At 37.0% G+C, this 143593-nt stretch overlaps 14 protein-coding genes across 15 annotated transcripts in view; 8 read left to right on the forward strand and 6 right to left on the reverse strand.

Annotated features, from left to right (window-relative positions):
* Nucleotides 1–1085: 1085 nt before the first annotated feature.
* LOC114463991 (zinc finger protein 239-like) lies at nt 1086–21633 on the reverse strand. The gene is made up of 9 exons (XM_028447977.1): nt 21613–21633; nt 19721–19863; nt 19307–19372; nt 19145–19202; nt 17725–17894; nt 14485–14550; nt 14323–14380; nt 12528–12653; nt 1086–3368 (listed from the first exon to the last, which is right to left on the reverse strand). Exons 2-9 carry the CDS (start codon nt 19805–19807, stop codon nt 2287–2289), a joined length of 1713 nt encoding a protein of 570 aa, XP_028303778.1. The 5' UTR covers nt 19808–19863; nt 21613–21633; the 3' UTR covers nt 1086–2286.
* A 1863-nt stretch (nt 21634–23496) lies between these two features.
* LOC114464014 (zinc finger protein 239-like) lies at nt 23497–27798 on the reverse strand. Its single transcript, XM_028448038.1, has 2 exons — nt 27506–27798; nt 23497–25648 (listed from the first exon to the last, which is right to left on the reverse strand). Exons 1-2 carry the CDS (start codon nt 27555–27557, stop codon nt 24537–24539), a joined length of 1164 nt encoding a protein of 387 aa, XP_028303839.1. The 5' UTR covers nt 27558–27798; the 3' UTR covers nt 23497–24536.
* Nucleotides 27799–32151: 4353 nt separating this feature from the next.
* Nucleotides 32152–41382, forward strand: LOC114463982 (zinc finger protein 665-like). Of its 2 annotated transcripts, none has more exons than XM_028447960.1 (4): nt 32152–32191; nt 37962–38027; nt 38132–38189; nt 39132–41381. In XM_028447960.1, exons 2-4 carry the CDS (start codon nt 37977–37979, stop codon nt 41138–41140), a joined length of 2118 nt encoding a protein of 705 aa, XP_028303761.1. In that variant the 5' UTR covers nt 32152–32191; nt 37962–37976; the 3' UTR covers nt 41141–41381. The 2 variants fall into 2 exon arrangements, with proteins under 2 accessions (XP_028303761.1, XP_028303760.1); XM_028447959.1 differs by lacking the exon at nt 32152–32191 and adding an exon at nt 37404–37792 and having other exon boundaries at nt 37974–38027; nt 39132–41382.
* Nucleotides 41383–44374: 2992 nt separating this feature from the next.
* Nucleotides 44375–87866, forward strand: LOC114462889 (zinc finger protein 271-like). Its single transcript, XM_028445976.1, has 10 exons — nt 44375–44411; nt 46292–46359; nt 46464–46521; nt 47008–47087; nt 69740–70068; nt 81757–82691; nt 84186–84250; nt 84659–84724; nt 84829–84886; nt 86421–87866. Exons 2-10 carry the CDS (start codon nt 46309–46311, stop codon nt 87599–87601), a joined length of 2823 nt encoding a protein of 940 aa, XP_028301777.1. The 5' UTR covers nt 44375–44411; nt 46292–46308; the 3' UTR covers nt 87602–87866.
* LOC114464017 (zinc finger protein 239-like) lies at nt 49565–60545 on the forward strand. Its single transcript, XM_028448042.1, has 5 exons — nt 49565–49706; nt 53839–53946; nt 54881–54946; nt 55057–55114; nt 58163–60545. Exons 3-5 carry the CDS (start codon nt 54896–54898, stop codon nt 59164–59166), a joined length of 1113 nt encoding a protein of 370 aa, XP_028303843.1. The 5' UTR covers nt 49565–49706; nt 53839–53946; nt 54881–54895; the 3' UTR covers nt 59167–60545.
* On the forward strand, nt 64468–69730 carry LOC114463987 (zinc finger protein 239-like; the record flags this gene model as incomplete). Its single annotated transcript, XM_028447971.1, has 7 exons — nt 64468–64484; nt 65092–65141; nt 65487–65531; nt 65658–65791; nt 65881–65931; nt 66002–66604; nt 68466–69730. Coding segments are annotated over exons 5-7 (1887 nt in total), but the record flags the coding sequence as incomplete, so codon positions are not given.
* Nucleotides 87867–89246: 1380 nt separating the features above from the next.
* On the forward strand, nt 89247–93909 carry LOC114464008 (zinc finger protein OZF-like). The gene is made up of 2 exons (XM_028448031.1): nt 89247–89681; nt 92716–93909. Exons 1-2 carry the CDS (start codon nt 89564–89566, stop codon nt 93873–93875), a joined length of 1278 nt encoding a protein of 425 aa, XP_028303832.1. The 5' UTR covers nt 89247–89563; the 3' UTR covers nt 93876–93909.
* Nucleotides 93910–97164: 3255 nt separating this feature from the next.
* LOC114464000 (gastrula zinc finger protein XlCGF57.1-like) lies at nt 97165–100044 on the reverse strand. The gene is made up of 2 exons (XM_028448023.1): nt 99773–100044; nt 97165–98650 (listed from the first exon to the last, which is right to left on the reverse strand). Exons 1-2 carry the CDS (start codon nt 99918–99920, stop codon nt 97359–97361), a joined length of 1440 nt encoding a protein of 479 aa, XP_028303824.1. The 5' UTR covers nt 99921–100044; the 3' UTR covers nt 97165–97358.
* An 841-nt stretch (nt 100045–100885) lies between these two features.
* LOC114462890 (zinc finger protein 234-like) lies at nt 100886–116753 on the forward strand. The gene is made up of 7 exons (XM_028445977.1): nt 100886–101160; nt 102177–103441; nt 108177–108229; nt 108601–108800; nt 111990–112046; nt 113208–113369; nt 115019–116753. Exons 1-7 carry the CDS (start codon nt 101115–101117, stop codon nt 116053–116055), a joined length of 2820 nt encoding a protein of 939 aa, XP_028301778.1. The 5' UTR covers nt 100886–101114; the 3' UTR covers nt 116056–116753.
* Nucleotides 107871–111407, reverse strand: LOC114464020 (gastrula zinc finger protein XlCGF8.2DB-like). The gene is made up of 2 exons (XM_028448045.1): nt 111038–111407; nt 107871–108819 (listed from the first exon to the last, which is right to left on the reverse strand). Exons 1-2 carry the CDS (start codon nt 111174–111176, stop codon nt 107990–107992), a joined length of 969 nt encoding a protein of 322 aa, XP_028303846.1. The 5' UTR covers nt 111177–111407; the 3' UTR covers nt 107871–107989.
* Nucleotides 116754–120072: 3319 nt separating the features above from the next.
* On the reverse strand, nt 120073–126621 carry ccdc51 (coiled-coil domain containing 51). Its single transcript, XM_028448030.1, has 7 exons — nt 126524–126621; nt 126142–126191; nt 125618–125783; nt 125258–125395; nt 125016–125180; nt 124054–124260; nt 120073–121348 (listed from the first exon to the last, which is right to left on the reverse strand). The coding sequence occupies exons 2-7, from the start codon at nt 126144–126146 to the stop codon at nt 120743–120745; spliced, it is 1287 nt and encodes a 428-aa protein (XP_028303831.1). The 5' UTR covers nt 126147–126191; nt 126524–126621; the 3' UTR covers nt 120073–120742.
* An 11-nt stretch (nt 126622–126632) lies between these two features.
* Nucleotides 126633–129608, forward strand: tma7 (translation machinery associated 7 homolog). Its single transcript, XM_028448053.1, has 4 exons — nt 126633–126767; nt 127795–127850; nt 127944–128031; nt 129372–129608. Exons 1-4 carry the CDS (start codon nt 126752–126754, stop codon nt 129404–129406), a joined length of 195 nt encoding a protein of 64 aa, XP_028303854.1. The 5' UTR covers nt 126633–126751; the 3' UTR covers nt 129407–129608.
* A 7479-nt stretch (nt 129609–137087) lies between these two features.
* On the reverse strand, nt 137088–141154 carry pigu (phosphatidylinositol glycan anchor biosynthesis, class U). The gene is made up of 12 exons (XM_028448028.1): nt 140986–141154; nt 140505–140569; nt 140248–140307; nt 140096–140158; nt 139912–140021; nt 139567–139667; nt 139130–139227; nt 138892–139046; nt 138668–138811; nt 138483–138607; nt 137560–137702; nt 137088–137430 (listed from the first exon to the last, which is right to left on the reverse strand). Exons 1-12 carry the CDS (start codon nt 141113–141115, stop codon nt 137317–137319), a joined length of 1308 nt encoding a protein of 435 aa, XP_028303829.1. The 5' UTR covers nt 141116–141154; the 3' UTR covers nt 137088–137316.
* A 728-nt stretch (nt 141155–141882) lies between these two features.
* Nucleotides 141883–143593, forward strand: part of psmf1 (proteasome inhibitor subunit 1) — a 3872-nt gene continuing 2161 nt past the window's right edge. The window contains exon 1 of the mRNA XM_028448047.1: nt 141883–142074. Coding sequence (XP_028303848.1) covers nt 141946–142074 — 129 coding nt within the window. The 5' untranslated portion in view covers nt 141883–141945. The remainder of the gene's footprint in view (nt 142075–143593) is intronic.

Here is a 143593-nt window from a genome sequence, read left to right on the forward strand (position 1 = left end):
AGGGAGCAGAATAAGAAGCATAATTTATAACTGCATGTATAAAAAATGCTAATATTATGATTTTAAACAGTATGCAATGAACAAACGTGTACATTTTAAAATATGAAGCAGCTTACCAATGTTTTAATGTGGATAGTCAACACTCTGCTGCATTCATTAACTTCCTTCACAATAAAAGCAGAACATAGTTTATCTTCATTTGGGGCACAGGCACTGAAAATAAGTCCTGACCCACAGATTGAGAACCGTTGATGCAGCGTTTTGTTCAGCTTCATAACACTTTTCATTTTCACAGCAAACTTTGATTTAGTTTTATTCACAGTCTCTAGAAAATATAACTAGTTTTAGTCAAAATGTTGTCATTACAATGATTTCATTCATTGTCTAGTTTAAGTCAGCTAATGTGACGAAATGAAGTTTTTATTAGTTTATCAGTAAATATTTGGATATAGTTTTGTTCACATGTATTCTTCACTGAGGAGATACTTTATCATCAAAGCTTCAGTGTACACAACTCACTAGTATTTAAACATAACTCGTTATACAGAGGATGTTTTCAGATAAATATTAAATACACAATGTTTTCACCTTGTAGATTTGTTTATACTTAATGTGAAGTGTTTTATTAAAACCTGGTGTAACAAACTAGTCGATAAGGAAACATCAAACTAGTCGTTATCAACATCCTTTTTGTAAATCAAGTCCTTTTAGCAGTAGTTCAGAAGCTGAATCCACTGCTGTCCATCAGTCCTGATTCTTAAGGAGGAATGGGAATTATGTTAAGGTGGAGTTAGATGATCTGCTTTCTTCCACAGAGAATGAAGCCTCCACATTGTTGTGCTACGTTTACAGTTGTAGATGTAACTGTGCTGGGATAGTATTCTACTGCAGTGATGAGTGGAAACAACATGAGGCAGGAAATAAAGATGTGTGAGTGAAAAGTGCATCACATCTCCATTTAGTCTCCTCAACCCACAAAGTGTTGGGATCATAGTGGAATGATTCAAACTGGGTTTACAGGAACCATTAAGACACACATTTACTGCTTTTAAATCCTCCATTAACGTCCACACACCACAAGTATGTTCAAAACTGGGAAAAAGACAAATTTATTAAAAATGGACAAAGATTTAGAATAAACATTTGTAAAACAATGAACTTTAAATTGCTGAAATAAATATTTGATCACAGATACAAATGTGTGTATTTCATCCACATTCACACCTCGACGATCACAGACACACTGCAGCTCAGTCTGTGATTTACACACAGTTACAGAATAATCCATATCACAGCTTAGAGTGTGTACATTACCCAACACTGGAACCATTTAGGACCAAAACAACCCAGTTCATCACATTTCACTGTTTTATACACACTAACATTTGTTTATTTTAATTATTCAGATTAAAAAATAACAACAAAAAAAGATACAAAATTTGAAATATTTAAATGTAAACGAGTGAAACTAAAAGAATGAAGCTGCTTTAGCTTCATAAACGTATAATCTCAGCAGGAGATTCATGTTTCTGAAACAAAGGCTTTTAAATATGCATTTCTTTATTTTTATCCTTTAGCGTGTATTTAATAAAACAAGTTCCACATTTTGTAACATTTCTACACTTAAACACATTAAATGTCACAGAGTAAAGGTTACACTGCAGTGTGGATGTTCACATATTTCTTTACAATTTAATATGTTGTAAACATCTGGTGACAAACCTCACATTTGTAAGGTTTCCTCTGTGAGTGGTTGTGCCTGTGAGTCTTTAGAAGTTTCTTGGAACTACAAGTTTTACTACAAACATCCCATCCAGAGGGTTTATCTCTTGTGCAGAGGCATTCAGGACGCCATTGTCTGAGTCCCTCTATACCTTCTGCTCTGTCCTGTTCCTTTTACTTTTCTCCATAATGTGATCTTTCTTTTAATTTTTCCACTTTCTCGTGTGATACTCTCCCGTCCATCTCTGCTTTGAGTCATAACGTTTACCAACGGCAATACACAAACCTGATTGGTTTAGCTGTGTCACGTGGGAAGGAGAACTCGCATGTGATTGGTTTGAGCGTTTCTTTGTCGGCGAGAACGCTACTGTCAAGACTGTAATAGTTAAGCAGGCTAAATATAGAAAAACTACATTAAGTGTTATTGGTTCACATCCACATGGTGCCCCCTGCGGGTCCGGACTCGGTCCAGGGTCCACCGTTTGAGACCCCTGCTCTTTACTGAATTCTCGTGTCGATTCAGGTCACTATTTTTGGTAAATCTTTTCTCACACAAACACAGGGTTACTCCTGTGAGTGGGTTAACATGTGCACTTTCAGATTGCCCCTGCGAGAAAATCCTCTTTGACAAACATCACAACCAAAAGGTTTCTCTCCAGTGTGAATTTTAATGTGTCGATTCAGGTCAGACTTGGTATAAAATTCTTTCCCGCAAACATCACAAACATAGGGTTTCTCCCCTGTGTGGCTTAACATGTGCGTCTTCTGATTGGACTTGCGAGAAAATTGTCTCTGACAAACATCACAACCAAAAGGTTTCTCTCCAGTGTGAATTCTCACGTGTTCCTTCAGTTTATACTTGCGATTAAATCCTTTTTTACAAACATCACAACTATAGGGATTCTCTCCGGTGTGGATTCTCATGTGGATCTTCAGATTTGATTTATCGCTAAATTGTTTCCCACAAACATCACAAACACAGGGTTTCTGTCCTGTGTGAATTCTCATGTGTGCAAAAATACTGCTCTTATGAGTAAATAGTTTTCCACAAACATCACAACCAAAGGCTTTCTTTCCCGTGTGAGTTCTCATGTGATTAATCACTTCACCCTTGGAAATAAATATTTTCCGACAAACATCACATTCATACGGTTTCTCTCCTGTGTGAGTTCTTGTGTGGATCTTCATATCAGATCTGTTGCTATATCGTTTTTTACAAATGTCACAACCATAGGGTTTCTCCCCTGTGTGGATTCTCCTGTGTGCGAAAATACTCCTCTTATGAGTAAATCGTTTCCCACACAGGTCACAACCATAGGGTTTGTGTGTGTTGTGTGATGTTCCTCTGGTGTTGTTCTCAGATGTTTGAAAGTTCTCACAGCTCATGTCCATGTGTTCACTCTGAGCTTCAGACTGGGACAAAGGTTCCCTCCAATCCTCACTGTCTTCAGTGTCAGAGCAGTCTGTTTCCTCTCCATCAGTGTCTTGTTGTGTACAAGTGTTTGCTGCTTCTGGGCCTTCACTGATGTCTCCATTTGGTTCTACTTTCATGAGTTTAGCTGAGCTGCAGGTTGCAGGTTCTCCTTTGATGTTCTCCTCACTTTGTCTCCAGTGTAGCAGAGAACACTGAGCTTCCTCCTCTTCATCTTCACTCTTCACAGTAACAGCCGTGATATCCGTCTCCTGCTTTTCCTCCAGACTTTCCCACAGTTCTTCATCACAACCATGGAGTTTCTCCTGTGTGTGAACTATCATGTTTCTCACAAGACTTGTCTTTGGCTCAGATGTTTCACCATAAACATCACAACCAACTGGTTTCTCTCCCGTGTGACTGTTCATGTGTTTAGAAAGACCCGCCTTTTGATTAAACTTTTGACAACAAACATCACAACCATAGGGTTTTTCTCCTGTGTGAATTCTCATGTGTTTGGAAAGATTTGATTTACGGTTAAACTTTTGACTACAAACATCACAACCATAGGGTTTCTCTCCTGTGTGAATGATCATATGTTGATTCAGTAGAGACTTCTGATAAAATCCTTTTTCACAAACATCACAACTAAAGGGTTTCTCTCCTGTGTGGATTCTCATGTGTTGATTCAGTTCAGACTTGTGACAAAATCCTTTTTCACAAACATCACAACTAAAGGGTTTTTCTCCTGTGTGGCCCTTCATGTGTCTGGAATGATTTGATCTCTGAGTAAATCGCTTCCCACACACATCACAACCAAAGGCTTTTTCTCCTGTGTGGCTTCTCATGTGTGTAGAAAGACTAACCCGTTGATTAAACTTTTGACCACAAACATCACAACCATAGGGTTTCTTTTCGGTGTGAATTGTTGTGTGGACCTTCAGATTTGATTGTCTGCTAAATCGTTTCCCACACACATCACAACCAAAGGGTTTCTCTCCTGTGTGAATTCTCTTGTGTCTCTTCAGATGTGCTTTGTTGCCAAATTGTTTCCCACACACATCACAACCATGAAGTTTGTGTGAGTTGTTCTCAGATGTTTGAAAGTTCTCACAGCTCATGTCCATGTGTTCACTCTGAGCTTCAGACTGGGACAAAGGTTCCCTCCAATCCTCACTGTCTTCAGTGTCAGAGCAGTCTGTTTCCTCTCCATCAGTGTCTTGTTGTGTACAAGTGTTTGCTGCTTCTGGGCCTTCACTGATGTCTCCATTTGGTTCTACTTTCATGAGTTTAGCTGAGCTGCAGGTTGCAGGTTCTCCTTTGATGTTCTCCTCACTTTGTCTCCAGTGTAGCAGAGAACACTGAGCTTCCTCCTCTTCATCTTCACTCTTCACAGTAACAGCCGTGATATCCGTCTCCTGCTTTTCCTCCAGACTTTCCCACAGTTCTTCCTCTTCCTTCTGTATGTGGAGATGATCCTGGAGCTGTAGACCATCAGTGGATTCTCCTTTACAGGAAACAAAAAAAAGTTAGATTTTGTTGATATTGTGAATATTGAGAAATATCACATTTACACACTATTGATCAAAGTAAACAAACAAGCAAAAAGATGAAAATATCAGAACTTGTGCTAAATGTCATTATGAAATCTCCTGATATGACAGACTTTATCTTCTAGAATGTAAATATCTCTATGACACAAAACTAAACCCTCACCCACACGTTTTGGGACAATATTAAATATTTCCACCATATAAAATGAGTGGATTCACGTGTAGCTTTAACAAGTGAATCAAACACACATGGACACAAACTCGTGCTACATAATTTCACAGAATCCAGCAACACTGAAGCACATCCAAGGCCGCTACACCTGGCAACACAACCAGGTGTTAAAGTGTTTAGCAGCAGTTCTGGAAAGTCGTCGGACAAGTGTCATCGCCCTCCCACCCCCGTCATCCCCCTGGCAGGAAACAACATTTGTCTGGGAGGATGAGGGTCAAGCAAGCCTCACCATGTTAAGACCAGACAGTGAGCAGCTAGGTGATGCATGGGACTGGAAGATGTTGGAAGACTTGGGCCAGAAGCTCTACTTTTTTCAGATGTTACAGAAAATCACAACGTGTTGACAATGTTCATTTCTCTTCTTGCACTCGACAAAAGCAGTTGCATTCTCTGCTCCCTCTCCCACCCTTACCTGCTGCTTGTTTTGTCTTGTGAGTCTAAAAGGAGCCTCTCTCTACATCTCTATCCAAAAACCAAAATTATGGAATTGATCAGATAGTCCCTCAATGCAATCCACCAAATGTTTTTGACAAAAAGAACGGGCAGAGGTGAGCCCGCCTGTCAGGACGGAACGCTTGCTGCTGGATACGTGTTTGACTCCTGGTGGAAGGTCGTGTGTCTGTCCTTTCTGTCTGTTGAGTACATAGAAGATATCTACATGATAGGAATTATGGTAGCAGGTATGCTGCTGATTGGAGCTGGCAGCTTTCTGATATACACAGTTGTTTGGGGCAGACTGCCAGTCATTGTGATGGATTGTGCAGGGCTCTTAACTCACTCAGTACCAGCTGTATTTGAGCATTTTGACTATTTTTAAAGACCCACAGAATATTTTGTACTATGTCAATCTGAATTCTGACACCAGATTCTGAAAGATTAAAGTCTCTAATTTCATCAGAAATTGTTCTTCTGTAATCATCAGTTGAATAGAGGAAAGTTTCACACACATCACCAGTTTGTGACAAAAAGCTGAGAAAAACGGCTTTTTCTGAAAAAATCTATTAGTGACTTTGAAGCTATTTTTTAAATTTGCTTTAGTGAAACGTCATCATTGTTTCCTTCTATAAAATTATAAAAACTCTGAGAACAGGCTTTTGATGGCAGAATTATTATTATTTTGTGTAACACTTTAGTTTAGGGAACACCTACTAACCATTAATTAGTTGCTCATTAGCATGCAAATTAGTAACATATTGACTCTTATATAGTTATTAAGTACTTATTAATGCCTTATTCTGCATGGCCTTATTATACAACCAGTCATTAACTAAGAGTTTTTCCTCAATAACCTGAGAATTATTACTTATTAATAGTAAGTAAGGAAGTTATATATGAAAAACAAGCTCAACATGCTAAGGTTAGGATTAGGATTAAAGTTAACCCGAATCCTAAATTTAACCCTAACCCTGTTTGGACTGCGAGACTGCCATTAAGTGTATAATAAGGCATTAATAAAAATAAGGCATTAATAAGTACTTACTGATGACTAATTAAGAGACAATATGTTATTAATGCTAATAAGCAACTAATTCATGGTTAATAGGTGTTCCCCAAACTAAAGTGTGACCTTAGTTAAATATCTATGTCAGCATTGAATGGATTTCTTACTGTATTTTGGCGTTCCTCCAAGTCTCTCCTCCCCCGTAAATCACACAGATGTAACTTCCTCTTCCACGCAGAGATTAACAGTTTAGTTGATAGTTTAATCTCACGATCGCAGAATATTCAATAATCCACTCATCCACACATGTTGTTAGTATGTGGTGCTGTGTGCTGCTGGTCGTAGCTGATGGACTATGATACCAGGACAGATGTTCAGCTGTGGTTCTCTCAGGACAGGGGTCTGCAACCTGTGACTCTGGGGCCTAATGTGGCCCTTTGACTCTTATACAATGGCTCCCTATAACTTTAAAAAAACTATTGAAATAAATAGTTAATTTTTTTTACAGAGGCTATTAATGACAAATAAAATCATGATATAACAATTTATTAACCTAAAATAAATCACGTTGTACAATGACTCAGCACTTTGCTACTTCACCTCCTACAACATCTACAGACCATCAACTTTCCTGCACCTGTGACTAACCTTAAGTTTTAAATCCCTGGTAAGAAACTAAACCAACAAAAACACTATTTCTGGAAGAAAATACAGATTTTAATTGTGTGGGAACAGATTCATTTAACCACCAATGTACAAAATGTGTAAACCAACACCAATGTCTAAAATAAATTACCTGTTACTTCAGCCACTGATTGTTGCAGAAAAACTTAATATTGACACTAAAACATTTAGCAAAAATATCTCGAGTCATTGTCAATCTTTACTTCATACAAAACTACGGTACGTTAGTTAAGTCAACTATTAATTGACGTGATAATACGTCAATGGCACTGAATGAGTTAATACTCAGACTAATGTGATGAACAAACTCAAAAGTAAGCTACTTTGGAACATTTACACAGAATTTTAAACCAATATGGAGAAATTAAATGTGAGATAATACTGCTGAGGACCAGGACTCAAAGCTACCGAAAATGTGCTAGCCTGAATCGAAAACAAATTGCTTATCATCATTGGCTCCCACAGCCAGCCGCCCAAGGCTGTCTCTTACTCACCAAGATGTTTGTGTAGACATGACGTTCCATCCCCCTCTCCTCATCTACCCCTACACCACCTAGACCAGACCTACCCAAGTTAGTCACACGTCATCTGACTGGATCAAAATGAAGTGAAGGGATTATATTTAAACGCCTTCGTTGGTCCTCCGTTTTTGTTGTGACTGTTTGTTTCTGGTGCGTGTACGCTGATGAGGTTTTTCTGAGTTTTACACCATGATCCCCAACAGGGAACTCAGTTTAGGACCTGCCTTTTCCCCTCTCCACTTTCATCAAAAAAATATTTGTTTCTGGCTCGTTTCATTCTTTTGTAATCAGCTGTTGAATTGAGCAAGTTTTACACAAATCTTCAGTTTCAGAGCAAAAAGCTGAGAAAAAAAGCCTTTTTGTAAAAAAAAAAACCCTGTCATTGACTTTAAAGCTATTTTTTGCTTTAGTGACAACTCTAACATCTGAACATTGCTTCCTTATATAAAACAAACAAAAAAAGACTGAGACCAGGCTTTTGATGGCAAAACTATTATGATTTGAAATGACGAGTTATCTCGTCAATGGCACTGAGTGAGTTAATGTTTCACTTCTTATTTATTTACTCTTGTAGTGGATCAAACTGACTTTACGTTGCAAACAGTGTTAAAATAGTTGGACATTATTCTGATATCTGTCAGAGTTGGTAACGAGCTGCGGCTGCAGCGACGCACGCACTCTATGGGAGGTGGATCGCTTCTATATTCATGCGCATCAGTCCAACGAACGCGTACCCTGCACCTGCACGTCTAATCTACATTTCCCCATAGACTTAGAATGGATAGATGGGAACAATGCACAAGTCACGTCTGCATGTGTGTTTGTAGACGTGTTAAGACGTCTGAAAACGCTTTAATGTACACACACATTAAAGCGTTTGTACACATACGCCACATCTGGATGTACACCTAACAAACATAATGATATCAGTCACATGTAGACACAGGTGTGTAGTGAGTGAAGCTATAGTGATCAGGTACCACACAGGACGTTGGCTGGAATCCTCTTGGTCTGGAACAAAGCTTTTATTTCCAGTTTCTGGGAAACAGTAAATATATTCATCAGTTAATGATGAACGTGAACAGCTGTAGAAATATGTAGGTTAGAGAAGTCTGCAGTAAACATGGTCATAGATCTGTGATGTTACCTCCTCAGGTTCTCTGTCAGTCTGCTTTGCCTCCTGGTTTTGCTGAGTCATGATCTCCTTTATCAACTGCAATTATTCACAGAGAAGAAGATTTAAACTAAAGGTCAACATGGAATCAAAAGATCACTGTACACATGTCAGGATAGATCAGCATAGATCTATATGAACAGGAACGTGTGTAGCATAGATCTATATGAACAGGAACGTACGTAACATAGATCAATATGAACAATAACACATATCTTGTATGGATCTATATGAACAGTAGCACATATCTAGTATAGATCTATATGAACATTAACACATATCTAGTATAGATCTATATGAACAGTAGCACATATCTAGTATAGATCTATATGAACAGTCGCGCACATATCTAGTATAGATCTATATGAACAGTAACACATATCTAGTATAGATCTATATGAACATTAACATATCCAGTATAGATCTATATAAACAGTAGCACATATCTAGTATAGATCTATATGAACAGTAGCACATATCTAGTATAGATCTATATGAACACTAACACATATCTAGTATAGATCTATAGCTGCTACATCTAGCTAACACACATGCTAGCTCAGAGTTAGCTCCAGCTCCTGTCCGGTGGAAAAGGCCTAAGTGGCGCTGAGCTGGTGTTACGGTTCAACTGGTGACCGTGTTACCCTGAGGCTGGGCTGAGTGGAACAGTCAGTGTTAGGAAGATAAAAACGGTGCAGATGTTCTCCTAAAGGAGGTTTGACCGACAATAATCAGCTTTAAAGACGGAGAACAGATTCTTACCTTCTACTCCTTGTTCTTCTTCTTCTCCTTCTGTATTTCCGGGCTGAGTTAGGGTAACCCAGAGCCGTATATATATATAGAGAGAGTCGCTTCAACTCCTTTCACTCCAATGGTTTGTTTTTTTTACAGTAATGGCGGCTCATGGAGCCTCAATAGTTCCCGGAAGTGATCAGTTTACTATTGTAGCCAATAGAGCTCGAGCGGATTAGACTGTTTGTGAGGCACTTTTGAACGTTATTATTATCAGTGTATCTAAACCCATTAACGCGTGCATTAAGGAATGTTAGTTAATTATCCCCTGCTAAACTAGTACATTTATGTCTTTATTTTGATTTTTTTTATTATCATTTTGTTTTTTCATTATGAGATATACTACTGTTTTCATGTTCAAAAAAAAGAAAAAAATTCTTCTTAGAAAATTAAGGGATCATAAGTAGATACGTTGACTCAGTTTTACCTACACACATAGGCTACATATCTTCTTTTTTTAATCAAACAATAAGCTTTTCAATTGTTATTTGTGGGAAAAGTGCAAATTAAATTGAATACAATCGCCTCACAGATTCTTTTATTGTTATAATCCTGATTTTTATATATAAAACATTTTTTTAGATTGCTCCTGCTGACTAATGCTAACCTCTCCTCTCTGGTTTGGTTTGAAGCCAAACATTTTCACTCTTATCAGAACGATTGGAGCATCCTCATACAGCACAGCAAACTGCATGACAAGTTTCTAATGTTTCTGACATTTATTTAATGAATCCATCTTGGTACTTAAGAGCATAGTAAAAAAAAAAAAATCCAATGTCTGTTTTTTTATATGTATGAACATAATAAATATGTTTTGTGTTCTGTCTGGATATGGTGTTTTTAAATTACCTTTTTTAAAAAAAAAAAAAAACATAGATTTTTAACTTTGCACTTATATGTCCATCCATCCATTTTCATACCCGCTTATTCCCGTTTAACAGGGTCACGGGGGTCTGCCGGTGCCAATCTCCGGCTCTCATGGGGCACTGGGTGGGGGTACACCCTGGACAGACAGACAACCATTCACTTTCTCATTCTGTCCTATGGGCAATTTAGAGACTCCAATCAACCTTACAGTCATGTTTTTGGATTGTGGGAGGAAGCCGAGGTACCCGGAGGAAACCCACGCAGCACGGGGAGAACATGCAAACTCCACACAGAAAGGACCCAAGTCCACCCCAGGGCTTGAACCCAGGACCTTCTTGCTGTGGGGTGGACGTGCTAACCACTAAGCCACCGTGCGTCCGCACTTATATGTACCAAGATAAATTAATTAAATGTCTAACAAAATTAGAAACATTAGCTTGTCATGCAGTTTGCTGTGCTATATGGGGATGCTCCAATCGTTCTGATAAAGGAAGTAAAATGTTTGGCTTCAAAACGAACCAGGGAAGAGAAAGAAATGATCAGCCAAAGTCAGCAGAGAGATCTAAAAATAAAAAAATCAGGAGTATAACAAAAACCTCCATGAGGTGATCATATTCAAACACTTCATTTGCACTTTTTCCAAAAACAACACAATTGAAAAGCTTATTGTTTGATTAAAAAAAAAAAAGATATGTAGCCTATGTGAGTAGATAAAACTGTGAAGTAAACGCTGTGTATTTACGACTGATCTCTTCATTTTCTAAGAAGAATTAAAAAAAAAATTTTTTGAACATGAAAACAACTGCAGTGTATCTTAATGAAAAAAAAAATTGTAATAAAAAATGAAAAAAAAAATAAAACATACTAGTTTAGCAGGGGATAATTAACTAACATGCCTTAAGGCATGCGTTAATGGGTTTAGATACACTGATAATATTGTCTTACTGTTCAAAAGTGCATCACAAACTGTCTAATCCGCTCGAGCTATATTGGCTACAATAGTAAACTTATCACTTCCTGGAACTATTGAGGCTCCATGAGCCGCCATTGCTGTAAAAAACCGAACCATTTGAGTGGACGGAGTTGACGCTAACCCTCGCCGGAAATACAGTTAGATCCTCTATATGTTCCAGTGTCCTGTAGAAACTGCAGCACAACCTTTGAGATCATCTGTTGGTTCTAATTGTGACCAAATTCAGTAAAAAGAGTAAAAACCTAAACTCCTAATCTCGACATGTTGTAAATAGATGCTGCCTTTCTGTGCTGTAATAATTTTATTCTAGAAACACATGTTGAACTGTTTCACACTGTCCACACACACATAACTCTAGGGTGACCATATTTATATTTATAATATAGAGACACTTGGACCAACCTCTTCACACTCAACGTTTTCCTAAATCTACTTTGTAATGACAAAATACAATAAAGTAGACAAATAAGTTATGTTAAAATTTGAAAATGACTGAAGTCAATCACCTTTATTATGATTATTGACGTGTCGATTCAGGTCAGGATTGCGACAAAATCCTTTACTACAAACATCACAACCATAAGGTTACTCTACCGTGTGAATTATCATGTGTCGGCCCAGCTCACACTTGCGACAAAATCCTTTACCACAAACATCACAACCAAAGGGTTTCTCTCCTGTGTGAATTCTGATGTGGACGTTTAAATTTGTTCTGTTGCGAAATCGTTTCCCACACACATCACAGCCAAAGCATTTCTCTCCCGTATGGATTCTCACGTGGTTATACAGATTTGTTCTTTTGCTAAATTGTTTACCACAAAAATCACATTCAAATGGTTTCTCTCCTTTGTGAATTCTCGTGTGGATCTTCAGATGTGCTCTGTTGCTAAATCGTTTCCCACACAAGTCACAACCATAGCATTTCTTTCTGTTGTGTTCCCTCCAATCCTCACTGTCTTCAGTGTCAGAGCAGTCTGTTTCCTCTCCATCAGTGTCTTGTTGTGTACAAGTGTTTGCTGCTTCTGGGCCTTCACTGATGTCTCCATTTGGTTCTACTTTCATGAGTTTAGCTGAGCTGCAGGTTGCAGGTTCTCCTTTGATGTTCTCCTCACTTTGTCTCCAGTGTAGCAGAGAACACTGAGCTTCCTCCTCTTCATCTTCACTCTTCACAGTAACAGCCGTGATATCCGTCTCCTGCTTTTCCTCCAGACTTTCCCACAGTTCTTCCTCTTCCTTCTTTATGTGGAGATGATCCTGGAGCTTCAGACCATCAGTAGATTCTCCTTTAGAGGAAAGAAAAAAGTTTGTTTGATTTTGTTGCCATCGTGAATATTGGGAAATATCACATTTACACACTATTGATCAAAGTAAACAGATGAGCAAAAAACTGAAATGTCAGAACTAAATGTCGCTATAAAATCTTGTGATATGACAGACTTCACCTTTAGAATGTAAATATCTCTATGACACAAACTAAACCCTCACCCACACGTTTTGGGAAAATATCAAATATTTATAACGAGTGGATTCATGAGCAGCTTTAGAAAGTGTAGCAAAACTAGATAAACATCAAATCTACGTAATCTCGCAGGATTTCAGCGCATGTTTAACGTGGAGAAAAGATAATTTACTCCAGCACAAATGGTGCATGGGTCCCACACACACACGGCTACAAAGAAGAAGAAACCCCAGCGGTGGTTAAAGATGACTCATCTGCAGAAAACTCAGTAAGTTGATCACTGTAGTGTTGGCCCACAGCACAGTATGAACAGCTGAAGAGCAAAGATTTGAACAATGTTGTGTTAGAAGTAGGAATGTCAGGGTATTGACGATATTGCGATACTGTGGTATGTAAAGTCCCTCGATATCCTCGTATTTATGTCACGGTATGAAATTATAAGCCAATGTGCTTCAAATTAAGTTTTTTGGTTAGCTGTAGCGGATATTTTTAGAGTCCACTACAAGTACCATAATGCATTGTGGCATCGTCATAGGTTACAGGCAGTTGAGCCAATGGCGTGCGACAGTGTGAGGTCAGAGGTTAAAGGAAACATGGTGGATGGTGGGAGCCAGCACAGCGATGTAGACATGGAGGAATTTATAAAACCTGTGCCTGATGCAGTGACTACAAGTCAGAGGAAACGTTTTGGTTTCACCACATCAACAAAACCATAACGGAGAAAAGGTGGACAATATGTAAACACTGCTAGTGTTATTATTCGTAGATGTCCGAAATAGTGGATTTGCTTTATTTGGCAAATAAAACATGTAAAAAAATAAAATAATAATAATATATATATTATATAAATATGATATTATTTTTGTAATCATTGGGTGTAATAATCAAAATCAAAATTTGATTAATTGAGCAGCCCTAGTGTTTGTGTGTGTGTGTGTTATCCCACTGTAAAATAAAAACACCAAGTAAACTACAAACTCAGCTACAAACTTATTATGTATCTATGTTGAATTGTTTTATGTTATATAAATAAATAAATGTTAACAACAAAGTTACTTCTAGTCCTAACCTCCAATGTTGACCTCAAATTAATCAAAACACAGAATGATGAAGTTTGCACTACTTTGATTTCTTTGTTTTTTAATTATTATTTTATTTATTGTTACTAGGCTGTTTCTGTACCTTTAAGAGCCTTCCTGACTCAATTTGAATTTTGGTACTTTATCTAAAAATTCTGTATGTGTTTGTAGGCAGTATTCAGTTTATTTGTAAAAGTATGACAATACATAAAGTCAAAATGGTGAACAGACAATGTTTTAATGGTCATCATTCTTGTTATTGTTAGCATTGCTGTTAACTGTGCGCTCTCCTACAATAATTATCATACCGTGAGGTTAATACCGTGATTATACCAAACCGTGAAATTTCTTTATCATTACGTCCCTAGTTATGTCATTTCAGATTCATTTCAAAATAAAAGTCAACTTAATTACCACACAGGACGTTGGCTGGAATCCTCTTGGTCTGGAACAAAGCTATTATTTCCAGTTTCTGGGAAACAGTAAATATATTTAATCAGTTAATGATGAGCAGCTGTAGAAATATGTAGGTTAGAGAAGTCTTCAGTAAACATGGTCATAGATCTGTGATGTTACCTCCTCAGGTTCTCTGTCAGTCTGCTTTGCCTCCTGGTTTTGCTGAGTCATGATCTCCTTTATCAACTGCAATTATTCACAGAGAAGAAGATTTAAACTAAAGGTCAACATGGAATCAAAAGATCACTGTACACATGTCAGGATAGATCAGCATAGATCTATATGAACAGAAAGGTACGTAGTATAGATCTATATGAACAGGAAGTAATCACTGGTAAAGAAACCCAATAAAACAATAATCAGGAATAAATATGTTGTCCCTGGTAAAGATAGTAAAGAAAAACTAAGATAAATCTATCAGTCTTTGGGACTCCAGAGAACCTCAGTGAGAACCATTATCCATAAATGGCCAAAACACGGAACAGTGGTGAACTTTCCCAGGAGAGGCCGGCTGACCAAAAATACCCCAAGAGCACAGCGACGACTCATCAAGAGGTGACAAAGACTAAGGATGTCCTGATCTGATCTCGTGGTTTCAGACTCGATCGGAATCAGACGTTATCTCCCGATCAGGACTCTGATATATATGTATATTTATTATCATTATAGGGGTGGGCGGTATACCGATTCATACCAAATGCCGCTATACAGTAGTCCCTCGTTTATCACAGGGGTTACGTTCTAAAAATAACCTGCAATAGGCAAAATCAGCAAAATAGTCTGCTTATTGATTTACAGTTATATTATTATACATGTTTTAAGGCTGTAAAACCCTCACCACACACTTTATACACTTTTCTCAAACATGAATGAACATTTCTCTCTTATTTAAACTCTCAAAGTTCAAATCTTTATAGATTTTAAAACATAAACCTGTTTTCAAACATACAGCACTACAGAGTCACTGTTAGTGATCAGACATTGATGCTGAACACATTCAGAGTCTTTGTTGATGATGACGTCACGTTAACACAGACACTGGTCTGTTCATCCATTAAACCATGGAGTAGAAGCTGTGTGTGACCACCTGGAGCTGTAGGACACGCCCTTTAGAACCAGGACCGGACTAAGAACGATCACTACAACATCTGTTCTGTTTGGAAGAGACCAAACGTATCGTTAGCCTCTCTGCTAACTAGCCTGATGCTAGTGTTTGAGGGTGTGTTTGTCTGCTCTGCACAAGTGTTTGTTTGCGTGTGCGTACGTGTTTGTGTGATTTGCACGTGTATGTATATGTGTGAGAATAAACCATCCTAAGTTAATCTACTGCAGTATTTCCTTTATCAAACGCTAACAGCAGGACGTGCAGGTGTGTTCTAAAACACTCAAAGTTTACAGTAAAGAAACATGTTTCCATGCACAATGACATTTCTATTTTGCTCACCACACTGGATGCCACAAAAAGCAAACAAACAAAAGAAATAAATAAAGAGAAAAGTATAGTAACAATAATTATAATAATTTTAAAAGTAATAAAGATAAATATGTACAAGGTAGAAAAGTCAAATATAAAGTGTGCATTGTCTATAGTGAATCAACCTCTATCTACAGACCTCACACACTTTATTTAATAAACAGCTAATATTTTACATGTTCTAAATAGGGATGTAACGATTCACTCAACTCCCGATAGGATTCGATTCACGATACGATTCTGTCACGATTTATTTTACAAAATGGGACTGTATATAAATGACTGAAAAATATTTCTTTATGTTTTTTGGGAAAATACTATACTATTTTTCATTGTCAAAAGAAGCCCTTGATAAACTATTCAAAACAATGCAATTTAACTAAATATAAATCTTGAATGAAATAAATAAAGGAATAATACAAATGAAGAAGAAGCTTATTATTTAAATTCTGGTTCTATAGTAAACAATACAAAACTGCATAATAGTTATTTTTCTTTTTAAAAGTGCGACTGAAAATGTATTTTGTGCCTTAACAATTGGACTTAATTTTTATTTTGTTTTTACTGTATTTAAGTCAGATATTTGTTTGGACCAGCAGAGGGCGTTGGTAACCCAGTGGTCGGTTGACATGCAGATATCTTGCAGTGAAGAAGAGATGCTAAGCTAGCAGACAGAGCTAATAGAAAAACGTGACTTTTACAGATATTCAAGTAATATTACAGATATTCTTTCGGTGCTAAAGGGGTAATGAATCATTTATGAACATGTTTAAGAGTAGAAGGCGGCCAGAAAGAAAGTATTAGCAGATTTCGCTCGCCGCCTACACTTGTGGATAGCGCCCTCTGCTGGTTAAAAAAGTACTGCGATTTAATTTTCACAGCATCGATGTGAACCTTGATACCTATGAATCCATTTTTAACTGCCTTACGATTAATCGTTACATCCCCAGTTCTAAACCTACAAAACCAACAAAATGAATTTATCATACTTTTCATCATAAAAACATACATTTTAATGTGTGAAACTAAATGATTAGATTAAACATTAAGAGTTCCTAAAAGCTCATTACTGGCCTTACTTTACAGCACTGTGGTACTTTTATTTGGGTATTTTAAGATGAGGCACTATTCATTTTTATATTAGACATTTTTTTATTTAATATTATTTAATTTTACACTAAAGTCTAAAGTGAATTTTCTTTTAATTTATTGATTGATTAAACTACGTCACAGAAGTGTCTGTTTAGGGTTGAATGTTAAAATAAGATGAATAAAATAAATAAGAAACATCCTGGATCTGTTTTTTTGCTCTTCTTTATATTTTTAATGTATTATAGAAATATGCCTTTTCTCTCTTGATTTGCTGTGTAACTGTTGTGTCTAACGCTGTTATGGAGACTTCTGCTGGGACGTCCGTCACTACACTCTACGACAGAGGGTACCTGAGTGCCCCTCGACTTTAGTCGAACAGCCAATAGTAATGCCAAAAACAGCTCATGGAGCACACGTGTTTGCAGAAAGATCTCTGATTGGCTGAAGTCCAGCGTCACGCTCCTGTATTTATAGATGTCATTTTACAGCCAGCAAAAGTTAAATAGCTTCACTGTCCACCCAGAAAACTTTGATGACTATAATCAAAGATGATTATGGATGATGCCAAAAAAAAGTTACAAATTGCAGCTTTAAGTGCAAAAAAAGCAAGAAATCAGGAACACTTTCACACCACTGTAAATGAACAGTAGAGCTTAACTGTATGATATCATTAATAACCATGGTGTAAAGTTAGCCAAAAGATTTTCATTTCAATGATCTCCAGTTTGATATGCATTAGTCTACACTTCTATATCTACACTGTACACTATAAACTACAAAGCACCACTACTCACAGTCTCAGGGTCATCAGTCTCAGCAGCATCTCTCAGTATCTTCTGGTTTCTATTTGAACGACGTTTGTAGCGTGACGTGCCCGTATCTTCTGGTGACCTTTGCTGACCTGTCATTTTAACAGATGGAACCCAATCTGGGTCATTGTTTTGATAAAGGTCAGACCTCTTACCTGAAATACAATGAGAAGTACAGCACATTTCAGCTCTTTTAACAGTCAAAAAATCGTCAAATCTCGTGCTACATAATTTCACAGAATCCAGCAACACTGAAGCACATCCAAGGCCGCTACACCTGGCAACACAACCAGGTGTTAAAGTGTTTAGCAGCAGTTCTGGAAAGTCGTCGGACAAGTGTCATCGCCCTCCCACCCCCGTCATCCCCCTGGCAGGAAACAACATTTGTCTGGGAGGGCGAGGGTCAAGCAAGCCTCACCATGTTAAGACCAGACAGTGAGCAGCTAGGTGATGCATGGGACTGGAAGATGTTGGAAGACTTGGGCCAGAAGCTCTACTTTTTTCAGATGTTACAGAAAATCACAACATTTTGACAATGTGTGTAGAGACTTATTAAAGTGTAGATATTAGTTCTCATGTGTTTATCACTGCAGTGTTGCTCACAGCACATTATGAACAGGTGAAGAGCAAATATTTGAACAACGTTGTGTTACTGTGGGTTTCCACTGGATACATCTCCACTGCTCCACGGCACAGATCCAGTTTTGTCCGCTGTCTGGTAATCCCCACCGGTTGTGTTTTGAGTGCTCCACGGTGCACTCTGAACAACTGTGATGTCACGAGACAGAGCAGTTCTCACGATATTTATATAATTGCTCGAGAACACAGTTAAATGTATTTGTTATAAACGCAACAATAAACAGGTCAGTGTTCCTAATAAAGGAGAACATGAAGGTTGGACTCTTTTTTATCAACAGAGAAGAGATAAAACTGTAAAACCAGTAAAACATGAACTAAATCAAAGTTTCTGCAGTTTACAGTGAGTTACAGTATGAGAGGAAACAATGTAGTGAATGTGATTTTGTTTTTACACATTATGACGTTTTGGTGATGTAGTTACTTGAAATATAATCTGGTGTTTTATTTTGAAAAGTAACCTGATATTTTATTGTGGAGTACGTGCTTAATTTCCTGTTTAGCTTCATTTGCTCTGTGCTGATTGATGTGTTGTGGTCCAGTGTCCACCACAAATAGAAGTCCTGTGTATATCTGGTGAAGGACACTGGACTACCACATCTGTGAAGGAGCAGACACGCACCACAGTGGACCTGGTGGAGATGAATACATAGACTAAAGTAGAAACCTATCAGCTCTGGTGACGTAATGCAGTGGAGACGCATCCAGTGGAAATTGGGGGTTAGAAGTAATTTTACATTCATTTCAAAATAAAAGTCAACTTAATTACCACACAGGACGTTGGCTGGAATCCTCTTGGTCTGGAACAAAGCTTTTATTTCCAGTTTCTGGGAAACAGTAAATATATTTAATCAGTTAATGATGAACAGCTGTAGAAATATGTAGGTTAGAGAAGTCTGCAGTAAACATGGTCATAGATCTGTGATGTTACCTCCTCAGGTTCTCTGTCAGTCTGCTTTGCCTCCTGGTTTTGCTGAGTCATGATCTCCTTTATCAACTGCAATTATTCACAGAGAAGAAGATTTAAACTAAAGGTCAACATGGAATCAAAAGATCACTGTACACATGTCAGGATAGATCAGCATAGATCTATATGAACAGAAACGTGTGTAGCATAGATCTATATGAACAGGAACGTGTGTAGCATAGATTTATATTAACAGTAGCGCATATATCTAGTTTAGATCTATATGAACAGTAGAGCTTAACTGTATGATATCATGAATACCCAAGGTGTAAAATTAGCCAAAATATTTTTATTTCAAGGACCTCCAGTTTGATATGCATTAGTCTACATTTCTATATCTACACTGTACACTATAAACTACAAAGCACCACTACTCACAGTCTCAGGGTCATCAGCAGCATCTTTCAGTATCTTCTGGTTTCTATTTGAATGAGGTTTGTAGCGTGACGTCCCTGTTTCTGTCATTCTAACAGATGGAACCCAGTCTGGGTCGTTCTTTCGATAAAGGTCAGTCCTTCTACCTGCAATACAATGAGAAATACAGCTCTACATTTTAGCTCTACATTTTTACAACTGTGTTGCTACTGTAGCAGGCTATAAAATGTGATTATATTAAGTCAATTAACCTTTTCACACACTCCGAAATCTTGCTCTTGTCTAGTTCCCGTGCATGAGGTCAAAGTTTAAAAGGGAAAAACTCTCCATGACTGACAGTGTAGGTAGTGATTCTGACAGATTTAGATCATTAGAGTTGATTCCTTGATAGATTTTTTGCGGAACTGTAGTATCGGTCTCCAAGGTACAAATGCCGAGCTAGCTGCTATTGCTAATGCTGCACACGAGTTGAAAATTCTGGTTTTTACGGCTTTTCAAACAGTAACCAATCAGCTGATCAGTGTGGTTTCACTCTTATGCACTTCCTTCAAATTTGTAAATGTAATTAAAATAATAGCTTAATAAAAACAAGAAGACAGTCATCAACATCCCCTATCAAAAAAAAAAAAGGGCAATAACTCCGGAAAAAATAATTGCGCGATTCTAATTTTCGAACTCCATTAAGTTATTGATAACCTGAAGCCACACACTGAATTTAGTTATCCTATCTTAAACAGTTTCTGAGAAAAGCTGTTCACTTTAAATCGGACGGACACACGGACGGAGCTCAAACCTATATCCCCATTCCACACTTTGTAGTGGAGGACAATTATGATGCATTTTATTTATAAGCGCTTTTAAAAAAAACTCAAAGAAACTTTACAGTTGTTAAAACAACTACACAAGTAAAAAAATAAACTAGTAAATAGTTAAAAGTTCATAGAAGGAAAGTGGAAGCAGAGGAGGTCTGTCACTGATTCTGTTTCTAAAGTGTTCAGATATGTGCATCATTCCAAGGTAGAGTCTGAATTCTGCTGTAGACCCAGGTAGTCTGTGTTTTCATCTGCCAGGGGTCACCTGTGTGGAAGCGAGAGGACTGCCCTTGCTTCCATACTGTTGCTGAGCTGCTTTCATCGGTTTTTAAAAGTGCTCGAATGGAAAACCCTGGTCAGTCCTGGAGTCTGAATGTGTGTAAAATTAATAATAAACACTAACGATCTATGGAAGAACATTACAAACACTGTTGGGTTGGAAATAACAGAGTGACCTATGACCCCACAGGTCGCTGCAGTTCGACAGTGAAAAGGCTTAGAATGCTACATTCAGTAGCTTGATATGAATTATATTATTATCATCACACTAGAACATGCGTTTAGCGCCGATGCTATCAACAGTTCACTTACCTGACACAAAATGGGCCGAACAAATTCGGATATTGTTCAGATTTTTGCCTCGTAGATCCTGGTTTAGCTTCTCTAGCCACAAACGCCTCCTTTCCTCTGATAACTGTTGACATTCTTCTCCCTGATTGGTTATAACTTTAGGCAGTCTATAAAACTCTAAATCTTTCTCACGGTCAGACCGATTGGTACAGCCAAAAACACGGCAGTAGTTCACCATTTCCTCTCGTTCGACGTCCGGGAACTGCTTGAGTGCGTGCGCTTTGTTTACCTCCAAAATGGCGACTTCCGGTTTGATGACGTTCCGAGAAAACCCACATTAGAAGTCCTTGTGCTGTTATACAGTGGTGTTACGGTTCAACTGGTGACCGTGTTACCCTGAGGCTGGGCTGAGTGGAACGGTCAGTGTTAGGAAGATAAAAACGGTGCAGATGTTCTCCTAAAGGAGGTTTGACCGACAATAATCAGCTTTAAAGACGGAGAACAGATTCTCACCTTCTCCTTCTAGTTCTTCTTCTACAGATTTTTTCTTCTTCTACGTTTTATATAATGTCGGGTAGAAACTAGCGTTACAGGTGCATTACCGCCTCCTACTGTACTGGAGTGTGAACCAGAGAATTACTTTCCTTAATCTATAAAAACCCTAAATTATTTTCAATAACTTGGTTTCTTTTAAAAACGTAAACAGTGTTTTATATTTCACTTCCTCAATGTTAAACAGATTCTTAAGATTAAAAACTTTCATCCCATAATTCTTTAATAATTTTTCTGAACTTCAGTCAGTGACACATAACATGTTCAACAGTTGAATGCAGTATTTATTTATTTATTTTTTATGACATTATTCAAAGAACACAAACAATAATAACAAAACAAATACCAATGAAGAAGAAGAAAAAGAAAAATAGAAAACATTCAAAATGTGCAGGAAGATGCAGAAAAACCACAGGGGCTTATTTCAAAGTTTAAAATGACAAGCATTGATAATCAGATTAAAAAAAACATTAAGAACTTCTACTGTTAATAATGAGAAGATTTCAAGAATATATTTGTAGTTTCTATTGTTACCAACATTATCAGTTAGTTATTATTAAGCAAATGAGAAAACCTCCATATCTTAGATTAAACTGAGGGGTATTTGATCAAACCCAGCTGAGGATTAAGTCCAGGTTAAACCTGGGAGTCCGGCTCTGTTAAGTTTCATCAAAGAGAAAAACACCTTAGTTACCATAGTAACAGTCCGTTTGTCAAACCTCCTCCTCCACACTAAAAAAGCTTAATGCTGCCCTCTTCTGTTCAATAGTATCATTACACTTTAGATTCTCAAATAGAAGTTGGTAGAGAGAAGATATCTCATAACTGTTTTATCTAATAAACATTAGTTTGTTCTAGAAAACACTGTAAACCCAAAGTTTGAATGTTTAATAAATAACATTCTTCTTTTAACAAAGTAACGGACACAGTTAAACATGTGAAATAGTCTCTAGCTGACCACACTGACATAGGCCATGTGGATGTTTGTCCATTTTATTTAAATATGCAGCAATCCCACAATGCACCAGTCTTAATCTGGTTATTTTAACTTGATCTGATTGGTAGGTTGACCACAGGAGTCTACTGTCCTGTACACAAGGTTAACAATTAAATAGTTCACTGTAGAAGCTGCAGGTGCACAGGAGGTGTGTGCACAGCTCAAGCCCCTCCCTCTCTGTCTTTTTGACTCATTTTTCCTTTTTTAGATCTTTATTGAGTGTTTTATTAAAGCATCACTAAATGACTTTAATAATGATGACGTAGTTTCATGAGAGTGACTCAGCAGATTAAACCAAGCCTACTGCTTAAACCTGGTCAGGAGCAGGTTTTTAACGGAGCTGGACTCTCAGGTTTAACCTGGACTTAACCCTGAACTGGGTTTTACCGTAGGTCAGGCTCTACTAACTGCTGACCTCTGGATGTCACACACGTTGGTAAATAAAAGTATTTATTATGGCGAGTGCAGTAATGATGAATCTGTGAATCAATCTTAATATAAAATAATAAAATGCTCAGGTATTGTACTTTGATGGAACTGGATTTTATGCATAAAAATGATATACATTACTTATTAACATTTAGAAGTTGATCAAATAAAGGAGCAGATGATGTCAGTGGCTTTGAATTAGTTCTTAGTTCTTAGCTTTTAGAAAATGTAAATGTAGTTTAAAGTTGATGGTAAGTGTTTATCCAAACTATATTACAATATGAAATGTAAACTATAACATAGTGTAAGAATACATTTTTAATTCAGCCGACTCTTTACTTTCTTATTATACCAAGTGATTTGTTAATAATCTGAGTTACTCAGTTACATGATCTTTACAACTCAAGAAAATCCAAAAGGAGTTTTAAGAGTTTATATATATTAAATTGAACAACAAGATTCATAGTCTCGCAGAGGTAATAACAGTAGAAAAAGTACTGAACACATTATTTCAAACCAAGCAAAGAGACAACAAAAACAACTACAAGGAACATTCCTATCCACTTTTTAAGGTAAAGTAAATAGGAAAGGAGAAAGGAGGGAATATTCAGACAGACATCAGTCACTGACAGCAACAGACGAGCCCAGCTCAGCACGCTGCTGTCCTCTGAAAATGTCTGGTGTTTCTATTCCCTGTGTTTGAGACATTCTTACATAATCAATACATATCTGCTTGTGATTATTAGATGACTTCTATTATACAAAAAAAGAGTTCGGAAGATGAAACCAGACAAACTCCTGTACACTGACCATCGTCATGGCAACAGGACCCACTTTTGTTGATCTATAGGTACATTTCCTTTTATTGTGCAAACTTCAGGATTAACCCTGTGTGTGCTATTCTACGCCTCTGCTTAATTTCTCACTGGGTAAATCACCATGGTAACGATGTAACAAAGGACAAGTGATCAGTGTGTCTGTTTGTTGTCTGATTATTAAACATTGTAGCTACAACCTCACAAACTTACACAAACTCTGAGACAATATTTGACCCCACAACATCACAACTGAAGGGTTTCTCTCACTTGTGGACTTCTTTGTGTCTGATGAGAAGTTTTCTGTGTCAGAATCTTAATCAGAAATGTTTTTAATGGCCATGTACAGTTTTAAGGACAGTACAAGGAATTTGTCTTGGTAGTTCACTGCAGATGTTACAGACGTACGGTTTCTCTCCTGTGTGGATCGTCATGTGCGAACACAGGCCGGTTTTCCAGGTAAACTGTTTAGCACAAACATCACAACTATACGGTTTCTCTCCTGTGTGGACACTCGTGTTTCTTTAGAATGGAACTGCAGGGGAAATGTTTATCACACACCTGACAGCCATGAGATTTCTATGTGCATTCTCGTGGTTTTTGAAGCTTCCTCTGCTGTTATAACATTTGCTACAAATGTCACATTAGGACGGTTTCTCTCCTGTGTGGACGAGTATGTGTCGGTTTAAATCTTCACTTAGTGGGAAACCTTTACTACAGAAGTCACAGACATATGGTTTCTCTCCTGTGTGAACTCTCATGTGTTTCTTTAGATTTTTCTTATATGTAAAATATCGACGACATCTATCACAACCAAACGGTTTCCCTGCTTTGTGGAACAGTGTGTGACTGTTTAGATCATTTTTACGTGAGAAACTTTTACTACAAACATCACAGACAAATGGTTTCTCTCCTGTGTGGACTCTCGTGTGAACCTCCAGACTTGATCTTAAAACAAAACGTTTTCCACACACATCACAACCAAAGGGTTTCTCTCCTGTGTGGGTCATCATGTGGGGCTTCAGATGACACTTGAACCTAAATCGTTTCCCACAAACATCACAACTAAAGGGATTCTCTCCTGTGTGGATTCTCATGTGGACCTTCAGATTTGATATGTCGCTAAATCGTTTCCCACAAACGTCACAAACACAGGGTTTCTGTCCTGTGTGAATTCTCATGTGTCTCTTAAGATTTGATTGTCTGCTAAATCGCTTCCCACACACATCACAACCAAAAGGTTTCTCTCCTGTGTGAATTATCGTGTGGATCTTCAGAAGATATCTGTCGCGAAATTGTTTCCCACACACATCACAACCATGAAGTTTCTGTGAGTTGTTCTCAGATGTTTGAAAGTTCTCACAGCTCATGTCCATGTGTTCACTCTGAGCTTCAGACTGGGACAAAGGTTCCCTCCAATCCTCACTGTCTTCAGTGTCAGAGCAGTCTGTTTCCTCTCCATCAGTGTCTTGTTGTGTACAAGTGTTTGCTGCTTCTGGGCCTTCACTGATGTCTCCATTTGGTTCTACTTTCATGAGTTTAGCTGAGCTGCAGGTTGCAGGTTCTCCTTTGATGTTCTCCTCACTTTGTCTCCAGTGTAGCAGAGAACACTGAGCTTCCTCCTCTTCATCTTCACTCTTCACAGTAACAGCCGTGATATCCGTCTCCTGCTTTTCCTCCAGACTTTCCCACAGTTCTTCCTCTTCCTTCTTTATGTGGAGATGATCCTGGAGCTTCAGACCATCAGTGGATTCTCCTTTACAGGAAACAAAAAAGATTTTGTTTGATTTTGTTGCCATCGTGAATATTGGGAAATATCACACATTTACACACTATCTCTCTATAAAAGCAATGAATCTGTGTGTGTGTTTTTTAAATAGTGCATAAATAGCCTAGAATACATTGTTAGACATGTTTTTTAACAAAAGTAAATGTTTATTAAATATTCTAACATTTTTTAAATATTCCAGTAGTTTTTGCTTTTCATAAAAAGCATAACAAAGTTGATCATTTATATTAACCCTTCAAATAAAACAAAACATTAATTCCATAAAAAACTAAAGTGTATTAAAGGTGAGGTATGATAATAAATAACATTCTAATGGTTTATCTACAGTGATAAACATCATTTAGTCTCATTCAGAGGAACAAAGTGTAAAAAGTTATGTTTCCTCTCTTGTTATTACATATTTTATAAAAAGTCAGCTTTAAACGGGACAGTTGGATTTTACCCACGTTGGCAGGTGATGTCACCTAACACGCCTCCTAGAATGTTAGCTCCTCCCTCTCCAACTATCTAACAGCTAAAACAAACACTGCTGTTTAATATAGAATATATATTATACTTTATTACCATATATGTAAATACACACTGCACTACTTTTTCTGCTGCTGATCGTGTTGGGAGTCACTGCTTGGAGCCACACCCACTGTTTACACACATCAGCTGTTAGCACTCCATGCTAATGCTACACCAGGCTATGCAGCAAGACCTGGTGTAGTGTAAGGAGGAAACAATGGAGATGTTTACGTATTCATGGCTCACAGCGATAACAACAAATTCTGTTGTGGAATTGGACGGTTTCCAACTTTTACGCAGTGACGGAGAGCATTAAGCAGAGAGTCTGGATGTGTTTGTGTGTGGAAAGTAGGAGGAGCTGCCGAATATATTTGGTGCATCCCTAGTTTTTTTTCTAAACAGTGACGTGATCGTTTTTAGTGTGATTTTAATTGAAGAGCATTTTTTTCTTAAATAAAATACTCAGTCCATTTTGTTGTTATTGTTTTTGGTTTGTTATATTTATTTAAAAATATATATATATATTCCAATTACAATGGTAATAAATCTTTATTTTAAAGGGGTGTACTTGTATTATTATGATACATTAGAGGTTAATTCAGTCTGTAAAAATTGTTGTCAATAATATTGTTTATCATCAATAATCTGTGGGTCAATAATAATAAAAAAAAGGAAATACACCAATGCAATGTTCAGTCTGGATAACGCGGTACTTTTTAAATTTGCACAGCCAGCAAAAACTGGGCTCCTACCACATAATGAGAACCTCATGTTGAGCACACACAGACATCCATCAGATACCATAAAAAACAATGTATACATAGCAGTCTGTAACTGATAATTATAATTATATACATTTTATTATTATTTTTTGTGCTTCTTATTTTCATTTGTAATATTCCACAAGCCTCTATAACAAATTATTTCCTCCCTGGGATCATTAAAGTCTTTCTGATTCATTAATGAGAGAAAATTATACAAAATAATAACTGAAATAAATAATATTACAACAAAACAACTACACAAAAAACATGAATGATACACACAAAAAACAAACAAAAAAGATAGACAAATATATAGAGGTATAACAAAAACATACAAAATGACTCCAAAGAACAACAAAAGTACACAACTGTAAGAGAAAAACACACAAAAATGACAAAGCACACAAACGACGACACAAATACACAAAAATGACAGAAATGAAACAAGATGAAAGCCAAAAAAAGAAAAAGAAAAAAGAAAAACATTTACTACAAAAACACACACAATGACTACACAGACTGTTGTGTGAACAGAACTAAAAGTCCAAACCTGGGCTCGTGTCTCCAACTGAGTTTTGTCTCAAGGTTTCCACTGTAAACATGTTAGCAGCTAGCTAAAGTAAACTAAACTAAACTAAGCTAAGCTAAGCTAAGCTAAGCTAAGCTAAAGACTCGGAGATGCAGCGCTCTACTTGGTGACCGTGTTATCTTGTGACCGGGCCTGGAGAGGCTCCTTTACTTCAGCTTTGGTCTCAGTTTATCTCCAGTTTATTTCCAGTTGTAAACAGACAGTCACAGACGGTAAATATCCACAGGACAGGCTGACTTTCTTCTTCTCTTGTTTTCTGCTCACAGACTAAAGCTCTTTAGCGCCACCTTCAGCTCTGGAAGAATGTCAAAACCAAATCGATATTAAACGAACTCTGACCGATGTATATTAATGAATAATATCTACATTTTGTTAATGTTTGTCAAATTAAAATTCAGTCCCACAGATCTTTACTTTTAACAATTATAAACCAGAATTTAATCCTGTAATGGAATCAAAAACGTTTTTGTTTGCTAACATGTTGAAAAAAAAGTTCACAAAACCAACAGTTACTTAAATCAATAATGAACATTTGATGTAAAAAATCTTAACACTGGTACGAATTATTTAACATTTTAATTTAGATTAAAATGTTCTGATTCTGGGCTGATACAGAGAATATAAAGATCTGGATAATGTAGGAAGTAAGAAGATCCAGCAGAGGGCAGTAGAGCGACAATAAGGATGTATGTAGCCGATAAACACCGAAGAAGAAGAAGAAGAAGAAGAAGAAGAAGAAGAAGAAGAAGAAGAAGAAGAAGAAGAAGAAGAAGAAGAAGAAGAAGAAGAAGAAGAAGAAGAAGAAGAAGAAGAAAAAGAAGAAGGTAAATAATTTTTTTTTTTTGAATTTGAATTTTGAATTACTTTATTAATCGCTGAAGAAAAAATATATTACACTTTGTTATTTTTAGGGACATGTTTCTCACACACATAGACCTAAATCACACACATGTACAAACAGAACCTGTGGACATGCATTAATGGAGTGATGTCAGAGTGGGGCTGCTTTTATTTATATGACGTGTAGTGGCAACACACAAAAACAGAAGTTTTACCACTTCCTTGCAGGACATAAAGTTTTCTGACTCGTCTGTTCCAAACATAATCCAATAAAAAATGAAGAAAAAAGAGGCAAGCGTAGGATGAATCAATCTGTCTCTTTAATCCACAAAAAATAGAAAAACTAAAATAAAAGTTCCAAAATCAAAGTGTCCTCATATTTAAAGCTCAGTCTCAAAGTCCCAAAAATAATAAATTCTTACGTAAAGACCACACTGACGTCCGACCGCGACAATGACGTTTCCGATGGCGATGACGTCATTGACGGTGATGACGACGATGACGTCACTGACGGTGGCACTGGCGCTGACGATGCTGACCACAAGAAGATTCGTAGTTTATTTCAAAATGATGTCATTTCTATCCCATACATTAAATCACTCTGGAACGGTTTTGTAGCTGATATAAATTGGAAAAAGGTTTGGTCAATTCCCAGTAAATATCTGATCACCAATAAGGTAAAAGAAGTGTCCTTTAAAATATTACACAAATACTACCCAGCCAACCATTTTATGACCAAGTTTAAAAGAGACATTGATGTGAAATGTTTCTGTGGAATCCACCCGGAATCAGTGCAACACCTCTTCTGCTCACACTCAAGGATTTTTTGGAAAGACTTCAGTCAGTTTATCATTGTCCATCTTTACAAAGACTTTTCATTGAAATGGGAGGATATTGTCTTGTGTTTTTTTTAGAAACTACTCTAAAGAAAATGCTTTTGTTTTAATAAACCTCATGGTTATTTTGGCAAAATACTACATCCATAAGTGTAAGTACACCAGTCAAAAACCAACATTTATTCATTTTCATTGTGACATAATAAATTACATAAATCTCATAAAGAAATCCAAAAATAAAAAGGCTCAGAAAACTATTTACATCTGTACAATTTTTAAAATATTTGATTGTATGTGAACCCCCTGGCACTTGTTTATTGTGTTTTGTATGTATGTCTATACTGTCTGTATACTTTTGTTTGCAAAAAAAATAAAATAAAATAACCACTTTGACTGTTTAGGTTGACGGTTTGAACAACTTTTACGGTCAGAAACACTGTTGCTCCTCGTGCTTCACTAAACTGCTGTCCTTCACCAGCCTGTGTTTTCCTTCACGTTTCGACACTAACCCACACTTTACGGTAGAAAACCAGGTTTACAGCAGCAAGTCAAAACCAATGGAGCACAGAAACTCTGATCATTTAAAAACGTCAACATAAATCAATATTTAAACAATATTACCTTTAAAACTATTTCAAAATTACCTATTCCAAACATATTAATATTTAAACATAAAAATACTATGACATAATAATGATATGGCTCTAACATGAAGTAATAATATTAAAAGTATGGATAGAGAGTAGTATATCAATAATTAAGTATTATAACCAGGTAATAGAATTGATAAGGAAGAACTATGTAAGGCGGCGGGAAAATACAAGCATAATAATAATAAAATAAATACATTTGATTTTATATAGGTGATATGGTGTAGAGATTTATATGCCCATAGCATGTTGTGGAGAAGCTAAAGAACTGACATAATAGTTTTTTAGAAGAAAATCAATTGGTTTGTATTAATGTTGGAAGAGGGACATGAAATAATAGCTCAATAAATACTGTAAGTACCATTGATATCACTTTTATATCTTGTGATGTTGCAGGTATCAGTACGTGATGTGTTTTAAATCAATCAATGCTAGGGAGTGATCAGTGATCACTATCCAATAGAAACTAGGATCAGAGTTCATCCAAACCAGGATAAAGGAAAAAGACCACCAAGATGGAAATTTGATGACGCAGACTGGCAAAGTTTTTGAACTGAGCGTGTGGGAAAATGTGGGGATTTTACGAAGAAAGATATTGAAAATATTGAGAAATTTAATGAGGTTAAAGTCAAGACTATAATACAAGCTGTGAAACAGACAAACCTAAAAACAAAAGGATCAAAAACTTGGAAAAGTGTCCATGGTGGGATGAGAAATGTGACAAAGTAATTAAAATAAGAAATAAAGCATTTAGACTCCATAAAAGACATCATACATTTGAGACATTAATTCAGTGTAAAGAAGCTCAGACAGTAGTCTGGAGAAATATTAAAAAAGCAAAACGTACATACTGGAGACAATATTGTAATATAATATAGAGAGAAACACAGTTAAAATGAAATGAATGATTAGTCTGGACTACCAGTTCTACAGGTTGGTAGTGCAACAATAAGTGGAGCAGAAAGAGCAGAAGTTTTAACAGTTTGTGAGAATTAATAGTTCTGAGAATTTAACTGAAAGAGTAAAAATGTATAAACAAGAAATTATGAGACAGAACTTAGGAGTTAAAGACATAAGTCATAGAAATAGATCATCTAACATTGTGAATGTAGAGCAGACAACACCTGGAAATGATGGAGTTTGTTATAGCATGTCAGCACAAATGAGTGATAGAACATTAGGGATGGTTTTAAAAAAACTATTCAACAAAATATGGGATATCTGGAAAATTCCATTACAATGGAAGGAATCGGTATTAATACCGATAGTAAAGCCATGAAATCCAGCTAGCGACAGACCTTTAGCAATGACGTCTCAGAGGACTTGGAATATTGCATCTAATGAAGAATTTATTAGAAGATTGTTGGGAGCATGAACACATATATGTTAATAGTTTTGTGTGTATTGTAATGTGATGGTGGAACAAACAGAATTAACACAGATTAGTTTTAATAACTTAGTCCTGTCAACTATCTCTGATTGTTTATTTACAAAGCCAGTGGTAGATTTAGAGATGAAAAGAAACACAATGAAGTGGGATATGTAGCTAAAACATATTTACATATTTATAACAAATACACAAATACAATAACCATACATTGGTTTTTACTGATGGATCAAAACATCCTGTAATAGGTCGCTGTAGAGCAGCAGTTCATATTCCTGTTAGTGAAGTACACATTAAGAAAAGATGGGTTCCACCTCATGTTGGAACAGAAGGAAATGAGAAGATGGACATTTTAGCTAAACAGTCTCTGAAATCACACATAATAGAATTTTCAGTTAAGTTAAGTCAAGCTGAGAAGAGAACACTAGTTAAAAAAAACATATCATAAAAAGGAGGCAAGAATATTGGGAATTTCCAGATGCAGATATAGATCTGTTCATAGAAACAGGAGGAGGAGGGTAGAAGACTAGGATTGGACACACTGGGTTAAACGGACACTTAATAAAATAGGAAAACATTAAGATGGGAAATATGAAGAGTGTGGAATGTTTGAGACAGTACAACATGTTATGATGGAACATAAACAATATGAGGTGGAGAGAAGAACATTGAAGGAGTCAGTTGAGAGAACAAAGGGTGTCTTTAATTTAATAAATATACTTAGAGCAGAAGATAAAGAGATAGTGAGGAATTTATCTAGGTTTTTGCTGAAAACAAAGTTAATCGGAAGACTAAACTCTGTAACTGTAACTGCCTAATCTCGCTCCACTTCCAGCCCAGTAGGTGGCGGTAATGCTCCTTGGAATAAGTAGCAAACTGCCATAAAACACAGAAGAAAAAGAAGAAGAAGAAGAACAACAACAAGGAGTAGAAGGTAAGAATCTGTTCTCCGTCTTTAAAGCTGATTATTGTCGGTCAAACCTCCTTTAGGAGAACATCTGCACCGTTTTTTATCTTCCTAACACTGACCGTTCCACTCAGCCCAGCCTCAGGGTAACACGGTCACCAGTTGAACCGTAACACCAGCTCAGCACCACTTTTCCACCGGACAGGAGCTGGAGCTAACTCTGAGCTAGCAGGTGTGTTAGCTAGATGTAGCAGCTATAGATCTATACTAGATATGTGTTAGTGTTCATATAGATCTATACTAGATTTGTGTTAGTGTTCATATAGATCTATACTAGATTTGTATTAGTGTTCATATAGATCTATACTAGATTTGTATTAGTGTTCATATAGATCTATAGTAGATATGTGTTAGTGTTCATATAGATCTATACTAGATATGTGTTAGTGTTCATATAGATCTATACTAGATATGTTACTGTTCATATAGATCTATAGTAGATATGTGCTATGATCATATAGATCTATACTAGATATGTTACTGTTCATATAGATCTATTGAGAGTGAGGAGTCACGTGGTGAGTTGGGTTGTTTTGGGGGGTCTGAGCCCGTCAGCCATGATGGTGGTAGACGCCCCCAGAATTTCACGCATTCGCCAGAGCTTTACTTTTTGCACATTTACGTAGAGGAATACGACAAGGAAAAAGAAGAAAAGCAATGCAAAAAGAGAAGGTGAAAGAAAAGGGACCTTACAGGGACAAACTGATACCAAGCACAAAAAAGATGTATTTGGAGAAGCTAGTGGACATTCACAACATTGACCCGTACGAGCTACCTGCAGAGGAATGGCACAGAGACCCAGACCTTATACCTCCGTGCACATACATGGACATTGTAAATTACCTAGTTTTTGGTGTAAGTTACTACACAATGCAGGAGTTCAAAAGCCACAAGTCTCTGGAAAGTTACGAGACTTTCTGCTGCGGCTGAGTCCAGGACTTGGTCATCTACAAGCCTCCAGCTGGTGAAAACAGTGTTGTACTGGCAAAAGTAAGTTTCTTCACATACGTGTTTTAGTGTGTCAGAGACAAAGGCACTACAGCGTCCGCAATCACATAAGGTAACCTACACTTCCTAGCTTTAAGAGACAACTACATAAAGACATTTTAAGAGAACGTTCCAGAGTGAAAATGCAGAGAACACACTCTCATCCACGGGGGTGTGAGATCCAAAGTAAGGTCCTTTCTTCTAATTGCAGCCAAGCAAAGAAATCCGACGTCTCCTCGTCAGGTCAGACACTTGCTCTCCTAGATGCTGTGTCCATTTCATTAGCCTAAAAAACTGTATCCCGTTGTTCCTCCGTCTTCCATGGCTATCGTGGGAGGTATTGGAGCAGTTCTTAACGCAGCAGTGACTTCCAGGCATGGTCAAACAGTGCAGAATAGCAAGTACCTCCACTACAACTACTACTACTAAAAACACATGTAAACAATCTGTTTTGCCGTGGGACTTATGCCAACATGGCGGCGGAGAGGATCGGGGGGAGGGGCTCTAGGCCGTGACGACAACTCCTCATTCTCAATACTAGATATGTTACTGTTCATATAGATCTATACTAGATATGTGCTACTGTTCATATAGATCTATACTAGATATGTGCTATGTTCCTATAAATCTATACTAGATATGTGCTACTGTTCATATAGATCTATACTAGATATGTGCTATAATCATATAGATCTATACTAGATATGTGTTACTGTTCACATAGATCTATACTAGATATGTACTACTGTTCATATAGATCTATACTAGATATGTACTACTGTTTATATAGATCTATACTAGATGTGTGTTACTGTTCACATAGATCTATACTAGATATGTACTACTGTTCATATAGATCTATACTAGATATGTGTTACTGTTCATATAGATATATACTAGATATGTGCTATGTTCCTATAAATCTATACTAGATGTGTTACTGTTCATATAGATCTATACTAGATATGTGTTACTGTTCGTATAGATCTTTACTAGATATGTGCTATGTTCCTATAAATCTATACTAGATGTGTTACTGTTCATATAGATCTATACTAGATATGTACTACTGTTCATATAGATCTATACTAGATATGTACTACTGTTTATATAGATCTATACTAGATGTGTGTTACTGTTCACATAGATCTATACTAGATATGTACTACTGTTCATATAGATCTATACTAGATATCTGTTGTTGTTCATATAGATCTATACTAGATATGTGCTATGTTCCTATAAATCTATACTAGATGTACTACTGTTCATATAGATCTATACTAGATATGTGTTACTGTTCATATAGATCTATACTAGATATGTGCTATGTTCCTATAAATCTATACTAGATGTGTTACTGTTCATATAGATCTATACTAGATATGTGTTACTGTTCATATAGATCTATACTAGATGTGTTACTGTTCATATAGATCTATACTAGATGTGTTACTGTTCATATATATCTATACTAGACATGTGCTACATTCATATAAATCTATACTAGATGTGTTACTGTTCATATAGATCTATACTAGGAATGTGTTACTGTTCATATAGATCTATACTAGATATGTGCTACTGTTCATATAGATCTATACTAGATATGTGCTATAATCATATAGATCTATACTAGATATGTACTACTGTTTATATAGATCTATACTAGATGTGTGTTACTGTTCACATAGATCTATACTAGATATGTACTACTGTTCATATAGATCTATACTAGATATGTGTTACTGTTCATATAGATCTATACTAGATATGTGTTACTGTTCATATAGATCTATACTAGATATGTGCTATGTTCCTGTAAATCTATACTAGATGTGTTACTGTTCATATAGATCTATACTCGATGTGTTACTGTTCATATAGATCTATACTAGATGTGTTATTGTTCATATAGATCTATACTAGACATGTGCTACATTCATATAAATCTATACTAGATGTATTACTGTTCATATAGATCTATACTAGGAATGTGTTACTGTTCATATAGATCTATACTAGATATGTGCTATGTTCCTATAAATCTATACTAGATGTGTTACTGTTCATATAGATCTATACTAGATGTGTTACTGTTCATATAGATCTATACTAGATGTGTTACTGTTTATATAGATCTATACTAGACATGTGCTATGTTCCTATAAATCTATACTAGATATGTGCAACTGTTCATATAGATCTATACTAGATGTGTGTTACTGTTTATATAGATCTATACTAGATATGTGTTACTGTTCATATAGATCTATACTAGATATGTTACTGTTCATATAGATCTATAGTAGATATGTGCTATGATCATATAGATCTATACTAGATATGTTACTGTTCCTATAAATATATACTAGATGTGTTACTGTTCATATAGCTCTATAGTAGATATGTGCTATGATCATATAGATCTATACTAGATATGTGCTACTGTTCATATAGATCTATACTAGATATGTGCTATGTTCATATAGATCTATACTAGATTTGTGTTACTGTTCATATAGATCTATACTAGATTTGTGTTACTGTTCATATAGATCTATACTAGATATGTGCTACTGTTCATATAGATCTATACTAGATATGTGCTATGTTCCTATAAATCTATACTAGATATGTGCTACTGTTCATATAGATCTATACTAGATATGTGCTATGTTCCTATAAATCTATACTAGATATGTGCTACTGTTCATATAGATCTATAGTAGTTATCAAAGCAGCAGGAGCTCAAATAAAAAAGTCACATATTACGCTACATATCATGGACAGTATCAGACAGTTTCATATATATAACAAAAGTAGTAAACATGGGATATGAAAGATATTTATTTTAACAGAACATATAAAACAAACAACTACCTCACACAGCTCCTTATGTTGATGTTAAATGTGTTTCTCTTTGTGTGGCATCTTTGAACTAAAAAATTAAATAAATATATTTAAAGGAAGATTAATTTAAAAAAGTGAAATGTCTAAGTAGATCCTATGGAACAAATACACAATATAACAATGACTAAAACCAAAACATAATCTTATTCATATCATATACAGTTCATACAGAAAGTATTCACAACGCTTCGCTTTTCCCACATTTCAACATGTTACAATTTTATTCCAAAAGGGATTCAATTAATTTTTTTCCTCAAAATTCTACACACAATACTCCATAATGACAACATGAAAAACATTTTTTTAAATGTTTGCAAACGTATTAGAAATAAAGAATGAAAATATAACATGTACATAAGTCTTCACAGCCTTTGCTCAGTACTTTGTTGTGGTACCTTTGGCAGTAATTACAGCCTCAAGTCTTTAGGAATATGAAGCCACAAGCTTGGTACATCTATCTGTGGACACTTTGGTCCATTCCTCTTTACAGAACCTCTGGAGCTCCATCAGGTTGGATGAGGAACGTTGGTGCACAGACATTTTCAGATCCTCCAGAGATGTTCAATGGGATTCAAGTCTGGACTCTGGGCCACTGTAGGACATTCACAGAGTTGTCCTGAAGCCACTCCTTCCATATCTTGGCTGTGTGCTTAGGGTCGTTGTCCTGTTGAAAGATAAACCATCATCCCAGTCTGAGGTCAAGAACGTTCTGGACCAGGTTTTCTTCTAGGATGTTTCTATACATTACTGCATTCATTTTTCCCTCAATCTTGACTAGTCTACTGGTTCCTGCTGTTGAAAAACATCCCCACAGCATGATGCTGCCACCACCATGCTTCACTGTAGGGATGGTATTGTCCAGGTGATGAGCGGTGCCTGGTGTCCTCCAAACATAACGCTTGGCATTCACGACAAAGAGTTCAATCTTTGTCTCATCAGACCAGAGAACTTTGTTTCTCATGGTCTGAGAGTCTTTCAGGTGCCTTTAGGCAAACTTCAGGTGTGCTGCCATGTACCTTTTAGGAGGGGCGTAGGATCGAGGATAGAGCTCAAGTCATGTGACGCCACAGTAGAAAATATGTTACACTATTTATTTCTAAATATAATTTTTTATATCATTTATTATATATGAGGGGCAAAAAAGAGATTTTATATATATATATATATATATATATATATATATATATATATATCTTAAAAAAACAAACAAAAAACACATACTAATAGTTGAGGTTTACCTATGATGAAAATTACAGTCCTCATCTTTATAAGTGGGAGAACTTGTACAATTTGTGGCTGACTAAATACTTTTTTGCCCCACTGAATATTACTGTTAATATAGAGCTATACTAGATATGTTACTATTCATGTAGATCCATACTATATTTGTTACTGTACATATAGATTTATACTAGATATGTTACTGGTCATATCGATCTATGCTACATACGTTCCTATTCATATAGATCTATGCTATTTACGTTCCTATTCATATAGATCTATACTATGTACGGTCTTTTTCATATAGATCTATGCTACATACGTTCCTGTTCATATGGATCTATGCTATGTACGTTCCTGTTCATATGGATCTACGCTACGTACGTTCCTGTTCATATAGATCTATGCTACACACGTTTCTGTTCATATAGATCTATGCTACACACGTTACTGTTCATATAGATCTACGCTACATACGTTCCTGTTCATATAGATCTATGCTACATATGTTTCTGTTCATATAGATCTATGCTGATCTATCCTGACATGTGTACAGTGATCTTTTGATTCCATGTTGACCTTTAGTTTAAATCTTCTTCTCTGTGAATAATTGCAGTTGATAAAGGAGATCATGACTCAGCAAAACCAGGAGGCCAAGCAGACTGACAGAGAACCTGAGGAGGTAACATCACAGATCTATGACCATGTTTACTGAAGACTTCTCTAACCTACATATTTCTACAGCTGCTCATCATTAACTGATTAAATATATTTACTGTTTCCCAGAAACTGGAAATAAAAGCTTTGTTCCAGACCAAGAGGATTCCAGCCAACGTCCTGTGTGGTAATTAAGTTGACTTTTATTTTGAAATTAATCTGAAATAACTTCTAACACATTGTTGTTCAAATCTTTGCTCTTCACCTGTTCATATTATGTTGTGGGCCAACACTGCAGTGATGAACTTAGTTTTCTGTAGATGAGTCATCTTTAAATCCCACTGGGGGTTTTTTTCTTACGTAGATTTGATGTTTATCTATTTTTGCTACACTTTCTAAAGCTGCTCATGAAATGTGGTGGAAATATTTGATATTGTTCCAAAATGTGTGGGGGAGGGTTTAGTTTGTGTCATAGAGATATTTATATTCTAGAAGGTGAAGTCTGTCATATCAGGAGATTTTATAGAGATGTAGAGAGAGGCTCCTTTTAGACTCACAAGACAAAACAAGCAGCAGGTAATGGTGGGAGAGGGAGCAGAGAATGGAACCGCCTTTGTTGAGTGGTGAGGCTTGCTTGACCCTCGCCCTCCCAGACAAATGTTGTTTCCTGCCAGGGGGATGACGGGGGTGGGAGGGCGATGACACTTGTCCGACGACTTTCCAGAACTGCTGCTAAACACTTTAACACCTGGTTGTGTTGCCAGGTGTAGCGGCCTTGGATGTGCTTCAGTGTTGCTGGATTCTGTGAAATTATGTAGCACGAGTTTGTGTCCATGTGTATTTGATTCACTTGTTAAAGCTACACGTGAATCCACTCATTTTATATGGTGGAAATATTTAATATTGTCCCAAAACGTGTGGGTGAGGGTTTAGTTTGTGTCATAGAGATATTTACATTCTAGAAGATAAAGTCTGTCATATCAGGAGATTTCATAATGACATTTAGCACAAGTTTTGATATTTTCATCTTTTTGCTTGTTTGTTTACTTTGATCAATAGTGTGTAAATGTAATATTTCACAATATTCACAATATCAACAAAATCTAACTTTTTTTTGTTTCCTCTAAAGGAGAATCTACTGATGGTCTACAGCTCCAGGATCATCTCCACATAAAGAAGGAAGAGGAAGAACTGTGGGAAAGTCTGGAGGAAAAGCAGGAGACGGATATCACGGCTGTTACTGTGAAGAGTGAAGATGAAGAGGAGGAAGCTCAGTGTTCTCTGCTACACTGGAGACAAAGTGAGGAGAACATCAAAGGAGAACCTGCAACCTGCAGCTCAGCTAAACTCATGAAAGTAGAACCAAATGGAGACATCAGTGAAGGCCCAGAAGCAGCAAACACTTGTACACAACAAGACACTGATGGAGAGGAAACAGACTGCTCTGACACTGAAGACAGTGAGGATTGGAGGGAACCTTTGTCCCAGTCTGAAGCTCAGAGTGAACACATGGACAACAGAAAGAAACTTTTTGGTTGTGACGTTTATGGGAAACGCTTTAGCAGACTATCACATCTGAAGAGCCACAGGAGAATTCACACAGAAGAGAAACCCTTTGTTTGTGATGTTTGTGGTAAAGGATTCAACAGTAAAGCGAGTCATGCGAGGCACATGACTAAACATAAAGGAGAGAAACCTTTTCGCTGTGACGTGTGTGGGAAACAATTTAGCACCAGAACAAATTTGAACGTCCACACGAGAATTCACACAAAAGAGAAACGCTTTGGTTGTGCAGTGTGTGAGAACCGATTTAACGACAAAACAAATCTGAAGATCCACATGAGAATTCACACAGGAGAGAAACCCTTTGGTTGTGACTTTTGTGGGAAACGATTTAGCAGACTATCACATCTGAACTGCCACAGGAGAATTCACACAGAAGAGAAACCCTTTGTTTGTGATGTTTGTGGTAAAGGATTCAAAAGTAAGTCGAGTCATTCGAGACACATGACTGGACACAAGGGAGAGAAACCTTTTGGTTGTGATGTTTGTGGTAAAGGGTTTTGTCGCCAGTCTGAAATGAAACGACACATCAAAATTCACACAGGAGAGAAACCCTTTGGTTGTGATGTTTGTAGTAAAAAATTTAACCGTAAGGAACGTCTTTCCGATCACATGAGAATCCACACGGGAGAGAAACCTTTTGGATGTGATATTTGTGGTCAGAAGTTTAATCATAAGGCGAGTCTCTCTGTACACATGAGTGGACACACAGGAGACAAACCTTTTGGTTGTGATGTTTGTGGTAAAGGATTTTATCGCAAGTCTGATTGGAATCATCACATGAGGATCCACACTAAACAGAAACCAGTTGGTTGTGATGTTTATGGTGAAACATCTCAACCAAAGATGAGTCTTGCCGGAAACATGACAGTCCACACACAGGAGAAACCCTATGTTTGTGGTGTTTGTAGTAAAGAATTCAGGACCAATAGTCATCTGAACAGGCACCTGTTAATTCATTCAGGGGAGAAACCGTTTGTTTGTGATGTGTGTGGTAAAGGATTTAGGACCAAGAGTCATCTGGACAGGCACCTGTTAATTCACTCAGGGGAGAAACGCTTTGTTTGTGACGTGTGTGGGAAACGATTTAGCAACATATCTGAGCTGAAAATCCACACCAGATTTCACACAGGAGAGAAACCCTATGGTTGTGACCTCTGTGGGAAACGATTTACCAACAGAAGAAATCTGAAGATCCACACGAGAATTCACACAGGAGAGAAACCTGTTGGTTGTGACGTTTATGGTCAAAATTCTCAACCAAAGACTAGTCTTGGGGGAAACATGCCAGTCCACACACAGGAGAAACCCTATGTTTGTAATGTTTGTAGTAAAGGATTCGGTCTCAAGAGTAATCTGAAGAGGCACTTGTTATTGCACTCAGGGGAGAAACCTTATGGTTGTGAACTGTGTGGGAAGAAATTTACCAGGAGAAAAAATCTGAAGATCCACACGAGAATTCACACAGGAGAGAAACCTTATGTTTGTGATGTTTGTAGTAAGTGTTTTAACCTCAAGGCACGTCTGACACGTCACATGCTTGTGCACACTCAAAAAAATATTGATTGGATTTGATTTCTGTAGTGATTTATAACCACAGAGGTCGTGCTTCACAATATCAGCTCATTCACACTCACACACCAGTGCTTTGAAACTGTGATGTGTGAAGTGAACGTGTTGGTCAGAAAACATGAGAATCCACAAGAAAGAAACCTGTAGGATGTGTAAAAATGTTATAAAATGTGGAACTTCTTATTTTAAATACACGCTAAATGATCAAAATAAAGAAACACTTGAGGCGGTTATACATTTATGAAGCTAAAGCAGCTTCTTTTTCTTCACTTATTTTTATTCAAAAATACTTCTGTTAAGTCTGTTTGAATATGGATGAAATACACATTTGTATCTGTGATGAAATATTTGTTTTAGCGTTTTAAAGCTCGTTGTTTTATAGATATTGTTGATTATTTTAAAATGTTGTTTTTTTTTTTAATAAATCTGTTGTGTGGTGTGTGGACGTTAATGGAGGACGTATCCTTGTTTATTTAGAATGAGTATGAATTGAATTAAGGGATGATTTAAAGCTTTACTCACAATATGGTGAGATGTTCGCTGAGCTTCAGGATCTGGGGGTAAAAATGTTATTTGGGTTATTTAACGTCCACCAGATTTTTACATCAAAGTCTTTATTGAAAGTTTATTTACAACTCTAGACTTGGTACATTCAGAGAAAAGACTTTGTTATATCTTTGGGAATTTCAATATCATAATTCCAAAAGTTGAAATGATAGCAATGCTGATTAATTTATTACCCTTTATTCCAGCTTTTCCCCCTTTAATTAATAAACCCACAACGGTAAGTCACAATTCATCAACTTTAATTGAAAACATAATTACAAAAAATGTTAAAATGAAACCAAATCTGGTGTTATCTATTCAGACTCATCAGATCATTTCCCTTGATTTTGATATTGCTGTCTAGATGTATAAAAAGCTACAAACCTACTCCCTTTGTACGTCTAATTAAACTTTTACAAAATGTTGAAGCAGACAAAAGAATATTGCCTAAAAATATGAGATGTGAAAAAAATACTTTTAAGAACCAAATGGTTTATCCCAATTCAATACAAAATAGGACAAACGTTTTTTTGTAAAGCTGATGCATTATTTGGTCTATGGAGAGGCAAAGGATTGAGATCGATTCACGAGTTCTACCAAATCTGATACTACTGTGGTTTCATGAGTTGCAAGATAAATTTAATGTAGATAAAAACATTTATTTTAATATCTTCAACTCCAAAGTTTCATACAGAAAACCCAAGACAATGTACTGACAAAACCTACCCATTCAGACTTAAAGGAAATGATGGCAAGACTGTGAAAATACAGTCTTTATATCACACACACACACATATATATATATATATACACACAATGTTATGGTGTGTAAAGTTCCTGAAGATTCATATGGTAGACTCAAAGCTTGAAAATTATCTGAGGAGTGGAGATACATATCTATTAATGTACGCCTCAGATGAATCCAGTTCAAATTATGTAACGCCAGTAGATCATCATTCATATAAAAACATTCCTGATGTATGTCTAGAATGTACTGACTGTACAGGAACACTGGCTCACTGTATGTGTTATTGTATTGTATTGTTTTGGGAAGGAATAAGAGGATTCATTGATAGGAAACCTCTGGGAAGCAGACAAAGTGCTGAAAGAATGGTTCATCCACTGACACGTTGGATCTGGAGACAGACTCAGATACTGTCCTAGAATATATCAATATGAAACTGAAAGAGTTTGAAGAAATGAAGGCCAGCCTGGAGTTTATCTACCAACAGGTAAATCATTTACAGAGAGACAGAATCACTACATTTGAGACAGTGTGATCTTTTAAGGTATTCAAGAAAACCTCAGTGATGACCCAGAAACTGCAGAATAACTTCATGATGTCTGCTCTAAAGAACTGGACAGAAACTGTGAAAAACATCACCTTTCTCTGTGTTCATTGACATTGTAAACAATCCCAGTTCTGACAATGGTTTTATTTTCCAAGACGTTCCTTTAACATTTAGTGCTGAGTAATAACACTGTATCAACACTGTAAGAGCTAGGAAGAAAATAACAAAAGAAAATATTGATATACAGCACGTCATTGATCCAGAAATCAAACTGATTTTACCTTCATGGACTCAGTTTCCTCCTTTGTTTTCAAATCCCTTTGAAGCTCCAAACAAAGCAGCATCTTTAATGTTTACGTCACGTGTGAGTAAAATTACCGCAATTTACCGACACTGGCTGTAAAGAGCAACTTCTTAGCTTTCATAAACTGGTGGAAATTTAGAGCAAATATGAGTACGAATAGTTACGGTCATCTGAATGACCGTGTTGCCCTGGGAAACCCAGTCTGTTCATATAATCCAGCCGTGAAAAGAGGCCGTGTCCGGGTACATCTGTAAAGTTACCCTACACAACAGAACATGACATTCACAGCATGTCTCTAAAAATCAATGTACCACCCTTTTCTTCCAAAGACATCATTTATTTCATGGACAATTTGTACTCACGTATCTCTGATGTTATAAATGTTATTTTAATAGGTAAATATTTTATTCATACATGTAAATGTTAAGGCTCTACTTCTTTGTGTAATATGTTTATTAATTGACTTAACATACCAAAAAAAGCAACCAAAATTTATAAAGAAATCAAAATGTCTTTGCTCTTTAAGTTGCCATTGCCTTGTATGTGCCCTTTTCTTTTTTCTGTATAATTTTTTTTTTTTTTACTTCTCCAGCGCCAGAGTGTATTATTGTGTATTGTACCCTGATTTAAAATGTATATGTATATGTAAAAAATAAAAAAAAAGATAAAAACAAAACAAAAACAAAAAAACCCCCAGAGTTGCTTAATGAGAATGTAATGCAATGCGTATTTTGTAAATTCCCATAATGACGTGTTTGTCTGTGGGACCCAGGTGGAATGACTGATACCTAATATTGTAAATTTATCTGGTGACCCATCAGTGTTTTTAAACTATGTGGTAAATAAATAAATAAATACTACATCCAACTGTTGAACACGTGACTGAAGTAAAACAAAGATTTTAAGAAATTATTAAAGAATTATGGGATGAAAGTTTCAACATTGAGGAAGAGAAATATAAAGCACTGTTTTTAATAGAAACCAAGTCATTTAAAAAATGTATGGTTTTTATAGATTAAAGAAAGTAATTATCTGGTTCACACTCCAGTACAGTAGGTGGCGGTAATGCGCCTGTAACGCTAGTTTCTACCCGACATTATATAAAACATAGAAGAAGAACAAGGAAGAGAAGGTGAGAATCTGTTCTCCGTCTTTAAAGCTGATTATTGTCGGTCAAACCTCCTTTAGGAGAACATCTGCACCGTTTTTATCTTCCTAACACTGACCGTTCCACTCAGCCCAGCCTCAGGGTAACACGGTCACCAGTTGAACCGTAACACCAACTCAGCACCACTTAGGCCTTTTCCACCGGACAGGAGCTGGAGCTAACTCTGAGCTAGCATGTGTGTTAGCTAGATGTAGCAGCTATAGATCTATACTAGATATGTGTTACTGTTCATATAGATCTATAGTAGATATGTGTTACTGTTCATATAGATCTATACTCGATATGTGTTACTGTTCATATAGATCTATACTAGATATGTGCTACTGTTCATATAGATCTATACTAGATATGTGCTACTGTTCATATAGATTTGTGCTAGATATGTGTTACTATTCATATAGATCTATACTAGATAGCGATGGGCGATAAAGACTGAAAAAAATATCCTGATAATTTCTGGTATTTATCACAATAACGATAAACATCACAATAAATAAAAAGTATAAATAAATAGTAAATAAAGCTATTCTTATCATACACAGTTCTGAATCGATTTTTTAATATTTTCTTTTGCATACTGTTTCATTTCTTGATGTGAATTTATTTTATTTTAAAATGTTTTTAAGTTTCCATTTACATGATCAATATAAATTGAATCAAACATTATTCTATATAATTATAACTGTATATAATGTAATACACTGTATTGTCTTCATAGAGAAGGTATTTATGGCTCCAGGAGGACTTTAATCCAGGTGAGATGAGGTTAAATGGTTCCTTGTAGAGTAAAGGTTACAGACCCCTGACCAGGGGAAGAGGGTTAGGAGACCCCACTATCAGAGCTGGACCCTCTGAATTTAATTATGGGCGACCGTGGCTCAGGTGGTAGAGGGTCGTCTTCTGATTGAGAGGTTTGGGGTTCGATCCCAGTACCTGACTGTGTCGAAGTGTCCTTGGGCAAGACACTGAACCCTAAGTTGCTCCCAGTGGTCGACTAGTGCCTTGCATGGCAGTCCTGTCCCACTGGTGTGTGAATGTGAGAGTGATTGGGTGAATGAGCTGATATGTAAAGCGCATTAGGACTGTTTCAGTGGTGATAAAGCTCTATATAAATCATGTCCATTTACCATTTACCATAATTCATGGGGTGAAACAAAAAGTAAAATAGGGTGTGACCAACTGAGAAAGTTATTGTAGAGCTTTGTCTTTCTATTGTAAATAAATGTCACATGTATGAAATATGACTAATGTAATCCAATATTTTGAATTATTACTTTGGTTGGACGATGGACTTCATGGTTGTTCAGTGACACTTGATGACCACAGTCAGACTGAGGATATTTGGAGCTAATCATAGATATAATTTACTCTTTAATTCACTGCGTTTATTCACAAACACTGTTTGACACTTAGTAGCCACACTGTGCTGAGTTGGCTCTTTATTAACATTTAATAAGTAGCAGCACTTGTGTTTTTTTCTGTAATTCAATTCCATAATTGTAATTCCAAGTCCACACATTCATAATGTAATTTTGACTGGTTGCAATTGTAATTATTGATATCAACAACCTAATTCTCACTAGTGGCAGCTGTCATTGTAGATATCAGAAACATCATTACATCTAGTCACAATGTCCCATTGACTTCTGTTCAAATTTAATGTCAGATATCTATAATTTAATGCCAACATGGTACAATTCCAGAGCCACATATCCATAATATAATGTGGACTAGTTGCAATTGTAATTGTTTATATCTACAATTGTTCTTACATTTCAGATATCATAAATGGAATTGTAGATATCTGAAACTGACTTTTAGTTGCTTTAAATCTTCTTTTTCAGAGTTGATAAAGGAGATCATGACTCAGCAAAACCAGGAGGCAAAGCAGACTGACAGAGAACCTGAGGAGGTAACATCACAGATCTATGACCATGTTTACTGCAGACTTCTCTAACCTACATATTTCTACAGCTGTTCATCATTAACTGATTAAATATATTTACTGTTTCCCAGAAACTGGAAATAAAAGCTTTGTTCCAGACCAAGAGGATTCCAGCCAACGTCCTGTGTGGTAATCATCTTTTATTTTGAAATAATATGAAATGACTAACACAACGTTGTTCAAATCTTTGCTCTTCACCTGTTCATAATGTGCGGTGGCCTTGGGATCGACCGATATACATTTTTTAGGGCCGATGCAGAGACCGATTTTTTTCCATGAAGAAGAGCAAAAAATCTGGACTCAAAGAATAAACCAAACCTTCAACCATTTCTGGACACCGTCCGTCCTCTGCCTAGAGAGTAATCGGCTCTGGTGCGTCCACAGGCTGCCTCTAAACTAGTCGACTGTTCCACGTGATCAAAGCCTGCAAAGGCTCAATCCACAGGGATGATGTCATCAGTTATGTCATGTGCTCCCAGTGGAATATTTTATGAAATCATTCATTAACGGTGTCATTGCAGTCCAAACAAATGTGATGTTGCACACCTTTGAACCAAGCAGCAGCCATGTTGAAACTCTCTGATCAATCTGAACTTTTTTTTGTTTCCTGTAAAGGAGAATCCACTGATGGTCTGAAGCTCCAGGATCATCTCCACATAAAGAAGGAAGAGGAAGAACTGTGGGAAAGTCTGGAGGAAAAGCAGGAGACGGATATCATAGCTGTCATTGTGAAGAGTGAAGATGAAGAGGAGGAAGCTCAGTGTTCTCTGCTACACTGGAGACAAAGTGAGGAGAACATCAAAGGAGAACCTGCAACCTGCAGCTCAGCTAAACTCATGAAAGTAGAACCAAATGGAGACATCAGTGAAGGCCCAGAAGCAGCAAACACTTGTACACAACAAGACACTGATGGAGAGGAAACAGACTGCTCTGACACTGAAGACAGTGAGGATTGGAGGGAACCTTTGTCCCAGTCTGAAGCTCAGAGTGAACACATGGACAACAGAAAGAAACTCTTTGGCTGTGACGTGTGTGGGAAAGAGTTTACTCGTAAGTCGAATCTTTCCATGCACTCAAGAATCCACAAGGGAGAGAAACCTTTTGGTTGTGATGTTTGTGGTAAAGGGTTTCATCGCCAGTCTGAGCTGAAACAACACATCAGGATTCACACAGGAGAGAAACCCTTTGGTTGTGATGTTTGTGGTCAAAAGTTTAACCGTAACTCACGTCTTTCTGAACACATGAGATTCCATACGGGAGACAAACCTTTTAGTTGTGATGTTTGTGGTAAAGGGTTTTGTCGCCAGTCTGAACTGAAGCAACACAACATAATTCACACAGGAGAGAAACCCTTTGGTTGTGATGTTTGTTGTCAAAGGTTTACTCAAAAGTCAAATCTTTCTGCTCACATGAGAAAACACACGGGAGAGAAACCTTTTGTATGTGATGTTTGTGGCCAAAACTTTAATTATAAGGCAAGTTTTTCTCTACACATGAGTGTTCACACAGGACAGAAACCTTTTGGTTGTGATCTTTGTGGTAAAAGATTTTATCGCAACTCTGATCTGAACCATCACATTAGGATTCACACTGAAGAGAAACTGGTTGGTTGTGATGTTTGTGGTAAAAGATTGAGTACCAAGAATAATCTAGACAGGCACATGTTAATTCACACAGGAAAGAAACCACATGTTTGTGGTGTTTGTAGTCAGGGTTTTATCAACAAGGCAGATCTGAAGCGTCACATGCTTGTGCACACGGGAAAGAAAAGTTAAATGGATTTTTTTTCTGTAGTGATTTATAACCAGTGATATCAGCTCATTGACTCTCACACACCAGTGCTTTGAAACTGGAAAATATCTTTTTATTCTAGAAGAACATGAGAGGGGAAGGTCAGCGAGCCTTTCAAAGTAAAATACGTGAGAGCGAAGTGATGAAGATGAACACTGGTACACAATGAGTACATGGAAAAGTAAATTGAATTAAACAAACATGTTTTAATTCTAACTGAAGACACACACACACACATGCTGTGATTAAACACAGACACGTGTGGTGTGCGTGCCCACACACACTGGGGGTGTGCCCACACAAATGATCGTGCACACGCAAACACTTGTGCACACAAATCTCTGCAGGTGAAATAAACGGTTCAGTGTCATGGTCAGTGACACAAATCGCACGACACAACAAATCCATAATTAAATTGGTTTCCAACGCTTTGTATAGTCGATTTTTATCGATTAGTTTTTGAAGCCTTCCAGTTTAATCAAAACAATACCTGAGCATTTCATATTTTCTAAGATTAATTCACAGGTTCATCATTACCGCACTCGCCATAATAAAGACTTTTATTTACCAATGTGTGTGACATCCAGAGGTCAGGAGGTATCTCATCAAAGTGTTCTTAGTAGTCGTACGTCTGCCTTCCTGCACATATTGAATGTATTCTATGTTTCTTCTTCATTGGTATTTGTTTTATTGTTTGTGTTCTTTGAATAATGTGATAAATAAATACATAAATACTAGATACTACATCCAACTGTTGAACATGTTATGTGTCACTGACTGAAGTTAAACATCCAGAGAGAAAAATACGTTTTTATTGATTAAGGAAAAGTAGTTCTCTGGTTGCACAGGGCCAGTGACGTTGTGGGGATTAAACTGGACTCTGACAGTGGTGACGGAGAGGAGGAGCCTGCCCAAGGTGAAGACCGTCTTGGTCAATGGGTCCCGCCCACTCCATGATGTGCTGGTCAGTCACAGAAGCACCTTTAGAACCTTCAGCACCAGGCTAATCCAACCACGGTGCTCCACAGAACGCCTGTGGAGATCAAACTATATAATTCATCACTGTAACCTCACAGCTCGATTGTACATATCTAAATCATATTTGTATATGTGTATTATCTATCCTACTTTATTTTCTACTACTGTAATGTGTGTTTCTGATCCCTATTTTTAACCGTTGTTTACTTAATTATACACTTATTTATTGTTTATTCTTTCTTTTGTCTTTGTTAACGTTTTTATTCTTTTATTTGTGATTTTTTTAAGGCAGTTATGAGATATCTTCTGTCCACCAACTTCTATTTGAGAATCTAAAGTGTAATGATTCTATTGAACAGAAGAGGGCAGCATTAAGCTCCTATTAGTGCACAGCCTGCCGGAAACCATTAGAAGAAGAAGTAATTCTCTGGTTCACTCCAGTAAAGTAGGTAGAGTTAATGACCTGTAACCCTAGTTTCTACCCGACATTTTAGAAAACGGAGAAGAAGAAGAAACATCAATAGAAGAAGAACAAGGAGGAGAAGGTAAGAATCTGTTCTCCGTCTTTAAAGCTGATTATTGTCGGTCAAACCTCCTTTAGGAGAACATCTGCACCGTTTTTATCTTCCTAACACTGACCGTTCCACTCAGCCCAGCCTCAGGGTAACACGGTCACCAGTTGAACCGTAACACCTGCTCAGCACCACTTAGGCCTTTTCCACTGGGCAGGAGCTGGAGCTAACTCTGAGCTAGCATGTGTGTTAGCTTGATGTAGCAGCTATAGATCTATACTAGATATGTGCTACTGTTCATATAGATCTATACTAGATATGGGCTACTGTTCACATAGATCTATACTAGATATGTGCTACTGTTCATATAGATCTATAGTAGATATGTGCTATGATCATATAGATCTATACTAGATATGTACTACTGTTTATATAGATCTATACTTGATATGTGCTACTGTTCATATAGATCTATACTAGATATGTGCTACTGTTCATATAGATCTATACTAGATATGTGCTACTGTTCATATAGATCTATACTAGATGTGTGTTACTGTTCATATAGATCTATACTAGATATGTGTTAGTGTTTATATAGATCTATACTAGATATGTGTTAGTGTTTATATAGATCTATACTAGATATGTGCTATGTTCATATAGATCTATACTAGATGTGTGTTAGTGTTCATATAGATCTATACTAGATATGTGCTATGATCATATAGATCTATACTAGATATGTACTACTGTTTATATAGATCTATACTTGATATGTGCTACTGTTCATATAGATCTATACTAGATATGTGCTACTGTTCATATAGATCTATACTAGATGTGTGTTGCTGTTCATATAGATCTATACTAGATGTGTGTTACTGTTCATATAGATCTATACTAGATATGTGTTACTGTTCATATAGATCTATACTAGATATGTGTTAATGTTCATATAGATCTATCATAGATGTGTTAATGTTCATATAGATCTATACTAGATATGTGTTAATGTTCATATAGATCTATACTAGATATGTGTTACTGTTCATATAGATCTATACTAGATATATGTTGCTGTTCATATAGATCTATACTAGATATGTGTTAATGTTCATATAGATCTATACTAGATATGTGTTACTGTTCATATAGATCTATACTAGATATGTGTTACTGTTCATATAGATCTATACTAGATATGTGTTGCTGTTCATATAGATCTATACTAGATGTGTGTTACTGTTCATATAGATCTATACTAGATATGTGTTAATGTTCATATAGATCTATACTAGATGTGTGTTACTGTTCATATAGATCTATACTAGATATGTGTTAATGTTCATATAGATCTATCATAGATGTGTTAATGTTCATATAGATCGATACTAGATATGTGTTAGTGTTCATATACATACCTTTAATTTAAATGTTCTCCTGCACTACTTATCAATGCTCTACTGCACTATTTTCCTTTTATTATTATTATATTTTATTATCTTTCTTTTCTATTTTTTTTTTTTTTTTTTCCTTCTTTTTATCTTATTTTTTTTTAATTTTAATTTTGTATTTGTTTATTTTTTTTATACTGTTATTATTATTATTATTATTATTATTATTATTATTATTATTATTATCATCATCATCTTGTTATTTGCACATTCTAGTCTAACTACTGTTTATATTTATACTTATGTTTATACTTATTATCATCTCTCTAGCTGATTGTTTATTATTGAATGTTTTCACTATTGGAGAGAGCACAGTTGACCGAGTCAAATTCCTCGTGTGTACAACATACACTTGGCCAATAAAGATGATTCTGATTCTGATTCTGATTCTGATTCTGATATAGATCTATACTAGATATGTGTTACTGTTCATATAGATCTATACTAGATATGTGTTGCTGTTCATATAGATCTATACTAGATATGTGTTACTGTTCATATAGATCTATACTAGATATGTGTTACTGTTCATATAGATCTATACTAGATATGTGTTAATGTTCATATAGATCTATACTAGATATGTGTTACTGTTCATATTAGATTAGATTAGATTAAGATTAGATTAAATCGGGCTTTCGCCTTTAATTGGTCATGTAATGTTAGTACATTATTGGAATTTGTCTTCTGCACTTAACCCATCCCTGAGGAGCAGTCGGCAGCCATTTTGCGGCGCCTGGGGAGCAGTTCGGGGTTAAGGGACTTGCTCAGCATCCCACAGTGACGGCCCCGGTGAGGCTTGAACCGGCTTGAACCGGCAACCCTCCGATTACAAGCCCAGCATCCTTAACCACTAGGCCACCACTCCCTATATAGATCTATACTAGATGTGCGTTACTGTTCATATAGATCTATACTAGATGTGTGTTACTGTTCATATAGATCTATACTAGATATGTGTTACTGTTCACATAGATCTATACTAGAAGCAGTATGTGCTACCTGAGTAAAGCATTTAACACAATATATTATGATATATTAATAATTAATAACTTTGATCAGTATGGATTAGGGGTATTACTACAGTGAGTTAACAGGTAATTGATTACCAGTTGAGTTGTCTAGAAATTGTGTGGTTTATCTCAAGGTTCCATTCTGGGACCAAAATTGTTTAATATGTTTATAAATGTCATTTGTAAAACATCTGAAATACTTAGATTTATCTCGTTTGCGGACGATACAAATATTTTTAGCGTCAGGAGACGATTTACAACAACTGTGTCAAATTGTTAACTTGGAACTCCAAAGTGTCAATAAGTGGTTTGAATAAAAATAAATTATCTCTAAATCTGAGGAAAAGCAAAATGATGATGTTTGGCTACTGTAATTCAGATTAATAGTGTTGTTATAGAGCGGGAACATGAAATCACATTCCTTTGAGTTATTATAGATGTTAGAATCACTAGGAAAGCTCATATATATATAACTACTAAAATATCTAGAGGCATTTCAGTCATTACAAAAGTAAAGCATATTTAAAACATCAAAGCTCTTCATATGTTATTCTGTTCTATGACCTTGTTCTATTTAAATTATATGTGGTAGTACTTATAAAAGTTCATTAAAACAAATAACAGTGCTGCAAATTCATAAAGTAGCATTCTTGGACCACACAAAGACATTATTTTTAAAATCAGGGCTTATGAAGTTCTGTGATATTGGTGAGTTCCTAACGGTACAGACGCAGGGCTCGAGACTGCGAGTAAATTGGTCGCATATGCGACTATTTTTTTAGTGTGTGCAAGTAAAAATTTCATGTGGTCACATCTGTGTGAGTGAAAAACCAAAAGGAGGAAACGTCCTCGTCCTGTTGAGTCATCCTCCTGTGAATCAGGGTCTGACATGGACGCTACACACACTGCTGAGTCATCAATACTCGAGAGACACGGTCCGTGCTGCGTTCAGGGACACTGGGACAAATACACACTGGGGACAAGCGTCAGGGCACGCGGAGCAACAAGCGCATTAGGGGCACGACGAGCGGGTGATCGGGGGTGGTGGGGTCACTGAGCTCAGTGACAGAGTGTATGTGGGGCGTCTAGCGGGGAGGTACACACGCAGCACATACACATTCTACACCACAGAGGAGGACCTCATCAGAACCATCATGGAGGGACCAGAACTGATGGACTATGATACCAGGACAGATGTTCAGCTGTGGTTCTATCAGGGCAGGGGTCTGCAACCTGTGGTTCTGGGGCCTAATGTGGCCCTTTGACTCTCATACAATGGCTCCCTATAGCTTTAAAAAAACTATTGAAATAAATAGTTATTTTTTTTACAGAGGTTATTAATGATTAATGACAAATAAAATCATGATATAACAATTTATTAACCTAAAATAAATCATGTTGTACAATGACTCAGCACTTTCCTACTTCACCTCCTACAACATCTACAGACCATCAACTTTCCTGTGACTAACCTTAAGTTTTAAATCCCTGGTAAGATAAACAACAAAAACACTATTCTGGAGACACTTTGTGAATTGCAAATGTTATATTGATTTTTGGGGGTATCCCCTGATCCCCACTCTTTTTGAGCAGAATGTATGCTGCTCAAATGAACAAAAATAAACAATATATTGTTTTGTTGTGTGATTTATTGTGTGTGAGCTTTAATAATCTCTGCCTTCTCTATATTTCCAGCTCTATCAGTGCTTCTCACACTCGTCTCTTGTACCACACAGAGGGAACATCTGGATTGTTCGCCCACTTATAGGGAACATGAGCTGGGTTTAGAAGATCCTGAGACATGTTAGTTTGACCTTTGATCATGTGTTGTTGCTGTAGTGTTGATCAATTCTGTTATGAGATCAATAATCACTGATTTCCCAGATCTGTGTCTATCTTTGTGCTTTGATCAGAACTTATTTTCCCTCTTAATACTCTCTTATTTCTCTTTTTAAAACAGTTTCAATGATCACAGTAATCACTGACAGCTGTGTCTGATCCAACATTAATATCACATACATAAAGTTAACAACAATAATTAAATTAATTAGGAGTGTCCCGATCTGATACTGATATCATATATCTGTCTGATATCAGCCAGAAAATGAATATCGGATTTTCTAGCATCTAAATTTCTGCATCTAAAATCTCTGATATATGTTATATTATATTTATTTAATTGTAGAATACTGTAGATACTATGTTAAAGGTTAAAATGTATGTAATCTGACTATTGTTCTCTGTTTGACTAACATCACATGATCAAACCGTTTCTAACATTCTACACTACAAAATAAGTCATAAAAGCATGAATTATATCGGATCTATATCAGTATCGTATCGGATGTGAAAAAGTTGTATCGGGACATCCCTAGAAGCAATATAATAATTATGTGAACAAGGTGCAAACAATTTAAGCTGTTTAAAAAAATATTACATTTTCTGTATTAAATACATTTCATGATTACACATTTATTAATGTACGATAGTTTGATTTTAGTTTTCTATTTTTCTTTCTCTAACAACCAGTTAGATCAAAGCTTCTGTTCATTGATCAGAGTTGATCTCACAAACTTCATGAATCACTTTTAAGCTCAGATTCCTGTTCATATAGATCTATGCTACACACGTTCCTGTTCATATAGATCTATGCTGATCTATCCTGACATGTGTACAGTGATCTTTTGATTCCATGTTGACCTTTAGTTTAAATCTTCTTCTCTGTGAATAATTGCAGTTGATAAAGGAGATCATGACTCAGCAAAACCAGGAGGCAAAGCAGACTGACAGAGAACCTGAGGAGGTAACATCACAGATCTATGACCATGTTTACTGCAGACTTCTCTAACCTACATATTTCTACAGCTGTTCACACTCATCATTAACTGATTAAATATATTTACTGTTTCCCAGAAACTGGAAATAAAAGCTTTGTTCCAGACCAAGAGGATTCCAGCCAACGTCCTGTGTGGTAATTAAGTTGACTTTTATTTTGAAATTAATCTGAAATAACTTCTAACTAGGCTTGGGCGGTATCTAAATTTTGGTACCATTATACCGCCTCCCTTTTTACCGCAGTATACGGCATTACCGTGACAAATTAAAAAATATGATGTAATGCTCAGGGTGTGTTCACACTGTCTGTCTGTCTGTCTGTCTGTCTGTCTGTCTGTCTGTCTGTCTGTCTGTCTGTCTATGAATCCTAGTGATAGAGGAGGTGACTGATCGCTTCTTTTCTTTCTTCTTCAGCACGTATCATTAACGCTGCTTTTATGGTTTAAATGATCAACTTATGGAGTTATTAAAGGATGAGTTCACTCACAATGTAGAATTATTCAATTTGTAGAATCTTCTCTACTCTGTGTTTAACTGAAACTGAACCTCCCTTACCGTATATTTTCTCAACGTTCTTAGCAACTTTTTTTTCAATATAGAGTGTGTACGTGTGTGTGTGCGTGTGCGTGCGCACACATTGATGTGAAAAGAGGATAAAAATGTTTGAAGGTGGAATGAGGGTTTACATGTTGTATTGAAAGTTTAAGTGTGTGTGGCTCCTGGCCGGGGGCGGTGCCCACACCCCCCACAGTGAGTCTGGCCGCAAGACGTGTCACTTGACGGGGGAGACCGAGTTTGGACAAAAAAAAAAAATCTTCTTTAAACGTAAATAAAATCCGTCTAAAATTAAATCAAGTATGTTCACTTTTACACTAAACCAAACACGTGATGTGATCCCCCCAAACCCCCCTACAAGGGGTTTTGTTGTCACATTTTTCATGCCTTTGGTGTTTGCTGCATGTCTGATTTTATGATGTCACACGTTGCCTGTCTTTGTATGTTTGTAAACTTTCCCACTGGTTTTATTTATAAATCTATGATGGTCTTCTACCTTAAATATTTGTGTTTACACTCTCAGGATACCACACAGATGTAGGTCTAAAAGTCAGAACTGAACTGGTTCACTTTAATGTTGTGGAATGTTTTGTCTACTGCTGGAATAAATGTCCAGAGTCTGTCTGTATGAGAGTGAGCGCCTGCAGAGTCAGTTTTAAAGAATGAAGGCTGGGCCTAAGTCGTGCTTGTGCCAGGTTTTTGAAAGATAAGAAGAGATTTCAGTGTTTCAGTGGGAGAAATGTATTATTAATATTACAAGACTTTGTACAGAGAGTGAAATAGTTCAGAGATAAGAAAAGTGCTACTTGAAATAACATCAAACTCATTTGAAAATATGCTTACATGATCGATTATACGAGTATACGAAACTTTTTATCTTCCCAAGACTTTTCACTGGAGAGTCCACCGATAATTAAAAGGTGAGGGTACCACATGAAAGAGCAGAAAGCTCCTCCCACAGGAGGAAGTATGTGCTCATTAGTTTTCTAAACGTTGCATAGAAGTGAAAGACAGGAAATGTATAAGAGAGAAACATTTGGTTTCAGTCTTTATCAGCAGAATATAGTATAAATAAAAGTGATTATATAAAGGAACAGGAAATGTTCTGCCCCGTTTACCTGGAATGAATGAATGATGAATGATGGATGATGGATGATGATGAATGATGGATGAATGGATGATGAATGATGATGGATGAATGGATGATGAATGATGATGAATGAATGAATGATGATGGATGATGAATGATGGATGATGATGGATGAATGGATGATGAATGATGATGGATGAATGGATGATGAATGATGATGAATGAATGAATGATGATGGATGATGAATGATGGATGATGATGGATGAATGAATGATGAATGAATGAATGATGTGCAGAAGGACTTGAAATGAAGAAATCTTGTAACTCAGGGATAATTCCAGACAATTAAACATTGAAGAAAATTAATCTCCGTTGGACAAAGGTTGTCTGAGAAAACAAAACCTCAATTTAACGTGTTATTCAAAAAGAAGAAAATATGAATCTCATTATGTAAACGTGTAAACCTTACTGTTGCTCTCATACAGTGTGTGACCACATTTGTGTTTACTTTAATCTTTTTGTTTTTTGTGCTGTGGTCTTGGACAGGTCACTGTTGTAAAACAGGTTTTAAATCTCAGTTATTTTAATCTGGTTAGATAAAGGATAATTATTGATTGATTAATGTAAAGGAGGGGGCTGTAGTTTTTCCTATTCTATTGATGGGGGTGTGTTATATTTTTCTCACTTCACAGGAGTATGTGAATATTCAATTCAATTTCAATTCAACTTTATTTATATAGCGCAAATTACATCAAAGTCATCAAAGCGCTGAACAAAATATAAAGTCATAGTAAGAAAGAAAGAACTCAACAAGATCCACATGAACAAACATTTAGTGACAGTGGGAAGAAAAAATTTCCTCTGTTTTATAGGAATAAATCTCCATTAGAACCAGGTCCAGAGGTGGAGAACATCTGGTTCCACTGGTTGTTGTTAGTGAACAGAAGGACAAACAGAATAGAATAGAAGGATAGACCATCAGAATGTTCTAGACTAGTTGAGCTGTGAACCATTGATCAGGAACCACCAGCTCCAGCATCAAAACACCTGAAACAGAAAAGAGAACCCTCAGAGGGAGAGGAGAAGACACAGACTGCAGAACAACATGATACACTATGATACACTCGTTCCTATTGGTTATGTTAATATTAATATTAAACGTCTTGCAGCATCCTCCATGTTCTAAAATGTTACCACTGCGTTTAGTCTTGTACTGATCACATGTAATGATCTATGGGGTGGACATCAGTGTAAATGGTGTGAAGCAGTGTGAGCAGTATGATGGGTTATTCCTAACACTTCTTTAATAAATAATCAAATGTGTAATGGTGTAACAACATACTCATCACAGGCTAAAAAACTCCAGACATCCTGTTTAATATGGTTAATGGAGTTTACTATTGGTACATATTAGTTTTTCTGTGCTGAAATCCTGCAAGATTATATAGCATGAGATTTAACATCGGTTTTTGACAAAACTGATGGAAAATATTCACAATGACAACAAAATCAAACAAACTTTTTTGTTTCCTGTAAAGGAGAATCTACTGATGGTCTGAAGCTCCAGGATCATCTCCACATAAAGAAGGAAGAGGAAGAACTGTGGGAAAGTCTGGAGGAAAAGCAGGAGACGGATATCACGGCTGTTACTGTGAAGAGTGAAGATGAAGAGGAGGAAGCTCAGTGTTCTCTGCTACACTGGAGACAAAGTGAGGAGAACATCAAAGGAGAACCTGCAACCTGCAGCTCAGCTAAACTCATGAAAGTAGAACCAAATGGAGACATCAGTGAAGGCCCAGAAGCAGCAAACACTTGTACACAACAAGACACTGATGGAGAGGAAACAGACTGCTCTGACACTGAAGACAGTGAGGATTGGAGGGAACCTTTGTCCCAGTCTGAAGCTCAGAGTGAACACATGGACATGAGCTGTGAGAACTTTCAAACATCTGAGAACAACACCAGAGGAACACCACACAACACACACAAACCCTATGGTTGTGATGTGTGTGGGAAACGATTTAGCGACCGAACAACTCTGAAGGTTCACACGAGAATTCACACAGGAGAAAAACCATTTGAATGTGATTTTTGTGGTCAAAGGTTTAATCAAAAGGCAAGTCTTTCTGCACACATGAGTAACCACACAGGAGAGAAACCATTTGATTGCAATGTTTGTGGTAAAGAATTTCGTCGCAAGTCTGACCTGAATCGACACATGAGAATTCATACGGGAGAGAAACCCTATGGTTGTGATGTTTGTAGTCAAAAGTTTAATCAAAAGGTGAGTCTTTCTGCACACATGAGGATCCACACAGGAGAGAGACCTTTTGGTTGTGATGTTTGTGGTAAAGGATTTAGCAACAGAACAAATCTCAATATCCACGCAAGAATCCACACAGGAGAGAAACCTTTTGGTTGTGATGTTTGTGGTAAAGGATTTCATCGCAAGCCTGACTTGAATCGACACATAAGAATTCACACTAGAGCAGGGGTCACAAATATGGACCCCAGAACCGGTCTGGACCCACAGGAGACATGATGCAGATCTACAGACTAAACAGGAGTCAAGAATGAAAACCAGGGTTCTCACCAGTGCTGTTGAGCGTAGGGACCCCTATGGTGTGATGTCGCCCCCTAAAACCAGCATAGGGGGCTTTTTTGTTTTTTTCCCTCTTCGTAATAGTTGTTACACATGTGGACACAAAGGTACTTCCAGATGTTTATAGGTTGTTTTAACTCTTTTTAATCTGAATAACCCAGAAACATACATCAGCCTCATTGTCTATTTTAGTTGTTCATAAACTTTTTAGCAGAAGCTCCTGTTTGTCTTATTTCTGAATTTTATCCTTTAGTAGATGTTGTTCAGACAATTTTAATAACTTGGGGCCATTTTCTCTCCTTAGTCAATAATATGTCTTCTTTGGAAGACTGATGTATATTTGACAGTTTTGTGTAACAGGATATTAATGGGTTCTACCGACCAACTTGGAACACATGGTAATCCATTTGTACATCTAAATGTACATATTATTTCTGTGTATTTCCACTTTGTTTACCTGTTTGTCTGATATAATTTAGTTTTATTATTTTTGTTTATATGTACAGCTATGCATTTACCTGTGTATATATACAGTTCTATTTCATAATATGGGATACACACTCCCTGTCACCCTCAGAAGTACTTTTCTCAATTCACCAAGCCCTGATTGGCTGGAGAGAACTTTCCATCCACCAGGGACTCTCCCACCCTCTATAAGAGGGAGGGCGGATGTACAGTTCCTCATTCAAACACCTCTTCTCTCTCTCTTGCATATCTCACGTTCTTATCAGCTAAACTGTCCACAGGTGGATTTCTTCGGGTTTTCCCAGTCGGCGGGCGCTGGAAAGTATGAATGCATTGCGTGGATCACAACAGGTTGAGAAGCAACCAGCGGTTACCTTGCTCTGCTCTGTAAGTGCTGCTCCTTCACAGCCCCAGCTCCGGCTGTCGGCTCTCCTCCAACGTTGTCGATTCGGTGCACGTTGGTCCTCGAGCAGCTCTCTCACTCACGGTGTCTGTTAGCCGCTCCAAGCTCTGCACCAACAGGTCCAGAGCTCCCGGACATCACCACTTGACGTGAAACCCCGAGCCTCAGCTCCGGCTGACTGCTCCTTCCAACGTTGGTGCTCTGGCGTGCACATTGACCTCCAGCGGCTTCTCACTCCGGTACGACCCCGTTTGTGAGCTCTGTGCCACAAGGCCCCCAGACCCCAGCACATCTGTTGCCCTCCCAGACCACGGCTCTAGACGCCTTCCGGGCACCTGCGTGCGTAGGTCTCTCTCCCGAGCCTTCACCACCGTGTAAGGCCTGATTCCAGCCCCTTACCACGGTACTCGAGCTCCCAAAATCCAGCAATCCAGCTGCCATTCAAAAAGAGTCAACGCTGTACCTGACGTCTCGGATGTCAGGCACACGTTGTCCTGCATTCCTTCTAGCATCTGCATTAGCTGCCACGTAGAAGCATAAAAGCTTATCCACCTGCTTTTCCTGCCTGCGTCAAGCGGCAATGGAAATGGAGGGGACGGGGATGCACTGCGGCTCGCTGCACGGCGTTCAAGCGGCCCTCACGTGGAGAAGTTGGTTTCCACACCTTCCTCCTCTCTCTCAACTTAGACACCGTGGAGCTGTGCAGGCGCGCTGTGATGTGCCTCGCCATTCTATGACCCACCATCGTAACGGAGGCCACTAGGTCCCGCTATGCGAGTAAGCTTCCCCCCTCCGAGGGCACGCCGGGATAAATCCTCTCTGTTTTCCTGGAGCTGTTGCTTGAAGTGGCGCATCCATAGAAGAACCGTCCTTTCAGGGGAAAGTCTCATATGACAGGTTCCTCCACCCTCGACTGTAAGGATGTGGAGAGCCTCGGACTGCTCAGGATGCCAACGGTGGAGTTGCTGTTGCAGCTCACTTGTTGCCACGCTAGCCTGTTTGACCCACACTACCAACTGGGATGGATTGTCTTCAGTCGGAACCATTGGGCAGGACATACGCTGCAGCGGTGCACTCAGTGAGAGCTCTAAATGTCCTCCGCATGGTTCTTGGACGGCCGGGAAAAGACATGTTTCACAAGAAGTTTGGCTCACGCCCCCCTTTTCATGACCACATGCATGCATCCACCCACACATTCAAAAAAAGTTGTGTACATTGCTTAAACACCCCGGTCAAAGGCCAGTAGCGCAGCAAAATCATCTCCTATAAGCAGCGTAGTAACGGTGTCTGCACTGGGCGGGAGACCTCGGCCTTCTCCGGGTTGGATACTGCGGAGCTCCCAATGTCCACGGAAACGAGCGGTACTGCACATTCGTTCCTGGGAATATGACTGTATTCCACCGGCAGAAGGCGCCGCCGTGACAGGGTTGGCTCCTCTGCTGTTGGGCAGGCTGCCACCGACAGAGGGCTCCACCATCTTCCGGTTGGGCCTTCTGGCAGTGTGCGATCCATCGCCTCAAGAAGGCGCTGTTACGCCACAGATGGTTTCTCCGGCCACTGGCAGCCTGCCTCCGGGAGAGAGCGCCACTGAACCACGGCCGGTGCCTCCGAGGTTGAACGAGCACCTGTCAACACAGTGGGCGGAGATGATCAGGGCAGGCCTTGCGCTGTTTCGACTGGGCAAATCTGTTCAGATTATGTCTCCTGTTACTCGGATTGATGGCTTGTTGACATCATCCGCCTCGGCCGCCTCCACATGAGGGAATTCCAGCTGTGGGTGGCCTCTCATGGGCTCAGCCCTGTGCGTCATGGTGCTCCGTGGATTCTGGTTACGCCGGAGCGCAGCTCTGCACCGCTGGCGGGCTTCGGATTTCCTGACCACGGTGTCTGGACCGTTACGTCCAGAAAGATGATATCTACGGACGCCAGCCTGATGGGCTGGGGTGGATTGCTAGAGGGCAGGTCGGTGAGAGGCTGCTGGGACGCAGACCTCCGAAGCTGTCACATAAATTATTTGAAAATGTCAGCGGTGTTTCCTCTCGCTGATCCACTTCCTCCCGTCTCTCGGGGACACCATGTCCTGGTGAGGACAGACAGTATCAACCACCAAGCTGGATTATACACTCCATTGGCTGCTGCTGCTGGCACGCAAGCTGATACTGTGGTGTTGCGATCATCTTCTCTCTCTGAGAGCAACGCTCGTTCCCGGGGTTCCTGAACGCAGGCGCGGACCTGCTGTCCAGGGGCGTGCTGGTGTACGGGGAATTGAGGTTACGCTCACTGGTGGTGCAACAGTTGTGGGCCTGTTATGGATTTTTTTTCTCCCTGCGCGGAACGGATGCTCCCCTTGACGTAGACGCGCTGGCGCACATCTGCCCGCACGCACGCATTTCCTCTCATTGGCCCTTTTACTTCCCACTCTGTCCAGGGTGAGGGAGCAGGGTCATGCACTGATCCTGGTGGCCCTTTACTGGCCAGCCATGCAATGCGCTCCTCCTTGGCAGCTCCCGCTGCGCGGGGATCTACTGTCACAGGCAGGAGGAACAATCTTCCACCCACACCCAGAGTGACTGGGACTGCAGGCTTGGCTCCTGAATGGCTTCATCTGTCAGCGGTGGGACCCTCAGTGTGTGTGATCTCCAGCTTACAGGGCGCCTGGGCCTCTTCCACTAGCTCTCTTCATGATTGCAAGTGGAGGGTTCTTTGTCATAAATATGAGTGAGGCATCTCTCATATTTAGCCAATCAGGGCTTTTCGGATTGAGAAAAGTGCTTCTGTAGGCCACAGGGAGTGTGTATCCCATAGTGAGATATCTCACTCATATTAACCGGTGTTATATACATAACCTAAAGTTTTTTTATTTTTATTAATATCACTATTTGTGTGTTATATAAAGTTTTGTGTGCTGGGTGGGTGTATAGTGTGTGACGTTTGTGTTCAAAAAGTAACAAAAAATGGGTTGTATGTCTTTGAGAAGATTAAATATGAAACCCAATGAAAATACTTGAAAAATATTTTCATTTGTAAATAAGTGAATGAAACCCCCATTTGAGAAACACTGGTCTATTTAATACAGGCGCATGTATATCCAACTGCGCCACAGGGACACAACAAACCAGCCCCTTCTACAATTTTCCAATGCGCTGAGCCGTTAAAAAACGCCCACGTGCGACGGTGCCGGTGAAGCAATTTTTCAATGTACCCTCAAAATTATCCAGGAAGTGGAGGCGGTAGTGGTTAGGGTTACTAAAAAAGAAAAGGTAAGTATTGCAAAGTTCCGAATTTGCCAGAACAGTGGAGGTGGAAGCGGAAGTTGGTCCTTTTAAATCCTGGTTTAATTATAACCAAGTGGGTGGAGGCAATGCACTAAATCGTAGTTTGCCAACCACCTTAAAACCTCAAAGAAGAAGAACAATGACCATGGAGTTGAGTTAGGAAACGGTCATCACGTTTGTTTTGACAACCAGATGCACTTCCACTAGGTGACGTATTCATTTGACGGCTGTGGAGATTAGTGACATCTGCTGTGATGAACAAATACAGGGCGGAGCTTAGGGCCTTCATTGAATTAATAAATATGAAGATCCTCCTGGATGATAAAACCTTGATGGAGGTTCACTGAAGATTAGAAAACCAAGGAACCTCTGGGAGAAACCTGGGACAGTATAATAAAAAAATCACCTTATAATGATTTTGCTACAGTGATTTACACACTTATCTATTGCAGTGTATATTTAATGATTATTTTAATGATCTGTAAGTCTGCAGGTTTTATTATTTCTAGGAGGAGATGTTTCTCATTGTTTCACTGATTGACAGATTTTAAGGTTTATAAAAGATATTTCATGGACAGATTTTAATAATCATAATAAAGGTGATTGATTTCAGTCACTTTTTAAGTCTTTGTTATGAAGAGAGAAAATATTTTTTAAACATTACAATACTATTAACAACTTATTTATCTACTTTATTGTATTTTTATTTTCTTATTACAAAGTAGATTTAGGAAAATGTTGAGAATGAAGAGGTTGGTCCAAGTGTCTCTGTATTATAAATATGGTCACCCTAGAGTTATGTGTGTGTTCAACATGTGTTTCTGGAATAAAATCAGTACAGCACAGAAAGGCAGCATCTATTTACAACATGTCTAGATTAAGAGTTTAGATTTTTACTCTTTTTACTGAATTTGGTCACAATTAGAACCAACAGATGATCTTCAAAGCTGTGCTGCAGTTTCTACAGGACACTGGAACATATGGAGGATCTAGTAGTTAAACTATAGACCAGTAGAGGGCAGTAAAACGGCTTCTAGCGTCCATTCTGCCTGAAATACAGACGACGAAGAAGAAACTAAAGAAAAAATCAGTAGAAGAAGAACGAAGACTAGACGGTGAGAATCTGTTCTCCGTCTTTAAAGCTGATTATTGTCGGTCAAACCTCCTTTAGGAGAACATCTGCACCGTTTTTATCTTCCTAACACTGACCGTTCCACTCAGCCCAGCCTCAGGGTAACACGGTCACCAGTTGAACCGTAACACCAGCTCAGCACCACTTTTCCACCGGACAGGAGCTGGAGCTAACTCTGAGCTAGCATGTGTGTTAGCTAGATGTAGCAGCTATAGATCTATACTAGTTATGTGCTACTGTTCATATAGATCTATACTAGATACGTGCTATCGTTCATATAGATCTATACTAGATATGTGCTACTGTTCATATAGATCTATATTAGATATGTGCTATTGTTCATATAGATCTATACTAGATATGTACTACTGTTTATATAGATCGATACTAGGTAGACATGTCATTGAAATGTAAATGTCATCGAAATCAGTGAAAAAGACAAAGCAGACTTTTAATTTGAAAAGGTCTGATTCATTGATAAATAATGGAACATGTTTATTTCATCTATGACATGTTTACTGCAGAATTATCTAACCTAAATAGATCTAGAGCAGCTCAGCTCATCATTAACTGAATAAATATATTTACAGGAGATCGAAACACCTCCAGACCAAGAGGATTCCAGCCAACATCATGTGTGGTAATCAGTGTTACTTTTATTTTGAAAGGATTTATGACACAACATTGTTCAAAGCTTTGCTGATTCTAAAGCTTGGTCTGTGGGCCAACATTACATTCCACTATTCTAACATTTGGTCTATAGTCTATAGACAGGTTCATAGTCTATAGACAGGTTCATAGTCTATACCACTAATGTTGTATAGCATAGGAGGACTGCGTGAGAACCGCTGGTGCAGAACATTTTGAAATGTAAAATTCTCTGAGGTTCAGATTTAGTGAAATAAAGCTAAAGTAGTTTTTTTGTGACTTTAAATCTCAAAGTAATTTGTATAGATGTGTGCTGACAGATTGGTGCTGTTTGTAGATTGATGAGCAGAGACCTGGTCCAGGACCTGTGGAGAGAAACCAGGTGCAGTGAACATCAGTTCTGGTTCTAATTTCTCTGTAAATACTGAAATGTCTCACAAACAGAACAAGATTTTGTTTTTAAACAGAAAAATGCAGCTCATGTTTTTTAATATGTTTTCTGTATTAGGGTACATGGATTATCTTTAATATGATGATGTGTTTCATCCCAGATGTCGTTGGTATTTTTGGGGAAGGATCGTCTGTTGCATTTTTCAGGTATTTTTAAATACATGCTAACATGCTGCTCCTGAGCTCACAAAGGTTGGTCCTAACAAGATGTGTAGGAGTGTGAAATGTGGGCGTGTCCTCCTCACAAACACTGTCTTCTCTGGTGCTAATCATTCTTCCAGGTTTGCAGCAGCAGCAGGACTAGAGCACCAACATGAACAAGACCAGAGGAGGTATAAAGCACCTGTGTAGTGAAACATTCAGTATCTAGGGCTGCACTGAGGTCTGTTGTCTTTTCAACAGGTTTCAAACACACAATGTCTGGGGACTTGAAGCCACCAGGAGGAGGCGGGTCTTGGAGGTCACTGCCACGAACCCAAGCTGCTGTAAAGAAGCACCAGATCCCTGAAGACTGCCTTCACTGTGGGGCGTCGGTACTGTCTTATGGACACTTTCTCCACAAAGCTGAGGTCTATTGTGAGGGAGCAGAAGGATTAGGAAAGACTCTCGGCCTGTGGCTCAGTGACAGAAAAGTATCAAAGACCACTCGATGGAGGCTGGAAAAGACTTTTGATAACATGAAAAATGGCAACGTGCCAGGACCGAATATAAAGACGTGTAAGAAATGTGGTCAAATCATAAGTAGGGAGACTGGTCATTCTGTGCTGAGGTCAGCTAGGGAGGCCTTCTGCCAACGCTCAGACCCCAAAGGCAGGACGGTAGATCAATGGCTGACTGAAAAGAGAGGTGGCATCACCAGCAGTGAGATGGCACAGAGGGCAACCAAACTGGCAAACGAGAGACAGAGGAGATATAGAAGGATGCAGGCAAAGAACGCTGAGAGAGACAAACTGACCCTCAGGAAAAGAGACGACAAGAAAGATGAAGAAAAGCAAGAGAACAAAGGTGAGAAATCTGAGCAACAATAGATCAGAAATCATGTGAAACAAAGAAGTGAAGAGGAAAAAATATGAACTAACAATAACAGTAAAATAATGTAAGATAAGAAGATATTAGAGTTTAATTTGTGTTTGACTTTTTGTTTTTATGACCATTTTAGTACATTGTTATTGTCTCTGTTACATTCTGATAACATTGCACACATGTGCAGTATATACACACACACACACACATATATATATATATATATATATGTATATATATATATATATATATATGTGTGTGTGTGCAGGTCCTCCACTAATAAAAACTCACTCTCACTGTAAAGACAACACATGACATTTTATTCAAACACTGATTCCAAGACACACTTTTCAAATTTAAATGAGATATTTTGTGGGACCTGCAGTAATATTGGAACACACACACACACACACACACACACACACACACACACACGCTTTAATTGGACAGAAAAAAGAAGACCCGTCCTGAACCTGTTGACCAGAATGAAGACGATGTCTCTTTAAGCCCAAACACGCTTCAACCAGACGGTATTCACATCTGTGCGCGTACATGTAGAATGATATTGTGAGTTCTAAACATGACGAGCAGCTACATGTGCGCTACACACTATGTTTGGTTGAAGCTACATTGTTTATATTGGACGATAATTACGGTTACCATGAGGAGGATGCAGACAGGCAGCATTGGGGGCAGCTAAGTGGCAGCAGGGGTCCTCAGGTAAAGACAGGGGCATCTGAGCAGATCTCCTGTAGTAAATAGATGGTGTGGCTGATGTATTATTCAGTTTATTATTAATAACAATAATACATTATATTTGTATTGCACTTTACACATGAAAACATCTCAAACTGCTACAGATTAAAACACAAAACATATAAAACAGTAAAAACAGCAAGAAACAGATTAAGAAAATGAAATACAAAATAAGTGGGTTTTTAATTTGTTTCTAAAAGCCTCAATAGACTGTGGCGCCCTCTGGTGGTTGGGGAGGGCATTCCACCACCTGAAAGGTCCTATCTCCCATAGTGTGGAGATTAGTTTTGGGGTCATGGAGGTGGTGACTGTCAGAGGAGATGTGGAGTAGGTTTGTGACTATGGATGAGTTCATTGAGGTAAACTGGTGAGCTGCTGTAGACACACTGATAGGTCAGGAGACAGATTTTATACTCAATCCTGAACAGGAAGCTAATGAAGGTCATAGAGGATGTGTTCACATTGTGTACCATCATCAGGTAGCACAGTTCTGAATGTACTGTAATCTCTGCAGACTCCTGCCAGAGATCCTGATGAGGAGGCATTACAGCAGTCCAGTCGTTAGGAGACAAAGGCGTGAACCAGCTTCTCTGCATCTGAGGGGGAGGGGGAGGGGCGGAGTTTGGAGATGTTCAGGAGGTGAAAGAAGGCAGTGTTACAGATATGTTAGATGTGGTTGTTAAATGATAGGTGGGGGTCAACTTGAACCCACAGGTTTATCTAGAAGTGATAATGGACTGACAGCATTCTTGAAAATCCAATATGGCTGCCAGAAAAAGTAAAATGTTACATAGTTTCATCTATGAGAGCCTGGATGGTTAAACATAATTACTGAGAATGTTTTTGGACGAGACTCAATAACCCAGTGATTTTTATTTATATATTAACATATTGGCTTATTTAAAATTCAAAATGGCCAAAAAGTCCTTCACATACTATGTATGTAATGTATACATGAATTTACAATACTTTGTTTGAATATGATGAGTTATTTACTTTCAGAATGTGGTTCTGCTGTGATAAACCATGTCTGATGTGTCGTGTGAATAATAATAATAATAACTGTGATGGTCCTGGTTGTGTTCAGATGTTCCTGATGGTGTTTCCTGTAAAGGAGAATCCACTGATGGTCTACAGCTCCAGGATCATCTCCACATAAAGAAGGAAGAGGAAGAACTGTGGGAAAGTCTGGAGGAAAAGCAGGAGACGGATATCACGGCTGTTACTGTGAAGAGTGAAGATGAAGAGGAGGAAGCTCAGTGTTCTCTGCTACACTGGAGACAAAGTGAGGAGAACATCAAAGGAGAACCTGCAACCTGCAGCTCAGCTAAACTCATGAAAGTAGAACCAAATGGAGACATCAGTGAAGGCCCAGAAGCAGCAAACACTTGTACACAACAAGACACTGATGGAGAGGAAACAGACTGCTCTGACACTGAAGACAGTGAGGATTGGAGGGAACCTTTGTCCCAGTCTGAAGCTCAGAGTGAACACATGGACATGAGCTGTGAGAACTTTCAAACATCTGAGAACAACACCAGAGGAACATCACACAACACACACAAACCCTATGGTTGTGACCTGTGTGGGAAACGATTTACTCATAAGAGGAGTATTTTCTTACACAGGAGAATTCACACAGGAGAGAAACCCTATGGTTGTGACCTGTGTGGAAAAGAGTTTACTCGTAAGTCGAGTCTTTCCATGCACTCAAGAATCCACAAGGGAGAGAAACCCTATGGTTGCAACCTGTGTGAGAAACGATTTGGCAACAAAGCACATCTGACGAGCCACACGACAATTCACACAGGAGAGAAACCCTTTGGTTGTGGTGTGTGCGGGAAACGATTTGGACACAGTGGACATCTGAAGATCCACATGAGAATTCACACAGGAGAGAAACCCTATGGTTGTGATATGTGTGGGAAACGATTTAGCAACAGAACAGATTTTAACAAACACACAAGAATTCACACTGGAGAGAAACCCTATGGTTGTGATGTATGTGGGAAACGATTTAGCAGACAATCAAATCTGAAGATCCACACAACAATTCACACAGGAGATAAACCCTTTGGTTGTGATGTTTGCGATAAAGGATTTTGTCACAAGTCTAAACTGAAAAAACACATGAGAATCCACACGGGAGAGAAACCTTATAGTTGTGATGTTTGTAGTGAAAAGTTTAACCGTAAGTCAACTCTTTCCAAACACATGAGGATCCACACAGTAGAGAAACCCTACGGTTGTGATGTTTGTAGTCAAAAGTTTAACCGTAAGTCAAATCTTTCCAAACACATGAGAATTCACACAGGAAAAAAACCCTATGGTTGTGATGAAGAACTATGGGAAAGTCTAAAGGAAAAGCAGGAGACGGATATCACGGCTGTTACTGTGAAGAGTGAAGATGAAGAGGAGGAAGCTCAGTGTTCTCTGCTACACTGGAGACAAAGTGAGGAGAACATCAAAGGAGAACCTGCAACCTGCAGCTCAGCTAAACTCATGAAAGTAGAACCAAATGGAGACATCAGTGAAGGCCCAGAAGCAGCAAACACTTGTACACAACAAGACACTGATGGAGAGGAAACAGACTGCTCTGACACTGAAGACAGTGAGGATTGGAGGGAACCTTTGTCCCAGTCTGAAGCTCAGAGTGAACACATGGACATGAGCTGTGAGAACTTTCAAACATCGGAGAACAACACCAGAGGAACATCACACAACACACACAAACCCTATGGTTGTGATGTGTGGGGGAAACGATTGACTCACAAATCAAATCATTCCGGACAAATGAAGTGCCACACAGGAGAGAAACTCTTTGATTGTGATGTTTGTGGTAAAGAATTTCGTTGCAAGTCCGACCTGATCCGACACATAAGAATTCACACGGGAGAGAAACCCTATGGTTGTGATGTTTGTAGTCAAAAGTTTAATCAAAAGGCCAGTCTTTCTGCACACATGAGAATCCACACAGGAGAGAAACCTTTTGGTTGTGATGTTTGTGGTAAAGGATTTCATCGCAAGCCTGACATGAACCGACACATGAGAATTCACACTAGAGCAGGGGTCACAAATATGGACCCCAGAACGGGTCTGGACCCACAGGAGACATGATGCAGATCTACAGACTAAACAGGAGTCAAGAATGAAAACCAGGGTTCTCACCAGTGCTGTTGAGCGTAGTATTTTTGTATTTTTCTTCTTTTTTCATCGGCACCTTTGTAATAATTGTTACACATGTGGACACAAAGGTACTTCCAGATGTTTGTGTTGTTTTAACTCTTTTTAATCTGAATAACCCAGAAACATACATCAGCCTCATTGTCTATTTTAGTTGTTCATAAACTTTTTAGCTGAAGCTCCTGTTTGTCTTATTTCTGAATTTTATCCTTTAGTAGATGTTGTTCAGACAATTTTAATAACTTGGGGCCCTTTTCTCTCCTTAATCAGTAATATGTCATCTTTGAAAGACTGATGTATATTTGACAGTTTTGTGTAACAGGATATTAATGGGTTCTACCGACCAACTTGGAACACATGGTAATCCATTTGTACATCTAAATGTACATATTATTTCTGTGTATTCCCACTTTGTTTACCTGTTTGTCTGATATAATTTTGTTGCTTTTCTATTATTATTTATATATATATGTAGTTATTTTTTTAATATTAGTTTATTTATATATATATTTATACACACATTTATGTGTGTTTGTGTAGGTGTGATGTTTTTGTGTTTGTGTGCTTTGAGAAGAATACATGTAAGAATAAATATGAAACCCAATATAAATATTTGGAAAAAATTATTATGTTGTAAATAAGTGAATGAAACCCCCATTTGAGAATCACTGGTCTATTTAACACAGGCACATGGTCCCGTTGTAAGTACCAAATATACATCCGCGCCCTGTGACTGCCGATTACGTAGCAGCCCAGCCCAACGACGACAATGAGAACTCCACATGGCAGTTGAAATAAGATTTACTTTTTTATATTGCGGCCGAATTATGATTCGTTCTCTAGAAAGATAGTTTCTTATTTAGTTATATTGTTAATCTAATTCTAGATATTTTGATAATTTATGTATTTAGACCTGTTCATATGCTGTACTTAGTGTTTTATAGTATGTTTCATTTTATTCGACTTCACTTGCAGTTATTACCGCAGCTCTGATTACATATTTCTTTACTGTACTAGATAATTACATATGGTAACTCCACATGTTTATTTTAATGTATTTAAAGGTCCTATATCATGCAAATCAACATTTTTGAGCTTTTAACCGTGTTACAATGTTAATTCCTTATCAAAAACACCCTAAAGTATTATAGGGCTTCCTTCCTGCATCTGAGAAATCCTCAGTAATCTGCTCTCTGAGCTGCTTCTCTGCCTCTTATGAAAAACGAGCGGTTCATAATGCTAGTGACGCCACTAGCATTATGAACCGCCCCCTCCAGGAAGTGCCTGCTGCCGGTGCCACGCCTCCACAGTGAACGCTGCAGTGTAGACACCCAGTTGCAGACATCGTATCACCTTTGACTTGATCTGACGTGTTAGTGACACAATGAGACGCAACATTTGAGATGATAAACAAATGATTATCACCTTGAATGAACTATTCCTGTATTTAATAAAGACGAGAAGAAAGTTAATTAGCAGCTTAAAACTCCTGTGTGTGTTTGACGGACTCTCACAATAGTCGCTTAAATATCATGTGTTTTACTGTAATGTGCAGTTTTTTTTGGCTGAAAACAATAACAACAGTGTGTGGATAGCAAGAGAAAATAGCTTTGGTGATCAATGATCTGCCTCAGAGCGAGTCATGCAGGAGCCTCGCTGGCATAAGCAGTGCATAGACACGCCCACTCATGAATATGCATAAGCAGGCAGCAAACAGCCCGTTGGTCAGAAAGTGACTTTTCAGAGGCTAAAACTCTGGAAAACAGGCGAATTTGGGAAAATAAACCTCAAATACTATGATTTTGGGATTCTTAGAACCAATGGAGATGATATGGGACCTTTAAAGTCAATAATGCAGCCAATGATGTTCGCCCGCTCCTGTGACGTCATCAGCAGTCGCCGCACCCCGGACAAATCCGACAGCCCTGACCAATAATACATTTACTCGGGTAGTGGAGGCGGTAGCGGTTTAGTTTGGTGGAAAGGTTCATGTCCAGGTGTTGGATCAGGGGAATCAATAGGACGTATTTTGTAGTGGACGTGGTATGAAGCAGCTGCAGCTGTAGCTCGAGCCTTCTTGCCCGGACATGTCGATGCCGTTCGCTCGCTCTTATGATGTCATCAGCAGTCGCCGGACCACGGACTAATCTGGCAATCTGGACACATTCAAGTTCACCCAGCTGCAGCCGTGGAACTGTACAAGTGACGCCCCTACAACCATGCCCCCTACTACAAACCACGCCCACACAAGCAATTTTTCAATGCGCTTAGCCTTAAAAATGGCCATATGTGCCACACAAGCAGTGGAGGCAGTAGCGGTTAGAGTTAGTAAAAAGGTTCATGTCCAGGTATTGGCTCAGGGAGATCAATAGGAGGTTTTGGGGGCGTCGCTTGTACAGTTCTGCGGCTGCAGCTGGGTAAACTTGGACACATTTGGTACTTACACCATCTTCTCCTGAGGTCCCTGAGGACCCCTGTAGCTACTTAGCTGCCCCTGATGTTGCCTGTGCATATCGCCCTCTTTATAACCCATAATCACCTCCATTCTAAACAGTGTGATTCATAATTTAAACAAAAACAACTATAGAAAGATATTAAATTATTGAGTTGGGGTGGGGGATGTTTTCTGTTATAAAACATTTATTTTACGAGTGTGAAATAGTCCAATCTATGTGGAAATCTATATGATTTGTTGTTTTCTGATCATTAACATTGATTTCTGGTCATTTCAAAATATTCAATTTGGCATCTTCCTTAAAAAATAAAACGTATTAAATTATGACACAATATTATGTACGCTAAATGGCCCCTTCATTGTCTGCTTTAAAATCTGAGATTTAATGTTTCAAAGATTCCGAGATAAAAAATTAAAATTTTCATGCAATAAAATTGTATAGTTGAATACTTAGGTTAAATTTATGAAAGAAAAAAAATAATTATGATAATCATAATAAACATTGTACAATGTTCTTAATTTATTTTATCTCTTATATTTTCCTTTTGTATTGTTTTTCTCTTGTTGAGCTGTATTTTGTGGTGTATTTAGTTCATGATTGTAAACGTTGTGCATTTATGTATAACTGAGGAAGTTGTTCCATGTTTTCTTGTTTGTTAACAATAATAATAAATAAAAAATAAAAAAAAACTGAAGTTAAATTAAAGACCAGTAGGGGGCAGTAATACAGCTGGTGGCGTCCACTCTACCGGAAATACAGAAGAAGAAGAAGAAGAAGAAGAGAAGAAGAAGAAGAAGAAGAAGAAGAAGAAAAAGAAGGAGAACTAGGAGTAGAAGGTAAGAATCTGTTCTTCTTTAAAGCTGATTATTGTCGGTCAAACCTCCTTTAGGAGAACATCTGCACCGTTTTTATCTTCCTAACACTGACCGTTCCACTCAGCCCAGCCTCAGGGTAACACGGTCACCAGTTGAACCGTAACACCAGCTCAGCACCACAGAGGTCTCTGTATCAGCTTCACTGTTCGAGGACTATGTTGTTACTTTTAGTATCCTTCGTTTCTTTGTCTATACCAGCCTGTCATTGCCCGTCATTAGATCTGTGAAGATCAGCAGGTCTGGTCCTGGTCAGTAGATGATGGAGATCACTGAGAATTCCAGGGGCCACAGTGGGGGACAGTCACTGCAGTGGTATCTGCCATTGTGTCCTTGGGCAAGGCACTTCACCCACATTGCCTACAGTGAATGTAGTGTGTGAGTGAATGTTGGTGGTGGTGGGAGGGGCCAATGGTTCACTATGACAGCCTCACTTCCGTCAGTCTACCCCAGGGCAGCTGTGGCTACAATAGTAGGATATAATATTGATGCATTATTATTATCATTATTATTACTTGAGGCGCTCTGAGTAGAAACTGAAATGGAGGTAAAAGCGTCACTAATGACGTCTAATAAACAGTATTGTGGTTTTAAAACTGATCTGAGCACGAGCTCGATCAGTATTTCTCTGGGTTCTTATTTGTTTGATGTTAATGACAAACACACACACACTGTAGGTTCAGAGACGATGCAAAGTAGTGATAACGGTAAACACTAGGGATGCAACAATAGAGGGTTTTCATGGCGCGTCATCAACCCGGAAGTGCAGCCAGTTTACAAACAGCACACAAACGAGCAAATCCCGAACTTTGAGAGGAAATGGTGAACTATTGCCGTGTTTCTGGCTGTACTAATCAGTCAGAACGTGAAAATCGTAGTTTTATAGACTGACAAAAGTTCTAACAGATCAGGAAGAATAATGTCTGTATTTTATAGTCATTAGTTCTACATCAGTAGAGCAGTGACATGTGACTAACTCACCATTGTTACACCAGTTGTTATTGATGTTTATGTAAACATCACCACCATCATCTCCTGTTTTACATTTAAATCCAGCTCCAGTTTGTTCTCCAGGGAACAGACATTAGAACACAGGATGGAAGGAAGCAGCGTTTTTCTGAGGATTAGCTTTTAGCTTGATTGCTAGCCCTGTTCCTGCTTCTGATCACACCGCTTACATCTCCTCTGTTGGCGGACACCGCTGGTACGAGGCTCCACTGCTCCACAGGTCGCTGGATGTAGCCGGCGTAGCAATCTGAGGCTCGAGGTCCAGAGTAGTCTCATCTAGTGTACTATAACTGTTTGATTTGCCTGAATCTAAGATTACCTGGTGGTCGTATATTATTTTAGAGTAACTACGCTGCAGGTTCACTGTGAAATTATTAGAACTGACTGAGTTATCTACCAATATATATCTGTTGCTAACGCAAGCTTCTGCAGCCGCAGCCGACCTCCAAACTTCTATAAGATTCAAGGTGTTCCGGTTTTCATGGGCTTGGTGAAATCCAGGTAGTTAATGATATCAGGATACATAATAGTCCAGATTTTTCCTCATAGATCCTGGTTTAGCTTTGCTAGCCACAAGCGCCTCCTTTCCTCTGATAACTGATTTGTGAGGATTTTTGGCAATCTATAAAATTCCAAATGTGTCTCACTGTTTGACTGATTGGTACAGCCAAAACACGGCAATTGTTCACCATTTCGTCTCAAAATTCGGGATTTTCTTGTCTGCATGCTGTTTGTAGACCTGCTACTTTATCTCCAAAATGGCGACTTCCGTGTTGATGACGTGCAGTGAAAACCTTCTATACAGTCAACCCACGGTTCAATACGTTCCTCTGGTTTTTTGGTCACGGTTCGGTTCTGTTCTGTTCTGATGGTCTGGGACGTTAAAGTGTTTCTAGTGTTTTAAGTAAAATTTAAAGAACAGCAAAATATTAATAAAGAGAGGTACCGGTACTTTTTAGGCAGTGGCTAACCGCATGTAAGCTGTATCAGTATAGCGACGTTCTATCCGTACATAGCGCCCCTCATTGGCCAGTTTAGGTCACTTGATTAAGAAACTACGTACTTGTACTTTTGTTTGCTATTAATACATAGATTCCTAAACTACGTTACGGACTAACTGTAACCATAACCTTTCCTCAGGCTGTAGCTGCTCCTCACTGCTAACCATGCTAAAAGCTAATAATGTTGTTATCAGCGTCACCAAACTTTAGCATATTGTGATTGGCTCATTAACTCACGTGGCAGGGTTTCATAATCCTTGTGCACTGACTCACAAAAGACTAGACAGAGAACAAAACCATAAAACCACAGTTTATGAGTCAGTATTGAACCATGGATTCTGTACCGAACGTTTCAATATATTATTACTGTGTACGTTCCTATTCATATGGATCTATGCTACATACATTACTGTTTATATTAGGGATGTAAAGATTAATCGTGAAGCAGTTAAAAATCTATTCAAAGGTGTCACAGTTCACATCAATACTTTGATAAATTGAATCGCAGTACATTTTATTTTTTTAATGTACATTATAGGGCGCTATCTATTTAGAATTTAAAATTCAGGATGCACCACCATGTTTTAAATCAGAAGTGTGGAAGCATTTTGGCTTCCACAAGACAAAATGAAAGTGAGAAAGAAAGAACATGTGAAATCCAACATAAGAGGGTCACAGAGAGGAAAGGGAGAAACAAGAGAGAGAGAATGAAAGCCATAGTTTATTTATATTACTTCTTTGATATGGGATTTGTTTTAAAGTCAAATTGTTAAGGCACAAAATACATTTTCAGTTGCACTTTTGAAAAGAAAAAGAACTATTATGCAGTTTTGCATTGTTTACTATAGAACCAGAATTTAAATTAATAGGTTTCTTCTTCATTTGCACTATTTCTTTATTTATTACTTTCAGGATTTATTTTTAATTAAATTGCATTGTTTTGCATAGTTTATCAAGGGATTTATTTGACAATGAAAGACAAAAGAAAAAGTACAGTATTTTCTAGTTTTTTTTTTTTCAAAGAAAAAAAAAGTCTTTTTCAGTCATCATTTGTCTACAGTCTCATTATGTAAAATAAATCATGAGAGAATCGTACCGTGAATCGAATTGTATCGGGAATTGAGTGAATCATTACATCCCTAGCTCATATAGATCTATGCTACATACGTTCCTGTTTATATACAGTATATATCTATGCTACATACGTTCCTGTTCTTAAAGATCTATGCTACGTACGTCTTTGTTCATATAGATCTATGCTACATACATTCCTGTTCATATAGATCTATGCTACGTACGTTCCTGTTCATATAGATCTATGCTGATCTATCCTGACATGTGTACAGTGATCTTTTGATTCCATGTTGACCTTTAGTTTAAATCTTTTTCTCTGTGAATAATTGCAGTTGATAAAGGAGATCATGACTCAGCAAAACCAGGAGGAAAAGCAGACTGACAGAGAACCTGAGGAGGTAACATCACAGATCTATGACCATGTTTACTGCAGACTTCTCTAACCTACATATTTCTACAGCTGTTCATCATTAACTGATTAAATATACAGTAGGGCAAAAAAGTAATTATTCAGTCACCAATTGTGTAAGTATTCTCACTTATAAAGATGAGAGGCCTGTAATTTACATCATAGATAAACCTCAACTATGAGAGACAACATGAGAAAAAAATTCCAGAAAATCACGTTGTAGGATTTTCACTGAATATATTGATAAATCCCTCAGTAAAATAAGTATTTGGTCATCTACAAACAAGCCAGGTTTGTGTCTCTCACAGACCTGTAACTTCTTCTTTAAGAGGCTCCTCCTCCACTCGTTACCTGTATTAATGGAACCTGTTTGAACTGGTTATCAGTATAAAACACACCTGTCCACAACCTCAAACAGTCACACTCCAAACTCCACTATGGCCAAGACCAAAGAGCTGTCAAAGGACACCAGAAACTAAACTGTAGACCTGCACCAGGCTGGGTAGACTGAATCTACAATAGGTAAACAGCTTGGTGTGAAGAAATCAACTGTGGGAGCAATTATTAGAAAATGGAAGACATACAAGACACTGATAATCTCCCTCCATCTGGGGCTCCAAGATCTCACCCCGTGGGGTCAAAATGATCACAAGATTGGTGAGCAAAAATCCCAGAACCACACGGGGTGAAGGTCATATGGTCAGATGAAACCAAAATAGAACTTTTGGTAAAAGAGGAGAAAGAACACCAATACCTACTGTATAGCATGGGGGTGGTAACATCATGCTTTGGGGCTGTTTCTCTGCAAAGGGACCAGGATGACTGATCTGTGTAAAGGAAAGAATGAAGATGAAACATAGCTGGGTCTTTCAGCACGTCAATTATCACAAACACATCGCCTGGGCAACGAAGGAGTGGCTTCATAAGAAGCATTTCAAGGTCCTGGAGTGGCCTAGCCAGTCTCCAGATCTCAACCCCATAGAAAATAATTGGAGGGAGTTGAAAGTCTGTGTTGCCCAGCGACAGCCCCAAAGCATCACTGCTGTAGAGGAGATCTACATGGAGGAATGGACCAACATACCAGCAACAGTGTGTGAAAACCTTGTGAAGACTTACAGAAAACCTCTGTCATTGTCAACAAAGGGTACATTACAAAGTATTGAGATCAATACTTATTTTTCACCATAATTTGCAAATTAATTCATTAAAAATCCTATAATGTGATTTTCTGGATTTTTTTTTCATTTAGTCTCTCATAGTTGAGGTTTACCTATGATGTAAATTACAGGCCTCTCATCTTTTTAAGTGGGAGAACTTGTACAATTGGTGGCTGAATAAATACGTTTTTCCACCACTGTATTTACTGTTTCCCAGAAACTGGAAATGAAAGCTTTGTTCCAGACCAAGAGGATTCCAGCCAACGTCCTGTGTGGTAATCAAGTTGACTTTTATTTTGAAATGAATGTGAAATGACTTTAAACAAGTTTTTACATAAAATGTATGTTAAAAGGAAAGGTTATGAAAAATGCACAGATATCACATACAGGCATCTTTGATGTTTTTATGCAGGCCTTTTCATTTTAAATTGTTACTTTCATAGGTTAAAACACTGATTATGTTAAAAGTTACATTGATTAAAAGAGTGTAATTCATACTGGTGTATTTTCTAAACGGCAAAGTTTATAAAACAAAGGATAACGTATAAATTGACCATTTAAACAGTGTTCTCTGTCAGCCTCTAAAATGTTAGATTCTTTCCCCAGTTTCTCCTGGTGGAAAACCACAGCCTGCAGCTGTCAGTAGAAGTGCTGAGTCATCCTCTTCATACCTAGGGCCCTATAAAAACTACGTTAACTGGTTTCCGAGGAGCGCTCATTCGTTCCCCCACCCCCACCTTCCCGTTCTAAAATAAACAAGATATCAAAGCGGCCGTCCGAAACCCCAACTAAGACCGCAAAAAAATTAAGCAATTCATCTCTAACTCCGAAATACAGAGCTGACCAGTTCCCGCATGACTTCTATGTGTCAGGTGATATGCTTTTTTGCAAGTTCTGCCAACACATTATAAACTGGACACGTAAAAACACTTTTGATGACCACCTGCTGTCCAAAACGCATATGAAGAACACAGAAAAACACAGCACCGCTATTTCCAGTCAGGCCAACACGCAAATGCAAACCAGCATCGCTGCTTCATTCATGTCAGCGGATTCCGGGAGTTGTGGACGAGACCACTGAGGCCAGGGATTGTAGCGTTCTAAACATCGTCATTGGTAAGTTAATGTGAATAATAATAACGATAGCTTCTAATACTGTGAAATATTCTGCCCACTAGTGATGAAATAACTGATGCATCTTTGTATCAATTTTTTTTTTGTCTTATCATTATGGTCTGCAATGATGTCATCAGGATAAAATTAGGTTAATTTAAATTAAGTTTATCAAAACTTAGTCAATAAACTTGCTCAGATTTAGTAAACCATTGACCCTGAGGGGATAAACACATGTAACTACTCAACATTTTCCCAAGCCATAACATCCCAACAGCAACCTGTGGTCAGACTATGCTGCCTACTGTGTGAAGGTCCTCAGAGTTGTAAAGAACTTTGTGCTGCTAAAGCTACACAAACTGAGGGGCTCACTGGAATCGAAATGGCACTGCTGCCCCCCTAATATACTGTATGGATATATATTTATATACCTCACATTCAGGCTGATTGGAATCAGAGTTCCAGCAAAACTAATGAGAAAAGTATTTGTAATAACTTTGTCCAAGGCGGTACTCTGGCAGCTCCCTTTTTTCAATTCAATTAAAATAACTTTATTTTTCCGTTAGGAACTTCAGTTTCAGTTCTATCCCAACCAAGAAACATGAAAGACAATAACATGACACATGGGGGACAGGTACGGGAGCACTGGGGAGGAGCCACAAGAGCAGCGCTCTGTTTCATAGATGAGAAATATGAAACAATGGGGTAAGAAAAAGAGGTAAAAAAAACCCCAAACTGGAACCTTGTAGAGAGGGGCGGAGTTTGGATAATGAAGAAACTTTTCAGCATAATAGAGAAGGTGTTTTTAGACGGGCTAGCCATAACATTACTGCCAGCCCTACTTCCTGTTCCTGGTCAATTCCTAATCAATTCGATCAGTAATCCAATAGTGTGGTTATTTCCTGTTAAACAAACTATCCACTCCTCTTAAAGTTCCACGGTGGAATCCATCTCGGAGAGTTTGGCTCCTTTCGTTGATGACTGCGGCTTCCAATAATGCTGCCAACGTTATCCAATTTTGTGATAAATCAGGAAAATTCCAGATCTAATCAGCAGAAGAATCGATATCATAAATTCCAGTGGTGGACGTCTTCCACGTCCTTAGGACTTGCGGACACTCCCATTGCCCGTCCTTCTAGTAGAGAGATTTGACCAATAGCGAAGAAGAAGATGTCAGTGTTTACTGTTTAAGTTGTGACAGTGAGATAAACAGGTTCTAAATGTGAGGAACCACTTCTTGTTCCTTATTTTGAATCTGGTTATAAATCCCAGCCCTACTGGTGAAAATAACTGGTTTTATTCGGTGTTTTCTCAGAAGATAAAAAGAAGTAACATGAAGTGATACATAGAGAGATACTAGTAGAGATTATCAACAAAATGTGCACTTTATGAAAAATATAAAAATAGCTGCTTATAATAAATCCTTTATTACCACTGAATTACAGTTACTTATTTACTATTTACCTTTTTGGTATTATTTTCTTGCATCATGTTGAATCGTATTGATTCAATATCGTATCGTATCATATTGTATCACACATAGTAATGAGGATTCACCTACTTATTCCTAAGACAAATACAAAAAAGTGCAAAAATAATACACGACCATAAACAAACAACCAAAATAAACAAAACTGATGGAAAATATACACAATGACAACCAAATCAATCTGAACTTTTTTTGTTTCCTGTAAAGGAGAATCCACTGATGGTCTACAGCTCCAGGATCATCTCCACATAAAGAAGGAAGAGGAAGAACTGTGGGGAAGTCTGGAGGAAAAGCAGGAGACGGATATCACGGCTGTTACTGTGAAGAGTGAAGATGAAGAGGAGGAAGCTCAGTGTTCTCTGCTACACTGGAGACAAAGTGAGGAGAACATCAAAGGAGAACCTGCAACCTGCAGCTCAGCTAAACTCATGAAAGTAGAACCAAATGGAGACATCAGTGAAGGCCCAGAAGCAGCAAACACTTGTACACAACAAGACACTGATGGAGAGGAAACAGACTGCTCTGACACTGAAGACAGTGAGGATTGGAGGGAACCTTTGTCCCAGTCTGAAGCTCAGAGTGAACACATGGACATGAGCTGTGAGAACTTTCAAACATCTGAGAACAACTCACACAAACTTCATGGTTGTGACTTGTGTCGGAAAAGATTTGGCAACAAAGCACATCTGAAGGTCCACAGGAGAATTCACACGGGAGAGAAACCCTTTGGTTGTGATGTTTGTGGCCAACATTTTTCTGATAAGGCAAATCTTTCCAGTCACATGAGAATCCACACAGGAGAGAAACTCTTTGGGTGTGACATGTGTGGGAAACGATTTGGTGACAGAACAAATCTGAAGATCCACAGAAGAATTCACACAGGAGAGAAACCCTTTGGTTGTGACGTGTGTGGGAAGCTATTTAGCACCAGATCTCATCTGAAGAGCCACATGAGAATTCACACAGGAGAGAAACCCTATAGTTGTGATGTTTGTAGTCAAAAGTTTAATCAAAAGGCGGGTCTTTCTAAACACATGAGAATCCACACAGGAGAGAAACCCTTTGATTGTGATGTTTGCGGTAAAGAATTTCGTCGCAAGTCTGACCTGAATCGACACATGAGAATTCATACGGGAGAGAAACCCTATGGTTGTGATGTTTGTAGTCAAAAGTTTAATCAAAAGGTGAGTCTTTCTAAACACATGAGAATCCACACAGGAGAGAGACCTTTTGGTTGTGATGTTTGTGGTAAAGGATTTAGCAACAGAACAAATCTCAATATCCACGCGAGAATCCACACAGGAGAGAAACCTTTTGGTTGTGATGTTTGTGGTAAAGGATTTAGCAACAGAACAAATCTGAATACACACATGAGAATCCACACAGGAGAGAAACTGTTTGGTTGTGATGTTTGTGGTAAAGGATTTCATCGCAAGCCTGACATGAACCGACACATGATAATTCACACTAGAGCAGGGGTCACAAATGATGGACCCCAGAACGGGTCTGGACCCACAGGAGACATGATGCAGATCTACAGACTAAACAGGAGCCATGAATGAAAACCAGGGTTCTCACCAGTGCTGTTGAGCGTAGGGACCCCTATGGTGTGATTTTCATCTGTATTTTTCTTCTTTTTTCATCGGCACCTTTGTAATAATTGTTACACATGTGGACACAAAGGTACTTCCAGATGTTTGTGTTGTTTTAACTCTTTTTAATCTGAATAACCCAGAAACATACATCAGCCTCATTGTCTATTTTAGTTGTTCATAAACTTTTTGGCTGAATCTCCTGTTTGTCTTATTTCTGAATTTTATCCTTTAGTAGATGTTGTTCAGACAATTTTAATAACTTGGGGCCCTTTTCTCTCCTTAATCAGTAATATGTCATCTTCCAATCGTTTATTGGTGAAAAATAAAGTTGTGTAAAAGGATATTAATGAGTTGTACCAACTAACTTGGAACACATGGTAATCCCTATTTTTGTGCATTTCCACTGGTTTTACTTTTCTTTGTTTACCTGTTTGTCTGATTTAATTTAGTTGTTTTGCTATTATTTTTGTGTATATGTATACATTTATATATTTATGTATACAGTAAAAAAAATTATTACTTTATTTGTGTGTATGTGCGCGCGTACGTGCTGGGGATATATAGTGTGATGTTTTTGTGTTTGAAAAATAACAAAAATGGGTTGTATGCACCCTGAGAAGAATAAATATGAAACCCAATAAAAAATACTAGGAAAAGAGTTTCATTTTGTAAATAAGTGAATTAAACCCCCATTTGAGAAACATTGGTGTATTTAATACAGGCGAATGGTCTCGTTTTCACCTGAGGACCACTACTTAGCTGCCCCCGATGTTGCCTGCTTACATCCTCTTTGTAACCCATAATCATCTCAAATATAAACAGTGTGATTGATCATTGAAACAAAAACAACTAAATAAAACTAACGAAAAATATATAATCAATGAGTTTGAGGCGGACCATAACAGTTCCAATATTACTTATGCAAAACAAATTTAAAAATGACAAAACATTTATTTTGCGAGAGTGAAATGGTCCGAACTAAATGGAAATCTCTATAATTGCTTATTTCTAATGATATTAACATTGATTTCTGGTCATTTCAAAATATTCAGTTTGGCATATTCCTTCAAAATAAAAACTTCCATTTTTGATCAATAATTTAATTATAAAAGATTTTGCACACAAATGCAGATTTGCTAAATGCCCACTTCCTGGTGTGCTTTAAAATATATTGTATAAAAGATTCCGAGATTAAATTGAAAATGTCCATGCAAGAAAATAATACATTTTGATACAAGGTTTAAATTTATGGGGGGAAATGTTCTTATGTCTTATATTTTCCTTTTGTGTGTTTTTCTCTTGTTGAGCTGTATTTTGTGGTGTATTAAGTTCATGATCGTAAACGTTGTGCATTTATGTATAACTGGGGAAGTTGTTCCATTTTTTCTTGTTTGTTGTTAATAAAAAAAAAACAAAAACTTAGGTTAAACTAAAAACCAGTAGGGGGCAGTAATACGGCTGGTGGCGTCCATTCTGCCGGAAATACAAACGAAGAAGAAGAACAAGGAAGAGAAGGTGAGAATCTGTTCTCCGTCTTTAAAGCTGATTATTGTCGGTCAAACCTCCTTTAGGAGAACATCTGCACCGTTTTTATCTTCATAACACTGACCGTTCCACTCAGCCCAGCCTCAGGGTACCACGGTCACCAGTTGAACCGTAACACCAGCTCAGCACCACTTAGGCCTTTTCCACCGGACAGGAGCTGGAGCTAACTCTGAGCTAGCATGTGTGTTAGCTAGATGTAGCAGCTATAGATCTATACTAGATATGTGTTAGTGTTCATATAGATCTATACTAGATATGTGTTAATGATCATATAGATCTATACTAGATATGTGTTAATGATCATATAGATCTATACTAGATATGTGCTACTATTAATATAGATCTACCTTGAGTTTATGTTTTTGTGAATAATTGCAGTTGATAAAGGAGATCATGACTCCGCAAAACCAGGAGGCAAAGCAGACTGACAGAGAACCTGAGGAGGTAACATCACAGATCTATGACCATGTTTACTGAAGACTTCTCTAACCTACATATTTCTACAGCTGTTCATCATTAACTGATTAAATATATTTACTGTTTCCCAGAAACTGGAAATAAAAGCTTTGTTCCAGACCAAGAGGATTCCAGCCAACGTCCTGTGTGGTAATTAAGTTGACTTTTATTTTGAAATTAATCTGAAATAACTTCTAACACATTGTTGTTCAAATCTTTGCTCTTCACCTGTTCATATTATGTTGTGGGCCAACACTGCAGTGATGAACTTAGTTTTCTGTAGATGAGTCATCTTTAAATCCCACTGGGGTTTTTTTTCTTATGTAGATTTGATGTTTATTTATTTTTGCTACACTTTCTAAAGCTGCTCATGAAATGTGGTGGAAATATTTGATATTGTTCCAAAATGTGTGGGGGAGGGTTTAGTTTGTGTCATAGAGATATTTATATTCTAGAAGGTGAAGTCTGTCATATCAGGAGATTTTATAGAGATGTAGAGAGAGGCTCCTTTTAGACTCACAAGACAAAACAAGCAGCAGGTAATGGTGGGAGAGGGAGCAGAGAATGGAACCGCCTTTGTTGAGTGGTGAGGCTTGCTTGACCCTCGCCCTCCCAGACAAATGTTGTTTCCTGCCAGGGGGATGACGTGGGTGGGAGGGCGATGACACTTGTCCGACGACTTTCCAGAACTGCTGCTAAACACTTTAACACCTGGTTGTGTTGCCAGGTGTAGCGGCCTTGAATGTGCTTCAGTGTTGCTGGATTCTGTGAAATTATGTAGCACGAGTTTGTGTCCATGTGTGTTTGATTCACTTGTTAAAGCTACACATGAATCCACTCATTTTATATGGTGGAAATATTTAATATTGTCCCAAAACGTGTGGGTGAGGGTTTAGTTTGTGTCATAGAGATATTTACATTCTAGAAGGTGAAGTCTGTCATATCAGGAGATTTCATAGCGGAGAAGTGGGAGGGGCGTCTGAGCAGCCGTGCTCACACTGATAAACTAGCAAAGCTCTCAAGTCTCACTGATTGGGCCTGATGTGAGTCACTGATGTGTGTGCATGTGCGTGGCTAAAGCACGTGCGTGTGTGAGCCACGGAGTAGCGAGTCTCACACACACACACAAAATCACAACAAAAATATTAAAATGACTCAAAATACACAAAACTAAATATTTATACGAAAAATACACTAAGATGACAACAGAAATGCACAAAAGTACTCCAAAAAACATACAAAAATACACAAAATGACTCCAGAATCACCCTACAATGGCAACAAAAAAACAATAATTATACAAAACATGCACAAAAACACACCAAAAAAATACACAATGACTCAAAAAAACATATATTAGAGAAAAATACACCAAACGAAAAAAATTTAAAAATGAGTAAAAAATACAACAAACACATTTATCATGTGCATGTCTCATAGAATTAAACCAGGGAAATCACACACACTATTTTACTTTACACCCACAAATAAACCCTTTATAACACTACAGAGTACAGAGTATGTACACCTCTATGTACATACAACTTTCAAACACATACTCATTTGGACATAATTAACTCTACTTAAGCTCCTCCCACAATATGAATACATACTTCCAACAGGCACTGTACTAGTTTACACAATGGTAACAAAATCAAACAAACTCTTTTTGTTTCCTGTAAAGGAGAATCCACTGATGGTCTGCAGCTCCAGGATCATCTCCACATAAAGAAGGAAGAGGAAGAACTGTGGGAAAGTCTGGAGGAAAAGCAGGAGACGGATATCACGGCTGTTACTGTGAAGAGTGAAGATGAAGAGGAGGAAGCTCAGTGTTCTCTGCTACACTGGAGACAAAGTGAGGAGAACATCAAAGGAGAACCTGCAACCTGCAGCTCAGCTAAACTCATGAAAGTAGAACCAAATGGAGACATCAGTGAAGGCCCAGAAGCAGCAAACACTTGTACACAACAAGACACTGATGGAGAGGAAACAGACTGCTCTGACACTGAAGACAGTGAGGATTGGAGGGAACCTTTGTCCCAGTCTGAAGCTCAGAGTGAACACATGGACATGAGCTGTGAGAACTTTCAAACATCTGAGAACAACTCACAGAAATTCCATGGTTGTGACCTGTGTGGGAAAAGATTTAGGTTCAAGTGTCATCTGAAGCCCCACATGATGACCCACACAGGAGAGAAACCCTTTGGTTGTGATGTGTGTGGAAAACGTTTTGTTTTAAGATCAAGTCTGAAGGTTCACACGAGAGTCCACACAGGAGAGAAACCATTTGTCTGTGATGTTTGTAGTAAAAGTTTCTCACGTAAAAATGATCTAAACAGTCACACACTGTTCCACAAAGCAGGGAAACCGTTTGGTTGTGATAGATGTCGTCGATATTTTACATATAAGAAAAATCTAAAGAAACACATGAGAGTTCACACAGGAGAGAAACCATATGTCTGTGACTTCTGTAGTAAAGGTTTCCCACTAAGTGAAGATTTAAACCGACACATACTCGTCCACACAGGAGAGAAACCGTTCCAATGTGACGTTTGTAGCAAATGTTATAACTGCAGAGGAAGCTTGAAAAACCACATGAGAGTGCACACTGTAGAGAGATCTCATGGCTGTCAGGTGTGTGATAAACGTTTCTCCTGCGGTTCCATTCTAAAGAAACACATGAGTGTCCACACAGGAGAGAAACCGTATAGTTGCGATGTTTGTGCTAAACAGTTTACACGGAAAACCGGCCTGTGTTCGCACATGACGATCCACACAGGAGAGAAACCGTACGTCTGTAACATCTGCGGTGAACGTTTCAGACACAGAAAACGTCTCATCAGACACAAAGAAGTCCACAAGTGAGAGAAACCCTTCAGTTGTGATGTTGTGCGGTCAAATATTGTCTCAGAGTTTGTGAGGTTGTAGCTACAATGTTTAATAATCAGACAACAAACAGACACACTGATCACTTGTCCTTTGTTACATCGTTACCATGGTGATTTACCCAGTGAAAAGTTATTCTATAGCATACTCAAATAACTATGCTACCCAAAATTCTTTGGAAAATGCAGCAAATATTAAAAAAAAACTTAAAATAAATTTCCCTGTGTAGCACACGGGTCACATGGTTTGTCTGTCTTTTTAAGAAACTCCAAACGTGTCTGACACACCCATGAACACGCCTCTTTCAGTACTCATACAAACATGTACAGTATGTTGTTTACTTCTGTTTTTTTGTTCTCTGTATTTGGCTACTTTCTATATGTTTACATCACTACAATACATTAGAATGATTATCAAAGTGAAGAATGTTAACGTATGAACAGAGATATCTCTTCTCTGTCGCGCACACACACACACACACGCTTACCCATGCTGCTGCTGGCTGTGAAGAAGTAGTCCAGATTAGGGATCGCATTGTTTTTTAGTGTCAGTGTATTTATTAATCCATTTTCAGATAAACTCTTGTTTTAAAGCGGTCTTCTGAAAAGTGCCTGGAACAAACATAGATCTTTTTGGGACGAGGGACGCTTCCAACGATGAACTATTGTTGACAAATTGTTTCATCCAAATGAGGGCTGTTTTCTTCACATCCAAATATACATTTTCTTACTGAAGGTATTTTTAAAAACTAAAGACAGGTAGCTGCTACGATAATGAGTGACCCTTCTAATATGTTCATATTTAGTTATCTATTCATTTATTTATTTTATTGTGTCTTGTTGAGTTGGTATGATGTGCTTTGAATTAGTTTTTGTGTCCTGTGTGATGTCATTTATTTTGGAATTTATTGGATTAATTAAAATACACACGTTTGCTTGGTAATTCTATGGAAGCCCGTTTCCGCCACAAAAAAAAAATTAAAAATCACCAAGGAAAGTCATAATTATGAGTTAGAAAGTCATAATTATGAGTTAGTAAAGTCATAATTATGAGACAGAAACATTTTGGTACATCCATCTGTACCCATGACACTGACCAGAAATCTCCATTTGTTGTCCAATAAACCATGCTCTACTTCAGCCACATCAGTTTTATCCTTTTGACGCCAGAGCCTCTTTTTGCTTAGTATCTTTTCAAGGGTGCGTTTACTCAGCATATTTCAATGTGAATTTGCAAGCAAACAAAGTATTTCATCATTTGTAAAGCCCCGTATAAAGTAGTCTTTGATAGTCTCATCAGCATCTCTCAGTGTCAGCTCATCACATGAACAAGCTGCTGTAAATGTGTTTAAGTATCTCATAATTATGACTTTCTATCTCATAATTATGACTTTGTTTCCCATAATTATGACTTTCCTTGGTGATTTTTTATTTTTTTTAGTGGCTGAAACGGGCTTCCATAGTAATTCAATATAGTTTAGAAAAAAAAATAAACTAAATATATTAGTAAATTAATAAATAAATGAGAAATAAAAGGTCTCGTGTTAATGACGTACTTTGGGACTTTACGTCATCAACAGAAGCCATAATGGATAAACCAATGAGTGCCGGTCAGGTTTGTGACGCTAAAAGATATTTATTGTTTTTGTTATGAACGACAAACTGTGAAAAAAACAAAACGATAAAACATTACTTCGCAAATTTCTGCTCCATCCGTAATCACGCAGTTTTTATTCAGTCTTTTCGCTTTGCTAATAGCTACTAGCAACACATTGGAGTATCCGTCACCAAGTAACACGGACACCAGACGAACCGCGACACCATTAAATCGTCATTTCCGGGACTGTATGTCAGCATAGCTTCTCCAGTTTAGCCGGTGTCCGCCTTTATTCCCAATATTCTGAAAGATTATCTTAAATTTTTAGAGACAAACACCATCCACATGTCCACCGTGGGAACGCTGAGTCAGCATGACGACATGTTTAATCTGTGTGAAGGAACGACAGCAGGTGATGAAGAACCGTGTGATGATGCCTTCAAACACCACAACACTTCCAAAGGTTTGGATTTATTTAATATTCTCACTTTTAATCTCATTTAAGTCATTCGAGGTTCGATTTGCGCATGCGCTGGCTCTATGTGACCAAGTGTAAACAACCTCAGATATCATGTAAATAATGTAATGTAAACAACAACAAAGTGAGTGCAGTCACTTTCACAACGATGGGTTATTATTATGAACACATTAAAATAAACACATCTCAGCACTACCAGATTATATTTCTACATTATAGGAGTAATAATTAGAGAATAAAGTTGTATCTTATAATGTTTTTATGAGAATAAAGTTATAATACAATATTTCAAGAATAAAGTTGCATCTTAAGTCGTAAATTTTTTCAATTAAATTCATAATATTTCGAGAATAAAGGTGTAACTTAATAAAAACGTAAGTTTATGAGATTAAAGTAGTAATATTTCAACATTAAAGTAGTAATATTTCGAGAATTCTATGAGAATAAAATGTAAATGCAAACGTTGGATGTTGTGTGTGTTGTTATGAAGAATATGAGATTCTATTTGTCTTTATGTGTCACACATGGTGAAATACTATCATCACCACTGTTATCACTTTAAAAAAGACTTGATTATGAGATTTTACTCATGATGAGAAAATGTATTGATTATTAACCAATAGGCTGCAGACATTTAAACAGAAGAATAAAAAAAATACAATTTCAAGTCAGTAATTCAGTAAAAGCTCATCCTTTATATTTATCATTATTATTATTATTATTATTATTATTATTATTATTATTGTTGCTGGGCTGTTCTTTGTTTTTTTATTTTTTTTGTTGTTTGTTTTGTGCACCAACTACCAAGACAAATTCCTTGTACTGTCTTTAAAACTGTACATGGCCATTAAAAACCTTTCTGATTCTGATTAAAATCAGTTTGTAGTGGCACAAATCTCAGCCCATAGTGGACACCACAGCAATGTCTGTACCAGGGGTCACCAACCATTCTAATACTGTACATACTGTATCGTCCTTATAACCGCTTCTTAAATACTAAGTGTTCATGCTTTCACTTTAATTAGAATGTTAGATAATAAGGAAGACTAGCAGTGACTTAAAAAGGTAGGAAATGTTTAAGTTACTCTTTATTTCTCCTACAGTAATTTAGACACGCCCAGTCACAGCAGCCCCGCCCCAAATGGCTGCACAGTTCTGCATGTTACTAAGAAACAACTTTCAACTAATCGTATAACATGTAACATTTGTAAAATGTAACCATTGTCATATTTGACCAAAATTCACCTTGTGTATAAAAGAATATATTTTATATAACATACACCAAATCTGTAACATTTAAAACCATTGGTCACATTGTTTTAGTGAAAATAAACATTTAAAGATGGTTATTTTAATCACGTGTAGCAGTATTTATATTTAATCCTGCTAAGTACAAACTAGATATATGATATAAATCTTGGTCATTTTAATTTAAATAAAGTCTTACAGGGAAAACATTTAGTTTTAAATTTGCAAAAATTGAGAAAAAAATGCACGATGGGACAACAAAAATACAAGAACAACATACATACAAAAAATACACAAGAGAACAACAAAAATACATAGGACGACAAAATACACAAAAGGAGGAAAAAAGTGCACAATGGGACGTTTATCAAACAGCTGAACAATATGGGACAGCACGTGTGAGTGAGTTCTGTTGTGTCTTGTTTATATGAAGGTCAGGGTTAAAACGCACTCAGTGATCATTAAACTGAGCTTTTTATGCTGTTCTGAGAAACAGCAACAACTGTTAAGTATTTTAATACAAAATAAACTCCATCCATCTTCTTCTGCTTCATCCAGGGCCGGGTCGCGGAGAGATGAAAATAAACTATAAAACAAAATACATGCAATATTGTCATTTTCAATATCTTCAAAATAGAAAACTCGATATAACTTGAATCTCAATATATTGCTCAGCCCTAGTATTAACTACATCTGTCACATTTATTTATCTTTGCGTTATATAAATAAAGGTGAATTAAGTTTGAATCGTGTAAAATAAATCAGATTTTAGATGGAGCTCCTGAGGGCCCCTCACATGGTCCATGTGGGCTATCTGGGGCCCACGGGCACCGTGTTGGTGACCCCTGGTTTAGACCTCCACGTAAAGCTCTCATCTGCACATACTGTATGTCAGGGTTGGGGTGAATTATAATTGTAATCACGTAATTGATCATTAATTGCAATTGATGGCGTAGTTTTAAAAATCTGTTGCTGTTGTAATTGTTTTTGTAATTGCCATGAAAATTCAATAAAATAATAATTATTCAAATCTGTTTCAGATCAAGCTTTCACACATTTTACCAGATTAAAAACATAAATCTAGGGATAAACTAGGGCTCATATTAAAACCTATATTTTCATTGATTAGGAAGCCTCACAAGGTAATCAATAGATAGGAAATAAATTAGATTATAGATATTAGTTATTAGTGTATTTTACAGCTGATTTATGACCCGTTAGCATTAGAGATGCTAACGGGAAGCTAAGACAAGATGAAGGATAACTTTTAGTAGGTTATTTATTTCAGGCTCAGTAAATGTGATTAATTGTAATTGAGAATGTAATTGTAATTGACTTTCTGAGGATAAAAATAATTGTAATTTATTTGAAATTGGAAAAAAAATGCTGGTCGCTGTAATCGTAATTGAATTGTAATTGAACATTGTGTGTTTTTAAGCCAACTTTGTGTGTTTTATTGTGCTGAATGTGTTGCTGTTGGTGACGTGACAAAAAGAATTTCTGTCGCTGCTTCAGGACAGATAATAATGTCTATTTATTCTATTCTATGGGTAATTAAAAATGTAATTGTAACTGGTAAATCTAATTGACCCCAACCGTGCAGTATTTACTCTGTTCCAGAACAGAAACCCTGCGTTTTCTCTACATTTAAATCAGTCACTAAAGTAACGCAGCAGCAAATGCTCTGCCCCAAAACTCACTCACACGTGCTGTCCCTCAGAGAGACGCACAGGTTAAAGCAGTGGCATTAATATTGTGTGTGTTCCTGTAGGTTCCCAGCAGCCGTTACAGTCTGACGGTGTTTCCTGTGAGCAGAGGAAGGAGGAGATGGAGAATCGTCACATAAAGGCGGAGCCTGAGGATCTCTGTGAGAATCTCAGTCACACTTTGGTTCATGTGAAGAATGAAGATGATGAAGATGATGAAGAGGAGAAACCTCCGTTACACTGGAGACAAACTGAGGACGACGTCAGAGAAACCAAACTAAGGTCAAATGATCGTCCAAATACTGAAGTGAAGGAAAGCGACTCCTCTGAGACAGAAGTTAGTGATGACGGTGATTGGCGGGAACCTTTGTCTGAGTCTGAATCTGAAACCAAACATATGAACAGTGACGTGAACGAGATGAAGAGAAGACTGAGATCCAGTAAAAACGCTGCCACGGTTTGCACTAACGACCCTAAAACTTCTTTGAATCATAAGAAATGTACGGTTCCCACAGGAGAGAGACCGATCAGCTGTGACGTTTGTAGGAAACATTTTAAAGACAAGAGTCATCTGAGGAGGCACATGAGAGTCCACAGCAGGAAGAGAAAACTAGCCTGTGACGTGTGCGGGAAACGCTTCCGTTGCAAGGCCGACCTGATCCGACACTCCAGAGTTCACACGGGAGAGAAACCGTTCCACTGTGACGTGTGTGGACAGAGGTTCACTCAGAGAGCTGGAGTTCTGGCTCACGTGAAGCTCCACACAGGAGAACGACCATTTGTTTGTGACATGTGTCATAGAGCGTTCACACAAAAGTCCATGTTAAAGGCACACATGAGAGTCCACACGGGGGAGAAACCGTACAGCTGTGCAGTGTGTAATCAAACGTTTACTCTTAAGTACACGTTAACGGTACATATGAGAGTCCACACGGGAGAGAAACCTTTTAGTTGTGATCTTTGTGGCAAACTTTTCACTCAGAAATGCACCGTGAAACCGCACATGAGAATCCACACAGGAGAGAAACCCTACAGTTGTGATTTTTGCGGAAAGAGTTTTGCTCAGAAGCGAAGTCTGAGTGCGCACACGGCGGTTCACACGGGAGAGAAACCATTTAAATGTGACGTTTGTGGTGAAGAGTTCAGACTTTCAACACATTTGAAGAAACACGAGACGGAACACGAGGCAAAAAAAAAACAGATAAAGATTGAAAAATGTGAATAAAAGAAAAACATGACTATGAAAAATATGTTAAGGTTTAATTTATTCAGAAAACTTTTGTTCAGAAAATTTACTTTAATCACCTGGCATGTGCCAGAAGACTGACAACTGCCAGTCTTCTTCAGAGGCATCTGCTGATCGCTTTGATGTGTCTTTGACTTCCTGAAAAACAGTAGTAAATGAAACCTTAAAATCTTCATAAAGAACTTGTTGGAATTAATACACAGAAGTCAAGGACACATCAAAGCGATTAACAGATGCCTCTGAAGTAGACTGGCAGTTGACAGTCGAAAACATTTCAGGTAATCGAAGTAAATTTCCTGAAAAACAGTCTGAATAAATGACACCATGTTATTCAAAAAGAAGTTGCTGAAATTAAAGCAGTGAGAACTTTTATTTCAGTCGGAATGAAGTGAAGGAAGTAATCAAACATACTGTTGTCCTTTAGTCAGAGAAAAATGCTTTTTTCTATTTTTTACAGATAGAATTTAGTGTTTTTAGTTTTTTTGTGGGTAAAAAGAAAAAAACAAATATATAGTTTCAGCAAAACCCGCAAGATTTGAGTGAAATCAAATGAAAGCGAAACAGATTTCTTTTAAACATTATTAGTTCTCGACATCATTTCCTATCAAACAGTAAATCAGTCGAGATCAATAACGTAGCTTTGAGCATTTTTTCACTGTGTAACTATTGACGTGTTGACATTCTGACCATTCATCTTCAATAAAGTACAAATCTCACCGTAAGTGTTGGAGTTTCTTCTTTTTGTTTTTAAATGTTTTTTAATGCCAACAGATGGATTTCAGTCCCAGAAGCTTTAGTTGTCGTTGGTGTGTGTGAATGAAAAAAGGTGGTTCTCACTTGTGGTTCGTGACCTGAAAGTGGCCAAAAACAGACCGGTTTGATCTCAGATGATGGACCACAGATTTTAATGATAACTCTACTGTAAGCAAATATTCAACTGAATTAGTTTGTCATTTACACAATGATTTTCACTTTGTCCTTTCACATCGGATGCATTAAAGCAGGGGTTCTCAACCTTGGGGTCAGGACCCCATTTGTGGTCGTGAGACACTGGTAGGGGGTCCCCAGATGCCTTCAAGAAACTAAGAACATTTTCTGAACAATTTGAGCTAATTTTTGTTTATTTTTACCTTTTTTCTCCAACTCCACCAAACTCACCATATTTTACCATATTTTTCATCACTTTTTATTGTCATATTTTTGCTCCTTTTAATTAATTTTTGCTACATTTCTCCCATTTCTGACACTTCTACATCACATTTCAATGTCTTTTCTACACATTTTTTCTATTTTCCAGACATGTTCAGCACTTACAGTATAAACCATTTCTACCACGTTTACATCTAATGTCACATATTTTGACCCATTATTGTCACTTTTAACCATATTTCATGATTATTTTTGCCAATTTAACCACATTCACCATTTGTCATGCCAATTATTTGCCAGTTTAAAGTAATTGTTCCTACTTTTTAAAGTACATTAACCCCCTCCCCCCATTTCTGCCACTTTTTAGTCAAATATTGATATTTTGAACCCTTTTTACCACTTTATGAATAAATGTTATTAATGGAAAATTAAAGTATGAAGAAGTGTAATATTATTGGTTGATAAAAAATAAAAACTTAATATTGTTGGCTAATAAAAAGAAAGTATACGTTTAGTTATTGTCGTCTGATAATTATCCTGCATAGGGATGTGCCAGACATGGGCCGGGGGCCACAGGTGGCCCTCTGTCTGATTTTAGTAAGTAATGACTCCAAACACACTAAATAACAGAAAAATACACAAAATGACTCAAACATCACAAAAAACAATGACACCAAAAAATTTAAAGAGTACAGAAAAATATACAAAATCACAAAAAAATATATAATAAATGATTTCAAAAGCAACAAAAATAAAGGGAGGAAAATATACAAACAAGAAGTTTAAAAAAAAGACAAAATAAACACAATATACAATATAAAAACACAAAGAAACCTTTTGTTTTCTGTTACTGCTCTGATTGGTCATTATATTAGTTATACAGTAACAGTTCAAACCTGTGGTGATGTTTGTGAATGAAGACCATCATCATCTGCTGTTGTTCTTCCACACAAATCAAACATGTCGTCATGCTGACTCAGCATTTACTCTGTGGACATGTTGATGTGCTTTTTCTCTAAAACCTGATTGAGTTCTCAACCTTGAGGTCAGGACCCAATTCGGGGCCATGAGACACTGGGACGGGCCCCCCAGATTGCCTTCAAGAAAATACAAATGTTTTTTGCACAATTTGAACCCATTTTTCTGAAACCACCAAACTCACCATAATTTAACCTATTTTCATCAGTTTTTCTTGCCGTATTTTTGCTCCTTTTAATGTATATTTTTTTACTACATTTCTCCTATTTCTGACACTTCTACATCACATTTTAATGTCTTTTCTGCACATTTTTTCTACTTTCCAGACATGTTCATCACTTATAAACCCTTTCCACCACTTTTACACCTAATGTCACATATGTTGACCCATTATCGTCACTTTGAACCTCTTTTCACCAGATTTCATGATTATTTTTTGCCAAATTAACCACATTCACTAATTGTTCCAATACTGACACTTTGAATCACTTTTACCACTTTTTCTGTGTTTTTATCCACTATAATTTTAAAATTTTAACCAATTTCTGTGTTTTTTAAAATTCCATTTCACCACATTTTCCACCATTTTTGGTCACTTTGAACCATTTTATTAGCGATTAAAACCAGGATTTCCATCTTTAAGATGACTATAATAATAATAATAAAAGTTCCTGGATAACAGTGGATATTATTCAGATGAATAAATAAATGTGGTTATCACAGATGCATAGAACAATAGACCATCATTTTACTGACTTTATGGATGGACCCCAAAAATCTCCCCTTTATTCCCCCTTATAGATGGTCCTGTCTCCAAAAATTAAAAAAAATTCAAACCTCTTTCCCACATCATTCCATATCACCTCCTAATGTTCGTAGTGATATTTTTGACTTCTTATATGCACTTGTATTTCATTACGCATTACTCTCACTTTCCAATATTTCAAGGTTTATCATATTCTTTATTGTTCGTCTCCTTTGGTGAGAAAAAACAGTTTGTAGATGAAAACAGGAGTCTGTGTCTGTAGGAAATAGATGTTTATTTGAAACATGTTTTCTTTTGCTGCTTTTTCACACTGAGTTAAAGGAACGTTTCAAACACATCACTTTAATCTACGACATCTACTGTAGCTTCATGGATGCTCACGTGTCTCTTCAAATGTGTCGAATGTTGAACAGTTTGTTGCAGAATTCACGACAGTAGGAATTCTCACATCCATCCTCAGTCAACCTGTACCTGCTTTACCAGCACACACCTTGATTTGTGCACAAATAATCCCAGAATACCATCCATTTAGTTTATTCACATCACTTTTCATTTAAATCCATTCGTTTCTAAGCTTCGTGAATGCTCACGTGTTTCTTCAAATGTGTCGAGTGTCGGAACAGTTTGCCGCAAACGTCACAACTAAACGGTTTCTCCCCAGTGTGGATTCTCACGTGCCTCTGCAGATGCGTCTTGCTGCTGAAACTTTTGCTACACACGTCACAACCGAACGGTTTCTCTCCCGTGTGGACTCTCACGTGCCTCTGCATATGCGTCTTACAACTAAAACTTTTACTACAAATGTCACAACTAAATGGTTTCTCTCCCGTGTGGACTCTCATGTGCATTTTCAGGTTGGACCTGACGGTGAACTCCTTAGCGCACACGTCACAACTGAAACGCTTCTCGCCGGTGTGGATTCTCATGTGGGACTTGAGCGTCGACTTTTGAGTGAAATGTTGTCCACAAATATCACAGCTGAATGGTTTCTCACCTGTGTGAACTCTCATGTGTATATTCAGATTTGATTTGACGGAGAAACTTTTGCCGCACACATCACAGCTGTAGATTTTCTCCCCGGTGTGCACTCTCATGTGTGCGTTGACCGTCGACTTGCTGGTGAAACTTTGTTTGCACACATCACAGCTGAACGGTTTTTCCCCCGTGTGGACTCTGACGTGGGACTTGAGATTTTTTCTGCGGGTGAAGTTTTTGCCACAGAAATCACAGCTGAACGGTTTCTCTCCAGTATGGATGCTCATGTGTGCAGTGAGTGAAGACTTCTGGGTGAAACTCTGAGCACAAACGTCACAACTGAACGGTTTTTCTCCCGTGTGGACAATGTTGTGCATTTTCAGAGCGGACCGCTGCGTGAAGTTTTTCCCACAGACCTCACAGCTGAAGGTTTTCTCGTCTTTGAGGACAATCACGTGTGAAGCTAAATGTTCCATCCCTCGAGAAAGTAAGCGTGCAGACGGAGGATGTTTTTCTTCTCGTTGGTGTTTCATCCCAGTCTGTGGTTCCCGTCCTTTGTTCATACATTTAGTTTCACCGTTGTCATGGTGACTGAACTGAGTTTCAGAATCCGTCTCTTTTCCATCTGCTTCCTCACTTTCATCTCCATCACTTTCTATTTCTACGCTGCAGGTCGGCTTTTCTTCTTCTTCGTCAGTTTGTTCCCACGTCAGAGCTTCCTCTTCCTCTTCTTCTTCCTCTTCCTCTTCACTCTTCACAATGACAGCGATGATATCCGATGGTGCAACCAGCTGGTTTCCCTCCCGACTCACGCTGAGCTCCTCCTCTTCCTCCTTTATGTGGAAACGCTTCGTTTGCTGCAGCGTCTCAGACTCACGCTGCAAACCTGTGGGAAACAATAGAGAACATTTTTATATTAATGGAATAAAACCAAAAACTAATACTTTATTTCTGTGCAGTTTGTTTTTATTTCTAAGCTGTGAGTTTATCAGTCACTGCAGAAGGCATTTGGGGAAATTTTGTGGAATAATTTGAGGAAAATTTACCAGATTTTTGAAAAGCTGAGAGTTTTTTCAACAAGTTGAGATTAAAAACGACTGCCGTCATGTGATAAAAGAACTGTAAAACTGAGCATCTGCAAATCTTGTGGCTTTTAATAGAACTTTTGTATTTGGAGGAGCTGAGATATCTACGACTGAAATCATTGGTTTCATGTTTTTATTTTCTCAAGCGGCTCAAATTTGATGCTCTAAAGGGCCTTGGGTGTGACACATGTTAAAAATGAAAAAATGAAACTTTACTGCTCTTTATAACGTCTATTTTGATACGTCTGAAATGTAATGCTTGTTAATTCATATTGAGGTAGATTTTAAATAATATTACCAATTCTCACTACCTTAAAATAAGTTTTTACTTTTGTGAGAAACAATGTGACGAGGAAGACAAACATTCCACCCCGAGAGCGTGAGAGGAGGATTTATATAAAGTATAAATAAAAACAGACTTTACATCAGACGTGTGTGGCCCTTAAAACGAACAAAAACACAGAAAGACTCCAAAAAACAAAACAATCAAACCTACAGAAAAAACACACAACAACACAAATACACAAAATAACTCTTAACACAGAAAACAACAACAAAACACAGAAAATTAGAGAAATGTTACACAAAATAACAACAAAAAACGTATAAAATAACTCCAAAAATACACACAATAACAGGAAAATACACAAAAACACACACAAACCCCTTTTTTCCCCCTTGTGTTAATGATCAGGTTGGTCTTTATTCTGATTCTTTATTATTTAGTCTACATGTTGATGTAAGTCAAAAATCCCAATAATCACCAAAGCTGTCAGTCTACTAAATATATATCTATAAATTATTGGAATAAAATACACACACATATATATATATATATATATATATATATATATATATATATATATATATATACCTAAAAACTGTGATGAAAGTGAAAAGTTTGCAGTAAAGACAGTTCAGACCTGTGGAGGTGTTGTGGTGATGTTTGTGGTTGAATTCATCATCATCTTCATCATCACCATCATCATCATCACCATCATCATCATCATCATCTTCATCACCTGCTGTTTCTCTCTCACACAGATCAAACATTTCTTCATCTGTCGACATGTTGATGCTGTTTTTCTCTAAAACGCTCAGATTAAATCCACTGATTCCCGGAGAAAAGGATGAAGACAGAACAAAGCTAACCAATGTTTTAGTGTTCCGAAAAAAACGGACTTCCGTTTTATCTGCTGACTTTCGTTCTCGTCGTCACTTCCCGTTCCGTCCAAAACTTGATTTAATTAATTGATCTAATTCGGTTATTTACCAATTCTTTTTTTTCTTTTTACTGAATCGTTCAGAATTTTCACAGATATAAATACACAATATGACTTAAACAATGAATAAATTAATCATAAACTGAAATGTACCGTTTGCTGGTTGAAATATGAGACTCATTTAAAAACTTTATTTAAAAAAAAAAAAAAAACTCAGCAAACACAACCCTCATAGATATAGATAGCGCGTTGTTATGGAGGGAAAATAAAATTAGCATGTTGTAAAATTTAAATAAGCAGTAGTTGTTGTTTTGAAAAATAATAAAATTAAATAATTACATTCAAAATTAAAAAAATAAATCAAAACATTATTACTGTCTCAAAGAACAAACCTTTTATTTTGTAATTGTAGTAGTAAGAGTTTATTTTTGATGTGTAAAGCAAACAAATATTAACATACTGTTTTTCAACAACTAGTACTGATTGTAGATGATAAAGAAACCTTCAATATTTCATTAAATCATTTGGGGTCACAAATCTAGATTAGATTAATCTCTGTTAGCTTCAGACAGGAGCTGTACTACGAACGTCGATCGCCTATGATCACAACACGCTAATTTAAGACGTGATTACAGCCTGTGGGTTTTTTGTTTCTTTCTTTCTTATTGTTATTATATTATTTTTGTGAATATAAAAACCACCAGCAACATTAAAACTAACTAACAAAGAGTAATTTAATTTCTTATCATTTCTTTCGTCAATTTATTTTCCTCTGTCGTCACGACCGGCTGCAAGTCCACACATCCGGAAGTGAGTCACAGGGTAACACGGTTACTAGATTAACCTGAACCAGCTAGGTCTGATTTTCTCCGTTTCTCTATGAACGTGAGGAGACTGAGATGCTACAACAGTGTCCTTTGGTTCTTCAGAGTTTTATCTTTAATATTCCTGTTGTTTGGTGCCTTAAAAATCACGGTTTTGTGACAAAATAAGAGTATAAACGTCTCACCGGAGCCTTTAGCTTAGCTTCTGCTACATCATCATGTCAACAGTGGAAACCCAGAGACACACAACCGACAACACTCCAGGTTTGGCCTTATTTTCGTCTTATGGTCTCATTTGAGTCCGTTTTAATATCACAGTTTGTAGCTCTATGTTTGTCATAATGTAGTAAATAGTGTGTTAGAAACAAACCTGCTATTTCCAATAAGAATTTCTGTATAAATTAACGTCATATGTGTGAAAATTAAACATGAGCAAAATGTTTTATTGTAATATGGTAATGGTTGATCATTTTCAAATCATCTAGAATCAAAGATTGACAACTTTTATCACAAACATGTGATTGTATCTGATCTGAGGGTCACATGATCAACATTAGAAAAATAATGACCAATCAGAATCAACACAGGAAAATACAAAGAGTTTGTTGTTGTTGTTCTTTTTGTGTTTTTAGTCATTTTCTTGTTTTTTGGAGTCTGTTTTGTGTTAACCTCATTTTGTTTTTTTTTGTTGGATCAGATATAAATCTATCTTTTCTAAATGATCAGTAAATTAGAAGATCAAAATAATATATAAATTAGAAGATCTAAATATTCTCTCTCCTGTCAGCTGTCAGATCAGATCCACACATTGACATGTTCACACATAACCTTTTATTGGACAGCTGGCTTTCTAAGAGAACTGATTGGTTAGGAGGCGGGACTTAAGCACTCGTTCAGAATTCAGCCAGAACAAAACTTGCTCCCAAGCAGGCTAGCCATTCAGCCTAAGTTACCATGGTGATTTAGCTCCTAAAGATGTTAGCGATCTTTGTAGTCCATACACACTGTTTAAATCCTGGAAGTTAGCGCGATAAGAGGTCATCTAGCTTTGTAACACCCCCTAAATGTTTAATGACCAATCACACCATCCATTTGTGTATTTTTCTTTCTTTTTGTGTTTTAAAAAATGAGATGTACTCATTTTTTATGTTGTGATGTCATTTAATTTTGAAAAATGTCCTCTTCTGCTTTTACACTCACATTTTCTTCACTTAATCAGAGAGGGAAGCAAGAACACACTGTTGGTCATGTGATGATGATGATGTTCCTGTTGCCTGCAGATGTTGAGCAACTGTCTGAGGTCGATGATGACTGGAGGTCCAGCCCTAAACATCTACACATAAAGGAGGAAGAGCAGGAGCTCTTGGATGATGAAGAGGAGGAGGCGGAGCGGCCAGACATCATTGCTGTTATTGTCAAGAGCGAAGAAGATGAAGAGGAGGAGGAGGAGCCAGAAACGGAGGGAAACTTAGATGTACACAGCTGTGCTCAGTTTGACGCTAACGGGACGAACACGGACTCGTCTGAGCCGACAGGAAGTGACGAGGATCCATACGAGCGCTGGAAGGACTCGCCTGTAGAATTCGTCACTGACCGTGGGAACAAAACCAACTCCTTCACGTCACACCAAACACAAACATTACCTTTAAACAACATTTCTACCGTTAAAGAAAACGTTCCTCAAGTGATGAAAACGCACACGGGCGAGAAACCGTTCGTCTGCCACGTCTGCGCTCAAGGTTTCACGCGGAAAACCACACTGAAGCACCACATGAGGATCCACACGGGAGAGAAACCATTCAGCTGTGAGCTGTGCTGTGAACGCTTTGCGCTGAAGATCCACCTGAAGACGCACATGGTCATCCACACGGGAGCAAAACCGTTCGGCTGTCACGTCTGCGCTCAGGGTTTCACACGCAAAACGACGCTGAAAGACCACATGAGGGTCCACACGGGCGAGAAACCGTTCAGCTGTGACATGTGTAACCAACGCTTCACCTACAAGATTTCCCTGCAGACGCACATGAGGATCCACACGGGAGAGAAACCGTTCGTCTGTGACGTCTGTGGACAAAACTTTACCCGCAAAATGAACCTGAACGTGCACCGGCGAGTGCACACGGGCGAGAAACAGTTCCACTGTGACGTGTGTAGCAAACGGTTCACACAGAAGAGAAGTCTGCAGACTCACCTGAAGATCCACACGGGAGAGAAACCGTTCGTTTGCGATTTCTGCGGAAAATGTTTCCGACACAAGCCGCACATGGAGAAGCACATCCTGGTTCACACGGGAGAGAAACCGCTGCAGTGCGGTGTGTGTGGGAAAAGTTTCCGACAGAAGACGCACCTGAACACGCACATGAGGGTGCACACAGGAGAGAAACCGTTCAGTTGTGACGTCTGTAACCAACGGTTCAAACACAAAACTGACCTGAACGTTCACATGAGGATCCACACAGGAGAGAAACCGTTCTGCTGTAGCGTTTGTGGAGAAAGATTCAGACACTCGCATCGGTTCAGGAGTCATGTTAGAGGTCACAGGGCTTAGAAAGCTCTCGAGGTAGGACATCAGTGCGGTCTCTCCTACACATTAAAACAATCATGTTATTTATCCAACGATGTAAAAAAGAAAACGTTGCATGCCACACAAAATGGCCACAACTTTACGCTTTTCTAAACCGAGTTTGCATGTTTTCCATGTGCGTGTGTGCGTGCGTGTGTGCGTGCATGTGTGTGTGCGTGCGTGCGTGCGTTCGTGCGTGCGTGTGTGTGCGCTTGAATGAAAAGCAAAAAATGCACATTTCACTTTTCTTGTTTTCACGTTTCTAATGTTAATGAATAAAAATGAAGTGGTGAATGTGTTTAAAGGTGCAGAATTCTTTAATAATGTGACACCTGTCCATGTTTTCTTTGACTCCCCCAGAAAAGTCACACAAAATAAAGCAACGACGTAAACCTCCTGCGGTCAGGCTGTACAATGTTTTCTTTTTTTTGTAACCATGTTGAAAGAAACCACTTCTGATTGGATGGGATTTCTATGTGTACGATGACCAACAATGTGTGAAGGCTTTAATAAAAAGAAAAGAATAAGTTTAACATTAAGTTTGGTTTAGTTTGTTTTGTAACTGTGATTCTCAACCTTTTCAGCCCACGACCACCAAAATAAAGGTTCCAGGGACAGGGACAGGGTCCAGAGGTTAAAAGTGACGTATGTGACATTAGGTGTAAAAATGGTGAAAAGGGTTTATAAGTGCTGAAATGTCTGGAAAGTTGACAAAATGTGCAGAAAAGACATTGAAATATGATGAAGTGTCAGAAATGGGAGAAATGTAGCAAAAATGCATTAAAATGAGCAAAAATATGGCAAGAAAAAGTGATGAAAATAGGTTAAAATATGGTGAGTTTGGTGAAGTTGCAAGGCATCTGGTGACCCCCCCCCCCTCGTGTCTCGTGAACCAAACGTTGAGAGCCCCCAGGATTAAATAATATGAAAAAGGTCTGATGTCTGAGAGGAAAGAGTTGGCTTTATTTCATTTATTTGATTAAAATGTAAGAATAAATTCATAAAGTATTAAACCGGTATTTGTATATTTTCCTTTGAAACTATTTTAAAATATGTTTCATCTGATTCTGTTAAAACTTCTGAAGAAATGTTTGTTTGCCGATCACCCCAAAGGTTAAAATTAATTAATTTCAAAGTGTTCAATAATATCTCGCTGTGTAATGATTTGTTCCATTAAATGTTTAATATTGATCTGTGTAACTGTTGATTTTGTGATGTTCACAGTGGGACCCTTGAGTTTTTTTAATTCCTTTTTTTTACAGGTAAGCACACAATTATGTTTTGGATTTTGGGTCAGAACTCTGGTTTTCCATCTCTTAATAAACAATTCTTTTTTTTTTGTTTTTGTTTTTTTGTATAGCTGTTTTGGTTAATATATATATATTTATCATTCTCAAATTAATGCCGTGTTTTTCACATTTTCTTTCTTTTTTTTTATACACTTTAAAATGTATCTGATATTTACCTGCTGTAAAAAAAAAGTTATTAGTTTTGTCTTTTTGAGTAATCTCTGAATTATTTTTGCTTTTTTTCTGTTTAGTTCTTTTTACCTGTGGGTTTTTCTTTGTTCTTTGTTTATTTAATAACGTTTGTCAAAAAGAAAAAAAGGAAAAATGTAATGAAAAAGGAAGAATTAAGTGTTTTACAGCTACGGAAAAAAAACAGCTGGAATTCTGTCACCAAATAAAACGAGCACCAGCCTAACAGTCATTTCCGGTTGTTTCTTTGTCATTTATTTTGTCCACTTTTAATATAAATATTTAAATTAACCGTTGTTTTAAAACGCAAGTTATTATATACAAGTTAAATAAGATATTACGAAATGTTTCTTATTTTAAGGATGAAAGGAGTAAAAAGTAAAAACTGTTTCAAGGCCTTTTTGTCCATGTTTCACCTTTCTGTCAAAATAAAACATTTCTATCAAAATAAAACCTTTCTGTTGACAATTTGCTCCAAGCGCGTGCACATAGTGGGTGTGTGTGCCGCTCCGTATGAAGGACCAAACCTGCCAAAAGTAAAAATAAACCTAAAGCAACAATTACAAAAAATTTTACATGTTAAAAATAAATGATTAAATGAATACATTTTGTATTTGTATTTTCTTTTCTTTTTTTATTTCTACTTCTGTTTATCAATCAATATTTAACTTTTTGACTTTTTTTTTTTTTGCAGTTATTTATTTAATGATGTATTTATATTTCTACTTTTGTATTTTTCCCCACTTAAATATTATTTGTATTTCATTTTCAATTTTACTTTTTATATTTTTCAAGTTTATTTATTTATTCATTTAATTTAGATTTTGGCAGGTTTGGTCCTCCAGACTGATGACTGATGGGAACATCACCATAGAAACGGAGAACAACAGAAACGCGCGGGGAACAGGTGAGTTCATAACTGTTCAAATGTGATCTATGACGTCACTGTATGATTCATTTATGGAGTTAATTAAGTTGTTTAAATGAGAAGATGAAAGGAGTTTAAACTGTGCTGAATTAATGTAATGTATTTAAACAATGAGTTAGTTTTGAAAATATAGCAACATTTTTCTTGAAAATGTTTTTGTTTAAAAATGGTTAAATTAAAATTGTACTTTCTATAATGTAAACATAAGGTTCTAAAAGTAGAACTAGTTTTCTGTTTGGTCAAAGTGTAACTTTACAGATTACTTACCTGCTTTGATTTAGTAAAAAATAGTTTAAAATATACTTTAACCTATTTAAATATGCTTACATTAAATAGTATTTACCTTGTTTGATGAAAGATTCTGAATTTATTTGCTTTATGTTCAAAGGTTTTTTTCACTGGGAAATAAACTTAAGAATGAGTGAAAATCCAGAGTTTGGTGAAGGATTTCATGGTGTTGGAACATTGGAGTCTATAATTCGTTTTATTTACTGCTATTACTGTTAAATAGATATTTATTGATGTGAACTGACATCTATCAAATACATAAATATGTTTTTTTTTTTTTTAAATTAACTTAATGTAGAAGGTAAAATATTTTTTTCTGTGAATTAGATTCAAAACCTGCGACATTTTTCATTTATTTTCAACTTTTGCCCACTTTTAATATAAATATATATTTAAATACACCGTTATACAACCCAAGTTATTCAATACAAAGTAATGATTATAAAAAATATAAAACGTGTCCTGCAACTTTGCGCGTTTAAATATTTTGTTTAATTAAAAATCCAAATATCCCTTTTCAGTCATTTAAGCATTTTTTCTATAATCAGTAATTTTATTCTAACATTATATATAACATATTTCTGCCTCTAGGTGTTGCTAAGGAGCTAAAAACTTCCTAGTTTAGTGTTTATCTCACAATTCATCATCATCTTTGTTTTGTTTTTGTAATTTTGTCTGAAAAATATTTCTAATGAAATATAAAAACCATGAAAGGCTCCATAAACCAATTAATTTAATATATTTTCCAAATGATCGATTGCAAACATGAATGATGTCCATTAAATACTGTTTTCTTTTTGACATTGACATTATATTTATTTTATTTATTTTTTTAAGGTTATTTTTCTATTTATTTTCCTTTGTCCTACTTTTCATAATTTATTATATTTCTTATTTTGTCATAATTTGTAATATCATTATTTGAATGTCATATTTCTGATAATTTGTAATTTTCATAAAAACAATTTCACATCTTCGTCATAAATTTCATATTTCTTTGATATCTATGATGTTTTTCAAAGTTTTGTCATATTTTTTATTCTGTAATTTTGGTCCAGTTTTTCATATTTGTTATATTTTACTTTATCATATTTTCCCAAGATTGTTAATTTTTTTTAGTTTTAACCTTTTTTGTGGCCATGTTTTTAATTTTTCGTCACAACTTGTTTTTATTGATTCTATTATAATTTATTTTGTCCTTTAATTATTTGCATTTTTTCATTTTTCTCATAACTTTATTTTTTCCTGTTCCTTCTTTTTGTCACATTTCTTATAATTTTTGTAATTTTTTTTATTTTGTCATAATTTGTAATATTTTTCAAATGTCATATTTTTGATGATTTGTAATTTTTATTAAAAAAATAATTTTACATCTTTGTCATAATTTTCATATTTCTGTGATATTTATCCTATTTTTCATATTTGTTATATTTTATTTATCATATTTTTCAAAGTTTGTCATTTTTTATTTTTACATTTGTTTCACGTTTTTCATGTCCATGTTTTTCATATTTCATCCTATTTTTCTTCACACCTTGTTTTATTTATTTTATTATAATTTATTTGTCCTTTAATTATCTGCATATTTTAATTTTTCTTTCTTAAAACAAAAGTTTTACCACAAAAAAAATGTCTCAACTTTACTTTATATTTAAATTATTGAGTCCAGTTGTCATTTGATATAAAACTACTCTATTTCCCATGAAGCCCCAGAAACCACAGAGTTGTTGTCAGCAGATCTTTATTTCCTGTCAGCCATCAGTGAGAGGAAGTGATGTCACAGGAAGTAATGTCACGGTGTGAGCAGTAAAGCTAATGTACATAAACTGTCTTCTTTCATGTCGTCTGTGATAAAACAGGGAAACAAACTTGGTTTATTTCCGTGTGAACCTTGGAGTGTTTCTTCAGACTTGAACATTGAGTGAAACTTTTGAGACATAAACCACACGTGAAAGGTTTGTCCCCCGTGTGAACCAGCATGTGCTTCTTCAGGCTCGCGCCCTGCGTGAAATTTCTCCCGCAGACGTCACATCCGAACGGTTTCTCCCCGGTGTGGATCCTCCTGTGCGCCGTCAGGTAATGCTTGTGCTTGAAATGTTTGGTGCACACGTCGCAGCTGAACGGTTTCTCTCTGGTGTGGACTCTGCTGTGGAGCTTCAGAGTTTCCTTGCGGGCGAAATGTTTCCCGCAGACGTCACAGATGTATGGTTTCTCCCCCGTGTGGACGCTCACGTGTTGCTTCAGGTGATGCTTGTGTGTGAACTGTTTACCACACACGTCACAGCTGAACGGTTTCTCTTTCTTTTGCGACGTCACGTTTGGCTTGGCTTTAGACAGAAGTTTTTCATCCTCGTCGTCATCTTCACTCCGATCAGACGACGCCGCGTTCTTCACGTGACGATCAGCTACGATGTTCAGATCTCTTTCTTTGCTGTTTCCTCCGTCAGTTTCTCTGGTGCAAAGTGGAGGTTCTCCTTCTTCCTCCTCCTCATCATCATCCTCACATTTCACAATGACAGCTATGATGTTTGCCTCGTGCTGCTCGTACAGCTGGTTTCTGTCCTGGTTCACACGCACCTCCTCCTCCTCCTCCTCCTGCTTTATACAGAGCAGCTGTTCATGGGAGTCCCAGTGACCACCGTCAGAGGTCAGTGGATGATGGAAACCTGCAGGAGGACAAGCGTGGGAACAAACACCACAGCATCAGTTCATTAACATCAAAACAATCTAAATATTAGTTTCAGACGTTCTCCTACAAAGAGCAGCCGGTGTAAGAGTTTACCTGGTGATCATTATAACTGGTGGGGGGTGGAGTTTAGGGCTGGCTGATATGAACTAAAACTCATATCTCATCATTTGTTCTCAAAATGACGATATACGATATTAATGTTGATATGTTTAACTCGATAAAGTCTTTCCAGAATTCTGGGTTAAATTTACTGATGAAAAATGTCACTCAGACATTTATTAACAAACAGCTGATCAACATGTGCCACTTGTGTCTTTTTCTCAGGATTTTAATACAAAATAAGCTATAAAATACAGTTTATAGCTCAGAAATATGGAAACATTGTAAAAATGGACACTGATTGTACTAAATAAATAGTATTAAATTATTGTATTATGTGATTTCTAAGTTAAAACAAAAAATAAATATATCTCGATGCAAGTGACTTGTCCAATTATAAACCAATATCTAATCTCCCTTTTGTTTACAAAAATCTTGAAAAAGTCATCACAGGTCAACTATGTGATCACCTATAGGAACAATTTATACAGAGCTTTCAGTCTGGCTTTAGAGCCAATCACAGCACAGTAACAGTAACCAATGATCTCCTCTTAGCCTCAGACAGAGGGTTGGTCTCAGGTCTGGTTCTCTTAGATCTCAGTGGATCATCATCTACTGCTGCAGAGACTGGGATTAAAGAAACAGCGCTGGGTTGGTTTAAATCCTACCAATCAGACAGAACCACTTTGTTCATGTTAATAATCTCAGCACACGCAGAGTTAATCATGGAGTTCTTGGATCTTGTTGGGTTTTTTCTTTCTTATTATGAATTTTATATTTTCATAAGCGCATTGAGATTACTTTGTTGCAAATTGCGCTATATAAATAAAGTTGAGTCGATATAGACTCACTCATTTCCTTTTTCTTTTTCTGATTCATATTTTCTTTAATCACTATACTTGTTGTTTTTATGTTGTAAAGTGTCTTTGAGTGTCTCAAAAAGCGCTTTTAAATCAAATGTATTATTATTATTATTGTTTTTTTCTGTATCGTTAAAATAGAAAACTCAATATATCTTTAATGGTGATATATTTCCCAGCCCTAGTTGGGTTACACTAGTTTATAATCAGTCACAAGATAACATGTCCACCAGTCATCCCTTAGCACCACCAGGTAGAAGTGGCTCAAAGTTCAGCATTTCATCCTCCAATAGATGTAGAAGAAGAAAGAGACGCAGTATGATCACGCTGTTCATTCAACACACACACACACACACACACACACATTCCTGACCAATCACAACAGGTCTCCCATTGTGTTAAAAAGAAAAAGGAGAAACAAACAAACAGATGTAATTTTCTTTCTCCCTAACAATATGGTTCCCAAACTGGGGGACGAGTCCCCTCGGAACAATTACTTTATTTTTTACTTTACTAAAATGTATGAATTCACATCTTATTTACTTTTTACAAGTTTAAAAGACAAGATTTAAAATAACACGTGTGACTTAAGTCTTGACTTAATTTAAATGTTGTTGCGATGGGGGGGGTGGGGGGGACCAACCGCTGCCCTAACGTAATAAACCAGCTTTCTGTTCCTGCAAATGATTCAATAAGTCAGAGAGGGATTGATAGTTCATTTCATGACTAAACTTAATATCAGACATGAGCAACTTTTATCACAAGGGGCGGGGCCACAAACACGTGACTGTGTCTGAGCTGAGGGTCACATGATCAACATTAATGTCAGCATTAGAATAACAATCGATCAAAGCAATAACATAGGAAACGTGTTTGTTTGTGTTCTGAAGGCCACAGATGGCCCCCAGACCACCAGTTGCTTATGTCTGCTTTATGTTACTCTTCTTTGTCCTTTACATGAGAGATCACCAATTAGCATGTTTCTCTTTATTCTCTATGTCTGGAATCATTAGAGAAATGTTTACCTTCTATTAACCTAGATCTATAGATAGATAGACTCAAGGTCCACACCAGTGAAACACAACACAAAAAGAAATAAACATAGTATAGCGACGTCTACCTGTATAGATCTAGTATCTATAGTTTTGTCTACTGTATGTATATATATATATATATCTACTTTATCTATCTATAAATAATAGATCTATACATCTATCGTACAGCATCAGTCCAAACCTAGAGAAGTGTTGTGGTGATGTTTGTAGTTGAAGGAATCATCAGACGGTTCTTCATCTTCATCATCTTCATCGTCGGTTGTTTTTCCACACATATCAAACATGTCGTCATGATGACTCAGCGTTTCCTCTGTGGACATGTTGATGTTCGTTTGACTCTAAAAGTTGCTGATCTCTAAGGTTCCGAGAGAAGGACCGAGGTTGATTCCACACTAACTAAAGCTAAAGGCTACACGGTGTCACGGTCCATCTGGTAGCCGTGTTATCTTGTGACGGGACGTGTTTTTGCCAATTTTATTCATAGGAATTTGAACCAGTCATTATATGTTACTTGAGATCGTTGTCATATTGTGTTGTGGATGCTATTAGTATTATGGTAAAATTAAATAAATAAATAAAAACTGAAACTTGTGACTTCCTTTATTACGTCATCATTTTCTTCTTCTCTTGGTTTTTGGCGGATTACACGTAACACTCGGCTGTGTAGCGCCTGCCATTGTGCTCACATTATAAATATTTAAAAATAAATAACTTTTTTATTACAAATTTAGCAAACAAGTTTTATTCGAAATACTTTAACTTTTCACAGGCTGTATTACCTCTAAGTTTATCATTGTACCGGTCAGAGCTACTGTCTTTACTAAGAAGCAAATATTTATTTATGGTTATTATTTTCTGGAGTTTAATAGGGTTTTATTTACCTGTGATTAGTTCCTACTGCATATTTACAAGTTTAAATATAATCAAAAAATAAATAAATAATTAAAAGACAACTTGTTTTCATGTGTTTCCGAGCAGTAGGTGGCGCCATTTAAGTTAAGCGAAGAAGAAAACTTTTCTGGATGATTTCAGTTTAAACTCTAAATAATATTGTCAAATAAACAAATTAAGCGTATTTTTCATTTAAGGAAAGTGAATTATTTCATCTTTTTATTGATTATCGTCATCATCAGTCATCAAGCAACACGAGCACCAGAAGGACCGCAACACCGTCACTCCAAACAGCTACAGTAACAGTGTTACATGCTTTAATAACCTTAATAACTGCTTGTATTCACTGGCTGTGCACATAACAGGATGGTAGTGTTACACTAAAGCAGACATTACACATGTGTGCCCCTAGAGGAAGCTGTTAGCTTAGCTTTAGCCTAGCTTCTTCACGGGTTCTGTGTTTTTATATTGTTTTATGCACTGTATAGAATAATAGTTTCCAGAAGCAGATTTTAGTGAACAATTGTTATTTATGCAAAACAATTGTAGAAACAACAAAACATTTATTTTAAGAGTGTGAAATAGTCCAATCTATATGGAAATCTGATCATATAAACATTGATTTCTGGTCATTTCAAAATATTTAATTTGGCATCTTCCTTAAGAATAAAAAACGTACATTTTCGATCAATAATTTAACTATGACAAAATATTAAATGCAGATTTGCAAAATGCCCCCTTCATGGTCTGCTTTAAAATCAGATATTTTATTGTTTCAAAGATACCTTAATAAAATTGAAAATGTCCATGAAAGAAAATTATATAATTTAATACTTATGTTCATTTTATTTTTTTAAATATCGCTTGTACAATTTTTTTTAATTCTATGTCTTGTATTTTTTACGATGGAACATTGTTTTCTTGTCCTTATCATAAATGTTTACGTTTTTTTGTTTCAAATTTAGGAATAATTTACATTTTCCATTTTTATTACAAATTATATTACGGACTAGGTTCCTTTCTGCGGACAGCTTATGTCTTTATCTGGCAACCATGACGACGTAACTACGCACAACTGACGTACGCCCCGCCCCTGGCGTCTCTGTGACTGTTATAAAGTCCAGTTTGTTTGTTTGTTTTTTTATTCAACTATTTGATGAAAACGGAGACAAAGTCTATGTTTTTAACCAACTTTTCTAAAGCGTGTAACCGACCGGAAGCGGTCACCAGGTAACACGATCACCAGTTGAAACGGAACACCAGGTTGGATTTCTTTTCTTCTTTGTTTTTTTTTTTTTTACTTATGTGATCGTTTATCGGTTAATTCGATTACTTCTTCAGAAAGTGCATCTTTAACTGCATAGTGCGATCAGTTCATAGGCAGAATATCCGATTCAATACTGTGTTTTTGTTTTGTTTTTTTGTTGCTGTTTTTTGGAAGGAACAGGCGGAACCTTTGTGACGTGTTGACGGACTCTTATTTCCGCGGACCATCAGCAGCACTAGCAGCAGAACGTCCTCATCTGATGGAAATATGGCCGAAAACGAACTGAAAATCCGGAAACTAAAACCAAAGATGCTCAACGACTCCTTCAAACCAAAACACCAGCGACGAACATTCGGTTTGTGTTGAATTTATTTATTTTTGTCACTTCAACCTCATGTAGCAGAGAGTGTTTTTACTGTCCCACACTCACAGAATCCATTTAAAAATACACAGGACGTAAATAAAGTAAAACTAAGAGCACAACAGATTAAATATGAAATACTGAAGAGTTTTATAAAAGTTCAGAGAGCAAAGGTCAGGAAATAGGACATTTGGATTCATATTAATGTATTTTGGAAAATATAGAACATGAGAAATTTGTTCATAATAAAATATTACGTTTTCAAAAATACATGTGGTTCTGATGCAATGGTTGTTATATTTTTTTATTTTTCTAGTGAAAAACGAATAAACAAAGCTACAATAACCTCATGTAAAGGATTTACAATATTGACCAGTGGTGAAATAACTGAAAGTTGGGGTTCAAAATAAAAATGAAGAAGTCGCATAAAGAAAAAATAGTTTTATTTCCCAAGAAAGAGTAACATTTGTATTGATCGTAAAATTTGTGATTTTATATTTATGTCATTTTGTGAAATTTTCTGTCCATTTGTGTTTTTGCAGTAATTTTTGTTAGTCTTTTGTGTAATTTTTATTTATTTTATGGCTATTTTTGTGTGTTTTGGGACTAAGTTTTGTGTTTTATTTTATCCTTTATTCATTGTATTGTTCATATAATCCATGCATTTTTCTTACATTCCCACATGCATTTATGGGCCAATAAAAATAGTTTAAAAAAAGTATTTTTTCATATTTCCAGAGCGTGTGAGTCTAGAACCAATGTATATCTGTGACTAATCATTAGTGATGTGAACAGTCTATGTTCATAGCTCTAAGCTGATCACATTACAGGGAGCTGAGACATATGCTAAGTAGTTTACTGAAGACCCAAACATGTTCCAGACCCAAACACACACTGACTTAGTGACTATTTAGAGGAGCTGACATGTCCACCAGATAGGATGTATAGCAGATCTATTTCTATATTCTGAGAGAGTGGGTGGAGCTTATTACTATACCATATTTACCTTTATATTTTATCTCTAAAGTATTGATCAGATCAAACTAAACGTTTACAGTGTGAATATTAGATATTCATGAAACAATTGGTAAAAATGTCAGAAGTTTTTGAGACCGAAGTACGTGGGACATTTGTTGAAATGAGTTCCTCTCTCAGAGTTTCTGTTTAGCTAGTTTCTCATAATTAGCCGCCCCGTTCATGCTAAGGATTTTACTCATGTTGGTTGTTTTGTGGTTAAATGATGTGAATATTCATGAATCTTTTTTGTCTTTTATTTGAAATGTTGTATTTTATTTGTCTGTTTAATCTTTCCTTGTTTCCGAGGATGTGAATAAAAATGATTTGTGTTCAAACAGCAAATCAAAGGCTGAGCATAATTAAAGGCCTCGCCAAAATAAGAGCATTAGTGTCACACAACCAACAGAACCCTGAACACTTCTGTCATTAACCAATCAGAGTCGAGTCACATGTCTGCCACGTTTGATAAACAATATTCTTTATACAACAGGAAATCGTGCTGCAGGAATACGTGGAAATCCAAATATTTTTTCATGTGATCAGTTCCTGATCGATCAGAGAAACCAAACTGCTGTTTTACCAGATAAATGTGTGACGTTAAAGTTAACGTTGTTGTTTTCCTTCAGTGTGGCACGCAGACGTTCAGCCTCTGTCAGAGACCCACGATGGTCTCAGAGGACGGAGGTCCAGCATTAGACGTCAGCGCCTAAAGCAGCAGCAGCAGCAGGAGGAAAGTGAGGATGAGGAGCAGCTTTGTGTGAAGCAGGAGGAAGACGTCCTCAGTGTGTCTGTGAAAAGTGACGATGAAGAAGAGAAGCTCAGAAATCCAGAGAGAATCACACACTTAGACTGTGTTACTGTGGAACTTCCTGCCAACGACGGGAAGGCCTCAAACTCTCACAGTGATGATGATGATGATGATGGTAAAGATGCTGGAGGTGAATGTGAGGAAGATCCCGCCGCTCTTTCAGCTGCTGAGAAAAGGAGGAGACGGCGGCGAGGACACTTCGTCTGTGACGTCTGTAACAAAGTCTTTACTCGCAAATGCAGCGTGAAGTCGCACATGATCGTCCACACGGGAGAGAAACCATTCGTCTGTGACGTTTGCAGTAAATGTTTTGTCTACAGTTCCAACCTGAAGACGCACATGACCGTGCACTCCCGAGAGAAACCATTCAGCTGTGACGTTTGCAACAAAAGCTTCAACCGCAAAACGCACCTGAAGACACACATGATTGTCCACACGGGAGAAAAGTCCTTCGTCTGCAGCCTGTGCGGGAAATTCTTCTCCCGCAAACCGTCGCTGAACACACACATGAGGTCCCACACGGGAGAGAAACCGTTCGGATGCGTCGTCTGCGGACAGAGTTTTAGTCGCAACGTGGTTCTGAGGCGACACATGAGGATCCACACGGGAGAGAAACCGTACACCTGTGGTGTGTGTGGGCAGAGCTTCACCTGCAAGTCACACCTGATGGCTCACCTGAGAGTCCACACTGGAGAGAAACCCTTCCAATGTGACACATGCGGGAAAAGTTTTCGACAGCAAACTCACTTGAGGAACCACGAGAAAACGCACGGATCGACTGAGACGATGGAAGTGAAGGATGAGATGCAGTCATGTGACGCTCATGGAAAGCACTTCACACACCATGATGTGTAGCTGCAGCGGCACAACAGCTGCACAACTCACAGATTATTCCAATAAACAGAAATTATTCCCCAAAAATTTTAACTACAAAAGTTCTTTAATATGTTTATGCAAAAAAAAAGTAACCAAAGTTGATCCTCAGGACGAAGTAACAACAATAAATGTGTAGCTGATGTGTTTCAAATGACAAATCAATCTCCATCCATTTAAAACAACAACTAGAAGGTCGTTCCACACTTTGTGTGAAAACAGTGAACAGTTAATAAAATAATGTAAACACTTAGTTTAGAAAGATGAACATAAATGTTCATCTGACACACGTTTGCTACGTAAACTTCTATGTGTATTTACTGAGCGTCAAAGCATGTCAACCTGACCGGATACCACAGCACACTCCCCAGAGTCAGATCACAACATGTGTGGGAGAAACATCAACACGTTGACGTGGAACTTTTCTAACGAGACAAAGATTTGTTTATTATATTCAATAAAGTCACAATAATGTTTGATTTAAAACAAAGTCCATAGAATCTGTTACTAAACAAATGTGTCCAGATTTGAAGAAATCTTATTGATAATCTGTTCAAATAAACTACACTGCTGTTTAACGAGATAAACGACTTCTTGTTTCTGTCACAAATACTTTGAACTTTGGCTCATTTTGTGAATTAATGAATTGATTAAAAAACAAAAACTACAAATCCAACATATTTAAATTTTCTCTCTTTGTGTCTCAGCAAATTATCGACTAACTGTGTGTGTGTGTGTGTGTGTGTGTGTGTGTGTGTGTGTGTGTGTGTGTGTGTGTGTGTGTGTGTGTGTGTGTGTGTGTGTGTGTGTGTGTGTGTGTGTGTGTGTGTGTGTGTGTGTGCGTGTGCGTGTGCGTGCGTGCGTGCACAGCTGTAATTGATTTAATTTTTTTCACAAACAAGCAGAAAACAAACAGTATATGTAAAGAAGAAAAGTTAAAAAGGTAGAATAAGTGCACATGGGTCTGAAAGCTTCTCTTACATTATCATAGAATTTCACAATCCATAAAAATTCATAAAACCATACAGATATTGAGCATATATTTTACTTTAATATAAGTGAGCCTTAAATACAAAGTATCAGATAAAATCCTTTTTTTACAAAAAGAGCTGATTATTAATGTTTGTTTACAGTTGAATAGTTTTAATGTTGTGCACATTTTGATTTCCTATTTTATTCCATAATTAACACCATAAACAAAGATACACTTGTTTTTTAGATTCCCTCCTAAAATATCTGTTTCCTCCCTAAACATGAACATTTTTGGATGTTGATGGTAATAATTTATTCCATGTTTTAGACCAAATCTGACGTGTTTTAACTGTAACTACTGTATGTCCCAGAGCTTTAAAAGTCCTGATGTAGTTAAGTTCAGCAGAATCAGCACTGATGGAATGACAAAGGTCAATAACAGTTCTATACTAACTAGCTCTGTAATATAATCTCCTGCATCACTTTATCAATCTGACAAACAAACATCTTCTTATTCAACATCAACAGAAGAAAAAGTTATTAATAGTTCCATTAACATTAACACAATAACAATGAGGAGCTTTAATGAACAACTATTCTATCTATTTATTTTAAATAACTCTTATTTTTCTGGACAAAAGTTCTTAAACATCTGATTTCAACCAAATCAAGCTGAAAAAACAGTTTGTTAGACTTTAGGATTAATCACACACTTTAAACCAAAAGCCAAATAATTAAATAGTTTTCTCTCCCACTCATATTTAATTCCAGGTCAGATACCACAGCACACTGATAACACACCAAGGTCTCTGCCTGAGAACACTCAGCTATGTTTTGACTACCGCTATTAGCAGAACTCACTCACACTCACACACACACACACACACACCTTCTGTTTGTCCCAAAAAAAAACCACTTTACAAAATAAAAGCTGTGTTTACATCTGAGCAGAAACCCTAAAGCAGAGAGAGAGAATCTTTGATCACAGTCGGGGCCAAAAAATAATGTTTGTCTGATTCTGGGGCCACGTTATGTCAATATTTAAAATAATGAGCAGGTGTGTGTGTGTTTTGCTGCTGTTGTGTGTGATTTATTGTCGTTTCCTGTATTTCTGTTCTCATTTTGTGTTATTTCAGTTATTTTTCTCGTCATTGTCTGTTTTTGGAGGAATCTTGATTATTTTAGTTGTTTTTTTATAGAGCATTCTGTTTATTGATGGAGTTAAAATGTGGGTTTACTTTGGGGCCGCACAAATTTAGTCCAAGGGCCACATATGGCCCCCGGGCCGCCCGTTGCCTAGGCCTATGCCCTAAAAGCTTGACTCCGCCTCATTCATCCAAACACTCATAATACCACTTACCATATCAGAGAAATCAATCACAATGATTGAATGATACACACTCCTCATAAACACATCTAACATAGATGGTTTATTGCTTTCATCAGCAGAAATTGTCCTCTTTAATTGAACTGATCAATAGATTTATACATTTAAAGCTTTCTGATTAAAAACTAATGTTAGATATAAACTATTTTCAGGGTCAGATAAATGTGTTTTTATCTCTTAATGTGAGACAAACCAAATGTTTTGACTCCAAACATCAGAATGTGTTGCTTTAGAACAGAGTGAATGTGAGAGAACGACTGCTGATGAAGGCTCTGTTGGTTCACACTAAGTTTAATACAGGTTTAAAAAGTGTTTCTTCTCCACAACTGCAGTTTGTTCATATTGACTTAATATTCTTATTGATTCTTTTTCTCTTTATTTAAAGTCTGTCAATAAATGATTGATTGATTAAAAAGAAGCAAAAAAAGAGAAAAAAACTCTGTTTCTCTGATCAATGAACATCTAATTAACTCCATCTTTGGTAAATACAGAAGAGGATTAGAGCCAATGGAAGAAAAAACACAAGGTCCAATATTTTATAAATGTTCTGAGTTAAAAATTAGAATTCTGTCATTAAAGTCAGGATTATGAAAATAAAGTCATAATTCAGAGTTTAAAATAGAAATTTTGTGATTAAAGTCATAATTTCACATTAAAATAGAACATTACTTTAACATAGTACAAGGTAGTAAATACATTTTTAATGTAATGCAAATTCAACGATTTGTGGGAACAATAATAATAAAGATAATTGAAATAAAAACCCTCGCTGAGATGTTAGTTATAATCATGTTTTTTCTTTATTATTCACTTTATTTTTTCTTTACATGTTTATTATTGTATATCTCTGTATTCAACATAATGAGTAATATCTGTGTACATATATATATATATATATATATGCATAAATTGTCTATTGAATATGCTGTACTCTACCTCTGTTATGTTATTATGTACGTATCAATAAAATAAATGAAATTAAAAACTTTATTAGCGGGAAAACAAACACCTTTGTGACGTGTTGACGGACCTTTATTCCCGCGCACCAGCAGCTGCGTCACTTCCTCTGAAGAAAACGAGCTGAAACTCTGGAAAATAAAACCAAAAATGTTCAACGACTCCTTCAAACATTAGCGGTTTGATTTATTAACGGTTTTTATTTGTTATGGAAGTTTGTTAAAGTTATACATATATGTGTGTGTGTGTCCTTTTGTGCTGATTTGATTTTAATCCTGATTCTGATTCTACAGTGATTATGATTTATTTTTTTTATCCAATCACAAGTTTAATCCTAAACTTATAGAAATATGTCACAGTTCTAAGAAACTGAACATCACATTCACTGATTTATTATGATTATTAATGTAGGAACAGGAGCTGGTCAACATGCTGGTAGTTATATCTATAGATATATAACTACCAGCATGTTGAACAAAAGAGAAGTCATAATGTCTTACAGTGAGAAGATCAGCCTCATTTTTCTGTCAAATTATTATTTTTCCCACTCTTGATAACAATGGAATGAATGAGTGATTACACACATTTTATAGAATCTTATTTTGTAAATAAGTGAATAAAAAAGTTTCTAGTTCAGCAGGTTTTTGTTTTTCTGTTTTTTTTTTTGGATCATGACCCCATTTTAAGGTTAAATCAGGCCTGGGTGATATGGACCAATATTCATATCTCTATATTTTTCCTCTAAATGGATATAGACAATATAAACCATTTATTTATCTATTTCAATAGTTTTAGAAGAAAAGGAGTTGACTTAAACACTTATTAATCTGTAATACTGACTAATAAATGATGTGATTTGACAGAGAAAAAAACATGTGGATGTTCTGTGTATGGACCATAGACATATGACACAGAGAGGGTTAAAATGTGAACTACAGACGGTTCTACAATCTCTGTGATTTGGGAGATCGTCGTCATGTTTTAATCCTTAATGATCTAATATCGTCAGATCACACCCTTAACACCCTAAAAAGGTTGGATACCTCTGCTTTAAATAAAAAAATTGTAAAAGTGCGGGAAGGAAAAACTGAATTAAAGGTCAACATATATTATTAGGAAACAGTTCAAGTATCATTAAACCTCAGTTTGTTCATAGAATGTTCCAAACATCTGCATTAATCATGATTTCACGTCATTACGTCACCTGACAGTACAGCACACATTCTGTTCTTTAATGTGATGTAAATATTTAGCATCAGTGCTACACAGTACTAGTCAACATCTGAACACTGGATGTTTAAAGTGAACCTGAGTTGGTCATGTGAGTACAGAGCTGATCTAACACCAATATGTCTACGCTGGTCCTCTGAGCAGCAGGTACACAGCACACACAGCGATGGCGGCGGCGCTGTAGCTAAACGCCGCGTTGTACAGCGTGTTGGTCCTCATTCTTTCTCCCAGCATGCTTTGCGTTTCCTCCAAACTTCTTAGGGCCGTCTCGGTTCCCGTCAGGTCACATCTTGCTGGTGTTTCTTTGAGTTCTGAACGCTGAGCTGAGGTTTCACGTTTAGCTTCCAGAAGCTTCTTCACCGTCACCAGTTCTCCCTGGACTCCTCCCAGTCCTCGCTCCAGCTGTTCCAGCTGTGGTTTCAGTGACTCCAGGTTGGTTTCTGTCCGTCTGCTGCTCTCGTTCAGCTCGGTTAGAGCCGACACAGAGACCACGGGACCAGGACCAGGACCAGGACCAGGACCAGGACTAGGACCAGGACCAGGACTAGGACCAGGACCAGGAGCGTCTGCCGCTGAGGCGCTAAAGGTGGCGCTAACGGCGTTCCTCAGGCTGTTGATGAGCGAGCGCAGCTCCTCCTGCTGAGAGCGGTGATTCCCAGCCTGCACCTTCAGAGCCTCTTGCAGGTTCTCTGGACCTTTCTGAGCCTCCAGCAGCAAACTCTTCAGTTCCTGAGGAAAGAGGAAAACCACGGTGAGTTTATAGGACCACGTTTACTCAATCATTCATTTAAACAACATATGATTCATATTTATCATTGAAGCTCATTTACATCTGATGTCCAACACAATAAAACAAACACATAAAAACATGTTGATATGTGACAATTAAAGAACGAGATCAATCACAATTGTAGAATACTTTTATAAATATACACTTATCTTTTTTTTTTGTTGTTGTTTTGTTCAAATCTTGTTGTCTTAACGTTTTTTTTTTCAGTCCTGTTTTTGTTTTTTTCATTTTTATCTGTTACTATTTCAAGGCACCTGCAAGCTCCTCCCACACACACTTACAGGAATCCCAAAATAGTAACAGATGAAACTGGAAAAACATAAATAATAATAATAGGATTTTTATAAGTGATTTTTTTTTTGTTTTGGGATTTTTTGTGGCCCTAATCCTCAGTATTATAGATATTACTGAATTACACAAAGTGAGTCATTAATTAATTAGGACAATAAAAATATATGTAATTTAAAAACACATTTAGAATAAGAAACATCTTTAATAATACACTATTGTATCCTAAGATTATGTGAGATATTAAGTATAATTTAAATACTTAGACTTAGTGAAAGTAACTGAAACATTCACATTTTTTTAAAGGAGACAATTATTCAAATCTTTATCTAATCAGGGAAACATTGAGTCACTTCCATTGAACACACCACGTTATCTAACGCTCTGTGTGTGCGCACATTGAATGAACAGCGTGATCTGACCGTGGGCCTCATGTCGTCAAAATGACTTTTAAACATCCTGAAACAGTTCACACTCATCATCACTAGTTAAAACTAAAAATTAATGCATATTTCACTCAATTATTCTCCCATATATGTTTAATTGTTTTTGTTTTTCTATGATGTTCTGGCTTAACTGGTGTCCATGTCAAATGGTGACCAATATGGTTGCTGTTGGTAACGCAGGGCTCTACACTAACTTTTCCACTGGTTGCACCTTTTTTTTAGCAGCATAGACATACATACTGATGAATAGTTGACTTAACTAACATACTGTAGTTTTGTATGAAGTAAAGATTGACAATGACTTGAGATATTTTTACTAAATGTTTAATGTTTTAGTGACAATATTAAGTTTTTCTGCAACAAGCAGTGGCTGAAATAACAGGTCATTTATTTTATATCATTTTAAAAGAATACGTAATTTTTTTTTTTTTTTAAATAACAGTAAAACATGTTACATGTATAATGTTTTTTATTTTACAGAAATGCTGTACATGAATTAATTTAACAGTAACATAACCAACTTATCATCTGCATTGTTTCACCACATGAATTAAATTCAGAGGGTCCAGCTCTGATAATGGGGTCTCCTAACCCTCTTCCTCTGGGAGAACCACAGCAGAACATCTGGCCCCTCAATGCTGGTTCTGATGAGGTCCTCCACATTATCAGTGTGAACACTGGCCCTCACTGGGCGCGTGTACTTCCTTTACTGTTGCCCTCAATATGAACGCACACTGTCCCTGAAGGGCTCGTCATACTTTCACGTGGCTCTGTTGGTGGAGCACTTATAACTTATGTTTGAGCAGTAACTCATAGTGGTTAGTGTGTAGTGTTGTTACTCAAGCTGCTATTCAGTTAAGCTAATTCGGTGACAGGATGTAGTAGCATATCTATATATTTCACAATAAAAGCAGCCTGCTGGTTTCGGCACTTAAAGGATTTATATATTGGCCAACGTTGTGTGATAATGATAAAAATGTAATTATTTATTATCCTAAGCCAGTAGCTACTTGACATGTGGACTCGTTTTACTCATTTGACTATTGTTTATTCTCAGAAGTGAATAATTAAGATTTACATTAATAAACCTGATCATTATTTTAATAAACCAGGTTGTATTATTTTCTGTAGTCATGTACTACTTGTTTTTCAGCCTGTTTGTGAACCGATAAGAGAATCGATAAAAAACAGATCGATAGCAGGAATCGATAAAGCACCAGAATCTCTAAATCCTTATCAATATACATCCTTAACCCACAGCCAAGTTAGTGCGTGAACGTGCACCGTCTCCTCACCCATACTGCAGACTGGGAGAGAGAGAGAGAGAAGTGCACTCTGTGGGGCGTGACGAGGCGCTCCGTCACAAAATAAAGTCACTCTACGCACTCGCACAGATGTGACCAGATGAAAGTTTCCACTCGTACTCACTGACAAGTATTTTTTCTCGAGCCCTGTAACGGTTATTAGTTTTTAACCTGAATGTGATCAGTGGTGTGAAAATAAGTCCAAACATGGTAAAATGGTAAATGGACATGATTTATATAGAGCTTTATCACCACTGAAACAGTCTCAAAGCTTTACATATCAGCTCATTCACCCAATCACTCTCACATTCACACACCAGTGGGACAGGACTGACATGCAAGGCGCTAGTCGACCACTGGGAGCAACTTAGGGTTCAGTGTCTTGCCCAAGGACACTTCGACACATAGTCAGGTACTGGGATCGAACCCCCAACCTCTCGATCAGAAGACGACCCACTACCACGGTCGCCCACACATGCTTTAGTAATTTAATCTGAGCCAATAAACGTTTTGATGAGTCACCAGCTGTAACGATCACCACTAGAAGTGATACACCACAGGAAGACTGCCCTCTGCCTCTCCACCTAACGTTGTTGTTGTTCTCACCTGCAGACGGATGCGGTTGATGTACGTGGATCCCATAACTCCGATCAGAGCTCCCAGTACAGAGCCAATCAAGGACCAGTTCTTGGTTCGTTCGGCCCTCGTTCTCTCCTTCTCGTGGCTCTCTCTCACGGCCGCAGAAAACAGAGCAAACTTCTCCCTCTCTGAGCCCTCGGCATGTTCGTACGCCGTACGGAGACGACGCTCCTCCTGCAGGACACGGGAGGGGAGTGTTTAAACCATGACTCAGCAGATAGGCTTGAATATAAACTACAAATCAACATTAACAATTCCATATGCTATGGAATTTAGACCATGACGCTGCAACATTTCTTATGTACGCTTCATTGCTATTTTGGGATTCAAACCATAAATCAGCAAAAAATATAACTTTGTGTAGACTGCCATTCCAACCATGCTGTGGAATTCAGACCATGACGCTGCCACATTGCTAGCGTTGGCTTCGTCACTCGCCATGATTCAACACTATATTGGGATTCAAACCATTAATCAGCAAAAATACCCTTAAGTGTGTAACAATAGTCATGTAGACTGTGCCATCCCGACTATGACTCGACAATAATGCTCAGGTAGCTTCTGATGTATAAACGATGACTCAGCAATAATAATTCCATGTGCTGTGGAATTTAGACCATGACGCTGCCAGCTTTGTTGAATTGACTATATCATTCACCATGATTCAACACTATATTAAGTTTCAAATGATGAATCAGCAAAAATAATGAGTGTAACAACATTCGTGTACACTGTGCCATTCCGATTATGACTCAGCAACAATGCTCAGGTGGGTTCTTGTGTATTAATGATGGCTCACACGCTTTGGTTTCCAAACCACGACTCAGCTACATGACTTGTCTACACTGACAGAGGCGCGGATATGTTTTTTTAGTGGGTGGAGCTTTGTGGAGTTGCTGGTGAATGACCTTGGGTTGCCCTCCACTGACCTGCAGCAGCCTGTGCTCCAGCGTAGCTAGCTCCAGGTAGTGAGCCTCCTCTCTGGAGACCCTGTCCAGCCGAGCTCGAACCTCCTTCAGTCGCACCTGCAGTGCCTCCAGGCTGCTGTGGGCGTCGCTCACCATCCCCCTGGACACCATAAACGCCGACTCAGCCTGGAGGAGATGAACACGCCATCAGGTCACCTAACCCGGCAAGAAGCACAGAACTGAGGAACGTCTCGTCCGCTCACCTCCGTCACTTTGGTCTGAGCCTCACGGACTTCGTTCAGACCAACGAAGCCTTCGTAACGCTCCCACCAGTGGTTGATGGTGGCTGAGGCTGTCTGAGCCGACCTTTGACCCCACTGATGACCCAACTGAACAGCAGTCTAAATCACACACGCACACAGTGAGGGAGAATTAAATATAATGACTCATCAATTTAAACAACTATGTCTAATAACGACAACACATTACAGACTGTAAATGTTCTTCTTCCTCTGAGACTGAAGGACCTCCACACAGTCCCACATGTTTGGGTTAGCTTAGCATGTAGCGGTGCTGGGGCAGCAGGGTCAAAGGTTAAAGTGTTATGTATGACTCGTGTGTACCTGTAGAGCAGCCAAGGCACGCTCCTTCATCACCTCTCCTTTGTTGTGCGGAGGCCGACTATTGGGCTCACTGTTAGCGTTAGCGCTGTAGCCTCGGAACAACGAGAATTTGAGGCACGTGGAGGATGAGCCATGAGCCCAGAGGTAGGCCGGAGCTCCTCGGTACCTGCAACAATAGGGAAACACTTTACGATTCACAGAATAATAAAATAAATGATTAGCACAGTAGCAACATTTGCTGTGATGTAATTGTCTCCAGACTTTATCTTTAAATTACACTATAATTATAAATTAATTTAACTGAACATTACATTTGAAAATTCTTTATTTAAAATTAAAGAATAAAATTAAGAAATATATTTTCAAACACTTTAAAACTTTCAAGATAACAAAAAACATGTACATTGTAAAAACGTGTCTATATTGATGTACGAGCAAAGAAAATCTTTTTACGCTCAAACAGGAAGCAAACATGTTGGTTACACGAACATGACTTAAAACGTTTAAACATGTTAGAGAATTACCTCATTGAGACAAAACAGGAGCCAGAACTTCACCAATGCAAGTGTAAAACCTTAAAAAAACAGAAAAAGTGTTTTATATTAATTCTACTTCTCTAACGAGCTGCTGCACACGATCATCGGTTTCAAATATTGACAAGATCACAACATTTTCACTCCTAATAAACTACTTTGAAAGCAAATGACATGTACTTCATCTAATTTGAATTATTATTATTTATATCATAGATCTGACATGTATTATTTATTGATCTTCCAAGGTGATCTGTTAGCCGCAAACTTCACGGGTGAAGCTAAAAAAAATCTCCCTTTAACCTTGTATTAAAAAATGCCGTCGGTAAATTTAGTTTAAGCTTAACGTTTCTCTAAACTCACACATATTTACCTGCTTTTTAAACGCAGTCTGCACCGATAAATAAAGTTTCTTTGACGTTAGCTCGCCTTCATCCTCATGTAAAGTGTTTTCTGTTCAGGCACATCAGGGGCAGCTTCCTCCGGTTCAGAGTTCATCAGGGTCCTGACGGCGCGGATTTTAGACAGGCAGTTCTGTGCCGCGTGTGTGACGATTAAACGTGGTTTTCTGTGTTCAAACATCGATTAAACTTCAACAAAAATGTCCGGAAGAGAAGGTGAGAGGTTTGTTTTCTCTGACGCTCCCGATGTTTGCTGCTATTTTTTATTTTAATGCTGTGACTCGCCTTCAATTAGCGGCTAACGTTAGCAGCCACACAGCGACCCGTCCATGGCTAAACTATCGCTAAAATGCGCGTTTTTTTAAATTCTTTATTTGATATAAAATTAATTTTGATAATCTGGTAAATCAGCCTGGTATATGTGTAGATGAACCATTTTATATCAAAGCTACTGAACCGTAAACACCAGATAACCAGACACTTTCTGCTCAGGTTAGCGTAGCGAAAAATCGTGTCAATAAAATGTATGATTGGTATTAAATGATAAATGATATTTACGTCACGGAAAGACTGACGTTTTCTTTAAAGGTGCACTTAAAGAAATAAGGTGGTAAAAAGGTTGTGATTGAACGTTGGTCCTTAAAAGCCACGCTTGGTTCTATTAACCATCGATTTATTATAGACTTTACAGGACAATAGAGTTGTGAGCATCATCTTTATGAATAGATGAGTCAGGATGAAAGCTTTTTATTTTTTTAGGCTCAGAAATGTTTAGATTTGTTTAAAATGTTCTTAAAAATGAAAGGGAGAAGAGTTATGTTATATATGTATACAGAGGTATTGTGACATTGAAATGTTTTACATTTGATAAGATGTTGGACTATGTAAAATATATTATATGAAATGCAGGGTAGCACAAAACTAGCAATTGTAATCTGTAAATACAGTATAGGTCCGTTTAAAAAAACTAACTGGTGTATTGTAATGTTTGGATTTATCCTGTGATTTCAGAGTTAATAAAACAATAGTTAGAACATTCACTGTTTTTATTCTTTAAAAAGGGGAAAAAGGTAAAATTATAACTTGAAAACTACAAATAAAATAAAGATTGCTTTTAAGTATTAAGTGATACAAATTTTAAGAAAATATTTCTCTATCAGAATAAATCAAACTTGTTGGAAGGGTTTTTTAAATGTTGCGGAAATTATGTTGAATATTTTAATGATCTGTTTTGTTTCCTCAGGAGGAAAAAAGAAACCTCTGAAAGCTCCAAAGAAACAGTCCAAAGACGAGGACGAGGTACGAATAACCAGAGCGAACGTTTTAAACCTGGACCTTTTATGGAATAAACCTCAAACTTAAACACAAACGTCTGTCTGTTTGTCTGTCTAGGATGACATGGCTTTTAAGCAGAAGCAGAAGGAGGAACAGAAGGCTATGGAGGCACTGAAGGCTAGAGCTTCAGGAAAGGGACCGCTGGGTAAATACGCTAACGTCACAGTTAGGCTAACACGCTAATGTCACAGTTAGGCTAACGTGCTAACGTCACAGTTAGGCTAACGCGCTAGCGTCACAGCGAGGCTAACGCGCTAGCGTCACAGCGAGGCTAACGCGCTAGCGTCACAGCGAGGCTAACGCGCTAGCGTCACAGCGAGGCTAACGCGCTAGCGTCACAGCTAGGCTAACGTGCTAACACTTGGCTTTAGGAGCCGTTGTTTCTGTCCCACAGTGCAGGATTAATGACTTCATAATTTAACTAAAGTTAGTCAGATTTAATGACAAAGGCAGCGCTTTAGGTTTGACTAATATTATCCAGTGTCGCAAAGGAGCAGAAAACTTCTGGTAGCGTCCACATGAAGCTCTGGAATTTTGGGAACATTGAAGAATAAAAACTTCTAATGGGAATTAATTACACGAAATCAGACAATGGCTACAGTCTATCTTAGCTTTTATTAACGTCCCTGTTATTTAGTTTAATAACGTTAAATTCTCATGAAAGGTTTTCAACAAGGAAAACTCTTGTTTCTTCCAAAACGTTTGATATAAATCAGTTGGTTTTTTAACTACATCTGTCCATAAGGCTTTTAAATTTATATTTTATACATCCATGTTATAAAAATGATTATTTGGGGTATAGATCACTACTTGTTTGCGTTAAAATGAAAGATGTGATGATAGGGCTGGAAGCATACACTCAACCACCCATTTGATTCAAATCCTTATTTTTTATTTTTTAAACCTCAAATCAAATATTGGAATATAATGATGCACTTAACTTTGGAGGAAAAAAAACAGATTAATCTCTATTTTTGAACAGTTTGAACTCATAAACCAAAATAAACTGCACATTTCTTCATTTAACAACTGGAAAAAGTTGAACAAAAATCTATTTTTAGCTGATTCAGGATATATATATATCTATACATACAGCGGAGCGATAACCAGCAGCGCTATCTAGACGTTAGATCTCTAGAAATGCTACGCTAACACGATATCTGTAAATGCTACGCAAACACTCTGTAAATGCTAACACGTAGCATAGCATAAAGAGTACAAGTTTGTTCTTGTCTGATTGAGCTCCAACATGAAACAAAAAAAAATCCTGCTTTGGTTTGTAGCTGATAGTGAGGTGACGAAAGGTTAGCATAGCATGCTAGCAGCAGCAGCTCTAAATATGTGAAATTATGACGACAAAGTTTTTAAAAAGGACCAAAATTACCCTGACTTTCATGGTGACATTTTAGCACTCATTTATTCTGAGTTTGTTGCTTTTTATTTATTTTAGTGTGTTTTTAAAAACTCTCCTTTTCTGTCCACCAGCGGGAACCGGCATCAAGAAATCAGGCAAAAAGTGAAATGAAGACGTTTTCCTCTCCTGTGATTCCAACCTTCAGTGTTTTCTTCTTCTTTTAACATTAAAACCCAAACAGAGTTGGTTTTCAATCACTGGTTTATGTTTAACACATTCTTCCCATGTTTAAATGTCAGCCCTGCTTTACTTTCTTTGATGTTGTGAAGATTTAATAAAGAATAAACATGATGGAACTTTTGTAATCACTGCTTGTTGCTCTTTTTTTATTTGGTAGGATTTTTAAAGTTTTATTTTGAAAGGGTTTTCTGCATCATCTGTGCTGTAAAGTTGATAAAACACTGGTAATTGAATGCATAATTACAGAGTTGACAGACTTAAATTATCCTTGTTCAATCAGAATCAGAAGACGTTATCTCTGAAGGGTAATTCAGTTTGCAGTAGTGCGTTGGGTTGTAGCTAGAACATTACACACACGTCCACATTTCATCTTGTCAGATTGTAATTATGGTGACCGATATTATTTTTATAATTAAAAAAACAATTTTTCCCCTGTAAATCAATCACAATTACTGCGCATATAGTAAATAAATCCATTAAATGTAACCTTTCTTAGCTTCCTGTTAGCATCTCTAATGCTAACGGGTCAGTTTGACCCATGTCTTAAATCAGCTGTAAAATACAAAAGTAAATAAGATCTATCATCTAATTAAATTCTCATCTCTTTGTTACATCGTTAGGCTTCCTAATCAATGATATTAGTATTAATATTTTTGGTGTATAACCTTATCTCAGAAAAAAACATTCTAAAAAGTTTGAAATAGCCACGTTATAGTAAAGCCTTACTATAAACTTATCTTAGCAAAGAAAAATTAAAGCTTTTTTCCATTTTTATGCCTTACCTCCAAAAAATACTTAATATATATATATATATTATGCCTTGCCTCCACAAACATGTTTTTTCCAAAAAAAATTCTATTTTTATGCTTTACTATAGCCCAACTTCCAAATTTATATATATATAAAATATTTAAAAAAAATTACGTTTTTTCTATTTTGATGCCTTACCTAAAAAAAAAAAAATCAAAAACAATCTATTTTTATGCCTTACTATAGCCTTACTTTCAAAAAATATTTTTTCAAAAATTTTGTATTTTTATGCCTTACTATAGCTTACCTCCAAAAAATTTTTTTTTTTAATTTTCAATATGTATGCCTTCCACAAAATAATTTTTTTAATATGTTCTGTTTTTTGCATTACTATAGCCTTACTTTAAAAAATATATACTTACTTTAGCCATACCTCCACATAAAGATTTTTTCAAATTTCTTTTCTATTTTTATGGCCTACTGTAGCCTTACCTCAAAAAATATGAATTTTTTTTAAAATTTCTATTTTTATGCCCTACCTCCAAAAAGATATATATATATTTTTAAAAATCTTTGTTATGCCCTACTATAGCCTTAAATCCCAAAAATATATATATTTTTAAAATTTTTCTATTTTTATGCTTTACGATAGCCTAATCTCCAAAAAGATATACTTTTTTTTCATTTCTATTTTTATGCCTTACAATAGCCTTACCTACAAAAAGATATATATATATTTGAAAAAATCTTTTTTATGCCTTACCTCGAAAAAAAAAATATTTTTTAATTTTTCTATTTTTATGCCCTGGGGTTAGCTTATCTCCAAAAAAATATTTTTAAAAAATGGGCTTTTTTTATGCCTTACTATAGCCGCATCTCCACAAAAATCCATCCATCCATCCATTTTCATACCCGCTTATTCCCGTTTAACAGGGTCGCGGGGATCTGCCGGCTCTCATAGGGCGCTGGGCGGGGGTACACCCTGGACAGGGCGCCAGTCCATCACAGTCCATTCACTTTCTCATTCACTCCTATGGGCAATTTACAGACTCCAATCAACCTTAGTCATGTTTTTGGATTGTGGGAGGAAGCCGGAGTACCCGGAGGAAACCCACGCAGCACGGGGAGAACATGCAAACTCCACACAGAAAGGACCCAAGTCCACCCCAGGGCTTGAACCCAGAACCTTCTTGCTGTGGGGCGGACGTGCTAACCACTAACCCACCGTGCGCCCCTCCGCAAAAACAATTTCTTTAAATTTCTATTTTTATGCCTTACTATAGCCTTACCACCAAAAAAATATTTTTTTTTAAAATTTTTCTATATTTATGCCTTACTACAGCCTTACCTCCAAAATTTTTTTTTGTAAATTTCTATTTTTATGCCTTATGTGCATTATATTTGCAGTAGATTTTAGGGTCTAATGATGGTCCTAACTCAATTTTTTTTTTTGGGAATTTTTTTGAAAAAAATGCCTTGCTATAGCCTTACTTTTTATTTTGGGTGATTTTTGTTTTTCGTAATTTTTTGTGACTTATAGCCTTTTTAGCCTTACTTAATTTTTTTTAAAAATTCTATTTTTGTGCCTAACCTCCAAAAAATTAATTTTTAAAAAAATTTTTTTTTATGGCCTTACTATAGCCTTACCTCCAAAAAGATTATTTTTTTAAAAAAAATTCTATTTTTATGCCTTACGATATATAGCCTTATCTCCATAATTTTTTTTTTTTTTTTTTATGCCTTACTATAGCCTTCTCTCCAAAAATAAATGCTTTTTTTCATTTCTATTTTTATGCCTTACTATAGCCTTACCTACGAAAAGATATTCATATTTAAAAAAAAAAAAAAAATCTATTTTTATGCCCTACTATAGCCTTATCTCCAAAAAATTATTTTTTTTAAAAAAAAAATTATTTTTATGCCTTCCTATAGCCTCATCTCCACAAAAATATTTTTTTTAAATATTTTTTTTTTTAATGCTTTACTATAAGCCATACCACCAAAAAATAATTTTTTTAAACAAAATTCTGTTTTTATGCCTTACTATAGCCTTACCTCCAAAAAGATTTATTTTTTTTAAAAAAATCTATTTTTATGCCTTACAATATATAGCCTTATCTCCATAAAAAAAAAATTAATTTTTATTTTTATGCCTTACTATAGCCTTACCTCCAAAAAATATTTTTCTAAATCATTCTACTTTTATGCCTTATACTATAGCCTTACCTCCAAAAAAAAAAATTCATTTTTCTAATTTTATCCCTTACTATAGCCTTATCTCCAAAAATAAATATATATATATATATATATATATATATCTTAAATATATCTTAAATTTCTATTTTTATGCCTTACTATAGCCTTACCTACAAAAAGATATACATTTAAAACAAAAAAAAAAATCTATTTTTATGCCCTTTTTTTTTTGTAAATTTCTATTTTTATGCCTTACCTCCAAAAAGATATATATATTTTTAAAAAAAAAATCTTTTTTATGCCTTACTTTAGCCATACCTCTACAAAAATTATTTTTTGAAATATTTTTTTTTTTCATGCTTTACTATAGCCTTATCTCCAAAAATAAATATATATATATATATATATATATCTTAAATATATCTTAAATTTCTATTTTTATGCCTTACTATAGCCTTACCTACAAAAAGATATACATTTAAAACAAAAAAAAAATCTATTTTTATGCCCTTTTTTTTTTGTAAATTTCTATTTTTATGCCTTACCTCCAAAAAGATATATATATTTTTAAAAAAAAAATCTTTTTTATGCCTTACTATAGCCATACCTCTACAAAAATTATTTTTTTAAATATTTCTACTTTAATGCCTTATACTATAGCCTTACCTCCAAAAAAAAAAAAAAAAAAAATATATATATATATATCTTAAATTTCTATTTTTATGCCTTACTATAGCCTTATCGCCAAAAAAATTTTTTTTTTAATTCTATTTTTATGCCCTACTATAGCCTTACCACCAAAATTTTTTTTTTTTTTTTTTTTTTGGAAATTTCTATTTTTATGCCTTACCTCCAAAAAATTAATTTTTAAAAAATGTTCTGTTTTTATGCCTTATACTATAGCCTTACCTCCAAAAAAAAAAAAAAAAAATATATATATATATATATATACATATATATATAATTTATATATATATATCTTAAATTTCTATTTTTATTTCTTACTATAACCTTACCTACAAAAAGATATACATATTTTTTTTAAATCTATTTTTATGCCCTACTGTAGCCTTACCACCAAAAATTTTTTTTTTTTGGTAAATTTTTATTTTTATGCCTTACCTCCAAAAAGATATATATATTTTTTTTAAAAAAATCTTTTTTATGCCTTACTTTAGCCATACCTCTACAAAAATTATTTTTTGAAATATTTTTTTTTTTCATGCTTTACTATAGCCTTACCTCCAAAAAAAAAAAAAAAAAAATTTCATTTTTCTAAGTTTATCCCCTACTATAGCCTTATCTCCAAAAAAAAAAATATATATATATATATATATTTCTTAATTTTCTATTTTTATGCCTTACTATAGCCATACCTATACAAAAATTATTTTTTTAAATATTTTTTTTTCATGCTTTACTATAGCCTTACCTCCAAAAAAAAAAAAAAAAAAAAAATTCATTTTTCTAAGTTTATCCCTTACTATAGCCTTATCTCCAAAAAAAAAAAAATATATATATATATATATATATATTTCTTAATTTTCTATTTTTATGCCCTACTATAGCCTTACCACCAAATTTTTTTTTTTTTTTTTTTTTGTTAATTTCTATTTTTAGGCCGTACCTCCAAAAAGATATATATACTTTTTTTAAAAAAAAATTAATTTTAAAAAAATGTTCTGTTTTTATACCTTACTATAGCCTTACCGCCACAAAAAATACATTTTTAAAAAAAATTCTATTTTCATGCTTTACTATAGCCTTACCTCCAAAAAAAATATTTTTTTAAAAAAATCTATTTTTATGCCATACTATAGCCATAGCACCAAAAAATATTTTTTTTAAACCAAATTCTGTTTTTATGCCTGACTATAGCCATACCTCCAAAAAAAATTTATTTTTATGCCTTACTCTAGCCTTACCTACAAAAAGATTTTTTTTTTTTTTTAAAAAAAATTCTATTTAAAGCCTTACGATATATAGCCTTATCTCCATAAAAAAAAAAATATTTTTATTTTTATGCCTTACAATAGCCTTACCTCCAAAAAATATTTTTCTAAATATTTCTACTTTTATGCCTTATACTATAGCTTTACCTCCAAAAAAAAAAAAAAAAAAAAAAAAAAAAAAAAAAAATTCATTTTTCTAATTTTATCCCTTACTATAGCCTTATCTCCAATATATATATATATTAAATTTTTATTTTTATGCCTTACTATAGCCTTACCTACAAAAAGATATACATATTTAAAAAAAAAAAAAAAAATCTATTTTCATGCCCTACTATAGCCTTACCACCAAATTTTTTTTTTTTTTGTAAATTTCTATTTTTATGCCTTACCTCCAAAAAGATATATATATTTTTTAAAAAATCTTTTTTATGCCTTACTATAGCCATACCTCTACAAAAATTATTTTTTTAAATATTTTTTTTTCATGCTTTACTATAGCCTTACCTCCAAAAATAAATATATATATTTATATATATATCTTAAATTTCTATTTTTATGCCTTACTATAGCCTTACCTCCAAAAAAAAAAAAATTTAAAAAAAAAATTAATTTTTCAAATTTTATCCCTTACTATAGACTTATCTCCAAAATAAATATATATATATATCTTAAATTTCTATTTTTATGCCTTACTATAGCCTTACCGACAAAAAGATATACATATTTAAAAAAAAAAAAAAAAATCTATTTTTATGCCGTACTATAGCCTTACCACCAAAATTTTTTTTTTTTGTAAATTTCTATTTTTATGCCTTACCTCCAAAAAGATATATATATTTTTTAAAAAATCTTTTTTATGCCTTACTATAGCCATACCTCTACAAAAAAAATATTTTAAAATATTTTTTTTTCATGCTTTACTATAGACTTACCTCCAAAAAATATTTTTCTAAATATTTCTAATTTTATCCCTTACTATAGCCTTATCTCCAAAAAAAAAAAAATATATATATATATATCTTAAATTTCTATTTTTATGCCTTACTATAGCCTTACCTACAAAAAGATATACATTTTTTTTTTTAATTCTATTTTTATGCCCTACTATAGCCTTACCACCAAAAATTTTTTTTTTTTGTAAATTTATATTTTTATGCCTTACCTCCAAAAATTTATATGTTTTTAAAAAAAATATTTTTTATGCCTTACTTTAGCCTTACCTCCAAAAAATAAATTTTTTAAAAATGTTTTGTTTTTATGCCTTACCATAGCCTTACCGCCACAAAAAATAAATTTTTTAAAAAAATTCTATTTTCATGCTTTACTATAGCCTTACCTCCAAAAAAAATATTTTTTTTAAAAAATCTATTTTTATGCCTTACTATAGCCATACCTCCAAAAAAAAAATTTATTTTTTTTTAAATTTTCTTTGTATGCCTTACTATGCCTTATCTCCAAAAAATAATTTTTTTTTAAAAAAAATTGTTTTTCTGCCTTACTATAGCCTCATCTCCACAAAATAAATTTCTTTGAATAATTTTATTTTCATACTTTACTATAGCCTTACCTCCAAAAAAATATATTTTTTTTAAATTTTTCCATTTTTATGCCTTACCTCCAAAAAGATATATATATATTTTTTAATTCTAATTTTATGCCTTATGATATATATATCCTTATCTCCATAAAAAAAAATATTTTTTTAAACAAAATTCTGTTTTTTTGCCTTACTATAGCCTTACCTACACCAAAATTATATATTTTTTAAATTTTCTGTTTTTATGCCTTACCTCCACAAAATCTTTTTTTATGCTTTATTATAGCCATACCTCCAAAACTATATATTTTAAAAAAAAAATCTTTTTAATGCCTTACTTTAGCTTTACATCCAAAAAGATATATTTTTTGTAAAAAAAATTTTTTATGCCTTACTATAGCCATATCTCCACAAAAAATATTTAATTTTTTTTCTATTTTAATGCATTACTAATGTATGCCTTACATACATTTTTTAATATATATATATATGTGTGTGTGTGATTTTATGCATTACTATAGCTTACCTCTAAAAAGTATTTTTTCAAAAAATATTTTCTATTTATTCTTGACTTTAGCCTTATGTCAAAAAAAAAATCTAAATTTTTCTATTTTAATGCATTACTATAGCCTTATCTCCAAAAAAGAGTTTGCAAAAATATTTATATTTTTTCTGCCTTACCTCCACAATATTTTTTTTTTATTTTTACTTTAGCCTCACATGAAAAAAATCAAGCCTTTTTTCAAAATTTATGTCTTACATATATTTTTTCAAATATATGTTACTATAGTCTAACTGCAAAAAAAGATATTTTCAAAATGTTTTTTTTCTTTATATATACAGTATACATCTCCAAAGATTTTTTAAATTTTTTTTGTTTTTTTTTTATGCATTACTATAGCCTTACTTTAAAAAGTTATATTTATTAATACCTTCCAAAAAAAAAAATTCTAATTTTTTTATTTTATGTTTTTATTCCTTACTTTATCCTTACGTTAAAAAAAAACCCAAAAGTTTTTACTATATCCTTACCTTCAAAAAATAAATATTTTTTTAAATATCCACATGTTTTTATGCATTATTACTGTATAGCCATTAATGTTTAAATATAGATGTGACGAGTGAAGCTGAGCATCCATTACATCAGCATCTAAATAAAGAAACACTGACATGTTCAAAGCAGCTCCTTTAATCCCCGATTAGTAAAAAACAACCAATGGCGTCAGTGCAGAATAAATAAATATCATTGGTCACAAATGTTCAGCTCCAACATCTCATTGGTCCTTTAGAGACTAATGGCCATGACATCATCAGCAGCTTGTTGATGGTTAACGTCACTAATTCCTGGAAGAGTTGGAGCTTTAATGTGAAAATCCCGCGATGTCCATCCGTGTGGTTTCACTTGAGCACCAGCGTGGCCTCTGAGCCGTCCGTCCTCTTCAGGTACAGGCCGTAGGTCAGGTGGTGCTCCCGCCGCAGGAACGCGTAGAAGTAATCTGACACCAGCAGGATCTGTGGAGAAACTCCCCCTCAGTAACCATGGCAACCCCTCAGTAACCACGGTAACTCCCCCTTACCTGCACCACGTTACCAAACCCACTCAACTCAACTACAGTAAACTAAACCCAACGTGGACCCTACCTGAGCCACGTTGAACAGCAGTGTGATGGCGTAGTAGAAGTTAGAGTTGGCGCTGCCGGCGTAGATCCAGAGGTGCCAGAGGACGGGGAAGAGCGCTGAGCAGGCGAGGAGGACACAGGACACCAGGAACAGGTTCCTAAGGACTGGATGGGGAACAAGGAGCAGGGACAGGTCAGAGGTTTGTCCTGACGCAGGCGTTTAAAGCAATAAAAAGGGCGAGAACCAAAGGACGTTTAAAGCAGTGTTTCTCAAAATGGTGGTATGTGTACCCCTAGGGGTATGTGATGGCACTACAGGGGGTACTTGAGAGAGAGAGAAGAAAATTCCTAAATGAAAGCATTACAAATATAAGGGTTTTATGATGATTATTTTTAGTTAAAAATTATAATCACACTGAATATTGCCAGCAACTCACAAAACTACAATAAAAACACAAAATGACATAGCAAATAATAAAAAGAACAGACAAACAACAACAAAAACACACACACTAAGAGAGAAAAATATTTACTATTACCAGCAACACACAAAACGACAAAGACACACAAAACAAGAGAAAAAGAAACTGAATAAAAAAGAAACAGAAACAACAAAAAACACAAAGTGACAGAAAAAAAAACCCAAAATGATGATAGAAATGATCTTGATTAGAACATTAACTAGAAATAAAAAGGTCAGTGTTGGTCCCACATCAGGAAGGAGATGACTGGAAATAATAATAGTATTCTAAGTAAAATGTAGTCGTCAGAGAAAGGAAGGATTTGGATTCAAAAGTAAGAGAAGGAGGACTAGAGCCTAAAAAGTTTAAGAACCACTGATCTAAACCAAACATTAAAGATAAACCCATGATCGTTATTAAACGTGACCAGAGAGTCATCGCCAGTGACGCTCCTTCATGATTGGTCCGAGTGTGACGTGCTCACATCGATGCAGGTGGCTCCACATGGGCAGGAAGGCCAGGTACAGGGCGAGGTCTCCCACAGTGGGGTACGACTTAAAGATGGAGATCACGGCCAGCTGCATGAAGATGAGGAACACCGGGTGGTCTCTGTTGCACAACAAACACGGGTTAGCGTGGAGCGGCACCGCGGTGACCCGGAGGACCTACTTTAGCTTGATGGACAGCGGAATGGTGTAGAAGAAGACATTGATCTGGAAAACGCAGAGGAAGAAAAGCCGGAAGTGCTCGAACATCTCAGCGAAGAAGTACCAGAAGAGGCCGATGTTGGGGGTGAGGTCGGGAACAGAGAGGCTGGGGAGGAAACAGCAGAAGGTGAGAGAAGCTTCGTCCCCTCTAGTGGACAAACAGTGTAACACACACTGAGCGCTCACATGAAGCCGTAGACGGAGGACAGGAAGTCCCAGGAGCCGAGCAGGAAGAAGGAGAGGCAGACGAGGACGAAGAGGCTGCCCACGTACATGAAGAGGTACTGGGCCACGAACCACCAGAAACCAAAGCGCCGTGGGTTCACGGGGATGTACTGCCGCTGGAGGACAAACGCACAACACGGCTCACACCCATGGTTTCCATCCAGCTGGTTTCACGTCCAACCATGAGATGCAGACTCACCTGCATGAGGTAGAGCATGGCGGGAACACAGAGGGTCAGCGGGTAGATGGACTGATAGGTGGCGAGACACAGAAAGATCGCACTCAGCAGCATGTTTCCTGAGAAACACACAGAGAAAAGAACCATCAGAACTACAGCAGATAAACAAGAACTGAGAAGACAAAGATCAAGACGACAAAGGGACTGAGACGATGACCGACACGGGCAGAGACGACACAAGAACAGAAACAATACAAGAACCGAGACGACAAAATGATACAAGAACTAAGATCACACAAGGACTGAGACAAAGAACAGGAACAATACAAAGACAAAACAACGACAACAGCAAAATGTAAAAAAAGGGACAAAGAACAAAAGACCAAGAAGAGGAAAAAGACGGGATAAAAAACAGGCTTTGAAACCACAAAACAAGGTGGAGATAAAGACACATGTACCTTTGATGGTGGCAAGAATAAAGAGGGCAAGGACAGCGTTGTTCAGGCCACACGTCGCCTTGGCTACACAGGACAGGACGGTGAATGGGTTCAACAGGTAACTGAAGGGAAGCACAACCAAACAATAAGAATCTTTGTTCCAGTCCAACTAAAAACATTATTTCAACAGATAAATGTATTTTCTCATTCAGTTTCTGGTTTTATCTTGTCAGAATTAACTCATCTTATTCTTGATTTCCTTCATCTAGTCTTGACTTCACAACATCCTGTTCTGTCCTCGGTCTCATCTTCGTTACACTGATCACTAATTGATGGTGATCATTTATCGCTGAGTCGTCCACTTACAACATGGCCACTTTCAATGGGATGTAGTGCATTTCTTTGGGGCTCCTGATGAGCTCCAGACAGTCCATCGGGTACCGATCGGCCTCCAGGGCAAACTTCTGCTTCCTGAACTGGAACGGAACCAAAGTCACGCGTCACAAACAACAGCAGGACTCGCACGTGACACACGGAGTCGCGCACTCACCACTTGTTTGTTGTAGTCCTTCACAGAGATGTAGAGCGCCACAGCAGCGATCACATCGGCCAACTGTGAGACACAGACGGAGAAACTCACACTAACGACTTTAACTGTGAACTTTGAACTGACGTAAGAAAGTGGATCAAACACAAACTCACTATGAAGGTTATCTCTGCATAATCCACCACAAAGTGGAACAGGTAGATGATGAGTGGCGTCTGAAAACACACATTTACATGTAACCGTGACGACCACACAAGCAGCAGAGTTAAAGGAGCCGCCCAAAGGCACCATGGGAAATGGAGTTCTGTGTCAAAACTAGGCAAAAGGATTACTTCCAATGACCAAAATTGTTTTTTATGTTCGTACTGGTGTGTAAGTTTCTTTGTTTCTGCAGTCAGCATAAATCTCTTACCTCATGGAAAACATCTCCAGAATACGGAGACACGCCCAAATCCAGCAGAGCCAGTCCTTCGATGACTGACAACAAACAACAAACAAACAACATTAAGAACATGAGATTGACTGAAGATTAATTATTTGGGGCCAAAATATTTCATTTATATTATTTAACCAAAAGAGCCAAGTTAAAGTGGAGCAGGTTTCATTCATAACACCAGAGGAGAGACACAGAGCAGGTGTTGTGACTCAACGGGTAAACGTTTCATCCGGTGAAAAATCTTCAGACTTTCCCTTTAATACATCTCCTACATTTTCCAAATGTTACGTTTCCCTTTACTTAGGGGGAACATTTTTAAATCAAAATTAATATAAGAGCGTTTTAAAAAATACATAGGATTCTTATTGGCTGTTTCCAGCGAAGCACACGGAAGTGGGTCATCAAATAACACGCGGACCTGATTAACCGGCACACCAGAGCAAATTTAAAGCTTCACCTCGTTTCCAGGCACTGATGGGGGAAACCACCTCCACCCGCTCCGCTATGAGCTGCTGCAGAGCCGAGCTGGAGAGCAAAGCTCGGACCGTGACGGCCACGACCAGCAGCAGAGTCAAAGGAGCCGCCATTACAGTGAGGGAGAGCAGCCGCCCAAAGGCACCATGGGAAATGGAGTTCTGCGCCAAAGCAAAGCGAAAATATTACTTCCGGTGACCAAAATCAAAATGAAATCCGACATATTTTCGAACAGTTTTATTTTTCCAAGAGCACACACAAATGTCAAAGATTTAAGTGTTTGTTTGTTTTTATTCACTTTTAAGTTATTTTTTTAAAAAGAAGATATTAAACAAAACGTGGATTCCTCGTTATCCAACGTTTAATAAATATTTACAACATATCTTAGATAGATCATTGATGTCATATTAGGGCTTTACTTTAACATTTGTGCCACACCCCGACACATGCAACACAAATAAATAAATCGACATTTTTTTGCTTCGTCATGACATTTTTTAACAATGTTTAAACTGTGTTGATTTTTGTTTTAATCAGTAAATTGTTGAATTCAGAAAATATAGAAATACAGAAAGCTAAAACTAAAAACAGAAAATGTAACTATTACGCTTCAGTCGTGTTGAACCGGATGTTGTTGGTGAAAACGAAACTGGGACAAGTTGGAGACCGGAAACTACATTATTTCCGTATTTTATTCAAGCTAAAATGTAGTTTACGCTTCAAAAGTCCGTAGTAACTCTTAAACAATATTCATTTGATAAAAAACCCAATTTATTAAGTATCTATAGTAATTATTGTTCATTGTTTCAATTCTGTGAATTTGTTTGTTCGTAACAGTCTACTTGATGCTATTATTGTGAAGGCCTCGGGTGGTGTTTCCGGCTGTAACTACGGTGTTCTTCCTGCTCAGACGCTGCTGGACGTTCCAATAACAGTTGCTGTGATGGCCGGGCTCGAGGTTTTGTTTCACGGCGTGTCCTCAGCGGTCCGCGCTCCGCAGGATGCCGTCATCTGCTTCGTTCACTGGGAGCTGATTAAGAGCGGCCTCCGCTGCGTGGGCTCCGGGGACCAGGTAATGATAACATAACATAACACAACACAACATAATTGTTGTACAGAGGTTTATTCCATAAAGCTGGTTATGTTCAAACTCTGAGTATCTCATTCATAAACTGAGTATGTTACCATAGCAACATTGTCCGTGAACTAAACCTGGTCACTGACAGGTTTTATCAAAGAAACCCTGGGTTTCTACCTGGCTCCGCCCACCTGAACACTTTAATAAACCTTAACACTTTTCTCTGAAACACATTAGTGACATCACAGACGTGTTCACATCATTACTAATGTTGTGTTGATTTACTTTTTTCTTTTTTTGTGCAAACGGTAGTTTTCTTTATAACATTGTAGATACAGATCATTAACTCATTCAGTTCCAGCCATTTTCAGATTTTCTACCCCCTCCGTTCCAGCCGTTTTTGAGCATTTTGACTGATTTTAAAGACCCACAGAATATTTTCTACTATGACTTTCTGAAATCTTACACCAGATTCTGAAAGATTACTACTTTCATCAACAACAACAAAAAAAAAAAAACATTTCTGGCTTGTTTCATTCTTTTGTAATCAGCCGTTGAATAGAGCAAGTTTTACACAAATCTTCAGTTTCAGAGCAAAAAGCTGAGAAAAAAGCCTTTTTGTAAAAAAAAAAAAAAAACCCTGTCAGTGACTTTAAGGCTTTTTTTTTTTTTTTTTTGTGATTTAGTGACAACTCTAGCATCTGAACATTGTTTCCTGATATAAAACTAAAAAAAAAACACAGACCGGGCTTTTGATGGCAAAATTATTATTATTATTTATCTATCTGGGTCAGAGCTGAATGGATTTCTTACTGTATTTTGGCGTTCCTCCAACTTTCTCTCCCGTCAGTCTGCACACACGCAACTTCCTCTTCCTCCCAGACATACAGAGTGTCACTGCTTACACCGTTTTTTATGGTTTTTTCTCACAATCACCACATTATCCATGAATTCCACACTTGCTCTGGTCGGAGTGTGCGCTGCTGGGAGCGTCAGCTCTGTACGTAGCGCCATTTTCTGTCTCGTAAACTCCTTTCCTCTCTTCCTCTGAGCTCTGATGGGCATGGATGATCTCTCATCCAAAGGTGCGCTGCTACTTCCTACATGTCACCTATTATTTTGCTATCTGGCTCACAGGCTGGGGGTATTTTGTACCCACCTCCACACCCCCCCCTCCTCCCGACACGCAGGGATGACCCGTTTGGCCCGGTTAGTTGATGGTTTTAGCTCACGATCACATTATCAATAATCCACTCAGGTCCACACATGTTCTGTGTTAGTATGTGGAGCTGTGAGCTGCTGGATACGCCACAATATCACTTCATAGCGCCATAAGCTCACTTATTTTCCTGCTTCTTCCTCCTTTGCTGGGTAGCATCAGTGGCTAATCTCTCCTCTAATGGTGCACTGCTGCCATCTTCAGGACACAGTTGGTCACTACAACACCCCACAGCTTAGATATCGATGAGCTCCGCCAGGGTGTTTACTAGTAATCCCTGTGAAAAAATGCAAA

This window comes from Gouania willdenowi, chromosome 5, assembly GCF_900634775.1.
Source record: "Gouania willdenowi chromosome 5, fGouWil2.1, whole genome shotgun sequence".
Lineage (NCBI taxonomy): Eukaryota > Metazoa > Chordata > Actinopteri > Blenniiformes > Gobiesocidae > Gouania > Gouania willdenowi.

What these genes read in the sequence shown, in the direction of transcription:
- LOC114464000 (XM_028448023.1), bottom strand. Translation starts at nt 99,920, where the DNA reads ATGTCGACAGATGAAGAAATGTTTGATCTGTGTGAGAGAGAAACAGCA. An exon ending in TCACCACAACACCTCCACAG is followed by an intron (nt 98,651 to 99,772) that starts GTCTGAACTGTC and finishes TGTTTCCCACAG; the next exon opens with GTTTGCAGCGTGAGTCTGAG.
- LOC114464008 (XM_028448031.1), top strand. Translation starts at nt 89,564, where the DNA reads ATGTCCACCGTGGGAACGCTGAGTCAGCATGACGACATGTTTAATCTG. An exon ending in ACACCACAACACTTCCAAAG is followed by an intron (nt 89,682 to 92,715) that starts GTTTGGATTTAT and finishes GTGTTCCTGTAG; the next exon opens with GTTCCCAGCAGCCGTTACAG.
- tma7 (XM_028448053.1), top strand. An exon ending in AGTCCAAAGACGAGGACGAG is followed by an intron (nt 127,851 to 127,943) that starts GTACGAATAACC and finishes TTGTCTGTCTAG; the next exon opens with GATGACATGGCTTTTAAGCA. An exon ending in TTCAGGAAAGGGACCGCTGG is followed by an intron (nt 128,032 to 129,371) that starts GTAAATACGCTA and finishes TCTGTCCACCAG; the next exon opens with CGGGAACCGGCATCAAGAAA.
- LOC114464017 (XM_028448042.1), top strand. Translation starts at nt 54,896, where the DNA reads ATGACTCAGCAAAACCAGGAGGCAAAGCAGACTGACAGAGAACCTGAG. An exon ending in CTGACAGAGAACCTGAGGAG is followed by an intron (nt 54,947 to 55,056) that starts GTAACATCACAG and finishes ACTGTTTCCCAG; the next exon opens with AAACTGGAAATAAAAGCTTT. An exon ending in TCCAGCCAACGTCCTGTGTG is followed by an intron (nt 55,115 to 58,162) that starts GTAATTAAGTTG and finishes TTTCCTGTAAAG; the next exon opens with GAGAATCTACTGATGGTCTG.
- LOC114463982 (XM_028447959.1), top strand. Translation starts at nt 37,631, where the DNA reads ATGTACGGTCTTTTTCATATAGATCTATGCTACATACGTTCCTGTTCA. An exon ending in CTGACAGAGAACCTGAGGAG is followed by an intron (nt 38,028 to 38,131) that starts GTAACATCACAG and finishes ACTGTTTCCCAG; the next exon opens with AAACTGGAAATAAAAGCTTT. An exon ending in TCCAGCCAACGTCCTGTGTG is followed by an intron (nt 38,190 to 39,131) that starts GTAATTAAGTTG and finishes TTTCCTCTAAAG; the next exon opens with GAGAATCTACTGATGGTCTA.
- LOC114463991 (XM_028447977.1), bottom strand. Translation starts at nt 19,807, where the DNA reads ATGACAGAAACAGGGACGTCACGCTACAAACCTCATTCAAATAGAAAC. An exon ending in CTGACAGAGAACCTGAGGAG is followed by an intron (nt 14,381 to 14,484) that starts GTAACATCACAG and finishes ACTGTTTCCCAG; the next exon opens with AAACTGGAAATAATAGCTTT. An exon ending in TGTTACTGTGAAGAGTGAAG is followed by an intron (nt 3,369 to 12,527) that starts ATGAAGAGGAGG and finishes TGAAGAGTGAAG; the next exon opens with ATGAAGAGGAGGAAGCTCAG.
- ccdc51 (XM_028448030.1), bottom strand. An exon ending in GTGCCTTGGCTGCTCTACAG is followed by an intron (nt 125,396 to 125,617) that starts GTACACACGAGT and finishes TGTGTGATTTAG; the next exon opens with ACTGCTGTTCAGTTGGGTCA. An exon ending in TCAACCGCATCCGTCTGCAG is followed by an intron (nt 121,349 to 124,053) that starts GTGAGAACAACA and finishes CTCTTTCCTCAG; the next exon opens with GAACTGAAGAGTTTGCTGCT.
- pigu (XM_028448028.1), bottom strand. Translation starts at nt 141,115, where the DNA reads ATGGCGGCTCCTTTGACTCTGCTGCTGGTCGTGGCCGTCACGGTCCGA. An exon ending in CTGGAGATGTTTTCCATGAG is followed by an intron (nt 140,308 to 140,504) that starts GTAAGAGATTTA and finishes GTGTGTTTTCAG; the next exon opens with ACGCCACTCATCATCTACCT. An exon ending in CCATGCTCTACCTCATGCAG is followed by an intron (nt 139,047 to 139,129) that starts GTGAGTCTGCAT and finishes TTTGTCCTCCAG; the next exon opens with CGGCAGTACATCCCCGTGAA.
- LOC114464020 (XM_028448045.1), bottom strand. Translation starts at nt 111,176, where the DNA reads ATGTCCACAGAGGAAACGCTGAGTCATCATGACGACATGTTTGATATG. An exon ending in TCACCACAACACTTCTCTAG is followed by an intron (nt 108,820 to 111,037) that starts GTTTGGACTGAT and finishes GTCCTCCTGCAG; the next exon opens with GTTTCCATCATCCACTGACC.
- LOC114464014 (XM_028448038.1), bottom strand. Translation starts at nt 27,557, where the DNA reads ATGTTTACAGTGGAAACCTTGAGACAAAACTCAGTTGGAGACACGAGC. An exon ending in AGTTGGAGACACGAGCCCAG is followed by an intron (nt 25,649 to 27,505) that starts GTTTGGACTTTT and finishes TTTCCTGTAAAG; the next exon opens with GAGAATCCACTGATGGTCTG.
- LOC114462890 (XM_028445977.1), top strand. Translation starts at nt 101,115, where the DNA reads ATGTCAACAGTGGAAACCCAGAGACACACAACCGACAACACTCCAG. An exon ending in ATGTTAGAGGTCACAGGGCT is followed by an intron (nt 103,442 to 108,176) that starts TAGAAAGCTCTC and finishes TTTCTCCCGCAG; the next exon opens with ACGTCACATCCGAACGGTTT. An exon ending in CCCAGTGACCACCGTCAGAG is followed by an intron (nt 108,801 to 111,989) that starts GTCAGTGGATGA and finishes CGTCATCATCAG; the next exon opens with TCATCAAGCAACACGAGCAC.
- LOC114462889 (XM_028445976.1), top strand. Translation starts at nt 46,309, where the DNA reads ATGACTCAGCAAAACCAGGAGGCAAAGCAGACTGACAGAGAACCTGAG. An exon ending in TCCAGCCAACGTCCTGTGTG is followed by an intron (nt 46,522 to 47,007) that starts GTAATCATCTTT and finishes TTTCCTGTAAAG; the next exon opens with GAGAATCCACTGATGGTCTG. An exon ending in TCCAGCCAACGTCCTGTGTG is followed by an intron (nt 84,887 to 86,420) that starts GTAATTAAGTTG and finishes TTTCCTGTAAAG; the next exon opens with GAGAATCCACTGATGGTCTG.